Raw genomic sequence first — 128441 nt, forward strand, 5'->3', positions numbered from 1 at the left:
GCTAATTTTTAAAACTTTTATGGATTTATTCCTGAATAGTACTTTGTAATCCATGTACTATGGTATTTACATGCACTCCAAGGTACTCTCAAGAATACCATGGTAAATGTCATATAACACTATTATAATTTTTTTCCGGTAGTTTTAACAGATAACTATTATCAAAATGTGTTTATTTATTTTAATTATGTCCAAAAACTGTAAAATATTTTTTCAATAAGTTCGTTTTATTTCCAAACCAAAAGTACCACAGTCAAATATTAATAATAACAATAATAATAATAATAATAATTGTTATTATTATCATCAAACTCTTGACAAATATACCATATTTTCAAATACATTTCTTCCATTCAGCTTGGTTTCTTTCCTTCCAATTTTTTTGTTTACTTATTAATATTTATTAAATATTAGTTTTATTAGTAGTAGTAGTAGTATTTATTTATTTAAACGATCTACAGAAAAATATGCCACAGTTTTCCTTTCTTTCTTTCTTTTTCCACAAAACATTATTTTCTTATGTTTTCACTTTTTCATTTTTTTCAGAAAGAATTGACAGTCTCAAGGTTGTGAATGTTAGAAAAGGTCAAACTAATCATAACACAGGTCATTTACATAATAACATTTTTAAAGATACACAAGCAAAAAACAGACCGTTCAAATCTAAGAGTCAGGAAAAGGGTGGAAAATCTTCTTGTGAAATTAAATCATGACATGTTATAGTGCCAGAAACCTTCACTAACGTTATAAGTGGACTTAAATGGTGTGGAATATGGCCATTTAAATGGATCCGCATGACCCCTTAAGGGTCTCAAGACATAAAAGGGGGGTTGTTAAAACTAAAGATGGCCATTGTGACCTCAAATGGAGATGGAACGATCTCGAGAGAGAGAGAGGGACAGAAGCTTGCAACATGTTTGCACGGCACACAGAAAAGTGTGGTGCAATAATTAGTCCTGACAGTGATGGATGCGACAGCTCAAAGCTCATGGGGTTTTGTGCAAAGGCAAACACACATATAAGCGCATGTTGGACATGTATGGCTTTTCTATTCCTAAAAGAAGCCAGGCTGGCAGATTTGTAATCAAAATATATATGGATGGGGGGTTTTTTCACCTAAAAATGCAGTAGTGATGTTGAAAATCGATGTTTCATTCCCAAAGCTGTGTTACTGACGACATATATCAGACTTTAATGATATCAGAGCACTCTTTCCTTGTAGTTTGCTTTGTTTTCTGAATAAATGCCATATGCTGGAGCAGATTAAATTAACAGAGGGAAATTTACATTTCTCCAGGGTGTCTAGCATCCATAAGTGTGCGTGCAAGAGAGGACCGCTTTGTTTTTCGGTGATAAGTTTTGCTTTCTATATGAAATAGCTGCCGGCTATCGAGTACTGGTTTAAATGCTACTCATTTCTGAGGGTGACTAAATTCTGACAGTCATTCACCTCGTGCTATGGAAATTCGGTCACCGAGTCACATGAGCATGTAGGATTTTATTATGCGGTACTTGAAGATGCCTTATAAAAATCAAAATTGTAGGTTTACAGCCAAAGGAAGGATAATTTACCATGTTTTACGCAGCTATCTTCATAAACATTAGCTAAACTGGTTTTATTATCATGCAACAAAATAAAACATTATTTTTCAAAGTTGCAAATTCAGATTACTTGGATTACTTTTTACAATAAATAAAGTTACATTAGATTGGATTACTTTTTACAAAAACATACCTTTACTTTCCAGTTCTATGTAATTGTTTGTGAAATTTACTCGCAATTTCTGAGTGGAAATTGTTTCAAAGTAAACTCTAAACCAAAATGTTTTTCAATGTATTGCGCAAAAATTAAGGTTATTGTTTTTCCACTATTTCCATTGCGTAACATTACGATAAACCTTTTTTTTGGTCTGTTTTACAGAAAACTAAGGCTGTACATTTTAAAGCGCCATTTAGGGACATCAACGCTTTTAAAATAAGCATTGGTAAGTCAATTTCATTTTAGTAAATAATTTTGTTCAGATAGAAATAGTTAAAAAAAGAGTCTAGCTATTAATTTGAGTCATTGCATCTTTTTTGGTAGCAAAATATTAAGTTAAATGCTACTGTTGTTTTCGACTATAGTTTTATTAGTTGTGTTTATCTGTTCAAGATGAGCCAATATACTATTTTGATTATAAAAAAAATTATCATCCGATATTTAATGTTAAAGATATTACTTCTTAAATAGCTTCAATATAATAAACTACTTTTTGATATTAGCTTGTAGTTTAACTTACTTGGTAACACTTTACGGTTCCATTAGTTAACATTAGTTAATGCATTAACTAACATTAACAATGAGCAATACATTTTATTTTGTTAATAAAAATACAACAGTTCATTGTAAGTTCATTTTAGCTCTTCCATTAAATAATATTAAAGAACTTTTGATTTTAATAATGTATTAGTAAATGTTGAAATGAACAAAAACGACGTTTAAAAAGTTTAGTTTAGAAATATTTTCAATGTTAATTTATGTTATATGAAACCTTATTGTAAAGTGTTATGTAAAATGTAGCTTGACTGCAGGTGAAAAAAACTGTAGCATCAAATATCATATTTTGTTTTTTAGTAGCTGTAATTACATTGATCTAACCATGATTTTACTATTGTTATAAAAAGTTGCTACCTTTAGTACAATCAAAGTCACTTTTAACTTACATTAAACTGACTTGAAAAAATAAGTTGAATCTTGTATAACTGATCAAAAGTTGATAATTCTTACCTTATTTTGAGTTAAAGCAATGTAAAAACATGTTCAACTTATTTTTTTATAGGCTTATGGTATAGATTTTAATAATTCTCATCTACAAAGTTTTATGGTGTTATTTCCATGTCCTGCATATTTTATCAAATCATTTTAAGAAACATGTTTCCAGTAAGCTAAATTCAGATTAGCATTCATATACTAGACTATAAATTTAAACTGCTTAAAGGCTTTTAAATCTAGGCTATATTCATTTCAAGTTGGTAACGAATAGATATAGCCTAGTAAGCCTACTATAAGAAAGGAAGATGAAATCTGTTTGTAAGCATTTATTGTCGTTAAATAGCACTTATAACAGTAGGCTATCTGTAGGCTACCTGTAAGATTAAAGCATTGTGTCACGGTTTTCCTCAGGCAGGGCTTTGCTTTGGCGTGTTTGTTTGCGGAGATCTGAAACGGGATTAACTTCATTTAATCCTTCATTGAAACCTCCACCTCCCAAACCCTCAAATTAAGCAGCACAGAAACCGGAAAAGCTGGTTGCAGATCAGGCCACATCGTCAAACACTTAGTCACGCGTGAGTGATTTCAACCTAGCATGTGTTTCGGTAGCGGGAAGAGATATCCTATCAACATTCAACACCAAAGAATTCATTTATTTTTCCACATCCTTTTTTACGAGGTCATTTGGTTTCTATTGTAGACTATAGAATGAATAATTTGATAGCCAGACGACATATGACAAGCCTGACTTCAATATCTGTGGAACATTTAAATTTAGAGATGTGTTAGCCATAAGATAATTTCCATTTGACTCCATTAATTCACGGACTGCCGCACAAACCCCTGCTGTCAGAACGGCTGTTGTACATCAAAACATATCGCGGCACTGAACAAGACTACGTATTTTTAATGAAACTAATTTAAATGAGTCATTTATCAGGGCAGAAACACAGCTGTTCACCTCTCCGAGCCCTGAAATCTTCATCAGAGATCTAAATTAAAAAAGCTCGTATTATTTCGCGAATGGACAGTTGGGGGTTGCTGAGATCTAAGAATAGCCTTTTTATTGCTTGCAGAAAGGTAATTAATTGTGTAGCAGCAGAAATACTAACTTGTTGTCTGCCTTATTTTGAATTGACATTTCAAGATACTGTACAACCAAACAAATTATTATTTTTTATTTTAAAACCAGGCTTTAAAAAAAAGCTATGACGTGAAATACCTGCTCACTTCATGTTAACCTCATCTCTGTGACACACGAGGAATTTTCTGTGTAAAATGTATAATAAACAATAGAAATATAGTATGTTTAAAAAACAATAAAGTATGTTTAAAAGCAATATAGATAAATATAATATCATATATATATATATATATATATATATATATATATATATATATATATATATATACACATATACAATTATAGACTTCCATAATATCATGATTATTGTAATTTATCAATATATATATATATACTATATAACACGTTGGCCACAACTATTGGCACCCCTAGAATTTATTACGAGTAAAATATTTCTGAAGTATATTCCCAATAATATTACCCTTTTTTTTGCACACCAGGGTGACTAGGAACATGAAAGTGTCTAGCTATGACTTCTTGTTTCACAGGAGTTTAAATATGAGGAAACACAAAGGCCAAATTCCCTTAATCATCCATCACAATGAGTAAAACCAAAGAATATTTTTCTGATGTGCATCAAAATATTGTTGAGCATCACAAAATAGAAAGTGGCTGTAAGAAAATACACTGTAAAAAAATATTTTTTGGTAAGGTAAATACTACTGAAAAAAAAAACAATGTAATTTACAAGAAAAAGTTAGTTCAGGCAAGAATTTAAAAAAACTAAGTAAATTCCATATCAGTACTTAATTCAAGCGAGTAGAAATGAAAGCGTAAATATCAACTCAATAAAATGAAGTAAAAATTACTCAACCTTTCTGATACTGAGGTTCCCATCATGCACTGGACCTTGCATAATTAATGAGGTTCATTTTTCACTGGTTTCCAGCTGTATTTACATTGTTTTATCATTGCTTTTGTTGTCAGGATTAGTAACTTGCCATTTTGTGACATTTCGAGTAAATTTTCTGCTCAAAATGACACATTCAAACACAAAATCCATCAAGCGTCATTGTGTATTATCTACCAAGTATTGAGCTCTTTGCATTCACATCATGCTTAACATCTGACATGAAGTATAAATTACTTGATACTCTAAGTAAAACACATACTATAAATGACTGGTATAATTCAATACAATTGTTTGAGTGAAATGTAATGCAAAGGAAATTTCAACTAAATCGATATTAATCAACCTTTTACTAGCCAAGTTATTGGCTAAACTATTGGAAACTAAACTAGTACTAGCCAAGTACTTATTTTCTTTGTTACTTTCACTTAACTAGGTTAAGTAAAGTTTACTTAATTCCATATTCCAAGAAAATTTTAACTTAAAGATTTCTAATTAAAGCTACTGATAAATATGTTTAGTTTTTTACTTGGCAAATCTTTGTAAATTTACTAGCATTTTCTGAGTGGAAAAAGTTGCCTAGCTTTTTTCAAGTAAATCCTACTCCAAATTTTTTTCAGTGTAGCTCAAGAATTGAAAATCCCCATTTTGACCATCAGGGCAATAATTAAGAAGTTCCAATCAACTAAAGATGTTACGAATCTCCCAGGAAGAGGACGTGTGTCTATATTGCCTTAATGCACGGTGAGGAGGAGAGTTTGAGTGGCCAGAGACTCTTCAAGGATCACAGATGGAGAATTGTTGAGATTACTTGAGTCTTGAGGGTCAGAAAGCCTAAAAAAATATATCAAACAACCCCTACATCACCACATGTGTTTGGGAGGGTTTTAAGAAAAATACATCTCACTCATCCAAAAAAAAAAAAAAAAAAACTCCAGTATGTCAGACATGATTGGAACTTCAAAAGGGACCGGATTCTATGGTGAAACAAAAAAAGGCTTTTTGGCAGCAAACCCACCAGATCTGTTTGGTGCAAACAGGGATAAAAATTACCCCATGCCTGCGGTTAAATATACTGCTGGATCTTATATGTTGTGGGCATATAAGCACAAAATGACGCTTTTGTCATGACCATCACAGTCCCCTAAACTGAAGCCTATAGAAAATAATGGGCTGAACTGAAGAGATGAAGCACCAACATGAACTTGTGAATCTGAAGGATCTGGAGAGATTCTGTATGGAGGAATGGTCTCTGATCTCTTGTCAGTTGTTCTCCAAACTCATCAGGCATTATAGAAAACTCAGAGCTGTTATCTTGGAAAAAGGAGGTTGCAAAAAGTATTTAATAAAAGAGGGCAAATCATTGTGGCCAGCGTGTTTTGGAGAAAAGCATTTATTTCATAATGTTCTTTTACTTCAATGAAAGGTTATATTTTTGCGAATTTTTTAAATGAAAGATCAAAAGGATAAACAATGCAGATTTATTTTTTACAGCCATTTTTGATAATATTTACCAGGGGTGCCATTAATTCTGACCACAACTGTATGTAATATTAAAATATAAAATAGTAATGTATTCATATAATTATATTGATATTAATTATATCACTATTAATTTAATATATCATTATTATTGTTATATGTATTTATATTATTGTTATGTGTATAGATAGATAGATATTCTATTAATCATAATTATTTATGAATAACTTATACATTTATGGATACTGTATATCAATTAATATTAGAAATGTATTAATTAATATTATTCAATATTTTATGTTTATTAAATAAATAATAGAAATTAAAATATGAGTGTGTATTGCTATGATGTTTAAGGCATACAGCAGAATATATGGTTAAGCACAAAATTCAATCTTATTATCGTTCTATTTAATAGTTAAATTCCAGTCACACACTTTGTCTTTGTTCTGTTTTTTAGCTCCTGTATTTCATGGATGACATCACCTCAGGGTGTGTTTCTCTTCTGTGAGGATGGACCTGCGGGTTTGATCTCCCTGGATCAGCCACATACTCTTCGACATCATGTGACACCTGCTGAACCACTGACACACTGAAACAGACAGGTGTGTGTGTGTGTGTGTGTGTGTGTGTGTGTGTGTGTGTGTGTGTGTGTGTGTGTGTGTGTGTGTGTGTGTGTGTGCAGTTTCGTGTGTGTGTGCAGTTTCGTTTGTGTGTATGTTTTAAACTTTGAAGGTCAGGCTCAGGTGCATGCGTGTTAATGATGTGTACATGCCCTGCAGAACTCTCACTTGCATTTGATCTTTGTATATTTGCTTTGGTTTTTGGGTAAAAATAAAAGGAATGTGTGCAAATAGATGTAAAGCCCTGCACGTTTGCAGACACAATAAAATAAATAACATCAGACAGCAGACAAAACAAAACAAAAACACTGGCTTTCAGGTCAGATTCATCTTTAAAGTGTGTTTCAAATGATTCAACATAAACACTCTTTGTTCTTGGTTTCATCTGAGTACAGGTCGTATAATGGGTAACCAATGCAAACTAACTAATGCAACTGTTTTCTCTTATAAATTAATACATTGATGTTGCTTTAATACCGTACTATGGAACAGAATGATACCATATTATAACCAAAGAATACAAAACATGGTCTAAAAAACATAGTACTATATGATATAATCAACCATTACATTTTTGATGTATTGTATTTTACATGATGAATAATGTGGTACATTGGTATCAGATATTAGATACAGTAATATTAGATCTTGAGCACGGTACTCTCAAGGTACATTTTCAAAAAACAACATAGAATAGAATAAACATTCCGACGTTACAAGTAAAATGGATGACTGATTTTATTAAATGACTGATAAAATAGTGAATTGATGGTGTATAAATGATGCTACTATAGTCCTAATCTAAACTATATATATATATATATATATATATATATATATATAAGCTTTTTAAAGCAATACAAATACTATATATATACTGTATAATTATAATAATATATACATTCTACCATTTACGCCATATTTATGTGACACTTTTGTAAATATATAACTTTTATATTTTCATACAAAGTATTGGGGGGAAAAAACAAAAAAGTATTGGATATTTGTACTGCTTTTTACGTCTTTTTGGGCGTATACCATGGTATTTTTGTAAGTATTTTGGAGTACACAATGTAAATACCACAGTACATGAAATTGAGTACCTTGTATTGATCAAAGTACCATGGTTTTACCATCGGATACCATCATTGCAACATGGTCCTACCAAAGGTTGAGGATTGTGGAGATGTTGTTTCAGATACATTGCCACTCTTGGTTTTGAAGGGCATCTTTTCAGTATTTTTGTGTTGACAGCGCAGTTTTTCATGATGTTAGCTGTTGGGACGGCTTTGATGCAGGAAGGGTGGGCTGTCGCTGGGAGTTTGGAGTGTGTTCGGTGACGAGGAACATAACAGAGTTATTTCTATGGACAGGACAGTGAGGAGAAGCCTGAGGAACGAACACGCAAACACAGACACATCGAGCGCTGCAGGGACATCCGTCCCCAGACGCTCCAAATGGACACAGTAAGGAAGAGGTCAAGTCTATATTTGGCAAGGTCATCAAAGAGCCTGGAGGTAAAACGAATGATGTTTCATACTTGTGTGATTTTGAAAATGAGGCCTTGTTGAACTCATAGAGAGGAATAATGACACATTAATGATGTGATGAGCTGATGTTAGGAGAGGGTGAGGAAGTGAATGCTCTTTTAGAGGAGGAGAGGGACATTTCTCCATCCAATTTCACCTGTTCAGCTCTGATAGCTTCACTGGAGGGGAATAATGATGCAGAATACATTCATGACCACTACAAAACACATTTTGTCAGGAATGTTATATGAAAAAATATAATTTTTATTTTTGCTAATTTAAATTATATTGGTTAAAATTGTTTAAAGTAATATATGTAGTACTAATTTAAGGGTTATGAATTTATGCTTATTTCACTAAATTCTTTTACATTTTCTAAAATAGGTTCTAAAATATTCAGTTACTTTTTGTCAGAGTGTATATATATATATATATAGTTTTTAAAAAAATCTGCATTTTGGTATAAACAATTGCTGAATTAAAGTTATCATTAAAACAATATATTAATTAATATGATATATTATTTAATAACATTATTATATATTAATTTGTTGTATTAATTTTAAACCTAATGAATTTATGCCTAAAAGACAAAAAATGTTTTAATGTTTTTGAAAGACTTCTTTTTTAGAAGGCTGCATTTATTTGATGAAAAAATAGTAATAATTGTGAAATGTTATTACAATTTAAAATAACGGTTTTATAATAAAAAAAGAATACTAATGTTCATCACTCTTTTTCATTAAATTTTTTAAATATTATATTCTTTTTTTTTGTTTTATTTTTTTTCCCTTTGTTAGTTGTATGTAAACAACAATTCATGCGGGATCTTCATTGTTTTATACCAATTTTCTTTGTATTTAAGTGATAATATACACCTAAAATACTTTGAAGATAGTAAATATATAATATGATCTCATATTGCCATCTTAACTAGCATCAATGTAGTATAGTTTAATTTTTTTTGTTTTGTTATTATCATACTTTAAATTAAGAGTAGCAGTTTGATAGTATCTTGCCCACCATTAAAACCGCTTTCTCTCTCTCTCTCTCTCTCTCTCTCTCTCTCTCTCTCTCTCTCTCTCTCTCTCTCTCTCTCTCTCTCTCTCTCTCTCTCTCTCTCTCTCTCTCTCTCTCTCTCTCTCTCTCTCTGCCGCCCATCATCATCATCATCACGCGGTTCTGTTCAGGACACCTGTCCTTGACCCCTCTTGCTTTGTGTGCTCGGCTTTCTGGAAGTTTCTCTGATTTGCCGTGCTGTGCGGTTCATCGAACCCCTCTGAGGGTCTTTCACCTGTCTCCTAACAGCTCCCAGAATGCAACACAGCGCAGAACAACACAAGCCTGACAATTAGAGAAATGGGAACTGGAGTGCTCTTCCGAGAGGGGAAATAATTGGATGTTAGAGCGCGTATGTGTGTATGACTTGATTTACTTTTCTCATAGCAATTACTGTCGTCTAATAAAATGCAGCAATTTCAGGACTATTGGAATCGTTACCTTTACGCCCCTGTAGTTTATTACAGACTTTCTTATTTGGACACTGCAGATGAATGAAAGTAAGCAGTCAGTGGCTCAAAATGGGATTTCTTTGCTAAGATAAACGTTCTTGCTGCTTTAACGTCATTTTCCGCGCTCTCCTTTTGTCAAACTTCCAATAGACGGTCACATTCCCATTGTGAGCACACCTGTTTCGTTTGCACAAACATGTGAGTCACCAAACAAAACTCAGCAACACCTGTGCAAACAAACTCAACCTAATGTACATGTTTCTTTTTCCCCTCGTTCTTTTAGAAATCACACAGGCTCAAGGAAACAAACACACACACACACACACACACACACAAAGACAAGGACAAAAGTCAGAGGATGTGGCAAACAAACATACAGCATGTTATGATATAGATGATTGAGCACACACTGCACGTTTACTCACACATTGTTTATATATGCATGTTTATTGTTCAGGTTTACTTTCTAGGTGATATAATTAGTTTTGAAATGTAAACATACTGTTTTTTAAAAGGTATATTATACATAAAAAATATGATACAATTTTAAATAATAAATATAAAAATTACATTAATTGAAAATTTTGACTAATCAATCGTAGTAGCCTATATACATACATATATATATAATTTAATATTTAGTCATATTTTTAGTATATAAGTATCCAAATACAAACCATATCGCATTTGTGTATGTGGTTCAATAATTTTTTTTAGGTGGTATATTATACATAAAAAAATGACAAATTTTTAAATAATAAATATAAAAATTACATTAATTGAAAATTTTTACTAACCAATCGTAGTATATATATATATATATATATATATATATATATATATATATATATTTAATATTTAGTCATATTTTTAGTATATAAGTATCCAAATACAAACCATATTGCATTTGTGTTTGTGGTTAAATTATTTGTTTTAAGGTTATATTACTTTTGAAATGTAAACGCGCTGCTGTTGAAACATTAATTTTTTTTAAAAATAATAATACAGAATGTATGTATATATGTTTATGTGTAACATATATACATACAAGACAAGACAAGACAAGACAAGTAGTTTGTTTAGGCATGGTTTGTAAGGAATTACAAACCTGCGCACATATATTCAAACGCACATAACTATAGAATCAATTCTTAACGCGCATGTGAACGCTATCAGCATCTATCACAGGTTCACGTTTAAAGTCTGTTTAGAGAGAACGGTGTCGTCTTAGCGGCCCCTAATTTAATAACAAATGATCATTTAGATGGAAGTGAATCAATCAAAACTAACTTTAGCTGGAATTTTTTTTTTTCAAGAACCACTATGAAACCAAACCAATCTCTGTTACCTTAATTATAAGTTTATCTCTGTAAAGCTGCTTTGAAACAATCTACATTGTTAAAAGCGCGATATATAAATGAGGATGACTTGACTTGACTTGTATAAACTACGACTGGATTGTGTTTGGAAACTGTCCACATCGCGTCTGGTTGCGACATGGTGTCAAGGTGACAAATGCAAACCAATATGTGTGTGAAATCGTCACACCATAAAGTGTTTTCAAAACTTCCATCCGAATTTGACCTTGCAAATCCCTCTTCTAATTCCATCTGTTTATCAGTACTTGTTGATGGAGGGCAGCAGATTCTGGATTTAGAAGAAAACCTTTATCGAGTCCCATCGCCTTTGAAACGGATGACATCGATCGCGTTCCCAGAAGATTGTGACCCCTCTTGCCCTGGAGGACGATCAATGGACCTGCGCTTCACGTCTCGAGCATCAGCAGAGGATTAAACAATCTCCCAGAACAACACAATTAACTCCGATTTACCTCACATCAATATTAGGTACACACTACAGAAAGCACATAACACTTGAGAAAACATTTACATTTCTGCATGCCAATATTAAAGGGGTCATGATGACAAGATTTTTATTTTTATTATTATTCCGCTTCTTCTTCCGCTCTGGAAATCTATGGCAGCCAATAGAACCGTATGGTAAAAAGTTGTTAATTTGGTACACAGATAGAGGTCGGTCCAAACATTCACCACACTAAATTTGAGTTAGTCTCTAACTGAATCCCTCTAGCGCCACAACTCTCCAAAATGTCACCTACATTTATGCTAATAACTTTTGAACCGTAAGGGCTAGAAACAAAATTCCATTTCCCTCTGATACATTGGCTCAAGAAGTTTCGATTGCAATTGAACATTTTCCCGACAAAAAAATTTTTTTTTTGGAAACTCCTCAGATCATGTTGGCAAAAAGGATAAACCCAACCGTTCTCGAATAATGCGCAAATGAATTCGATGAAGAGCATGCCAAATTATATCTAGGCTATATTAGGCTATATCTCCGCAACGCTTTAACGTATTGAAACCGAACTTGGTGCATGTCCTCCCAAGCATGACCTGAGGCTACATGCACCGTTTCGGCACAATTGATCAAATTGAAAGAGTTGCAATTTTGAACGCTAAATTTACAGCATACAAAATATTACACCTTTATAGTATGCAGTATAATATAAAAAATAAATGCAAATAGCTTTGACAATTTATAAGATTAAACTATTTACAATCTTGAACACCAGTTTTACAGCATTCAGTGTATACAGTATAATGTAGAAATAGTGTTGACTTTACATACTATGATGTAAACAATTAGCATAATTTAAGATTGAAAACGCACAAATAACATTAAAGAGTGTATTTGTATGAGTTCGTCTTGATCTGTGAAGTGTGTAAATGCTGGTGGGTTTAAACAAAAGGGAGAATTGAGGAAAACCGCTTTTGACAGATCAGAAAGAGAAACCCCTTTATTTTCCATCAGGATCAAATTAGTGGTCTTGAAAGACCAGCAGACTGTGTTTTATTAAGTAGGAGTCCAGTCTGGAGCCGTCCACATCAAAACGAGTTTTTTGAGTGGCCTTGCTTTTCACCAAAGCATTATTCTCTCCTAATGGAGAACTGAAAGCAGCCGCGACCTCTGAGTTAACCTCCACCGAGTCGTAGATGCTCCCGGAATAGATATTTCACCTTGTAGGTTACTGGTTTACCTCTTTACAGATACACAACACATAACCACTACACTACAGCTTCACAAACAACATGCATTTGATTGGCCACATGAATGTCAGCAGGTTTTGCTATTCTCATGGGCTTTGCTTAAGGATATCAAAACAGTATTGTGTGTTTGTGTGTACTTGTAGAAAAGGTTTCCACAGCTCAATTGGGGTGATTTTTTTTGCTTACTAAACTGGTTCAGCATCCATACAAGGAAGCTACGCCAATGCATTTCTACCGTATAACACCCATGCGGTTTGGATCAGGCTTTTTTAAATGAGTCTAGCTCCACTATCTACTCATTTATGCTGTTTAATCTGCATCCTTTGGGTGTATGAGTACTACAATGAGCCTGATAAGGAAGTTCTTAAAGGGATAGTTCACCCAGCAATGTACTGTATATGACTTTCTTTCTTCAGATAAACACAAAGATTTTTAAGAAAATAATCAATCTCTTGGAGTCCATATAATGTAAGCATTAGCCGCTTTTAAAAACACACACAGCGAAGGTGATGGTAATCCATACGACCCTAGCCGATGAATCAATGTCTTCTGAAGCAAAATGATAGATGTGTGAAAGAAAAATAATAGTATTTTAAACTTTTTTAACTATAAACCACCGCTTACGGTCAATAGTTACACTATGCGCAGTTCAGCTTGACATTAACATAAGTGCATTGTGAAGTTTACACGAGAAGTAACGCGGAAGCACAGATGACCGCCATTTCTCACGCAAGCCAACACAACACACGTGTTTAGCCAAGCTGAACTTAAGGGCCGTGACACACTAGGACAGTTTTTTCCTTACACGCAGGCACAGAACACACATGCTAGTAGACAGTCGCCTTTAGTCCTTTTGGTGTGTTCAAGCGCAGCTTTTTGGTAAACACGAAGCCGACGCGAAGCGAAGACACAGTTGGCTTAAAGTTGCACAGAAGTGATAGTTTATTTTTGTCCTGCATCTCAAGAATGGGCTCAGTAGAAATAAATGTTAACTGAATTAAAATGGTATGACATTTTTTATTTTATTTCAGCTAGTTGCCAAGGCAACTTTTTCAACATTGCAGTTCAGCTTGAAGTACTAAAATAACTAAAGCTAAATGACCTAAAACAAAAAAATAAACATGAATAAAAACCATATAGACATTTAAAAATAATAAAAATGACAAAAACACAAAATTACATTAAAACTACAACTGAAATTAAATTGAAAACAGAAAATAGAAAATAGAAAAATAAAAACAAAATATTAACAAAAACTATAATAGTATATCAATGATACTAAAATAGCACTGGCTTAAAAACAGGTTATTTCTTTAAATAAGACTCAAGGTACAATCGGTCACTCATTTTTTTTTAAGGCGGGGTCAGAAAGAAAGGGTCAATTAAGGAACCGCTACTAATCTAAAGTGGCTGAGTGTGTTTGCGTCATTAGTATCAATGGAGCTGTACAGAGTGTCTTTCACCCTCAAGGCACATGTACAGCATGATAACACCAAACAGATCCATGTGTCAGATCAACTTCCCTGCAATTAGACGAGCTCGTGGCCCAGCCATATCAAATCAAATCCCTCTGACGAATCTACTGTTTTTGTCCCCCTGGCTCGACTGACTCTCTTTCTCTGTAGTCGAGTTCAGACATGATGCCAGCTCTCAGACAGATTCATTAACTGCTTGGCTTCGTCGTGTTGAAGGCTTCAGTCAACATCGGATGTGATGTTAAACACAACATCTAGATGTGGCGTGACAGCAAACAGACTCCTGTTATGCTGCATTAAAAAGTGAATTCTCAATTCGTATCTCAATTTAATGTGCAATAATAAGTCATCCAAATAAATTATTTTTTTCTGCATTTATTGTAATTCCATTTGGTGCCACTAGGGTTATTATCGTTAACTAAAACTAAAACCATAAAAAATGTACTGTTGTATAGTAGTAGTATGCCATTGGCCACTACTACTGGGTGTTTGTGATAAATCCATTTTTGTTTTGAAAGGCTTGTGTTTGTGAAAAGGTTAGTGTGTTGTGTTTGTTGCTATGTGTGTATGCTTGATGTTAATTCCAGGTGATACGAGTGAGTAGCAGAATCAGGTCAGTGATAATCAAATATTTCCCCTCATCTGGACAATAAAGGTCAATGCTCGTACCTAGACATATCAGCCCCAGGACACCTACTGTACCACAATGTGTGTGTCTGTCTGCCTCTGTGTGTATGAGTGCGTGTTGCAATGATGCACCATGACGAAATGCTTTTCAGTTCTATTTTTATATGATCCACGTTATGAATTTTAATGCTTTCTGCAGTCAAATTCACCCAGTTATGTCAACATGTTGAAGTACCGTGAACCATCACCGTATGTCATCCAACGAGAGTGTATGTCATTATTAATACTTCTAGTGTAGTCATAGGTTTTGATTGACACAAGATTTTTTTTTTTACAAAGTTTTGTCACAGATAAGGAACTCCCGCACACTATCGTAACTTGCAATTTAAAATGAATGTTTATTAACACACAACGTTTCGGTCACACGACCTTCATCAGGAGTATACAAATGTTCAAAATCATCTCTTTTCAGATAAAAAACATGACCAATTACCAGAACTCCATCTGTAAACAATTAAGCTCATTGGAAGTACATAATTAGCACCACATCACAAACAATTACAAATTGTAATAGTTACAACAATCAATAAAGATCACCCTGTAGGTTAACAAGATCATCCAAAACACATAATCAACACGTCATCATCAAACAGCATCAAATTGTAATTCTAAACAGTTGCAACAGTCAGGCTCCTTAGCCACTCAAACTCATTGTAAATACCTAGTAGAAACAACATGTCATTCAAAACACTACAAAATCACTATAACATTACATTAAATAATGCTTCGTCGTTCATACCCCTAGGTGATAAAGTTTGAAGAGTGTAAATCCAAAACAATTCACGTCTATGTAGGAGTAATTCAATGTCGCCACCTCTAGGTGGCAAAGTCACTTTCTCAATTCCACAAAACCGTAAAGAGGTACCATCGTGATTCAAAGTTACAAAATGTGCCGCAACTGGATAATTCATATATTTTCTTCTGATCGAACTCTTATGTTCACTAATTCTTTGTTTTAATTGACGTGACGTTTTTCCCACGTAGCCAATACCACAAGGACAACGAATCAAATAAGCCACATGAGTGGAAACACAAGTAATCACAGATTTAATACAATATTTTTTGCCAGTTCTAGGGTGACAGAAAAATTATGTTTTAAAAGTATTATTACACTGATCGCAATTCCCACAACGATAGTTGCCCTTCTGTATAGGACTAAGCAAGCTCTGAAAACGCGCATGTACCAAGCTGTCTTTTAAATTTCTAGCGCGTTTAAGCTTATCTGCTAAAACGACTAACTTGTTTGGTCTTATTATCCGACGCACCTATCACCTGCAGGTGTGCGATGGAGTTTGTTCACAAAGTTTTGTCACAAAAGTAGCAATTTTCAAACCACTTGTGGGGGTGTTCGGTTCCAGGTTTTTCAGTCGACTTCAACTCCCGACTCCCACAATAGGAATCGATTTCACTCTAATCCATTTAGTTTACATCAAAACAGGGCCAGGAATACAAGACTGCAGTCATTATTACACACTATTTTTTTCCCCCTGACACAAATTCCCCTTATTAAAACAACACTCTTTTAGGGTGACTGTCCAAATTAGTCCAATTTAGCGATGACATGACCTTGAAATGATGTATAGTTGTTAGTGGTCGGTCGGATGAGCATGTTGAGCATCTTATCAACATTTTTACCTAGTTGTTGCCAATACTTAATTTTACAGAAGTAAAAGTCATGAGAAACAGCTGTGGTCGAATATTATGTCAGAATTAAATAAGAAGGAAGATATTGGCTGCATCCGAAATCCCATTCTTCCCTAATAGTAGGCGAAAACCAGTATGTGACAAGAGAAGTATGTCTGAATTCAAGAGTCAAACAGATCAGTTGTTATTCCCACCATTTGGTTTTCGCAATACTTGGGGCAAGAAAAACAGAAAGAAAACTAACCTTACTTATATGAAAACCTTTCATGTTTTCTCTGTTTCAAACAATTACAGATGCTGGTCGATGGAGCGTGAGAGAAAGACAACATCAAAACCATGGGCCCTATCTTGCACCCGGCGCAAATGACTTTGTACACTGACGCATGTATCATTCCTATTTTGCACCCGCGCAAAGCGGACTTTTCCCTCCACAGACACACGTCGGTTAACTAAGAAATACACTTGCGCTACCCGGGGCGGTTCTGCGCAAAGAGGAGGCGTGTTCCGGCGCAAACTTTCCCTCATGCTATTTTGCTGTTCTATAAAACAATTGCGCCACTGACCAGAAAAAAACCTAGTCTAAAGTCAATGGCGCGTTGCGCGTACATTCAGATGCTATTTTAAGCGCGCATGCTTGGCCATACAGAGTGTGAACAACGCGCATACACTGTAGATGATTCTCTCATCTACACAGATGCATTTAACTTTTTGCAAATGATACATTATTATAAGGAAAAATATTAAAACACGAGGGAAATCATTGTTGTGTCCATGACGATGGGGAAAATAGGCATAAAGCTTATACATTTACCCAAATTATTATATGCATGTTTAACCGAAGCTAATTTGGGTGGGTTTGTCCCATCCCCAATGTCACTTCTCTTTCTTTTACGGCCCTGACGAGAACATCGATCTCCTCGGCTGAGAACCGATTCTGAAGCGCGCCTGGTAAATGCGCCGTTGTAATAGTATTGCGCCATGGAACAAGCGCACCTCGTTCATCATGCTCTTAAAGGGAATGTGATATAAAGCTCTTATTGGTTTGTTTCCCGTTACGCCCAAACCACACCTATGAATAATGAAGCTACTTCAGACCAACCCCTTTTAGATTTGCGCCAGGCGCAAGAGGAATTTATCCCACCGGGAAAATACCAACAGCGCCGGGATCCGCCCACAAAGTTACTTGCGCTTTGCGCTTTGACACTTGCGTTTCAGATCGTTAAAATAGGGCCCCATGTGTGTGTGTGCGTAGATTCACCTGGTGCTGCTCTCGCTTGACTGACTCTGGAAATCGATGGACTTCAGTAGTTACAGTGTTACTGACTGCAGTACTTCCAGTACATTCCAGTTCACTTGACAGGACGTATTATTCCTGAACATCCACGGCAACAATGTTTACTTGTACTTTGTTCAAATCGTCAACAGAATTTACCAACGAAACACTTAATATATACTCTGGTTTTATTTTTTTTTACCCTTTCACATTATTTGCAACAAAAAAAACCTTAAAAATCTTCTTTAACAATGTCTGTTTGTACCTTTTCAAATCGTCACCACTATACAACAAATGCTTAATATCTACTATGACAATGTTTATTTGCACTTTGTTTGAATTGTCACCTCAGTTTACCAACAAAGCACTTAAACTACACTTGTTTCCATAATTTACAGTACAACAAAAACATTGTAACAGTAATTTGCAAACAAAACCCAAAATATAACAATAACAATGTCTGTTTGTCACCAGTGGTAGCAAACAAAGCGCTAAATGTCTGCTTTGACCATTTTTTAGACTTTATCTGACTTGGTGTAACAAAGATTGTTTGTACTTTGTTCAGTTATCGCAATTTGCAAACTATGGTTTTGTTTGATAACAATATCCATGATAACAATGTTTGTTTGTGATTTTTCTGACTTGGTCACCACAGTTTGCAAACAAAATGCTAAATATTTGCCTTGACCATTTTTTGTGCTTCGTCATGACTTGCTTTTTGTTTGTACGTTGTTCAGTTACCGCACTTTGCGAACAAACCCTAAATAACCACTAAAACAATGTTTGTACTTTATCCAACTTGTCTCTACAAGTAACAAACAAAACGCTAAATATCTGCTTTAACAGTGTTTGTTTTGACTTCTCACCACAAGTTGCAAACAAAATCCTTAATATCCACTATAACAATGTTTGTTTGTAAGTCATTTGATTGTCACCACGGGTTGCAAACAAATCGCTAAATATCTGCTTTGACAATTTGTTTTGTACTTTGTCTGACTTGCTTTAGAAATGTTTGTTTGCATTTTGCCTCACAATTTGGAAACAGAACACCAAATATACAGTTAAAAATTGTTTTGGTCTTTGTTCGTCTTGTCACAACAATCTGCAAACAAACTAAATAGCCATTTTGTTTCACTTGTCCACCCAGTTCCCAAACAAAATGTTAAATACCCACTCAAACAACATTTGTTTGTACAATGTTCAACTTGTCCCCACAACTGCATGTTTAGCTAAAGAAAAATAATTATGTGTTATATTGTTTGTGAATGTATTTGGAGGAAAAGTCAATCCGATCTGCTTTTATTATTGTATATGTGTACAGAGGTGTCGTGTGGCGGCCCCATTCTCCTTTATCTGTCAGGGTTCGAAACACACATGCAGTGCATAATGTGTGCTGATGGAGGCAGGTTAAGACCCCACAAACGTGTGTGTGTGTGTGTGTGTGTGTGTGTGTGTGTGTGTGTGTGCATGCTGCATGTTGAGAGGGGAGGTTAAAGGGGTAGAGTCTGGGAGTGTGTGAGAGTGTTTTGACAGTCGCACTGCCATCAGCTGCATACTGTATAGTGTGTCTGGGTTAGTGTTTCATCCTATTTCCCTCAGGTAAACAAGGCATGCCTCCTCCACCAAAGACTACATTAGACCCCTCACACAAACACAATATTATTTATCCATGGTTTTCTGCTTTCGGTACTATTAAAATTATTCAGTAGTTCTTACTGTGTAAGATAAAAGCAGATACTTAGCATTTATTTTGCAAATAGTGGTAAAAATTCAAAAAAGTATAAACAATTGTTTTATAGGTGATATATAGCGTTTTGTTTTGTATTGCAAATTGTATTGGCAAGTAAAATAAAGAGCAAACAAAACTTGTTTAACTAAAGGAAATTATATGTTAACAGTCTGTTAACTTATTACAAAAACACATATGTAGTACTAATATTGCACCAATATTGTCAAAACAGATATTTAATGTTTTTTGCAAATATTGTTGAGAAGTCAAGAAGTACAAACAAACATTAATATAGAGGTGAGAATAGTGGTAAAAAATAGTGGTAAGAATTTGCAAAATGTTATAAACTGTTTTTTTGTCAATATATGGCATTTTGATTGATTTCAAACGGAGAGCAAACTAAAATTGTTAAAGCTGATTTAGTATTTTGTTTGGCAAATTCTGAGACGATTCGAACAAGGCGCAAACAAATGTTAGATAAGATATTTAGCTTTTTGTTAGTGAACTGAGCTGGCAAAATGAACCAAGTATTTTGTGGTGAGATGCTGAACAAAGTACAAAGATTGTTAAAACGGATTTTTAGAAATTTGTTTGTTCGACTTCTCACCACAATTTACAAAATACAAACAAACATTTTTACAACATGTATTGTTTTGTTTGCAAATCACATTGATTATTCATACAAAGAGCAAACAAAAACTGTTAAAGTGAATATTTGACACTGTGTTTGCAAATTTTACTGGCACGATGAACGAAGTATCGTGACAGTTTATTTCTGATTCTCTTGTTCTGGCTAACCTTGTAAATGTCCACCTGTGAAAAACAATTTATTCTCTGCCTAGCTCTCTTTCATGTGTTGGTGTGACATAAAGTGACAGAATGCTTTAGTGTGACAATGATTTCAGCCTTACAAAATGTCACCGTTCTGCTCTCTTTCTTTCAACTTGTGTGTGTGTGTGTGTGTGTGTGTGTGTGTGTGTGCGTGTGTGTGTGTGTGTGTGTGTGGAAAGCGAGAGGTAGAGATCTGCTCGCGGCAATTCTGCTGCAATCACACACACACACACACACACACACACACACACACACACACACACACACACACACACACACACACACACACACACACACACACACACACACACAAACCCGCCAGCGCAAAGAAAAAGGTGTGATCAGAGCAGAAAGCGGGTGACAGCGGAGTTATGCATTGTATGCATTGCATGAGTTTGTCATTTTTGGGTTTCTATAACTTCAATTTACTCTCTCCAAAGGAGTTTTGGCTGCATTGGACAGGGTTAACAACAATATTTTATTAACACTTTGTAACCACTTTCAGAATTAGGGTTGCATAATCATATGCAAAATATTTCCTTTCAAAGTACTCTCTCTCCTCCCTACTAGAGTATTCAAATTAAAAACCCGTTTCTTTTCTTCAGAATCAAAGCAGGGAAAGAACAAAACCCACCACACACAGATCAGAGGGCTGTGTTCCCCAGGACAGAGAGGGGTCTTCTGGGTACCGCTGAACTGACAACCCCTGGAGCAGCTACACGGCTCTTTGCACAAATTGAACTGACAGCAGCCTTTTCCACAGAACGTAGAACGTTAAAGTCCTGACTAGCAAAGAACTGTGTTATGTCCTAGGTTTTTGGCAAGGCTGTTTATACTGAACAAACTCTCTTAATAATGGTGTTTACTTATACTAAAATACTCTGACAGAGTTTTCTGCACTACTATTCAGTGGTGATGCGACAATGCTTCTAAAGCCCCATCCACACTACTATGTTTTAGTTAGAAACGTAGACCTTTTGCTACGTTTGCACCTTCCGTCCAGACTAAAACGGCAAAAACGGAGAAGTTTAGAAACGCTGCCGTTTTGCGTTTTGAATCTCCGGAGGGCGTTTTAGTGAAGACGGGTCAAAACGCAGGACTTTAGAAACGATGACGCAGAGGCTCACGCTCGGCTCTCTGATTGGGTGTCATACAACGGAAGAAAACATACAACAACAGCCTAGACTACCAGTTACGTTGTGCAAGTAAATTCTGCATCTTACAATGCTATAACTGCCTACATGCGCCGGAGGCAAGCTATGATTCGAGTGATCTGTAACAATTCCCATGTGCAGTGGCGATATCGACCGTACATGGAGCGTCGGTTTTGGGTTAAGCCGGGAAGTTCCTGAGGAATGGTGCGAAAATTTTTGAAAGTTCAGATCGGCACTTATCAACCTCAGCAAATTCTGAGATAGTCAATCTGTTTCCTGTTTACACCGGCACACGCATGCCCAGTGTAGGTGAATGGTCACGTGATCCACGTTTTCAGTCGTTTTAATGTGGACGGAGATTCATTCTAATACGCAGCTAAAACGCTGGTGTGGACGGAGATCGTATTCGTTTTAATTCTCCGTTTCTAAACTAAAATGCAGTAGTGTGGATGGGGCCTAAATCTACTGCGTGAAAAAGACAGCGTAACCGTGTCGTTCGACTCCCAAACGAATCTGTCTTTTGAGCCGGTTTTGAGAATTTTGAAATCTTTATAATGAATCAAAATAAGCAGTTTACAACTTGCTGTTGTTGGATTTATGGCTTGTAAGACTTAGGGTTCATTTACATGACAATGATGTACTAAAAATGGTGTTTAAATAAAAGTTTTTCCTTCACGCTTTTTGCGTAAAGATGTCTTGTCAAAACAGTCACGTTCACACGGATCCACGAAAATGACAAAAATCTAGGGCTGGATATTGTTAGGAATTTCACAATTCGATTCGATTTCGATTCTTGAGGCTTCGATTCGATTCAATATTGATTTATTGGCTTCCATATCGATTCAATAATTAGTAAATACACAAGTAATTAAGTACCTGCCGAGTATATTTTTTAAATAATGTGTGCAGTATTACCAATGTTTAAGAACAAATTGACCCCAGCATGTTTCCTGTCATGGTTTATTTAGCAGAACAAACTGTACAATATTGTACATGTGTTGAATACAAACCACAACTGTAACAAACAGGTGCTTTATTAACACCTCTAAAGTGCATGTAACTGTAATAGAAAGTATTTCTTTCTTCCTATACATTCAAGTTATAAAATAAATGTAAACAGAAACACAAAATGTGTATACTCATAAAAAATGCGCTTCGTGAGGCACACGCGCGCACATTTGCACACACGAAAGGGCTCTCGTCTCTCCCTCTCTGTCGTGCGCGCGCTACGTGGTTTGGAGCTCGCGAGCTCTAGATTCCGGGAGATTTTAACTAGTTTGCAGACATCAGGGAGCCGCTATCAATATGCGGGAGACTCCCGGAGACTTATTGTTGTTCTTATTATCATTTAGGGGGGCTTAGGAAAATTTTGAGGTAGCTTCAGCCCCCTTAAAATAGGCCTAACGACGTCCCTGGTTGGTGGTGCAGGCTTGAACGGAGTGCAGCTACTTTCCGTCATCTTGCTGTTTTGGTAAAACGCGTCTTGTACAACGCTGAACGCTCTCACTAGAGAGTTGGCCACAGCGCCGCCACTGGCCGGTGGGCTGAATCGATTCATAGGATTTGATGAATCGATATTGAATTGAGAAACAAATAATTCCAATGCATTGATGAACCGATATTTTTACCCAGCCCTACTAAAATCGCTGTATTATTCATGCCAGGCCAGTAGTTGGCGATGTGATTTTGCAAAGAAACACTCCGAGTCCGTGCCTATAGACTGAACACGTAATACACATGCGCATCACATCACTGTTCTAACAAATTCATGTTTTTGTAGTTTGAGATGATAATGGTATCAGAGCAGGCTCCCATACCACCTCCTCTTCACCACCAGAGGGAGCCGTCTACGGAATATTAACTTTACTCACCGAACTTCGATTCCCATCATACCTCATACCTGGGACTGATTACACTCACACCTGCACCTCATTCACACACACCCATATAAGCCTCGTTCACACACTCATTCAGTGCGAAGTCTTGATCTGCCCCGGCCATCATTTCTGAGCGTTATTTTCCCGAGTTTGATTCCTGTGTTTGACCTTTGGATTATTTATCGTTGCTGACCCTTGTCTGCCTGCCCTGACCCTGTACTGTTTACTGGACTCTGATTCTCTCTGCCTGCCTCGACCCTTTGCCTGTCTACCTGGTTTGTCTCAGCCTTGCCTTCTCTGTTCTGTTTGCCACTGTTTGACCCTGCATGTTTTGACCATGCTAATAAACTCTCCAAATGGATCCTCTTGACTCTGCCTCTTCACAACAGAATCGTTTTAAAAAAATATCACTTTTTCAAAAGTTTGCGTTTTCAGGCCCCAAAAACGACATATGACATGTCATTATGAGTTTTGTCATATATTTTTCATAAAAATTTAATTTGATATGATCTAAAAGACCACAACAAGATATTAAAAGTCATCTTTTTTTTAAAGAAATGTTTAAAAAATGTTTATTAGAGAAATTATCTTTTATATTTGTTAATGGAACCGGAATAGTTAAGAGAAATTATCTTTTGTATTTGTTTATGGAACCGGAATAGTTAAATTCCTTACAATTCCATTAAAACTTTTGGCAGAATAACAAAAAATGTCATGAAATTTGACTGAAAGAATCACTTTCATGAACCAGTTCTTTTTAGTCAAGCAAAAACGTACAACATGTTGTTACATTGTATTTACGCTCATAAGACTTAAATATCTCTTTTGTTTTTTTTGTAAAAAATGCACAGTGAGTATGAGTTCTATCATTATGAGTTTTGTCATATTTTTTTTTTTATAAAAAATGAATAAAATGTTACCACATTTGTGTTTTGGTATTTCTATTTGATCTAAAACAAACTACAAAATTCATTGAAAAGTCTATGTAAACACTTTTTGCAAGAATTGTGTGCAAAAATGGTTAGGTTTTTTGTTTTGTTTTGTTTTTAATCGGAATAGTTGCAATTCCATGAAATGCTCTTGGCAGAATAACAAAAAATGTCTTTTAATCCAATGTGTTGTCTGATAATCCTATGATCTTTAAAAGAAGAATGTTTAAATTGAAATCTAGGGACGGTTTACACGACACCGTTTTCAACTAAACCCTTTTTATGCGTTCTGAATACGCAAGTTTTCAAGTTTTGAAATCGGGTTTCAAAGTGCAAGTTTTTGAAAACGATACAGTTATCACCACCGTGTAAACAACAAAAACGCAAATTTGTGAAAACGTTGACATGCGCGCACGTATTACATGTTCAGTCTATATAGTGTTTCTTTACAAAATGACATCGCCATCTACTGGCCTGGCAGCATAATACAGCGTTTTTAGTCGTTTTCGGATACGTGTGAACAGGGATCATTTATCTAAGGAAAAACGTTTCCGTTTTTAGTACATCGTTGTTGTGTAAACATATCCTAAGAAACATTCTAGTGGCCTTGCTAAGACAGAAAGCTGCATATTTCGGCCCAGAGGTGACCAGATGGTAGAACGTAAACCATCATCAGCTGTGAACCTTCAACCAGCTCTACCCACATCACACAACATCTTCCAAATCTCCCCAAGAGTCCAAGAGTTTCTTGTCAAGGGTTAAACAAGTCAGGGTGTGGAAAGAGAATGAGGAATGTGGTTCTTTTTCTTTTCTACCTTTCATCGGTGAAGCACATGTTGCTGAGGGGAAAGATTATAGTAAAGACTCATTTCCTGTCAGTCAGCTTTGGTTCAAAGACCCGCTGTGGTTAAACTTTTATTTGCATGGGGCGAATAGGAATTAAGATTGCGCCGTTTACCTGTAATGACATGGAAAGTTGGTTTTCAGCCTTGTGTACCCAACATTAGTCTTATCCCGAAAGTTCTCAAGCAGCTCCGCGGTACTTGTGAGCTTTGCCGCGACATGCAGCCAGTTCTCACAGCAAGCAACTATCGCGCTCCTCTGAGGGCTGCAAAAAATCAAATCAGGCGAGTTAATGAGGCTCCAACAGCCCCCTACCATCTCTCCTGAGAGAAAAAAAGAGGGAGGACGAGGCAGAGAAATGAAACGGCGCTGGAAAAGTGCTGATTCTTGGCACTGGGGCTCTCTGAGCTTGACAGCGCTGCAATATAAAGCCCAGTTCTGACTTACTGCGTTTCTGCTACACTCCCCAGACCAGAAATACGAAGAGTTTGAAGTCAAAACTGTCAAAGTGACCTAAATACACGCTTTTGTCTGTGAGATCATTCCATTTGGAAATGAACATACTACAGACATGGCACACCCATTTTACTTCTATAATGTGACATATTTTTGCATGAAACTGGATATTTATGGTGGAGAATGTAGGCATTTAAAAGTTATCCATCAGGATTGTGATTATGTGGCCATTACAAACGAGAATGGACCAAAAATGACAAAGCTATTTGTTAACGCCTAATCTTTTTTTTTTTATTTATTGCACACAGAAGCAGCTAAATCCGTTATTCGTTTTATTTACAATGTCCTACAGCTTAAAAATGTCCTTCAGACTCTATAATAGAGTTTCTAGTGTGATGAGAAGGAAGATATAACAATATACAGTTTAATATCTGCTGCAGACAAATGCCAAGTAATTAAGATTCTGATCACGATTCAGATTTGAACTAGCGCTGCTCCCGTGTCGTGTGTTATGAGACTCGAGCACAGCAGGCGAAGGCTCTGAATTATATTATTTCAGTGATATTTTTGCTCTGGCGTTAATCTAGCCTCGGTATATATTTTTTAATCATTTCTTATTGTTTTTTATTTTAGTCATTTTTTTCCCCCATGCTTGATAGAAGTTGTCATTTCTAATTCATTTTAATGAATCAATTAATTTGTTTTAACGAATGATTCATTGATCATTGGACTCAAATACATTCCCAGACGTCTCGGCATTATGTTTTAAGTCATCTTGCTTGCAACCACTTTGCAACAAACCTAAAACCACTCAAAACAACTTAGCAAACACATAGAAACACATCTAAAAGTACTTGGAACACTTAGTAACAACACGCAAATTGTCGTAGGTTTTGCATGTGAAAATGGCCTTACATTCTCTTCAGAAAGAATAATTAATTACATCAACGAAAAGATCTTATATTGACACTGTTCTCATGCTCTTACGCCACACAGCCATCTTCTCAAGCAGTGAAAGAACATCAAGGCGCAATGAAGACCCTGAAAAAGTTCCGACAGACGAGACAGATTACTTCTGATATAAAATAAGTCTCAGCTTTCAATACCGTTTTGACAGATCGCTGTAGTGATAAGTGGCATGTGAACCGATCTTTTATTCTCTTTATTACTAGTTATAGCACTAAATAAACATGAATGAACATCAGAAGCTACACTGTAAAATAAAGTTGCTTCCTTTAATTTTTAAGTACAATCAACTTATGTTTAAGTCATTTCAACTTAAATTACATTCAACTGACTTGAGTTGAAAATTAGTTGAATCTTGTATCAAATTTAATTATGCAATTAAATTCTTATAAAAAAAATTGGCAAGTTAAAGCAATGTAATCAATCTATGTTGTCAACCTATTGATCATATCATTTTTTACAGTGTATGTTGAAAGACACAGTACATTTAATGAATGTTAATATGTGAATAAAAGCCTAAATTCAATATGTTTATCATATTTAATTGGTTGAGTCTCTTCAGAAAATTTGGACTAAACTACTCAATTCATATGGATTAGGCTAGTTTTATGTTCTCTCTGTGAACTTTTTGAAGCATCAAAGTGTCAGTTGCATAGCTGTCAATGGAGGGACAGAAAGATCTCAGATTTCATTAAAAAGAAATTAATTTGTGTTCCGAAGATGACATGAGGGGGAGAAGCCTAGATGACAGAATTTTCCTTTTTGGGTGAACCATCCCTTTAAACGAATCGTACATCTGTACTATATGTTTTCAATCCATTCAGTAGTTCTAGCGAATATAAATTCACAATACACGCAAAATGCTGTCTTGTGCTTTTGCATGTTGACCTTGCAGTGCAGCAGCAGAGAGAGAGATGGTCTGGTCACCCACCCGTCGCAAAGACCTGCTGACCTGTTCGTCCCCGCTTCCAGATGCCAGATGGTAGCTGCTAGTGATGCAGATGCAAGTGTGTGTATGTGTGCAGACAGACAGCAAAAGCCTCTGGCCCAAATCTCACTCCATTTCAACTCTGTTCTGAGGACACGTCAGTCTTCAGGGAGACACGTTGCCCCCCTTCAAACAGGCTTTTCTGCCCAGCTGACATATTCGCCCTATCTAACCTTTCAATGCAGCGACATTCACCTTATATGACAGCCTTCCGTTCTTTTCTTTTTTTCTTTTTGTCTTTTTATCCCTTATGATTTTTATGCTGTTTTTGTCTGAAATTACTTGGTGCCATATTATAATTATATTTTTTGTCAGTTGCAGAATGACAAGCGTTTGCTTGTACTGACACCTAGAGGACGTTATCGGTCAACGCATGCTTAGTTGCCAATTAAAACAGAAAACATAAAAAAAATGTACAAACATAAACAACTCACATGGAAACAAATATACATATATGAGAAGTGTATAAGTGAAAACAAAAAACTATTTATGCCAGGGGCAACACAATTACAAGATAAAGTGATGAGATGCTAAGTCGTTTTTCTGTTTAAAATGATCTAAAGTAGTGAAAAAAGTTCAGTGATTTTCACAATTGCAATTTCTATAATATATATGAATAGGATATATATTATAATAACAATAATATAATTTTGTTTTGTGGTACTTTTACAATGTTTTGCTGTACTGTTTATTTATTATAAAGCATATTATATTTATTCATATTAGTCATATCATATTCATATATTTGTATTAGTACGTTTATATTAAATGTGCTTAATATTATAGTGTTACAATATATATACGGTATATGATTGCATTTATCTATTTTGTTATTTTTTGTTGCTGCTGCTTTTGTACTATGCGGCGCTCCGTCGTGACATCATGACGCTCATCATGCGGACATGATGATCAGCAGATCAGAACCTGGAAAAGCCAAACAGGGTGAGTGAGTGGAACATGTTGTCCTTTACCTTTTTAACGCGGTAAAAAATAACAACACATCACTATTAAACCTGTCATATAGATCTGTAATAGCAGAAGAGCGTGTCGATGACAGCTTGACGCTAATGTCACGTGTAATAACTGTTAGCTGTGCATTAATCGTGTTTGAAGTGAAAGTGAGCTGATCATAACAGTGTTGGTTTGAGGTGTTTACATGCTGATCTATGGTGAAAACAAAATAACAATTAACCTCTGCCATGACATTCTGTACCATAGAAAAAAGGTCTGTACTCGTATACATGTGCTCGTGACAGAGTTTTACATTTAACCGCAATTTATGAAGAGCGTGTCATTAAAAGCAAGGAAAACCAGGATTATTACGGGTATTTTTATTGAGTAAAATGTTTAGTACAATATGACATATAGAAACACTCAAGTCTACAATATTTGCAAGTTATTTTATTATACTTATTTAACCTTTTTAAAACAGTTATGTAATTAATGTAAATTATGTAATTTTAGATAATACTTGTCTATGAGGAGCCACAAGTTTCTTTTTACGTGTATAGTTTACCTTTTTTTTTATTCAAGACACAAAGGTCCATAGAGACAACACAGTACAGATATATATATGTAAAAAAACAATACAAAACAATTAAGAATGATGCGGATGAGGCATCATTAGTGCATGTACAGGCTTCGGGTCCATTGTTTCCAAAAGCAAGATGTATACCTTGTGTCACTCTTTGAAACATCAGCTATGGACACAATGATCATATTGTTAGACCCTGTCAGTCTGCACATGAATCTATACATCAAATTTCTTAAAACAGCATTAAAAAGTGGGCACATTATTAGACACAAACATTTCACTGGCACTACTCCACCTAGGAACTTTAAGCACAATTCTCAGTGCATCATTATAAGCCACTTGAAGTTTTTTCATTTTCAACTCACTAAAATTACATCACAGGTGGGCAGCATACATTGGAGTGCAATATGTTTTGAACAGAGAGATTTTAACATCAGGAGATTAACATTATAGATTCATTTATTGTTGTATTTTACATTACGTATTATTGAATTTTTTCATCATTAAACATTTTAACGTGAAATAAGTTCAGTCCTTAAAATGAATGTTTGCTATATTTGTTTGTGTTTGCAGGTTGAAGTGAAGTGGAGCTGTGCACAGCATTATGGCGAGTGTGAGTATCAGACATCATCATACGATCATTCGATGAGTCTTGATGTGTGTGTGTAATGCTGTGTGTGTGTGTTGAATAATGCAGGTGCTGTGCAGGAGGGTAAGACAGGTCAGCCAGTCCTCTGTGGTTCACACACTGGTTCAGAGGATCGTGGCTGTCAGAGGGTTTTCAGCTGCCGGGTCGTCTGGATCAGATGAGCCCTATATAGCTGTACCATCTCAAAACTCAGGTCATTACGAAGGTTTCTGTTATATGAACGTGATTTATATGCTTGTGGAGGGGCCATTATACTATATATATATATATATATATATATATATATATAAATATATATATATATATATATATATATATATACGGGTTCTTGTTCTTGAAGAAAAAATATGATAATTTTAAATAATTCATAATTCTAAATAAATAAATTATATATATTTATTATTGTTTATTTATATATTTATGGTGTATAACAATACAAGTGTGATTAATCTTATTATAAATAATTAATTCCTTTTACATGAATTTAGTATTATAGTGTATAACAATGTAAAATGTGATATGTTTATATAATTATATGGATTTAATTCTAATAAATCTCTTTATACATGTATTATGTATATACATTTTATCAATATTAATTAAATTGTTTATATGTGGTACTTTTATTTTTATATGCATTTGATATGTTTATATATATATATACACAGGTCCTTCTCAAATAATTAGCATATTGTGATAAAGTTAATTATTTTCCATAATGTAATGATAAAAATTAAACTTTCATATATTTTAGATTCATTGCACACCAGCTGAAATATTTCAAGTCTTTTATTGTTTTAATACTGATGATTTTGGCATACAGCTCATGAAAACCCAAAATTCCTATCTCAAAAAATTAGCATATCATGAAAAGGGTCTCTAAACGAGCTATTAACCTAATCATCTGAATCAACTAATTAACTCTAAACACCTGCAAAAGATTCCTGAGGCTTTTAAAAACTCCCAGCCTGTTTCATAACTCAAAACCGCAATCATGGGTAAGACTGCGGACCTGACTGCTGTCCAGAAGGCCATCATTGACTCCCTCAAGCAAGAGGGTAAGACACAGAAAGATATTTCTGAACAAATAGGCTGTTCCCAGAGTGCTGTATCAAGGCACCTCAGTGGGAAGTCTGTGGGAAGGAAAAAGTGTGGCAAAAAACGCTGCACAACGAGAAGAGGTGACCGGACCCTGAGGAAGATTGTGGAGAAGGACCGATTCCAGACCTTGGGGACCTGCGGAAGCAGTGGACTGAGTCTGGAGTAGAAACATCCAGAGCCACCGTGCACAGGCGTGTGCAGGAAATGGGCTACAGATGCTGCATTCCCCAGGTCAAGCCACTTTTGAACCAGAAACAGCGGCAGAAGCGCCTGACCTGGGCTACAGAGAAGCAGCACTGGACTGTTGCTCAGTTTTGCATGTCATTCGGAAATCAAGGTGCCAGAGTCTGGAGGAAGACTGGGGAGAAGGAAATGCCAAAATGCCTGAAGTCCAGTGTCAAGTACCCACAGTCAGTGATGGTCTGGGGTGCCATGTCAGCTGCTGGTGTTGGTCCACTGTGTTTTATCAAGGGCAGGTTCAATGCAGCTAGCTATCAGGAGATTTTGGAGCACTACATGCTTCCATCTGCTGAAAAGCTTTATGGAGATGAAGATTTCATTTTTCAGCACGACCTGGCACCTGCTCACAGTGCCAAAACCACTGGTAAATGTTTTACTGACCATGGTATTACTGTGCTCAATTGGCCTGCCAGCTCTCCTGACCTGAACCCCATAGAGAATCTGTGGGATATTGTGAAGAGAAAGTTGAGAGACGCAAGACCCAACACTCTGGATGAGCTTAAGGCCGCTATCGAAGCATCCTGGGCCTCCATAACACCTCAGCAGTGCCACAGGCTGATTGCCTCCATGCCACGCCGCATTGAAGCAGTCATTTCTGCAAAAGGATTCCCGACCAAGTATTGAGTGCAAAACTGAACATAATTATTTGAAGGTTGACTTTTTTTGTATCAAAACACTTATTTTATTGGTCGGATGAAATATGCTAATTTTTTGAGATAGGAATTTTGGGTTTTCATGAGCTGTATGCCAAAATCATCAGTATTAAAACAATAAAAGACCTGAAATATTGCAGTTGGTGTGCAATGAATGTAAAATATATGAAAGTTTAATTTTTATCATTACATTATGGAAAATAATGAACTTTATCACAATATGCTAATTATTTGAGAAGGACCTGTATATATATATGTGTGTGTGTGTGTGTGTGAGTGAATAATATTTGAACATTGCATTGTTTAATATTAATCTATAACAATGTAAATATGGATATATCTTTACGTTTATATTACTATATTTATGTATTTGAAATCTATTAAAATATTTTTATTTTATTAAGATATTTTTGCGTAACATAAAATGTTTAATATAGGGTACCGGTAGATAGTTGTAGATCTTGCTATTATATCTTTATGCATTTAATATATATATATATATATATATATATATGTGTGTGTGTGTGTGTGTAAATTGATACATTTTATTATATTAATATATTTGTATTATTATATTTAACATTAAATGTTTGTTAATGGTCTTTCTGACAGGTCCTACAACAGTATGGCCAGATGAGACGATGGGTCCGTTCGGGCCTCAAGATCAAAGGTTCCAGTTGCCAGGCAACGTGGGTTTCGACTGTCACCTCAAAGGTACCGAGTTACAGATGAAAGTCCCGGTCCACCGAACGGTCCCGGATGTTTTAACCACCCCGTCTAACGCAGAGAGGCACGAGTTCATACTCGCACAGTTCGTCAATGAATATCAGGTCTAAATCAGTTTCAAGAAATCATTGGTAAAAATTCTTCAGTTTTGTTCTTTATTCTTACAATGACTGAGTTGATTTGTGATGTTTAGGGTAAAGAAGTTTCTCTCATGGCGCAGAGAGTCAGTAAAGCTGAACACTATTTCAGTCAGTCGAATGTGGAGTGTTCCATGCATTCCTGTCCAGAGCTGCTCAAGAAAGGTACGCACATATGAAATACTTGTAAAACATCTTTAAAGTTACTAGAACCGTTTTTTAATAACCAAATCCTTGTTTTGACAGAGTTAGAGCTGTTTTTCCCAGTGCTGCCTATGAGTCCCATCACTGTCGTCACGGTAACACAAAAGAACCAGAAGTTGGGAACAGAGGAACTGAACAGAGATCAGGAGGAACTACTGGATCATGTGAGTTTGACTGGAAAATTACATTTTATTATTAATTATATACAGACTTAAATAATATTAATTTCATTGTGATACATATTTTTTTAATTGTACATATGTATTTATATATTTTCATATTATACTTATACATTTGACTGTTTATTAATATATTATTATTGTATTAATATATTTAACATTTTTCAATATTATAGTGTATACATAATATAGCTTATTTTGTATGCTGATGTTAATTGAAAATAATTTATGTATTACAATGATAATCATCGATAAGAGTAAGAAATACAAAAAAATTACAAGAGTAAGATATTGAAGATTAAAAGTGCTTGATTGTCCTATATTTAATAAATATTTGATATCTATTGATACAAATATATAATACAACATTTTGGGGTAGCTAAGACTTTTACAAATGTTTTTGAAAGAAGTCTCTTCTGCTCACCGAGGATGAAATTATTGCATCAAAAATACATTCAAAACTGTAATATAGTGAAATATTACAGACATTCTTTTATTTCTTTTCTATTTTAATATGTTAAAATATAATTTACTCCAGTGATGCAAAGCTGAATTTTCAGCATCGTTACTCCAGTCTTCAGAGTCACATGATCCATCAGAAATCATTCTAATATGATGACTTGATGCTCAAGAAGCATTTATTATTATTATCATTGTGGAAAACAATTGTGCTGCTTCATATATTTGTGGGAATGGTGATGCATTTTATCTGGCTTCTATGATGAATAGAAAGTTAAGAAGAACCGCATTAATTTGAAACAAATCTTCTTTACTGTCACATTTGATTAATGCCCACCAAATATATTGCATTTTGTTTTGATGTAGAAAATGACCTTGATGTGGTTATGAGAAATTTTCCCATTTCATCAGTAAACTGTGAATTATTCCTTGTGGTGAGTCTAAAATGCATGTTAAGATGGCTGACACAAGTGACGTCTTGTTGCAGTTTGTCAGCGGTGCAAAAGAAATCTGCTTCATGCTGTGGAGAGGAGGATACTGGGCCGATTTCATCAATCCCTTGTCAGGGAAAGCTGTAAGTACCTTTATCTCTGTCGAAACAGATGCTTGGAACTCAGGGTACATTTTACACGACAACGATGTACTAAAAAACAGAACGTCTTTCATGTACAGGCGACGACATTGTCACAGATGTTCACACGGATCCGCAAAAATGACTAAAATCGCTGTACTATTCATGCCAGGCCAGTAGATGATAATGTCACTTTGTAAAGAAACACTACGTGCTTATAGACTGTAGGGCTGGACCCGGATATTCGAATATTCGTTCGGTATGTTGGTATTCGATTTGAAAATGTGACATTCGAATATTCTTTTTTTTGCACACCTGGCACCCCCCCTCGAAACGGTTCTCATTCGCGCTTGAATATGTTTTACACTATAAAATCTGGTGAAATATAATACTTGACATACAACTTCGTTATATCTACTTAAGAAATATATTTGCTTCTTCTTGGACAACTAAATGTGTTCCTGCAGGGAGTATTCTCTGACTAGAGCGCAGAACAGCAGAGTTTGTATGGACAGAAGTGCATGCATCAGCTTGTAATTTGGGTTAAGCTGCGTTGCTTTGACATTGTGGAACATAGAATAATAGAAACAAAATGTATTATCCTTTTTACCCTTATCAATCTAAATTAATCTACAGCTAAATATAGGAGACTTTGAGATTTTACTGGGACGCACGTTTATTTTTCGTTTTTATTTATTTAAATTGTTTTTATTTATATCTACCCTACTTTGTCAGTGAGAAAAATATTATAAGACTACCTTATTAAAAATATTGGTTAAGTTAAAGGACGTGTGTGTGTGTGTATTTTATATCACTAGCGCAGTGTCCGTTCTCTGAGCATATATGCCCTGCATGCGTGAGGCGCGACGCTTCTTTATTTAAATCTACCCTACTTTGTCAGTAATTTGTTTGTGAGAGAAATATTAGACTACCTTATTAAAAATATTGCTTAAGTTAACAGACCTGTGTGTGTTTTATATCACTAATGCAGTGTCCATTCTCGGAGCATATAAGCTCTGCTCGCGTGAGGCGCGCGCGCATCCGGCTCGCGCTGTTCTGTAGTTTATTAAAAGTGTATTAATTCTGAACGTGTCACGTCTCGCCTGTCTATCTATATTGCACCAAATACGACACTGCACTCCCTTGTGAAGTCGTTTGGATAAACGGTTCTCGAAATAATCAAAATCATTTTCATGAATTCATCTTTTTGTGGTTTACATGGAGATAACGGTATCGTTTTCAAAAGCTTGCATTTCCAGGCTCCCAAAACGCCATTGCCGTGTAAATGAACGGCCAAAACAAATAAAGTTTTACAGTGTTGTGTAAACAGCCCTTAAAAGCCCTGAAAGGTATTTACAAGTTCAGAAAAGCATGTATTTTTCTTGTTGCAGTTTTTTGGCGATCAGACGGCGGACTCCGTTCTCCAGCAGGATGTTCAGCGTCACGCCGGCTTTCACATCGAGGACCTGGCGTCTTGTACGGTCATACGTCACGTATCAAAGGAGACGCCCACTTTTGTGTTGACACTAATCACTAACGCGCCTTCCAACAGTCTGATCATGGAGAAACTTCAAGGACACTCCAGCTCTTCAGAGGAAGGGGACTGATGGACGTTTTCTGCACAGTATTTCTACCCCCAAAAATTAGTAGTTTCTTAAAATGAAAGAGATTTTTAAAGATGTTACAAAAAACGTGCTGTTGTGAGCTGATTCAGAAAACACAGCAAAAATGCTAATTTATTTATAAAATATAAGCAAAAAGTATTTTCTAATTAATACACAGCAAAACATTTAAATTCAGTTCTGAAACCACATGGTGCTTTACAACACATCAGCCTTTAGTCACTCACGCCGCTGACTTGAGAGTGCGTACGGTCGGTAAAACATCATCTAGAGTCAAGACGTCTGAAAAAGAGAGGGAACTGGAACTCAACTAGTGCCACAACACAATGATAATGTCTGTCTTATGATGTTTTTAGGAGAACATGAGATCTGCGCTTTCATGGTTGAAGCTCAGATACACTAGAATACAGATGTACTGTATGTACTTTTCATTTGAGTTTGACTGACTCTTGTTGAACATGAATAAAGCTTTGTCTCACCCAGAGTTTGAAGAAGTTCCAGTATAAATGAGTGGAAAACTGGAAAGAATTCCTCATGTTCCTTCAGCTTGACTATTATACTGTGAAACACAAATGTCACTATGAAAACAACTGCTGTCTGTTATTCACTTGCAGTTTCTAAACGAAGAAATGAGCCTTCCTGTATTTTGTGTAAATCGTTACTGAAACCATTCTCATGCAAAATTGATATTAAATTGATGTAAAACAAATTACAAACATTTAGCAATCATGCTTTCTCGAACTCAACACTATAAGGTTCAATTCAGTACTGCTTTTTGCAGTACTACCAGAACAATACTGGTTATCATAAAATAATGAGCTATACTCACATCATACATTATTAAACATTAAAAGTTATAAAATATTGTATTATGAAAACATGAAAGTTATAAAATATTGTATTATGAAAACATAAAACAAGTATATTTAAGTACTTAAATACTGTAAAAACATTCTCTTTGTTAGTTCATGATACCTAATGCGTAAACAAATTGAAATATTATTCTTTAGATGGTTGATGCATGAAATTAAATGAGAAAATGTATGCTTTCTATTTATTTTTAGAATTTTTTATAAAAAAATATTAAACATTGAATGTCAGTTTGTACAAGAAGTTGCATAATGGATAAAAGCATCTGCTTAATGTAATGTAAGAAGTTGTAACACTTAAAGGTTGTATCAGTGATTTCAGGCCCAAAAATAAATGTCTAATCTTTCCTAACGATCCGCTAGCTGCCCGCCCCATAAGCATGCCGTCCAAAAACCGCGTCTCTGTAGGCAGCCTAGGCTCTGAGATCTGCACACAAAAAAAAATGTGTGCAACCACCACTCAAAACCAAAATAAAGTGTTCCAACCAATCACTGACAGGGGCGGGTGTTGTGAGGTTTTGCGCTCGTGCACGGCTGGATGCGAAATCGGAGGAACACCCCACTGTCAGTAATTGGTTGGAACACTGTTTATTTTGGCTTTGAGTGGTGGTTGTACACATTTTTTTTTGTGTGCAGATCTCAGAGCCTAGGCTGCCTACAGAGACGCGGTTTTTGGACGGCATGCTTATGGGGCGGGCAGCTAGCGGATCGTTAGGAAAGATTAGACATTTATTTTTGGGCCAGAAATCACTGATACAACCTTTAACAATAAAGTTCAATTCGCCAACATTAGTGAATGTATTAAAAAATATTGAACAAAATTTGTTAATTACTTTATACATTACATTTTTAACACTAAAAAATGTTTTGTTCATTGTTAGCTCATGATACCTAATGCATTAACTAATTTTAACCAATAAAATATTTGTTGATGCATGGAATTAAATGCGAAAATTGATATTTAATAATTTAAAAAATATATATAAGCCATTCCTACATAAATTGAAACATTGCATTGAATCAATTTACATGAGCTGGAAATCATTAATTTAACTAATTAATTTAGTTAATTACTACAAAAATTAATTACTTGATATAGATTTTTAACATTGCACATTTTATGAAGTAATGGTATAACTTACTGTATTATGAAAGAACATGATTTAACAGACAACAGTATATTTATGCATTTACTAATTTAGATGAGAGTAATATTTATTTTTTTAATAAACAATTTTACATAAATTAAATATTGCTTTGAATAGAATGTCAATTTAGTTAATAGGTTTGATGAACAACATTTATTAATCGGGTAAATGTTAATGTTTTGAACATTTCAAGTTGTATAAATTAAAATGTAGAGTTGATAAATGATGGGAAAACACTGTTTAGTTAGTTAATGCATTAGCTAATGCTAACAATCTTAAAGTGTTGCCTGCCTCATAGTTTTACACACGTTTGTTCTGCATTGAGCACAATCAAAAATTCAAACAAAACATGGACATACCTGTCAATGTCGCTGCTTTCCAGAAGGCTGTGGAGCTCCTGACTTGCTACGTTTCCTGACTGGGACACAACTGCGGCTACTTTGTTGACAACCTCGCTAGGGGGCGCTCTGTCATCTATCACAAGATATGACAACATTAATTCAGAGAGGATAGGAAGCTCACACATGTCATGTAGATATGCTCAGACATCTCAATACCCAATTCCAGAACATCTCTGAGGTTCCTCATGGCGTTGTTCATCTCGCCCAGCTTGGTGTAGACCTCATTCATGCGAGGGTAGATTCCTGTCAGCGACGGGGCGTCGAAGAGTTTCTGGAAGTGGGCGACCATGGACTCCAGGGTGTGTCTGGTGGGACTCCGCAGAACCTGAGGAACGGTGAGAATATCATCAGCCGATGGATTATTGAGAACGCTAAGGGGAGAGTCGAGTTTAGGAGAAGAACCTTGTCTTCTGATGCCGTCTCATCGAGAAGCGTGTCGACGATAAGCATCAAGTCTTCCACCCGGACGGAATCTGAAGATGTGGTAATGCTGCTCTCGGGCTGCCATGGCAACAATCTCTCCTCCAGTCTGATGAGGGCACGACGAAGATCCTAGTAAACCAAAGCAATCACATTCAAACCCAATGATTTCCTTCTGTAGTTAAGGTGAGGTCACATTAGCAATATTTCAGTGTGATCTGTGCTTCATACATCGCTACACTGTTGACAGTCAACAATGCACCTTTTTTAGGGATGCACCAATATGAAACTTTTTGCCGATACAGATAACCGATAATTATTTATATTTAAAAGCCAATAACCGATATATTGGCCGATAAATCTAAATCCAAATTTTTAAATAATTTTGAGAGCTTGATTACAAAAACAAAAGTCTCACCATTAAATATCATGTCCCAAGCACAAAGTTATAATGTTCTCACTATAATTTTATGTAGCCTATGACTTTGTTGCACTGTATTTTCCTTTTTTTAAGTAATTCCAATCACATTTCAAGCAATTCAAAACCATCATGGTGAACAGTGCGCATCTGAAGTATCTCAGCTGAAAGGAATAATAATAAACTGAAATGACTGGATTTTGCATGTGAAGAATCGTCGAACGGTAAATTGACCACACTTTTAGTTAGATAAAAATTTCTGCAAAGTTATGTGGCCACAATATATACTGTCAATAGTGTGTAGCAATGTATGAAGTCACTTTCAAACCAAGTAACTTTCTGCTGGTTAATGGGGTGATTCCAGGGAAATCTTTCACCCTCAAGCGAGGATTGAGTGGATTCCTATTGGAATGACTGAATTTCACCTATGAAAATTCGCAGAACAAAGCTAAATGTGACCACACCTTTAGCCAAGTTCATTGCCTAAAAGTTAACCAGATTTTACTCACTGCTAGAGAGGTTAATTGTTGGCTCCAAACATCCAGGGTGGAAACAATCAGCTCAAACTCCGCCTCCCGGCCGAGCTCTAGGTTAGATTGAACACGCTGCCTCAGCAAACCCAACGGAGCCCTCGGATTGGTCAGGACAGTGGTGATGTCATGTAGGATCTGCCAGGTAAATAAGATCACAATGTCAGAGAGGCATCAGTCCGAATGGAATAGTAGCGCACTGCATTCTATTTTAAAATAGTATGTTAAATAGCATGCGTTATGCAAAAAACATGGTCACATGACCTAATTTAAAGTATACCAGAGTTCATTCAGCAAGTTGTGTAATTTTTGCATACAAATATCTTATATTTCGTTAGTCTGATCAAATAATGAGTCAAAAACGTATTAGTTGCATTGAAAACAGAATATTGTGTTGTTGGATACATAATATTGCACACTGTGCTCAGTTGTATAAAGGTGCGGTATAAAGGCAAAATTTCACATTTATACATAAAACCATATTCTATGCATACAGCATTCAGAATACCAAAGATTAGTATCACAGTATGCCATATCGAACTGTGATAAATATGAGCAAATTCAGATACGAATCAGTTTTTAAGTTCACCTTCTCCAGTTTGGTGGCAGATTCAGCCTGTTTGCATCGAACTTTCACCGCAGAAATGAGATGATTGACATTTTGCACACCGAGTTCCGTACAAACATCCTGAAAACAACCAAAAACATCCTCTTAAATCTGATTCAAAGCAGTGTTTTTGTAGCAGTATTATTGTATTATTAAGAAACTATTATAGTTTTAATACATTTAAATTTTTTTCTTCTTCAAATTTTCTGTTTTCATTTGAACTAAAAATTGTGAGCAATTTTGAAGTGTTTTTGTAATTTTTATTTTTTAATGTCTATATCATTTTTTCAGTTATAGTTATTTTAGTACAAGTTCAACTAAATGAGAAAAGTTTAAATAAAATGTTTATATTTTAATTAAGTTAAAGGGATAGTTCACCCAAAAATGAAAATTCTGTCAGTATTTTCAGAATTTGAGTACTCACCCTCATGTTGTTCCAACCCCGTAAGACCTTCATTCATCTTCGTATCACGAATTAAGATATTTTTGATTAAATCTGAAATCACTCCTCCATAGGCTTCTAAGGGATTTAAACTTGCCAGACCCGAAAAGTTATTGAAGACATCGTTAAAATAGTCCAAGTGACTACAGTGGCTAAACCTTAAGTTTATCAAGCAACGAGAATACTTTTTGTGCGCAAAAACAAACAAAAATAACGAGTTTATTTCAACAATTCATTTCCTTCTCTGGGCCTCAAGTCAGTTAACGTAGTGTGATTCCGTAAAACTACGTCACATGTAGGCTCACTATTGGCTGACGTTGGTCATGTGTGTGATGCGTGTGACGTACAACAACAGAAGCGTAGGCTGTTAAACTGGTGAACCGACTCGAGGCCCACAGAGAAGGAAATGAATAGTTGAAATAAAGTCGTTATTTTTGTTTGTTTTTGCGCACAAAAAGTATTCTCGTCGTTTGATAAACTTAAGATTGAGCCACTGTAGTCACTTGGACTATTTTAATTATGTCTTTAATAACTTTTCGGAAGCCTATGGAGGAGTGATCCAGCTCTTGCAGAATTTTCATTTTTGGGTGAACTATCCCTTTAACATTTATTTTATTTTAAGTAACACATTTTTTATGGGTTTAGTTAACTATAAAACCCTGCTTTGCTGATTTAGTAGTGCATCTACTCATATAAATAATAAATAAATAAAAATTTGTTTTGTTTCATCTTTAATAATAATAATTTAAATATATACAAATTATTTTTGAGTTTTTGGAAAAATATAATCAATAAAAATAAGCCCCTGCAAAAAAACCCTGCAAAAAAATAATTTGCAGGGTTACTTCTATCCAATGACTTTCAGTTGTTTGCAATTACTAAACAAATTCGAATTTAAATAATAAATATACAAATGAAACGCTTAAATATTTGAACAGTAAATATAAATCTTCACACACCGTAAGGAGTCGCTTGCAGTTGGATGCGTCCAGGTTCTGGATGCTGGTGTTATCCGTGTTTGGTGTCTCAGCCGAGTCCTGTGTTCGGAGTGCTTGAGATGACCTGTTCAATAAGTCATTCATTAGCTTGATTCATTAGAAGAACAGTGTTCGCTCACTGCAGATCTTACCTGATGTGGCTCTGCTGAATCATTCGGTCCAAGCGTCTCAACTGCTTTTTGCAGGTCTTGAGTTCTTTTATGGTGGGTCTAAAATATGTAACATTAACAATGTCACCACATAAACCAATTGCAACAGTCAGGTTCTGAAAGTGAAAACTAAATTTTTAATTTTAGTATCAACCTGGACTCCAGATCTTCTTTTAACCGCTGGATTTGGGTCCTAAGTTCTTCTCGCTGGGCTTTGGTCTCCTTCAGCTGCTCCTGGTATGACTGCAGTCGAACAGAACCATGTTTACATGTCAAGACAGTGAACAGAAATCAAACTTTTATCATTAATCATACCTTTAAAAGCGTTTTATAGTTGGGGGAATAGTCAATGGCATCTTTCTCCACTGTGGATCTGTTCTTCTGGGAGTTTAATGAGTCCTTCTTCTCTCCTGAGCTGCTTTTATACAGTCTGCAGGAAAACATGACACTGATGTTTTGAGGAGCTTTCATCAATAATTGAAATTATAATATTTCATATGCTTACATTAGTTCATTACGTAGCTGTTGTATTTGGGTCTCGTACACATCAATGACGTCCAAAATCCTTTAAAGAAAAAAAAACAAAAAAACAGTGTCAGCTTCTGCAAGCCCAGAAACAAATTATTTATTCTCTTGCAATTACTTTTGATTTTTTAAAAGAAACACTTAAAGAAATACAATTTATTAATTATTTTGGAAAATGTAAAATTGTTTTGTAAAAATAAAAATAAGGTAATCAAAAAAATTCTAATGTAAATAACACAATTATTATTTAAATAATATTATAAAAAATTAATTTAAAAGTTAAATTTATAATTGAAAAAAATATTGACAATTTCTATGTTGTTTGAACAATGACATTTTCTTAGTTGCATCTCAGAGCAAAAGCCATGGTCCGCAGAGAGCTTCCAAAGCATCAGAGGGATCTCAGTGTTGAAAGATATCAGTCAGGAGAAGGGTACAAAAGAATTTCCAAAGCATTAGATATACCATGGAACACAGTGAAGACAGTCATCATCAAGTGGAGAAAATATGGCACAGCATAGACATTACTTAAGAACTGGACTTCCCTCCAAAATTGATGAAAAGACGAGAAGAAAACTGATCAGGGAGGCTTCCACGAGGCGTACAGCAACATTAAAGGAACTGCAGGAATTTCTGGCAAGTACTGGCTGTCTGCTACATGTGACAACATTCTACCAAAGCATGTGGTAAAATGTGAGACTGACTGATGAAACCAAGGTTGAACTTTTTGGCCATAATTCCAAAAGCTATGTTTGGTGCAAAACAACACTGCACATCTTACCCACAGTTAAGCATGGTGGTGGCAGCATCATGCTTTGGGGCTGTTTTTCTTCAGCTGGAACCGGGGCATTAGTCAGGGTGGAGGGAATTATGAACAGTTCCAAATAGCAGGCAATTTGGGAACAAAACCTTCAGTAATAAGGTTACTGACAACGACACCGACCCAAAGCACACATCCAAATCCACAAAAGCATGGCTTCACCAGAAGAAGATTAACATTATGGAATGGCCCAGCCAGAGCCCAGACCTGAATCCAGTTGAACATCTGTGGGGTGATCTGAAGAGGGCTGTGCACAGGAGATGTCCTCGCAATCTGACAACGTTGGAGCGCTTTTGTAAAGAAGAGTTGGCAAATATTACTAGATCAAGATGTGCCGTGCTAATAGACTCCTACCCAAAAAGACTGAGTGCTGTAATAAATCAAAAGGTGCTTCAACAAAGTATTAGTTAAAGGGTGTGCAAACTTATGCAACCAGGTTATTGTGAATTATTTTATGTTTTACCCCTCAAAGATTTCAGTTTGTTTTTCAATTGAATTGTTCTTGTTATAAGTCACATTAAAGGTGGAAAAGGTTCCGACACGATTTATCTTTGTCTCATTCTTTTATATCACAAGAACCTGTATATATATATATATATATATATATATATATATATATATATATATATATATATATATATATATATATATATATATATATATATAAATAAATAAATAAATGTCTATAACATTTTTAAGATTAATTTATTTATTTCAATGACATAAACACACAGCCGATCCCATGATCCTCTTTGGCACTTACTGCTGGTCGGTGATGGAGTTGTGTCGGGCTGATCTGCGGTGGATCTGTTGGAAAGCCTGGTTCTGGCGGGTCACACGTCTCTCCTCATCCCGCACAACGTACTGGAGCTTCTTCTGCAGATGAGACACTTGCTCCTTCTCCTGAGAAAGCTTCTGCTCCAGAGACTGACGGCGCTTCTGCACGGACACACAAACACACAAAGCTTTTACTGGCCAATACTGATAACTAGAAAGCAGATCATTTAAAGGTGCAGCAAGCGATTTATGAGAAACTCTGTTAAAAGCGGATGAGATTGAGCACCAAAACACATGTTGCGTGTCCACTCATGATGGGGGAGGAGAGTGAGATTTGAAGAAAAACGGTTTAAAAAAAAGCAGTATTTTGCTTCGCTTTAGCCTTCATAAAGAGACATCCACTCTTACATTGTGTGTTTGTGCATTTTAGGGGAGGAGCAATGAAGGAAGGAGTGTGTTTATTTGGGTTGATTTCAAATATCAACAGTTTCTTATAAATCGCTTACTGCACCTTTAATGCATGAATACCTCAGCATCTCTCTTTTCCTGTTGCAGCTGCTGAAACTGGCCGTGCTGTTGGGCCGCTTTACCGATGTACGAGTCCTCTAGGTCTTGAACTTTGACCTTCACCCCATCCAGGATGCCCTCCAGCTCGGCAACCCTCTGAGACTGCTGGGCGGCTCGCGTCTGATGCTGCTGCACTTCCTCTCTGAAAATGACGAAAGCATCTTAGCATCTGCTAGTTTTTGCACTTCCAGTTGGCATAGATCAGCTGTGTTGAGGAATGAACAGGGAACACGTCTGTCCTGTCAGCTGATCTCATATTCCTACACTCATCTCGGATTATATCACATTACAGCAGGTGGTCAGCACCAATATCGTTTACATTATTGAGCATGTGCTTGTCCAGGAGTCTCCCTGGAGAAACGACATGTGCTAAACAACTCAAATATTAAAGAGTCATTTGAATATCTATGATGAAATGCCAATCAAGAAAGGAGTGAAAAACATGTGTATGTAAAGTAATACTTAGTTTCGGGGTCACATTTCACCCCAAAATTATATTTTGCATAAAGAAAACAAAGTCTACTTTTAAGAGACCTAGGATTTTTTATCGTGACATTATTTTCCTAAAAAAAAGCACATCTTTCTTTGAAAATATCACCGCAATGAATTAAAAAAAACTGTAACATAGTAATGAAATTCTTGTTGGTATATATTTTTTTATTATTAAAATCAACAACCTAAAGTCAGTACAACTTTCTCTACAAACAATCTTTAACCATGATGGATTGTTTTGGGCATTACGGTAATGAGAATTGTCATAAAAATAACGTCGCAGTGCAAGGATTTGTAATGGCTCCAAAAATATGCTTGATTTTCTTAAAGCTGCAGTTCGTAGTTTTTCCTCTTTGTCGCCATCTCTGTTCGAAATCTGCAATTGCAGTTATTCGCGGAATTATCAACTTTACGTGGGTTGTGCCTCGGCACGGCACAGCGTGGATGAATCCAATGTTTTGAGCAGAATGTGCGGCTGTCAGTCACTGAGCCGGTGTGGATACTGTCATTCAGAATCACAGATTCTATTTTTTGGAAGTATGACCAACATAAGACTTTTTCACCAGAAAATGTAATCTGAAAAAGTAACAAACATCCACTTTTGTTCTGACAAACTAAGGGAAAAAAAGCATTGCAGTAAATCACGCTGATTAAATCTAACGATCACTTGTCAAATCACGTCAAATCGTGCAAATTATACTTTGTTCTCAAATTGTTAATGTTAACAAAATCAGCATTGCATGAGTACTACATGTAACGCCCTTCCGATATTTATCCTTGTTTTTGCATGGGCCCGGTTGCAGTCTTTTTTTTTCTGTAGCCACTCCTTTTGGAATGCAGCTTTAATGCAAAATATTATTTATTATTTAATTCACTTGGTTTAGAGGTGAAACGGGATCAGGGATAAACCAGGGTTAAATTACTTTTTAAAAATTAAAATACACAAAAAAATTTCTTTAGAACATGTTTAATCATTACTAAAAATAATTATACTTTTAGATATTTTTTCATGTTGTAACAATTTTTAATTATTAATTATTTTTCGGTTATGATCAAACAAAATGACTGTCGATATTGTATACTCTTTTGTCTGATATTAATAATGAAAATTAGACATTAATTTTGGCATTACAGTAATGTGTATTGGGGGTAAATGTGTTTACTTTTTATAGAAAAAAAAAAACCTTAAACCAGCTTCACTTTCTTTATGCAAAATACTGAAGGGGGTGGATTGGAATCCACTGCTGCTTCAATGTATATGTAATGATTGATTATAATTAAGGTATTAATCAATATTTTTCCCTCTAAATATCAAATGAGTTGAATGACTTCTCTGGAGATTTTACTTTATTTATATAAGTTACCATTGTGATTACTGAAATGTTCTTTTCATGTATTCTTTAATGTCTGTATTTGATATCTGAATGCAGTGCTTGCTTATTTAACCCAGCTTCCAGAAATGAAATAGGGACTTGTTTTGTGTTTGAGAAAGGTCTTCAATGTGTTAAAACATATAGGGGTCATTGAAGCCAATAGTTTAAGGGGCCATTTCTTTGTTAAAGCCTTTCTTTCCAGTTAGACTAAAGTTTAGCTATCCTTGAGAGAAAGAACGCATTATCTTGATGTTTTGAGAGGACTCTCCTGTTTATAGTGAGAGCCTGGCCAAATCCAACCTTGGAAAAGCTGTGTGTCGGTGTGTGTGTTAGTCTTCTTGGTTACAGGTTAAGGAACCACTGGCATTATTGGAGATTGACTGAGTTGTTGTTCTGGACATGCTGGCGCCCAGCAACCCAAATCTGCGACCTGGAAGGTCATGACGTGCCTAACTTCAGCTGCATAATCGATGGAGATATGCTTCAGTCTATCTGTATATGTGTGGAAAATTACTGTGTTTATCTATTTCATAGCCAATGAGAATCATTCATCCTGTAAGCAATGACGTAGCTTAGACCTTGGAAATCGTATAACTGCTGTGATCTTTGTAACTGTAAGCGGAGTGGCCTACGAACTCCTGTGCGAGTATTGAAGCTGACTTCTGCTGATGAAACTGCAAACTATCTTCAGTAAATATTTTCTTTAATTTTTTATAATTCTGACTCTGGGTCTTCATTCTTCATATCTGGTTCTGGGTCTTTAACTGTATACCCCTTACATTATAATTTTGTACTTTTTCATTTTAAGGTGAAAAATGACCCGGATATGGTAACAGGTATTGTGAAATTCACTGTACTAAACATACGTAATTTGTGTCATAACCCAATATATAAACATAATAAAAACTCTACTATAATAGAGCATATTAATTATGCATCTGTGAATGCTGGACTCACTTTAATTGGCTGTTGGACTGAATGAGCTCTTGAATTAGACCTTGTCTCCTTTCAGAATCCGACAGCATAGTCTTCAACATCATGCGGAAGTTAGAAGCAGACTTGCGCTCTAACAAAACCAAATCTAGACAACAAACAAATATAAATCACAGAAATGCACTGACACAGAAATGTTGGTCAATACTGATAATTAATAATTATTTATTTGGTCAGTAGCCGGAAAGATAACTGATATAATACATCTATACATCTTCAAAAGAAATCAAGCATCTAAACACTATAATTTACATAGCCCTGATTTTATCTGGACATATTTGCTGAGAGTCATTTATAACAATTATATAAAACAATTATATGACAAATTGACCAATATAATAGTATATATAGTCAGCAATATATTGTGCTTCTCTAAAACCAATTAACAACTGTAAAAACAGCTAAATATTAAATAGACATATTCAACCACTAAAAATAGTAAAACGTCCAATTTTATCAAAATAAATATTATTGAATTATTGAGCTAAAAAAAATCATAATTAATATTTATATATTATTGAAATACATAAATATGAATATATCACACAAACACATCAGTGATATTTCTTTAAACATTACCTGCAAGGTTCTTGTTCTCTGTTGGATCGGCAAAGTTGACAGGTTTGAACCCATGATGCTGCAGCAACCTGTTCACAGCGTCCCACTCTCTCTGCTCCTGCTGCAAGAGCATTGCAACATGTTATACTCACATGCATTATTACATGTGAACTCATGTCATAAACTAATGCATGCTGAAACATCCAAAATAACAGCAAACATATCTTAATAGTCTCAATTCTGCTACCTGAAACTGGCTGTATGTCCACAAAAACACGTATGTTTTGTCCCTGGACTGCAATGCTGCAGTCAAAGTTTTTCTATCCATCTTGATCCAGCCAATCACACATTAACTATGAGCTACAACACTATTTTAAGCATCTTCTCGTGTCTTCCACCTTTCCTCCGACCTGATCAGCACTGCAATCCCCCTCTATCCATCCACAGCAGGTGGAGGGAACCGACACAGATCGGATTACTATCCCTCCTATCAGAAAGAACAATAAGAAACACCCAGACATGATGGAAAGAGAGACTGCTCACCTGCTCCATCCTGAGCTGAAAACCTGTAAGAAAAAAGATGCATGTTTAGCTTGCAATGCACCTTGATGGAACTGCATTTACATACATGCATTGATTAAAGTGACATTTTGTTTGTCAATTTGTGTAAGATATGGTATTAAACGCAAAAACTCCAGGGAATACAATGGTAGAATCATGGTATTTGTGAATTAAAACTAGTGTTCAAATACATACTAACAAAAAATAAACTGCAACCACACTACAGTATTCTTGGAAGTAAAGAAAGTTAGTACTATTCTAAAAAAAAAAGTATATTATTTCAATACCATGGCAAAATATGATACTGCAATGTCCAAAACATGGTATTACCATGGTAAACACAAAATAAGCAGAATAGAAACACTGCAGGAAAAACAGTGTCTACAAATAAGGCTTGAATTAAATTTAAGTAAAACATTTCCAACAACATTAATTTAAACAATACCTTAAAACATTGATTATTAATTAGTAACCTATTACGCCTTCAATTTATCATTTTATAAACGGACCAGCTCTCTGTTTATTGTTTTAACCCGGTTTCAAATAACAGCGGAAACTGACAAACGAAACACTTCCCGTATTTAGACCAATAGGATGACAGAATGACTAAACCACGCCCATTACGTAGTTTGCGCCTCAGTACTGACGTTTCCCTCTTAAAAACTGGCTTGTAGCTACTCGTGTCCACTAGATGGCTGCAGAACCATTAAAAAGCGATTTAAAATAAGGTAGGTAGGTATTATTTTATATTATGGAAATACATCGTACATTATTTAATCATAATATTTCTGTTTGTTAATAATTTAATAAAAAAAGCAGTTGTAATGTATAGGGGGAAATGCCTTGTTTGATAATAGTAACTATCAAAATTGACATAAAATGCAAACATGACCTGTTCCATAATCAATTTTAACAGACAGCATTTATTGAGCCTCTAATCTCAGTGCAATTCCATATTGACGGATTCTGTGGCATTTCGTGTCGCTCTTCTTGTAGTGTGCAGCCATGGTTTGGAAAGGGCAAACTCACCTCCGGATGAAGGTCAGCATGCAAATCTCAACACTATCTGAAAAAGAAAGGGAAGAGAGAGAGAGAGAGAGAGAGAGAGAGAGAGAGGGGGGGGGGGCTGCTTTCAAACAGCAGCATCATCATCATATGTAGGAAAATTACTAGACGAATATGTTCACATCTGTAAATTAGCATACATTTGAAATAACATAATTTCGTATAATTATTTGTATTAAAATGTTCATACCAAATAAGAAATTCAGGTAAGATGGCTCACATATGTGTTACAAATGTTAAAATTAGAGGCCATTATGCCAACGTTATGTAAAAACGTAACTTTTACAAACTGAAATGATGTTTCGAGAACGAACACGAGCAATGAGGCTATTCCAGCCTTGGAGGATGCGTCATTGATGAAGAAGACAAATTAGGTGAGTAAAATACCTGAGTAAAATACTGGTTCTGAATAAGACTTATTGGATTATACGCGGTATATTATATCGTCTAATTTGAAAATATGATTTTTGTCTACATGAAAAACGTGCGTACCATAATCCATTAGGCAAAAACTACATTTCCTGAGGCGAAATATGCCTTTGCCCCTGAAAATTTGTGGTTACTATGGTTTAACTAGGCTATAGTAACCATGTTTGTTTTTTGTAGTAAAACCATGGTAAATTTCACGTTGGATTCTACGTTCTTAGACAGAAGCACATTTCTTCATCCTGACATGTTGAGCAAGTAGATCATGTTTTCAGCAGCAGGCGAATGATTCACGATGCTCCATTAACTCAGGTAAGATAGTGTCTGTTGTTCTCTGGTCTGTTGACATTAAAAGGCCCGGAAGGTTCATTTAGTAGTTTAATGGCACCGGAATAAACGAGCTGTGACAAATGAATCAAGGTACAGAGGTTTCTGGATTAAAGTCTCTGGCAAATCAATGTTATCACAACAGTGTAGGCCAACTCATTCACCATTGATTTGGTCTAGAGCTTCACTAAGGCCAGCTGAACTTAATTATTGTTATCGACTTATGAAATGAAAGTTATTATAAATTTAACTGTTTATGGATTTTAAAATACAAATTGAACCAATATATTGAACTTTGCGTCCTTTGTCTGAGATTTCGGTCATAAGTACTTGAGTCAATTTTCTTTGAGGTAAAATGCTTTCATCAAAAAGCCCCTGACATTTTTTTTCACACTTCAAATCATCTTATCTCACTTTGGCAATTTGAAGCAACCAAAACAACCGACATGTTGTGCTTGCATACAATGCCTTGAAATTACGCTCAACAAAAACTGTTTAAGTGGAGTGAATCGCACCACTATGACTCCAACGACAAGGGCAGAAAGAGCACAGCTTTTCTCTTTTCACACACTTCACCTCCTGAAAGGCAATTTGGAGATAAAGGTTGAAGCTGGAAGCCATGAAAGGCGTCTAACGCTAATCCTGCCTCACCTCGAGTCTGATCGAACTCTGAAAATCATCCGCAAATCTCTTGTTTCTTCCTTAAACCGTAAATACATAACACAGTTCACACAAACGGAGGGCAGCTTTCTTCTTCTCGCACTGGAAGTTCTCTGAAGCTAAAGATGATGCCGGCAGATGGTGGAAGTTTTTAAAGTTTTGATGGCCGATAAGGTTACTTTATTTTGTTTGTTCAGGTTCCTGTGAAGCGCAGAGTTGAGGCAAATCCGTGCCGGGATTATCTCCCCACTTTCTCACCTTGCACAGGTGTGGAGAGCTGATATGGCCCAAACCCACATGCTCCCGATGCATCATGGGTAGAAGTGGGACAGCTGTGAGAGGGAAGCCATAGGTTTGTATGGATTATCAGAAACCATTCTCTACTTTCATACAAAGGGCAGAGGAAAAAAAATAATCACTTGAGAATATCTCTCCTGTCTGAACTTTAGTTTGTTTTGGATGCACATAGTATATGGGAAAATATTGTTCATAATTCCTTGTTAAGCAAATGCAAAACTATCTTTGCAGTGAAATTATTTGCGGACACTGTAAAAAATGATTTGGTGCTTAAAATTATTTTCCAGATTTAGTCAAAATTACATAATATGACAGCAGCCTACAAAATTCTGGCTGGATTAATCAGTGACACGAACAAATCAAAAAGACACAAATAAATCTACCAATAATATAAATTCAGCTATAAATTCTATAGGTTAAACAGACATGTAGAGACAAAGTGTATTATTTGATACAATATTGGAAAATCACTGGTTAAAATTAGTTGTAAGCCTGTAAAAACACACTTGTACCAGGATACAAAAACATGCTTTTAGGACTCAAAGCTGATAAATGTTAATGTAAAAAGAGAAAACACTCCAGAATTTGAATTAAAGGAGTCACGGATAAAAGCACTTTAGACGAAAGTGCCATTGTTCAAAGCCCAATCCGGCACAACAAGCCTGCAAGCTCAGATAAACACAATTTCACTCTAGTCACTGCGATTACCACACCGCTAATCGCTTCATTTTGCCTGTCGCTATTCCGGGTAAACAAAAGGTCATAATTTAGTGGAATTAGAATTCAAGAAACGAATCCACTTGAAACTCGTTTGTTCTTAAGAACGCAGAACACTGATAATGCTTTTTAATCCCTAATTAAATTGTTTGTGTATTTAAAAACTTTCAAAAGTCGGTACAATTGCACACAATGCTATTTATTGGAAATTAAACGCAACTTTCAGGATTATAAGAAAAACCTTTCTTATACCTCATTACAGTCCATTGTTTGGAGATATTTGGGAAACATGACACAAAAGATTGACGAACCAAAGTAAACCACAAAGATTGTGACGGTTTTATTTTCGTACAGTACAGCCTGTCCTTTTATTCTTTTCTTCTCATGTTAAAACTCATGCAGCGTTTGAGTCTTTGCTTGGATGCAGCACTTAAAGCAACTTCTGATTCCGGCCCGGCAGAACCACTTCAAACCGAATCCATGCGGGACTCTAGTTCAGACAACAAAGAGCAACCTGAATCGCAGAACAACCTGGCATAATGGGAATTTTCCAGGACAAGTTCTCGTATCGACATAACTAGGTTGAGTTCTAGAGTTTATAATAATTTTAGATCTCCTGCTGAGCAGAGACAAACAGAATCCTACAAAAACAATGAAGGCTCAAATGTTGCTCTCAGTCTTCTGAGAAGCAATGCAGCATAGACTGTTGGGTGGAAACCCGCTGTGAAGTTCACACCAGCGCTTTGCAAAAGTGTGCACTGCAGCTTCAAAACACTTTTCTGTACTTCATGAACACATGCAAACAAGAACACAAATCCACACAGATTGGCCATTTGGGGAAAGACCAAAGTAACCGATATGAAATCCAAAGCAGTTTTCTGGAATCTGTAACACTGTAATTTAGTATTTACATAATTACAATCATTGAAAAACATCTGATAATCAAATCCCTGTAGCACTTTTTTTTTTTTGTAAAGACAAATCTTCCTCAATCTGATTGATCAAATTTCTGATGATACAGTGATTGGTGTCATTTAGTCAATAAAATAGCTTTGCATTCTTAACATTAAATGAGAAATTGGGTGACAAAATAATCCATTTAAACAAAAAAATAAATTGTTCAAATTTACAGTTAAGCGGAAACATAGTTTTAGACAAAAACATACACATAAAAATACATTTAAAAATAAAATAACAATGTTCAGCACTTTAAAAGATGCTGGGTTATTTGATTTTACCTAAATTCTGAGTTGAGCCTGTTATTCTGCAATGCTGAGCCGGATTATTAATTTTGTTGGATTATTTTTAGCTACGCATGGACTGGTTAATCAGATATTGGCCTATATATAATTATCTGAGTTATTGAACATCGCCTGATTATTTAAACAGCCAATTTATGTTCTATCAATCAAAAGGGAAGCGGGAAGTTGCAAAACGCATCTCTAGCATGGTAATTAAAAGCACTTTATTTACCTAATCGGAGTTTGACTTATTTCATAAAGCACCTTAAGTTAGCTAAATGTGGAAAAGATACTATAGAGAATACAATTATTAATTTGTATTCTGAGTTATGTACTGAATATCAGGGTGTTTAAAAAGGTGGCAATACCACCAAACTATAGATATCAGATGTTGTTCTTGTTTATCCGGCATCGGTGAATACATATTGTATTGCGCAATGTTCACAATTTTGTGTATTTTTGTGCAAACAAGCTGCTGGGTTATGGCAACCATAATATTGATTGGTTTGTGTGATCAATCTTTTTTGTGGGGAACATCCTTTAAGATTTGTGAGACAGAAGGGGCTTTCGCACAGGACGTACCTTTTTATAGTTCCTAGAACTATTGGCGGAAGTACCCACTTTTTGGCGTGTTCGCACCACAGGAACTGGGAAGGATTTTAGTTCTAGGAACGTCTTTATGGGGAACTAAATTAGGTCCTACTTCAGAGTAGGGTCTAACCCAGCACAATAGGAACTACCAGTGACGTCAGTGTACGCTGATTGGCCGAATGCATGCAAAACACCAACACCCGCCATTTTAAAAAAAGCAGTGTACACACACAGATTATAGCCTATATCTTTACTCCACGAAGTAACTCTACAAACATGGAAAACCGTGATAGATGTACCTCTCAACCCTTATGCTGAGAAAACCCAACGCGACTTTGAGGGAACCAAGTGAAACATGCTTATGTATTTCTGCTGAGCTAGTGATATTGGGCATCAAGCACAAGACAAATACTAAAACTTTTCAAATATACTGTCTACTTTCTTTGTATTGCATGATGACAATTGTGTTTTAGACCATGCGATTTAGAGTGCAACCTGGACGCAACACTGGTGGGATATTTTGCTAGTAAATTGATTGTGCCAGAAGAATAGTGTGAGAACTTTATTATGTCTGCTCTCTCTGTATCATTTTGTGAACTTTTAGTTCAGCAGTAAGGTGATTTAAGCATTTTCAGACATTTCAATGTGGATGAGCAACTTTTGGAAAACGCTAGTGTGGACAGGGAACTTTTTGAAATGAAAACGTAGTTTTCAAATATATCCAGATTAATGTAGACGTAGCCATAGTCAATAGGGTTAACTGTGTGGGTTTGTGTAGCGCAACATTTTGTCCACCTCTTACCCAGCGCCAAGTTTCCAGTTGGGTTCTTTTTAAGCCAGACATTTTTTGAGTGAACATAAACATGTTATTATAGATAAAAGAAAATTAGCGACTTGCAATAATAACAGAAGCAAAAAAGTCAGCTTTGGAGGTTAGATTAAAACCTTGCATTCCATGTAAATGTACAAAAGATCTTTTGCAGACAATCCCTTTCTCTCGGTTTATCTTAAGGGGTGAGGGAAAACTGGTCTTGTTCGATGGGCTTTTCAACCCACGCTCCCAGTCCCGCTTTGTTGAAAGCTTTGAAGAGAGTTTGTTTAGCTGCGTGATACTCCACTGCTGCTTGTTTTGCCTCGTGGTAGGAGCCTGGACGAGATCCTCGGATCCGCAGAGTCTCACTGAGCTGAGAGAGGTAAATGGATATTGCCATTTTAATATACCAAGTTACCATATTATTTAAAAATGAATCCTTGGTTGTTTTGATTTATCCATTATCATCCACCTTTAAAGAAATGCTTTACCTTGGCATGCAGACAGACCCAGCGACTGTAGAGGACATGTTTGCAGAGGTGAGACTGTCTTCCAAGGTCATCTTTCCCCGTGGTAGCGTTGATGATCTCCAACCCCTGATCTCCGACCGTCCAGTTCACGCTGAAGTTGGGAGCTTTCCCAGGTTGCCTTGCTTCTGTGTTACTAATACCTGCAGATGAGAGAAAAAACAAATGTGGATGGGCAAAGAGCTGAAAAACTGATCAAATCAACCATTCATTCATTCGAGATGATTTACCACTAAGAAGGGGTCTGTTAAGGGTGAACGGCTGGGGCAGATCTTCCATGTCTGCGATGCGCTGGTACATGGCTCTGGAAAGATGGTCGGCATGGTACAGACTTCCCAAAATTAAACTGGAAAAATAGATGGGTTCTGAAAAGTAACTCAGAAGAGATCCCTGCACTCCGATCACGTTCCATCTACAAAGGCAGAAAGAAAACCCTGAAATGTTATTGAAAATACAGGTGAGCATCTGGTGAACCTTGTTCATTGATGATGGAAGGAAACGTTAAAGTTTTAATATGTAAGCGGTTCAAAATGAGTCACCCCCTGTGGACATACAGCATGATACTTATGTTGCAGAACAAGCCACAAAGGAAAGAACCAACATCCTTATTTCAAGAAAATGCACTAGCACAGAATCACATTTACAGCAACCATTGAAATGATCGGAAAAATAACACCTGGGGTCTATAATCTCAATCACTGTAATTTCTTCAAGGCCTTTAAAACAAGTTTTTTCCAAAGGTGACGCATGAGATCCGAGCTCTCGAAAAGCCTAGCTCACAGCTGGATGATAACGACCGCGTTTAACTGGAGTGGGATTCTTGGCATCCTGGCATTCATGAGCCATGCGGATGTGTTCACGGCAGCAGGCTTCCCTCAGCAGGACGGCTATTTTTTGGAGGCCATAATCAGAGTCCTAATCAGGGTCCAAATGCCCCTGCTCCAGGGAGCCCCCCGCTCTAGAGAGAGCTGAAGTGATTGGGGTTTCAGAGCCAAGAAGACAGCCAATCAGCTGCTTTCTGAGTGCTGCTGGATGCATGCGACAGAATGCTAACGAGATGGACTCATTAAGGGGTTGGGGGGGGGGGGTGGACACAGGAAAAAAGTGAGACTGTCATAGGAAGAGTTCAACATTGAGTGGATCAAGGATAGGTGTCGACACAAAAGTGGGCCACCTGATATCAGCAGCTTTTTTCTCTCTCAATACGAATCATCAACTGAAGTTTCAGTGATGTTTTACATAGAAAAAGGTGTCTAAAGTGCCTACTTCAAAGATAGAAATTAAAAAAAACGGTTTTAGCTTAAAACATGAAAAGGACAAATTCAAATAGATTTGCAAAATAAAATAAACCCCCACTGAAGTTCATAACTATTGCAAAGACAAACTTTTAATTTGCATAATTATAATATTTGCAATATATATATATGTTTAAATTAATCAATGCACATTATTACACTTTAAAAAAAAAAAAAAATATATATATATATATATATACATTTATTTTTCAATCACACCCCTTCAAAAACACACAATTCAATAATTTCCTGATGGATAAAAACAGGTCCCACTCTATTTTTTTTCTTGAAATATGTCACCATATGGAATTGAAATAGGTTGCAAATGTTGGTTTCATGTTTTTTATGGAATATTGCAGTATTTATTATAAATTATTTATATGTGCATAATCATCAAACCACAACCATCCAGTCAATTCCCCATGGACAAAATCAAGCCCCGTCCTACATTTTTTTCTTCTTCGAGAAGACGTTTTATTCGGATATAGGTCACAATAAGGAAGAAAAATCACCACTTCCGTTTTATGCTGACTTAGAGTAAATTAATTTGAGAGAGGCAATTAAGAACACATATTTTGTATGAAAACGATGTTAATGGTTCATAGTTCTACTTAATTTCTCTATTGATGGCACCATACCTTGCAATCTTGTCACTACATGACATAGTTAGCAGTCGCTCTCCTTGCAAGACTCCATCCCAGGTCTGAATGGTGTTACTCGTACGGACAGGTATCGTACCTTCTCCAGACTCAATCTTGGTTCGCAGTTGTCCACGGGCCTTGCGGTTTGGATGCCGATCACCCTGGTCTACAAAGAAAGAGAATAGAGTTTAGTTTACTACTTTTTTTAAAAAGCCCGTCCTTATTTTAGTGCAACAACAAAATGTGCGAATCCATCCATCCGTCATAAAAAATTACATACCTTCGGCAGCAGCCTCATGAGGGGAGAAAATCCGGGCGTCTCCACAGGGTGACGTGCTGATATACAGATGGAACTGAATATTGTTTTTTAGCCGGTAGCCATGTTCACTGCACCATCTGAATATGGATTTCTCATGTTCTTCAGTGCTGTCGCTACAGAGAAAACGCACACGCACACACACACACACACACACACTTGTGTGATCTATGATGTCAACAGAGGTTATTAAAATCCCTTTTTGAAATGTCTATAAATGAAAATAGGTCCTTGGCCTGACACCCATCTCATCAAATCTGTCATTTATTATTTCACAGTGATTAAAAGGTCATGTCTAATTGATTACACACACATAAAATAAATTAGCATATCCACAGGCTAGTGTGAATGATGTTAATGCTTAATGATTACAAAATAAATCATTATTAGACAGTTTGTAAGCACCAAAAATTATATTATTTCACATTTTTTATAAATATTTATAATTTAAATATTTATATATAATTTTATATACACATTAAATTAACATTAAACTGACAGCCGTTACATAAATATATATATAAAAGCATGCAAATATATATAAAAAAAATGAAAAATGCATTTATTTTAAAAATAAATAAAATATAAGTGTGTCTATATACAGTGTATATATATATATATATATATATAAAGAGATAAATAAATTTGCTATATGTATATATATATATATATATAGCAAATTTATATATCTCTATATATATATATATATATATATATATATACACTGTATATACACACACACTTATATTTTATTTATTTATAAAACATTCATTCAATAAAAATGCATTATTGCATTTTTTGAGACGTAAGAGATGGATGTGTGTGTGTGCGGGTCACCTGAGGAAGTATTCCAGCTGACTGTACAGGTATCTGAGGAGGGAACGGCGTGCGATGATCTCAGCATGGCAGTCGTTAAGAGCTAGTCCTCGATCACTCATGTACTCTCCGTTTATACACTTGGTTCCCGTGGTGACACAAATCACCTGAGCATCCTTCACATCTGTACCTGATAAAATGGTCGATGGGAATTAGCCAAAGAGAACATGTTTCTAGATCAACGTTCCTATCAGAAGTGTGCATTGTGCTTACCAGTTGTCATGACAACACCTGAAAGGACTTTCCGCCGTGCATGTGGAGATGTGAAGTTGTCTGTCAGCTCGCTGAACTTTTCCACAACTAAACGAGAGACTGCGTCTGCAAGGACCTGTGGAACCCACAACCGTAACTGTACAAACATCTCTATCAAAACGTACAACGCATTTGTGTAAATTCCAAAATCAAAACAATACATGAAGTTGTTACTTTTAAACGGAGCACGTTCCATTTGAAAATGGTTGACAAAACGCATCTGTAATATTCGATCTCAAAAGAAATGAATTGCTTGACTGACAGACTTTTACTGAAAGATCTCTTTAGACAGAAAGGTGAGAGTGATGCGTTTTCTTGTTTGAGAAGTGCTCCTGTATCTGATTTTAATTAAGATTCTGTTTATTCTCTTCGGTTGTTATCAAGGGGAAATGGGAGGGATTATGAACAGGATTAGCTAATGTGTAAATAATGCTGTGTACACTGGCACACCGATTAAAGGTTTAATGCTTGACTTCATCTGAAATCCAACTGAAACGTTCATGTGTAGATTCTGATTTAATTAAAATTGTTAAATGAAGACTGGCAGAAGCTTTATAAAGGACAAATGATGGTTAAGCAAAGCTACCGAAGCATAGCATTTAATCGCATTAAATTTGCTTTTTCAATATCAAGCTTGATAAAATGCAAGACAGAGGTTCAATGTATGTGGTCTTATAGAAATTAACTGAATTCATTTTTGGCGTAGTCAGTTATGTGCATCGTAGTCTTAGCCCATTATATGAGGTAGTTTTGACAGGTCATTTTGACATGGTTACCATTTAAAAAAAATCGTAGACATTAAATGAAAAAGTTATTTCAGAAGAGTGACGACTGTATTTAGCTGCTTTGTGTTGGCAATGTCAAAGGGGAAAGTACTGTAATTGACAACCCCTAAAACCTAAAAATGACAACCCCTAAAAAATTGGGGTACACAGTTCTCACCTGAGGCAGGTGTAGCTGAAGTCCCTCTCTGGGGATTGGCTGTTGAGATGGCGTCTTGTCCAGTTGCATGTTAAAGAGACCTGACAATGCCGCTTGGGCTGCCCTCGATTTCGCCAGTTTTTTATTCCGTCCGGAACCTTGGAACATCTGTGTATCCACAGTAACTGCCATTATGAAGTTCTTGGCATGGCTTTCACCACTCTCAGCCACGAACTCATACTTCAGTCCCGGCCGAAGCTCATTTAGGATCATCACAGCATTCTTGCCACTGCCTGTAGGGGGAGTTGTGAGTGCAGGGGGTAGTGGGAGAGGAGGATGTAACCTGTTGTTGTTTTTCAGTGTCACATAGAGAGGGTATTTGTTTAGAGAGCAGAGAGACCCATTGCTGCCGAGACTCAGGTAGAAGGGTTCATCAGGCTGTGCGGGCGTCTCAAAACCATTAAAAAGCATGTCCGGGAAATCAGCTTGATCTGAGGTGAAGTCTGCGTTAACGGTCAGCGTGCGACCCATCGCGAGATGAGCTTCGGATGCATTGGGGAACTGAACAAAAGAACGCAGCGCTTTTTCGGCTGCATTAAGTTTGGCTTTCTTCTTTGTTGGGCCGGAGCCCTCAAACAATTGTCCGTTAACCTCGACAGTCATAACGAACACGGGTGCATGTACTGGCCCCGTCTGTGACAGAAGTTTATACTGCAGTCCCGGTTTGATTTCATTCAGTTGCATGAGAGCATTTTTCGGCAAGATCGGCCCTTGTGGTTTCCTGCGCTTCTTGGGGCGGAATTTGGAGTGGCCTTTATTGCCCTCTTCCAATGGGCGTTTCCTGCTCAATCCTCGAGCACTCCCATTGGCTACGTGAGGCCCCTCCACCAGAGCTTCCTTGGAGGAGAGGTTGTCCAGGTTGCGATTTTCTTTAACGTCCATGCTACAGGAACCTGTGATGTCCAGAGAGAGTAACTTACAATGCCTTCAGTGCAGGACCTTGTAAATGTAAAATTTAGAGATTCTTTCATCTTTCTTTGTAACTGGATGGAAATGATACAATAGTAAAAGTCAATCTAAAAAATGTAACATTAAGTCAATATTAATATGGTTTTAAAAAATATTAATATTGCTTTTTTTAACTACAGATGGAGAGCTAATTACCTTGTTAATATGACAATAAATACATTTGTAGATCATACTTAAAGCACACTAAAAATATTTACACAATTTCCAAAAGAAAATGTGATAAATATCTATACAATATGTCACAGGAAAGAAGCAAAACTACCAAAACAAGTAACATCAAACCAACCAGTTGCCAAAGCTGATGGAAATGAGGGTAAATTCTCATTTATAACATCCTGCAGTAAAAGCACAAGTTACTCAATTTGGTGCTCAGGAAAAATAAATGTATAGAGAGAGAAAACAGAGACAAGAAACTACTGAAATACACAGTGCTAACAGAAGGTCAGTATTAGATGTCAGTTTAATCCATATTGAAGCTCATTTGGGACAATCGTGTCATTAAGGTCTTCCCATATTTCTGATTAGTGTTGTGCATTCTGTGGTGATGCGACCCTAAGATGCACTGGGAAACTGTAAAGAGTGCAAGCATTTTCCGCTGCATTTATCTTGGCTTTCTTTTGCGTTGGCCCTGTACCTCATCAAGTTGCGTCACAGAATGTTTAGGCCAGACCAAAACTTTCCAGGCTCTTGGAAAGTGGAGTGGACATGACTTTGGTTGTTCCTGGAATCTTTGGTGGAGGATGTACAGACAGCTACACAAACCTGTGATGTCCAGAGAGTGAGCAACTTCGGTACAAGAACTTCAAAAGATTTATTCATCTCCCTTTAACTCGATTTAAATGTTGTTATCCTCTAAAAATCAATGGCAAACAACACTAACAATTATGCATGTAAATGTTTTACATAATATTACACAATAATACATTAAACATGTCATATCATGAAAAATCAAGTTCAATCTACTATTAAAGCATTTTTGCTAACTCTGCGACTACTGTATTAATGCATGACCGCCCATGATTACATGTCATTGTAAATTTAGTATTCAAAAACTTGACCTGTATGATGAGGAACCGCAAGATAAAAATAAATCGCAACCAGTTATCATGCGGACATGACCATAAACTTAAAAGTTCCTGCATTACAATACTACTCAAGTGCTTTGGACAAAAATAATGTGAATAAAAGACAACAGAAAGAGAAAGTGCTGCCGTAAGGTTTAGACTGTTGAGATCAATCTAAGGAGTATCCCTTTCTCACTACCATAAGGACCCATTAGAGGGAAAAGCTGTTTGCTGTGGCTCTGGCCACTCTCCACCAAAATTTTAAACTTTAGTTTGATTGTTTAGGATTGTCACATCATTTTCGGTAATGTCTGGAGGACATCAGGCAGTGCCAGTGTATTTAGCAGCAGGTCAGGAAAGTCTACATGGCTTGAAGTGGCGTGTGGCAATGCCATGGAGAAGTGAGCCTCGGTTTCACTGGGAATCTGTAAAGCATGCAAGGCATTCCTACAAACAGCTGTCCTTTAACTTCTACAGTCATGAAAACAGGTCAATCCGCAGGCCCCATCTGAGACAACAGTTTCTACTTTGGTCCTCATCTCATCTCGTTCAGTTGCACAATGGCAAGACTGGCTCTTGTGTCTATACCTGTGCTTCTTGAGCATCATTGTCGAACAACCATGGCCGTGGTTGTTTCTAGTCTAATCCCCATGGATTCCCAATGGCTTCTTTCATAATCTGTCCAGGTTGTGGTTTTCATCCATGCTAAATAAACCTTTGATGTCCAGAGAAATTAACTTTGCCTTTTGATTCAGGAGCTTATAATGTTAAATTCGTGTCAGAAAGAGACTGACAGAGATCTACTGAAAGGGTTGAAGGTTGAAACGTATAGGAATCAATGGTCAATCTTAAGGTGCAATCCCATCTCCTTATATTGAAGACCCTAATCGAACCTTAGTGCAATAAACAAGCTCAAAACAAACAGCACATGGAGACCATGAATGAATCTTCAAACAAAACAGTTTAAACACAACCAATAACCCAAAATAATGCTTCAAAACTCCACACAGGTATTCTGTTGGTAAGTTGTCCTCCTGGGCATGGTGTTAACTTCCTGACAATGTCCCCTACAGACTGTGAACTAGTGCACAGTACCCTCAAAGACAACAGTCGAGTGGAAAATACGTAACAGGATCTCACTGATAGAGCGGAATACCAGCAGAAGACAGCAGAATTCAAGGGCTGTCACTATTCGTGTACTTTCGCTATTCTGTACACCGATTACATTATTTGGCCTCCGTGATACTATCGGTTTGCTTTTTTATTAAAAAAAACCCCATTTAGTTCAGTTAGACAACGGGCACTACAATTTACGGACGGTTCAATGCTCCATTTGGCACAAGCTGCAGAGTCACAGCACAGTGCAGCAGGAGTCAGATTTTATTATCACGTGACGAGTAATGAGAGATGACTGACAAGACGATGGCGGAGGATTTGGTATGCAACAGCAAAGACTTTGACAACAGATCCTGAGCATCATTAGCTGTGCATAAACGTGCATAAACTATGATGGAAACACATTTACAGAATATATCCCTCGATGCGCTTCAAAAAAGACGTGACATTGCGATGGGACGGCATAACTGGACTAACTAGAGGACCGTTCTCGTTGCACAGCATCTGAAATGCTGTTTTGGTTGTTCTGAAATGCATGAGCAAAGTCTGTCGTCAAAGTGGTTCAGTATAATTACCTCCAAGAACTGTCTTACACGACTGCGTTCCCAAACAGCAGGCATCCACCTACGAAAGCAAGATAACTTTATTGCGTTTCGTCTGTGTGCTCTGAGGCGGCAGTAATTTAGGGGAAATGCCAGTTTTTATTCTCTTTTTATTTATTTTTATTCTCTTAGGCTCACTGGATGGAAACGGTGCTTTATTCGCTAATGTATTATGCGATATTCCAATTTTGCGCACAAGTTAAATACGTAACTTTGGATAGAAACATGGCTATAGACAAATATCTTATTTTGTAAAATGTGCAGTCAGCAGCACCGATGTTCCAACACGCGGATTATGCGTGATCATGGGGAGGAATTTGTGATTATCGTAATACGTGTTGTCCCAGTTTTTCCCCAAAATATAAAGTATAGCAATACTATATATGACTATTCACTCATTTCCCCTCAATGCACATGGAAAATTTGTGTTAACTGCTAAGCCACAGCCATAACAAGAACTGATGAATGAAAAGATACCATGCTGAACTTAGAGACAGGAAATTCTAAATAGGTCTTGAGGATTCTCCTTCCCATCTTCCATTTCCAAACAAATGCAGTTTTTGCCAAAAATATTGGCGCCCTTTGCAACTCTTTTAATTACGCAAAATGTCTCATTGTTGAAACGGAAACATCTTTCCACATAAGAGAATTTATCCACATATGAATTTCCAGATAGATGAAGGTAGATAAGGAAAAATGGCAAAACACTCACTTGTGTGTTTCTCCTCATCCACATCCAGACTGCAGAACTTCTGCTGGCCCCTGGGCCGCCCACTGGCTCCTATTAAAGAGAATCGAAGGGAAGGACATTTAAAATTCATCTCTGATCATGATTTCTGCTTACTGAAGTCATCTGTTCCCACTTACACCCTCCGCCTGCTCCCTTAATGAGGCTAATTAACCAGCTTTAATGACGGGAGACATCTAATGTGCAGGTGCAATTATTGCCCAATTAAATGCTAACATTCCCCTAATGAATCAGGGAAAGAGACTCTTTGAGAAAACAGTCACTTTTGGCACTCGAGCTGAGGCAAGGAACAAGTTCAGAAGAATTAGACATCTGTTGGGGAGGAAAAGATCATCGTTTATTGGATCCAATACTTGAACATGCTTTAAAAACCGAGGTCATACCGGTTAGAAGCAACATCAATGAGGAAGAAAAAGAATAGCAGAAGATATCTCAAGCTTCGCCACACCTCTGTAACAACATTGATGAAATCTTTTGAAACAAATATGGCAGAAACAAAATAACCTAATCCAAAGGCAGGAAGATATGAAAGTGTCTGTGCGGATTGGCTTGAATGAGGATACGGCCGTAAGTATGAGTCTTTGAAGGGGCTGAGTGAAGTGGATACAGTCGATAAGAGACTCTGCGATAAGCAAGCCTGAGAAGCTCGATAAATCATGAAAGCTATTAAAGCGAGTGACGTGTGCAGGCACTTCAACAGAAGCTTTTTAAAGCCGATATACCAACACTCAAGACATAAACACCATTTTATTTCCTGTCATCTCAAATTTTAAATCTTTCCGAAATGTCCCATTTGATGCTGGACTGAGCTGAGAAAATGTTTTAGGTGAACAAACACGAAATCAAAAGACCTTCCTCTTAGGAACCATTATGCATGCAAGAACTGGAAAATAAGGTGTCGGGAGTTGGATAAAATCACATATTCTGAATGCGAAATTGGTCCACATTTCACTCTGAGATAAGTGCACCTGCTCGTTGATGGCGATCACCGATTGATGTTGACGACGGTAAAATGCCATAAAAGAAGTGTTTGCTGTGGCAAACCTCATGGAAATGAAAGCCTGTGGAATAATAGGAAGCATTTCTCACAGTGTGATGCCTGGCACATTAGTGGTGTCGCTGAATTAGACGATATCACTCACCATTCAACATCTATTTTAATCTTATAATTATCGTCTCTTTTACCACAATTTTTCTTCTCGCTTTCAGTCAAATTGGAGTCAAATTGTATGCAGTGATCTCTAAACTTGCTTGTGACTCTGAAACTGAACTTTCGACTTGAACTTGTAAACTTCATTACTCTTAAAGTTGAAAAAACAAGAACACTTGGCTCTCTTAACGGAGCGTTTAAGATGTCAGCTATTAGCGACATGCATTTCTGAGTTGAAATGGCATCGCAGACACTTTTAGCATGTTGGAGATTGCATTTGGTGCTTTAAAACAGCACGGGATGTTGCATTAAATGCCACTTGTTCAGCACCATGGAGAGCTGCGAGCTAAGAAAGATGAATTCAGAACCACGGAGAGCAGCCGGCTTTAAATGCACAGCGGGTCTTTCTGAGTGAAGGGTAGATGTACGATCATAAGACGCAGCCTGAACGCGAGCAATAGCTCAGCTCTACGACCCTCCAGCTCACCAGGAAACACTATGGGAGTGAGAGAGACCAAAGGGAGAGCAGAAGAAATGCAGAAAGGGATAGAAAGAGAGATCTGGACAGAGAAAGTTGTGTGTGTTGGAAGTGTGAATAGACTTTCACTCTGTTCCTGTGCAGATAGGGAAAGACACTTGGCCTGATTCTCTCCAAGTGTCAGCAAAAGTAAAGAAACAAACTTTGAGAGTCAGCCTATAAGGTATTACGTTCCACAACTAATATGATTGGTCTTTGATTAAAGGTAAAGCCAAGCATCACCAAACAATGCTTCTCAAACAACTCCTTCAACCCAGTTGTCCATTATTCTGCACCAAACATTGCTTTGTTTTGGCTCAAAACAAAATTGCAAGAAAATTTTACATATATTTTTAATTGACACACACTATATTTTCCCTACCATCATTCATTGTCTTGCTGAAGATCCCTGTGGACACAAAAATATATATATTAGTGACAGACCAACATCGAATTTAAATTTCATAATATGAGTTACTATGTAATACATAATATACACACAAATTAAAACATATATATATATATATATATCCAGGTGAAACTCGAAAAATTTGAATATCATGCAAAACTTCATGTATTTCAGTAATTCAGATTAAAAGGTGAAACTAATATATTTAGTATATATAACTATATACATATGCATGATTATACTTTTCAGAGGGTAGACATTTCTGTATTTAAAATACTTTTTTTATTGATTTCATGTAATATTCAAATTTTTTGAGATTTTGAATTTGGGGTTTTCATAAGCTGTAAGCCATAATCATCAAAATTATAACTTTTGCATGATATTCTAATTTTTCGTGTTTCACCTGTATATATATATATATATATATATATATATATTCAACAACATTACTGATAAAGCAGCAACAAAAATATGCGTCCAATATAATGTCATTGCTCAGCTTTGCCATTTGTCATAGCCTCTTTAAACTTGGAGGTTACAATGATAACTGCAAGTCATCAAATAAAGCTTGCCATCTTTTAGACAATTAGCTTCTGCCAGTATTGCCATGTCCTCACCACAGGACCTGTAAAATTTTTATGACAGCATTCGTTTAGTGCCGACTCCATAGGGACTCGGCGGGCAGCGGCAGGGCTGTGTGTCAATTCGTAAAGCTAATCAAGCGATTTCATCATTTAACGCACATGTACTGAGACATACATACCAACAATGAGATAGAAAGAGAGCTAGAAAAATGTCAGACGTACTGAGACAATGATGTGAGTTTGGGGTGGCATGTGGCAGTTGCATTTTTACGAGTTTACAATGTATAATATCTAATAAAATTCACTGTTACATTCACCCAAAAATAAAAAAAAAAGGAAAATAAATTATTTTAGTCCCTCTCATGTCATTAATTTTTTATGTGGAACACAAAAGAAAACATTCTGAAAAATGTTTATTTTTCTCCATACAAGTCAATGGGGTCCACTGTGATGTTGTTTTGGACCCCATTGACTTCCATTATATGGACAAAAACAGTTGAAACATTGTTAAAAATATCTTCTTTTGTGTTCTACAAAAGAAAGCAAGTCATAATGGTTTGGAATGCCATGAGGGCGATTATACAACATAACTTTTTTATGTTTGGGTAAACTAGGAGCAAACCTCTAAAAAAAAAAGTGAAAAGCCACCATTATCCTCAATGCATGGAGTGTCTAAAGGAGCAAACACAGGTGCCACTGATGTTACAGATGAGAACAGGTGGGATAGATAACACACTTTATCAGCAAAGCTCCAGAACAGACCACATGCCACGGAGACGGATTTATCGCAAAGTCCATCAGAAGGGAAAAGGGGGAGAGAGGGTGAAAGTGAGACGAGGTGACAGGTGGACTGGACACGGTCTCGGTTTCGGCTGGTCAAACCTGAACCGCTTGAGCTGATGCTGAATTTATTCCCCCCTCCAGTAGATTAAATTCACAGTCTGTCCCCAAGGACTTCACTCCACTACACTTGGTCTAGAGGAAATGGTTTTTTTTATCTCCATGTTTGAGCATGAGAGACGATGGCGCAGGGTGTAGAAACGCTTAAGTAACCATGTTTATCTAATTTGCTGTGCCCCATTTCTGTTGAAAATGTTATATTTTCAACCAGGCATCCAAAATAATAACTTCCTGGTTCGTGTGTGTGAGTGTGTGTGTGTGTGTGTGTGTGTGTGTGTGTGTGTGTGTGTGTGTGTGTGTGTGTGTGTGTGTGTGTGTGTGTGTGTGTGTGTGTGTGTGTGTGTGTGTGTGTGTGTGTTTTTGTGTTTTCACCCAGCCGATGCCAGAATGTCTGGAATCCTTGCTTTAGGATTAGGATAGAGAGCAGTCAACCGATTGTCAAAAAAAATACATATTGTAGGCAGCGTTTTACAAAGAAATCAAGAACTTCTTATTCAAAACCATGTCAGTAAAAATTACAATTCGCAAAACTAAATAATAAAGTAATACAAATATATAAGTAATTATATGAAATGTTATTTAAAAAAAAGATATATATATATATACTGTATATGTGTGTGTATATATATATATATGTGTGTATATTATTTTTGGTTGCTGCTAACGTTTTTGAATTTCTATATACAATAAATGTGAACGGGTCAATTCGTTTAGTAAAAATCTTCATTACACTTTATCCATTCGATTGCCTTTAGAACCGGAAGACTTTGAATTTTCAAAAATGTGAAATCCCCATAATCTGAAAACAGGCTTCATAGGGTTATAAATGCAATAAGAATAAACATTTCCATATTCTTTCTCCCTCAAAACTACTAAAAGAATCATCGTTAAGATATCTAAATCGTTCAAACGAATCAAAACATGCCTTTACTTGTGATTCCCATCCCTGCATAATATAATTTCAGCTGCAAAATGAATTGCTTAACCACCAAAGAAGTCATTGCCATTGTAAAGGGGAACAAAGGCAAGATCATATCAAAAGGCAAAGTTAGTTTTATACTTAAACAAATGCTTATTAATATCTCAGAAAGGACGTCGGTCCATCAAAGCATCACATATCTGTGGAAGTGAATTAAAAGGTTATCTTTATCTTAATTCTAACTCAATTGCTCATCTTTGGACTCGCGGCTGCACTGGACTGGATTGGCGGCGTAACCATGGTGAGAGAGATTAGCAGCGTGAAGTGGCCGTTCTAATGAGACGGATTAAACTTCACACATGAGGAGCTGTCTGAATTGAACCTGCTATCTTCCGCCTTCAGCACCGACGCGACAGTCTCAAGAAGAGGGAGAGAGAGAGAACAGTACATGAGCTTTTACCAACCTCGTCTAAAGGCAAGACGCAGGGGAAAATAACGGTTGTCAGCTAAAACACACCAGGTAGAAATAATGCAAGTACTGGTCTGAGACTTGATATTGTAACTAACAGCTATTTGAACTTCTTCAAACATCTTTTGTCCAATGAATTTCCATGGCTTCTCTATTAGTACATTACTGGATTTTTAAAAGTCATTTTATGTTCAAAAAAATAAAAAAGCCGATTAAATGTTTAAGAGCAGAGCATAACTTAAAAACATTTTATAAAATTTAAAGGCCTCTATTATTTATTAAAAATTTACTATAGACATTTCAGTAGCTTGAATTTTTAAATTAATTTAATTGAAATTTAATTGATTAAAAAAAAAATTCATGGCAGTTGGAATCACATTTAACTGTTATTTGCGTTATCGATGTCGATAAAATGTACTGAAAATATTAAACAACAATTTGTGATACAAACAGAAATCAAGTATACTCAACTCAAAATAAATGTTCGCTGCACAACAACTTTTTATTATAAAGAGAAAAACTATTTAAAATTATATTATTTTTCCAGCCTCGCAAATCATAATTTTAAACATTTCAAAAATGATTAAAAAACGTTCCTTGACCCTGACCGTTGTTTAACTACATATCGGCATCGTTAACAAATCGCAAATAAAAGCGACGCAAACAATATTAATGGACCATTTCTGCAAACGATAATCTACACATCACAAAATAAATAGTAATTTAAAGGATTACTTATATGTAGTGGAAACAAATAAATAAATATAAACAAAATAAAATAACAAGTGCCAAATGTTTACAGTAAACATTTACGAATGTTTACATTTAAGAACTTAGATCCAGAGCGGCTCAAAGCTTTTATGTGGAAAAACAAACAGTTTACCTTTGCGTTCGGATCGTTTTTTGCGTCTTCTCTTGAACCTCCTGCGAACGAGGCAGTAATACGCACCCATGCTTTGAGAGCAGCTCTGACACTGAGCCATAGGAAATCACAGGATCTCTGACTCTCTGGAGTGAGGGGTGAGACGGAGGGAAGGAGAGGGAGGAGGAGAGCAGGAGTGATGCTCTGTGGAGAGGGAGGGCTGACGGGACTGTTATAGGGCTGATGGTGGGATGTACCTGCTGTGAACTCTACTAGTCACTCCCTCATGTCACTTGTGACACACATGTCAGTTCAGCTTTTTTCCTTAGTCAGAAGCTTACAGAACACCATTTACCTTCAACAGAAGTACATTTATTTGACGATTTTTATTTTTAAATAGTCACATTTTTTAATAAGAAATATTTTTTTTAAGAAAGATTCATTTTTAAAAAAAAATATATTTGAATTACATTTTACTAAAATTTAAATAATTATAATAATTTATTTATTATAATAACATATAATATTTTATTTAAAATTAATGAAAATAGTACTGAATTTATTTGTTATTAAAGCTGCAGTTCGTAGTTGTTCCTCTTTGTTGCCATCTCTGTTCGAAATCTGCAATTCCAGTTATTCGCAGAATTATCAACTTTACGTGGGTTAAGGGAAAAAAAGCATTGCTGTAAATCGCGCTGATTAACGGCAAGCAGATAGTTTTGAACACTGGCTGGTGATCTACTTGCTCAAAAATTTATTTTGGAAAAAAGTTACGGAATGCAGCTTTAAATTAAATAAACAATATAACAATGTGTTCTTTTTTTAGACCATTATTCAATAAATCTTCAGTAAATATCTTTAATTTCACCAAGCTGGGGTGATTATAAAAAAATATATAATAAAATTTAAAATGACATTTTTCATTAAAATTAAATAAATGTAAATGAAATACACTTTTTACATAAATGAATAATAATAATAAATAACTTATTACTCACATTTAATTTTAAATACATGGAAAAGTTATTGTATTTTATCAATTTCATTATAAAATGAATGAAAAAATTTAAGGTTTCTTTATTAACATGAACTAAGCATGAACAATACATCTACAGCATTTATTAATCCTATTTCACGTTATTTCAACATTTAATAATACATTGTTAAAATCAAAAGTTGTATTTGTTAACATTAATTAATGCACTGTGAACTAACATGAACAAACAATGACTGTATTTTTATTAACTAACATTAACAAAGATTAATAAATAATGTAACAAATATATACTTTTACATAAATAAAAATAATAATAATTTATTATTTACATTTTAGATTAATTTAATAATAAAATATTGTATTATTCAATTGTATTATTCAAGTAATGAAAAAACAGTATTGAGTATAGTAATGAAAAATGAATAGTATTGAGGGGGTCTTTATAAAGTTTCTTTGATATTAATTTGGATCTGTGTGTTTAAAAAATCCCTGAAGAACACAGAAAAGCGTTCTTATACTAAATGCTGAAGGTTCTAGCAAATACAGTCAAATAATTCACTCTCTGACGTTTATACATACACATTATTAGAGCAGTAAAAACTTGATCCACAGACACATTTTAAGGCACAACGAGAGTAAAAGGTGAAGTCGGAATACCTACAAACTCAGCGCGATTAGCAACCCTCTGCCTCCCTCTGGTGGACATTCACTAAAACACGCCACAGTTGATAACCGACATGCAGCCACAAACAGGATTTGCTCCACTCAACTCAACAACAAATGCAAAGTATAGAAACCAGGTAATCAGAGCAGCAGATTACTGTATATTTTGCATATGACATTGTATAAACACATGAAACCCACCTGTACGTTTGCCCTCTTTTTCTGTACAGCCTTACAGTGTTTAACCTGTAACAAAAGCACATTGATATCAGCATTTTGACGGTACAGCATTTTTGATCATTACAGTTGACGGTAGCCATTGACTTCCATAGCAGAAAAAAAATATTATGGAAGTCAATGGCTACCGTCAACTGTCTGGTTACAAATATTGTTCAAAATATCTTCTTTTGTGTTCAACAGAAGAAAGAAACTCATACAGGTTTGAACAACTTGAGGGTGAGTAAATGATGACAGAACTTTTATTTTTGGACGGACTATCACTTTAAGACGTGGTTTGAATGTGTTGAAATCTTAAACGCACTAACTAAATGCTGCCAGAAGACGGCGCTGTAACCTAAGTGTAAACACAGGGGGAACTTCCTTCATCCTCAATCTGATGCCTAATAAATTAGAACATTTAGAGCTGTGATGCAGACGTTTTAAGGAAACAGATACACCCCAAAAAAAATCATCACAAACATTGTGTCGCTCTTTGTATTCTGTGTGACAAAATCCACCAGATGTGTCAAAGCCAAAAGTGATGCCGAACTCTCTTTCTCTTTCCTTTTGTGTCGCGCTTGTCATGCTGTGAAGCTCCGCCAACCCAAATCTAACCGATTCAAAATCCTGCTTCTTAACTGTAATTTTAATTATGTCACCCAGCACTTTTGCTTTTAATGTGGACAAATTTCTCACACTTAAAGGGATAGTTCACCCAAAAATGAAAATTCTGTCATTATTTCCCCTCATGTTGTCCCAACTTTCGTTAATCTTCGGAACACAATGAAGATCTTTTTGATGAATTGGAGAGCTTTCTTCCCCTCCATTGACAGCCTCGCAACTACGACTTTGACGCTTAAAAAAGGTCAGAAAAATAGTGACACGTGAAGTCCAAGTATGGAATTTGTCCTCTGCGCACACATAAAGCCCGGGAAACACCAAGCCGACGATCGCCGGCGGGCAACGTCTGGCCATTTTTGAGCACTGGCCGACGTCGTTTTTCCGGGGTGTTCCGCACAGTTGGCTCTAGTTGGACGCCGTCTGGTTTTTTTTGGGCTTCGGGTCATCGGTGAGAGAGACAACTCTGGTTGGCTGTTCAGCTTAGTGAACGAGTCAGTGCACGAGAATAATAGCAAAACAGCGAGCAAAGTTAAAACGGTAGGCTACAGATAGATGGCTGTTCTAATATTACGTCATCTTACTTGAGTGTTCCTTGGCGAATATTTCAAAATTAACATGAGAGGATTAGAATAAAGAAAGTGTTTAGCAGGATTGATATTAAAAACGGTAAGCACGCACTGATTTGTTTATGGTTTGTCCATCTGCAACCTGTTTCCCTTTTTGAATGAAGAATATAGACGAATATATCTGCAGAAATAGACATTTACACGCAGGCGCAGAACGCGCATGCTAGCTGACAGTCGGCTTTAGTTCTCTCGGTGTGTTCAAGTGCCGCAACCTTTGGGTTACCAGCCTGACTCTATAACCATTAGGCCACAACTGCACCACTATAGAGATAAAGAGATACTGCCCCACTAAAGAGATCGTAAAACTAATCCATATGAACTGAGCGGTTTAGTCAAAATTTTCTGAAGTGACTTGATTGCTTAATATGATGAACTGATTGAATTTAGGCTTTTATTCACATTTAAACATTGATCAACTCACACAAACAGAACCTCAACCGAACCTCCTTGAGTGTAATGGACATAGGCCAGTAAGAGCTGAGCGTGTTAACCTCACTTCACTGGCCTCGAGGGGCGCGCTAGCGGCTGCCGTCTTTAGCGTCCTTGGATTTGAATCCTGAGTAGGACCAGTTACATGGGAACAAACCTCATTGGTTCTTGAGGAAGCTCAAACGTGCTGCGTAACACGAGAATGAACCTCATTGGTTCTTGAGGAAGCTCAAACGTGCTGCGTAACCCAAGAATGAACCTCATTGGTTGTTGAGGAAGCTCAAACGTGCTGCGTAACACAAGAATGAACCTCATTGGTTCTTGAGGAAGCTCAAACGTGCTGCGTAACACAAGAATGAACCTAATTGGTTCTTGAGGAAGCTCAAACGTGGTGCGTAACACGAGAATGAACTTCATTGGTTCTTAAGAAGCTCAAACGTGCTGCGTAACACGAGAATGAACCTCATTGGTTCTTGAGGAAGCTCAAACGTGCTGCGTAACACAAGAATAAACCTCAATGGTTCTTAAGGAAGCCCAAACGTGCTGCGTAACACGAGAATGAACCTCATTGGTTCTTAAGGAAGCTCAAACGTGCTGCGTAACACGAGAATAAACCTCAATGGTTCTTAAGGAAGCTCAAACGTGCTGCGTAACACGGGAATGAACCTCATTGGTTCTTGAGGTAGCTTAAACGTGCTGCGTAACACGAGAATGAACCTCAATGGTTCTTAAGGAAGCTCAAACGTGCAGTGAACACGAGAATGAACCTCAATGGTTCTTAACCCTTTCACACGTAAGTTTAAAATATTCTAACTGACCCCCCAGCGTGAGTTTTTTAAGGCGACCGTTATTTAGAACTTGTCACTTTAATGTTTCCATGTTGACGTGTCATTGCTTGTCACGTGACACAGCGCAACCACAACACAGCGCTGAATGAATGTTGATCTGCTTTTATGTATTTTTTTCCTTTTTTATTAAAAATATACACAAATGTATTAGCTATAGCATGAAACACTGATATTCCGATGGTCAAATATGTGCTAGTGGATGTGTTTTGTTGTTTAAACACCTTTATAACGATCGCGTTAGTTGAGCTGTATGCGCAATGGGCGGCGCCATGTTAGTTTGTTTCAAGGTTCAGAGAATCAGATCTGTTGGATTTACAACACGTCAATTCCTCCACTTCTCACGAAATACATGAAAGTAAGTGGCCGGTGAACTGGGAGAAGAATAGGGTAAAATGTAAAGCTACTTACACAATGTGTATCTGATATGAATGAAAGTGTCGTCTTATTATAATGTAAAGGATTATTATTGCCGCTTCCATAGACGTCAGTGTGTATTTTACAAACTCAAAATCATTGTTTTGCTAGTACTTATGTGTATTTAAGTGTCTGAAACGTAAAATAAACATTATGTGGTTGAAAACACTCAATAGTTGTGACATATGACAGCACTGCGCTGAGTGCGTCCGACTCTGGCTCAGCGCCACTCAACGCACGAAAGCACGTTTGAATTTAACAGTTGATCACGTGATGCACTGATGCACTCTAATCACACCGGTGTGATTGTACGCTCCAGGGACCAGCCAAGACTGATCACACCGGTGTGATCGTACGTGCGAAAGGGTTAAGGAAGCTCAAACGTGCTGCGTAACACGAGAATGAACCTCATTGGTTCTTGAGGAAGCTCAAACGTGCTGCGTAACACAAGAATAAACCTCAATGGTTCTTAAGGAAGCTCAAACGTGCTGCGTAACACGAGAATGAACCTCATTGGTTCTTAAGGAAGCTCAAACGTGCTGCGTAACACAAGAATGAACCTCATTGGTTCTTAAGGAAGCTCAAACGTGCTGCGTAACACGAGAATGAACCTCATTGGTTCTTAAGGAAGCTCAAACGTGCTGCGTAACACGAGAATGAACCTCATTGGTTCTTAAGGAAGCTCAAACGTGCTGCGTAACACAAGAATGAACCTCATTGGTTCTTAAGGAAGCTCAAACGTGCTGCGTAACACGAGAATGAACCTCATTGGTTCTCACACGTCAAGTGAACATGCTTGAGCTTCCGTTTACCACAACTGATGTGTGAGTTGATGAATGTGTATATGTGAATAAGAGCCTAAATTCAATCTGTTTATCATATTAAGATATTGTGTCTCTTCATCAAATTCGGACTAGACCGCTCAATTCAAATGGTTTATTGTTTATTATGTCAGTTGCCTAGATGTCAATGGAGGGACAGAAAGATCTCAATTTCATCAAAAAGATCTTTATTTGTGTTCTGAAGATGAACGAAAGTCTTATGGGTTTGAAACTACATGAGGGTGAGTAATTAATGACAGAATTTTGAACTATCCCTTTAAGTTAATAAACTTAAATGTAATCCTAATTTACCTTCAAAAACGCATAGATTTAATTGTCATGTTCCTTTAAATATATATCAGCATCAAATATGTAGGTGGAAAAAAAAAGGTTTGTTCATTTTGGGTTTGGGTTCTTCGTGACATGAGTTAGATCAGAGGAGAAGGAAACCTCAAAAGACTTTCAGTTATGATTGGCTGTCATGACCTTGCGTAAGTGTGTTAGGCCTAAAATAAGAGACAGCCAGTTTCACATCATGTACTGGATGTTAGTATGTGCATTTTGTGTTTTGCTTTACTGTGCTGAAAGGGAACAGGAAGTCCTAGAACCGTCTCTTTCATTCAGACTAGAGGATCTGTATATAGACCAGACGTTAAACGATAGCTGAAGCAATACTGACGTAGAAAAAAAAAAGACAAATGAGTTACTAAAACTAATAAGACAAAAGTCGTGATCGTTTACAGCTGAAAAAATCTGATTGAACAACACAGGCAGTACTTTCAACATATTTGATATATTCTTAAAGAAACAGTTTCTCACTGACCTCTGAGACGCGGTAAAAACTCACACACAATAAAACACCACCTGCTGATAAGATATAAGAGCCCACATTTGTGCACCAAAAACAAAACATGAGCTAGAACAAGTACTGACAGGACATTTTCTTTACAAATGCAGGAAACAAATGTTTGCCTAATTGAATTATGTTGAATTTCTGAATTATGTTGTTATTTTGAAAAATAGCTCTCATGTGTAGTTACAAGGAAAAAAGCGAAATATTTAATATTTAGAACCATTAATAAATAAATGCCGGTCTCTTACTTAACAATAATAAAATTTAAATTAGATTAAAAAAATAAAAATAAAACCATTTAAATAAAAAATATTATAAACAAAAATAGAAAAATAAAGGAATACTAATTTAAATAAAGTATTAAAAATAAAATACAAATGAAATAAAATAAAATAAATCAATTTAAATAAAGACAAGTAAATTAAGTAAGAAATAAAATAAATAGCTGCAAGTTTCAATCGTAGGAAAATATATTAGTTCATATACTGTATACAAAAGTATTTGACAAACCAAACTACTTTTGATTCTTGACCTTCTTCACCTACACAAAGTAGGTTGGATATCTGTGAAATTCCTCGCAGACATTACCATTTAACTGGGGAAAATGGAGATTGAATGTTACATACATTAAAATGAAACCACCATGACACCGAAACTGTATCTCTCACACCCACACACACACACACACACACACACACACACACACACACACACACACACACACACACACACACACACACACACACACACACACACACAAACTGCAGGGCCCCGGCTGAGGATCACATCAGACCCTTGGCATTTATTCCTAACATAACGGTCCCTTCGTTAACTCATTTAACATTTAGCATTTAAGTGCTTCTTAACCATACCAAGAGAATTGGCTCCGTATGGAAAATGTTAGTAACTCCAAATTCTTTGGAAATATACTGATTCGTTTACAACAAGAAAACAAAACACTAAAATGAGTTTTCTTTTGCAATCCCTCGGGGATTTACGACGCCGCACGACAAACATGCAAATCATTTTTTTTAAACGACTCCCCATCTAATCTCCTCCAGTTGTGTACGTCCGCCTTTTGCTTAATATTCACAATTAAAGCTAAAAATAGATGCAACGGTATCCGCAGTTAAACTGCGGTCGCAATTTCACTGCGCAAAACACACACAGTCCCATTTATGAGACAAATACAAGCTGCTTAAAACAATATATAATTAGACACAAGCTGTTTTTGTATCCAAATAAAAATTTTACATCAGGAGGCACGTCAAATTAAACCATAGAACAGACTGTGAAAACATATTATTGTTGAATGTGCAAATATCTGTTATAATAGTAGCATAATATGGATATAATTCATAAAGTAGCTTTCCTCCTTAAGAGAAAAAAATACTTGCTTCAGTCTCCAAGGCCAAAACATCTAATGATACTCCAAAGAACACTTAAACACATTAAACATTGGGGAAATTAACATTTCAGTTTCTGCAGATAATGTGTCTCATGTAAACATCGCTTAAATTCATCCAATCAGGATCTTAATTAAACAGGGCTTCCTTAAGACTAATTATTCGAATAGTCGTGCAGGCAAAAAACCCCAAAAAACAGGCAAAGCAAGCTTGAAAATGAACGACACATAATGGTTTGATCTGCTCTGTGAATATCAAATTAAAATGTTCCTGTTGAATAAGTTCACAGAGTCCCAACGCCTCTAATGGGCTCGTATCTGCAAGGGTACGAACTAATGTGTCAGCTGTGTCAGCTGCAAACGAGTGTTATTCGCCAGAAGACAATTTGCAAAGAAATGCACAATATATCAATTCAAGGTGAAAACGATATTAAAGGTAGGGTAGGCAATGTTTTTCATAAACACTTTGTTATACTGGTTAAAACGGTTAAAACTCTCTTCAAATCCTGAAACTAACCAATTATAGAAGTGGTCTATATTTAAAAAGATTTACATATATCTTCTATTGAAGTCTCAGTCAGGACCAAATAAATGTTAGTCCAATCATTGCATTCCGTTCGAATGCAATGATAGGATATCCTGCCTGTCAACGTTATGTATTTCCATACCTCGGCCCACCCGCCGAGAACAAATTGCAGCCACCTTTTACAGTTATTCCTGAACCAAAACAACGAGCTTATACTGCGTTCACGCATGTCGTAATAAACCATAATTAAGAGATTGGAAACTTAGCTATACTTGGCTTACTTCAACTTTGCCAAGAAAGATACTCTCAGATCAGTTGCTTTACTAACGGCAGTAGTTGAAATTAGCCATGTTTGGCTACTAATGCTAGCTATACCTTTGCTAACTTTAACTTCCACAACAAAATTATCTTTAAACTGTTGCTTTACCCTTTCTGTTGTTTCTTTCAGGTATGGCCAGTTGAAGGCAGTTTACACTAATGCATCCTTTGCAGCAACAAGGATGACAGAAACAATGAAGTGTGAAATAGAAGTTTTGCAGCCCGAGTTCATAGAACTAGACCTATAAAGACGCATTTACAATTTTCCGTCCTTCTTAAAGTTCCACATTGTAAATCAAACTAGACAGTCAAATCTTCAGTAATCCGTCTTTACTCAACCCTGCTCCAAAACCTCATTCATTTGCAGGCAATAACACTACGAATCAATACTTAAATGGAAAAAGTTTTATGCTTGAACAATGAAACCACAACTAATTTTTTTGTTATATATAATTCAACTCACAGAATAGAGAAAATGATTAAAAATATATATTTGTACAACTTCTGGATTACACTGCTGTAATAACCAAGGATAGCTAGCCATTAGCATTAGCATTAGCATTCTCAATCTAACGAATAAATGAAATGAAACCCTAATGAACCCTAATGAAAATGAACCATGGTTCATCTATGATTTGGCAATACAGCCATAGTAGCTACAAAAAACATTCTGTAGTAATAACATGGTTAATTTTTAGTTACTATGGTTTTACTACAGCATTTGCAGTAAACCATAGTAACTAAAAATTAACCATGGTATTACTAAAGTAGCCATAGATTAACTATGATTTTAGCAGTAAAACCATAATACATACAAAATTAAATATGGTTTTACTAATTATGTGTTTACTACTGACTCATTCATACTGAGGGAGAAATAATTAAGCATGATTTTATAGAGAAAACATTTAGGTTTCAAAATTCCAAAACAACAAGGAACAAGATTTTACAGTCACTCAAAACTTGAAATCAAATCTGCCACGTAAAGTCCGACCTATTTGGTCAAAGATACCTCGACTAACATTATAGGTGTACTTGAGGGAACATAATATAAATTACAAGAGTGTAAAATACTGACCCTTTAAAGAAAAAGTGCACTGAGGCCTCTCACGCAACCCGTGAGCCAAAAATGATGAATCATGCTGCTTCGTGACCTGATGATTCAGCTAGAGATGCTTGATGTGTCCTTGCTAACAGCTGGCTCGTGACTGCACAAAAAGAGATAAAGTACAAATGCATCTCATTATGACGGGAAGAGCCACTTCACCACAAAGACTCCGCTAAACGCCCACCTGCTGCATATTTTTCAGATCACCCGCTTTTGGCTTATTAATTAGCTTCAGTTTATTAACCAAAGGGTCACGGTTTGGCATGATAACATGGCCGATTGAACTAGCTGCTGGAACTACACCATGTTTCGCACCTTTTAAGGTGCAAAATATTAACTGGAGACCTGGAGGGCTTCTGGTTTTGACCTACGACTATATTCTCCACACACTGAATGGAAATGTATCCCACAATGCAATGTGCTTAACCATCTACACTGTAAAAAAATATGATCAATAAGTCATGGCAACATATGTTTTTCAAAATAAAAATTGACAATTCCTATTTTTATATGGAATATTGCGGCATTCTTTATTATAAAAACGAGATCGCAGCAATGGCAGACAACAATCCATTGGCTCAATCAATTCCCAATGGACAAAATCAAATCCCGCCCTACATTTTTTCTTGTTCTAGAAGCAATTTCACTTGGATATACATCACAATAGGGAAGAAAAGAGACTATCAAAACTTTTCGACTTTAACCTGGATGAAATATCTATTCACTCTCGAAATAACCGGTTACCACTTGTTGAACTAAATGTGCAACAAAGTAGGGTAGCATAGCACAGTTTGAAAAGTTTGTATATTGCATACTGTTTTTAAAATGGAAAAGAATGCAGTATATAGATTCTGCGTGCGCAGTATGCCGTACTCCATTTTTTAAATCGAATTAAATAATGAGCCACGGGGATTCATTCGTCACACTGGAAATAAGGTCAAGTCGGACACATTGCATTCTGGGATATAGGCTAATATCCAACGCATCACACTCTGCTTGTCAGGTGCATTTTCAGAAAACGCAGTATGCCATCTATTTTATTCTATACAATCGAAAAAAATTATAAATTGTGCATACTATTTCACATAAGTAATAGTTCAAGGTCCTGAACTCTGCTGAACTCAAAACTCTTTAGCAACTTTACTTTCAGAAAGGAACATTTGTATGATTTAGTGAAACAAACCTTGTGGCAAACCAAAAAGCAGTGTTTATTAAAAAAAAGAATCAAGTTAATCAAAAAATGGAATAAAAATAATTAAAAAATACGACTGGGGTATGTAAATATGAGGTCAGTGTTGCCAACTATTTTCAATGGAAAGTATCTAAAGCCTGCTAAAAAAGTCGCTAAATGTCGCAGTTTACATCTTTTTCCTCTCCTTATCTGCACTCACGCACTGTAGTTTTAATACATAGTAGAATGTCCAATAAAGCTCTTCTCATCTACATATTTTCTGTCAGACAACGGAACAGGTATAGACAAGTGACTGACTACATGTTAACCAGCAATCCAAAAAGTCGCTAGATTTGTCGCTAGTCACTTTTCTGAAGAAAAAAAAGTCACTATAGGTTTTCTGAAAAGTCTCTAATATAGTGTCAAATATGCTATATTTAGCAACACTGTATGAAGAAAAACAACCACAAAGATTTAATCAATAAGCTCAAGATTAAGATTTCAGAATAAAGCACCAGTAAAAACATCAAATGCTATACGGTAATTGACCAAAAGGTGGAATCAAGCAGGAAAGGCAAACCAACAAAAAACAAAAAAGATATTTTCAAAATTAAAGACATGCATTAACTGGAATACTAGTTTTTTAATTACTAAAGTTCTGCAGATGTTAGAATATTTTGTGTGTGTATTTATTACTTCCCTTCAGAAGGTGCAAACGATATTTAAGTATAATCTACATAACAAATTTTAATTTAAAAATATTCATTGAATGAATCTGCTTCCAAAATTTTGTGATAGTTGTGTGTACGTCCCTCAATTTTCCTGGATCTCAACATCACTGAGCAACTGTGCAGAAAAGCGCAAATGTGCAGGGCAGGCTGGGAAACAAAAGACAAAACAAAGACTAATGCATCACTAAACTATCAAAGACTACAAGAAGTCAAAATGTAAACATTTGAACAGACTATTAAATATGTTAAAATTATCTTTATTTAAAATATGAATAAATCATGTTTTATTATTATTTATTTCCATTAATATGTTTATAAATTGGAAAAAACGAATAATAATAAAATATATAAAAATTATATATTAAATATTATAAATATATTATTTATGGCTATTTTTATAATGCCTCTTTTTCTGCTAAATAAAAAAGCAGTTTTTTTCCGAAGGGTTGGCGAGCTATTGCGCTCCTGATCTACGGAGCCTGTAGTTGTTGTAATATTAAAGCAGTTTAAGTGCAATTAGTGTGATAGAGTTAAATGTAGTATAGCCTATTCCCCATCCTGAGTCTAAACTAGATTTAAAATGGGCTGCCGCTCAGCAATTCAGTAAGATCATCTAACCAAAGCTTTCAAAACCAACCCACAAACTGAAAATGATGAAGATCCTAAACCAGTAAAGAGCGTTAAACCTAGTCTAGCACGTTCACCAAACCTGAAAATGTTCTGAGTTCTGTATTCTGTTTGACTTTTGATTGTGCATTTTGTTTTTCATTTCATTTACACAGACCAGGCTCAGTTCCACCTCTTTATACACCTCATTTCTTTACTTGCAGAATTCATACTCGCCTGGGCAAGAGTTGTAGATTGTTTTTCTACAATCAAACTATGATTGGAATCCAAACAAGAGGTGCAAAGCAGCTTTCAGCATCAGTATAGAACAGAGACAGAGACTCTAGAAATTACTATTTGTATTAATTGTTCACAATTTGTGTCCTTTAGTTAATGTGAACATTTTTGAACATTTTGTAACAACATGTCAATATATATAGGCTATATATATAAATATTTTATGAAATTTTATAATAATTTCCCATTTAAGAAGTCTTTTCTCTACATTACAACATTGCATTGCATATCTAATCAGCTCCTGATGAACACATTATCATTTGAACACATATCATTTGAATTTCATTCAGTGAGTCATTTAACCTTGTATTACTTTGGAACACTGTAAAAAAAGTTAATGCCTTAAATTTTTAAGTACAATCAACTTCGATAATTTTGATTAATTAAAGCAATGTAAAAACATATGTCATAATTTATTGATAATATAATTACATTTTTACAGCGAAGACTTTTGTCTTTCAAACACATTAAAATGTACAAATTTACGTCGATTTCATATTTACATGCAACTTTTTTGGCAGCTGAACCTCTTTGCCCTAATATATTTACTTAAAGAAAGTCATTAGATTTGAAGTAAATAAGTTGGGTAAATAATAAAATTAAGTCCGTCCACTGTTCTCTGATATCAGTTAATGGTCACATGACATGCAGGTTAAAAAAAGTGTATTTTTTTTGTTCATTTTGATTGTTTTTATTTTATTTACATTTTAATTTTACATTTTTATAACTTAATAGCTTTTCATTAAACACACAAACCTCACTGCAGTTCCATCATGAACCCCAGTCTGGGAAACCCTGAGGTAATGTAATATTTAATACACTTCATGTTGTTGATAACAAAGAATGTAATATATTTTCCTTCTATTTGTATTTTTATATCAATATGGTAAGATGTCAATGTGATAAATGAGTTAGCTCAAAAGTAATCTAAAAGTAGTCAGAATACATTACCTAAAATGAGTAATCTAGATTATATAGATTACACACACACGTACACACACATACACACACACACACACACACACACACACATATATATATATACATATATATATATATATATAAATGATATGTGCTTGACAATATGTCAATATTTCTTTGCGTGACAAAAGCAGTTGGGACAGGTGCTCAGTTCTCTTCAGTGTCTAAAAACTCATCAGTCAGTGCATCTGTTGTTTAGTAGAAAAAACCGAGATCAACCACATCAGTATCTAAGTCAAATCTGAAGCTCATGGATGCTGAACTGTAGATCACGGACCATTCACTGCATTCATCTCTTATAAGACTACTGGGATCTTTGAGCATTGGTAAAAACACAAAATACTGTAAATTAAATGCATGCTTCTATAGGCCTATTTTTTGTACATGAATAGCCTAAATGGAAATATTACTCACAGTACGATGTTTGGTTGATATCCTAGAGATGAATCCCGATGAACAAAAAGCTTCCAGTCAACAGAACGTAATAAAATGAATAAAAGATAAATGCCGAATGCAATATGTTACAAAGCCAGCGTGTATCTCTGGTCGACACCCGTTGAATTATCGCACGCGGAGCATCACTGCATTTCACACAGCGAGTCATTTAATTATGCCTATTTGCACTTTGCATCTGTGATACGAATAGAGTGATGATATGGAATACTAGCCGATGCTGAATCGTGATTGGCCAAAGAGTGGGCGGGCTCTTTACTCACTGCCGTTTGATTGGTGGACCAGAGCTTGACAGGTAGTCGTATTGTTTAATTTATACGGAGAAACCGAAGAGCTGTACAACTCCTACTTGAACAGATTTTTTTTTTTTAGAAAATAACATTGATATTATATGAGATTATATATGTAAGGTGTATTATTTTTTGCTTTTATATAGGCTACATTACTGTTACACCATGATGGATATGTCATATTTAAGCATAGATAGATAGATAGATATCTAGATAGATCTTTATCGACATGCACAAAAGCATATTTTATCTTGACAGCTGCCTTCTCCCACAGTATGTATCCTAATATTAAATTGGATCCCTTCTTCAAATGCTGCTTGATCATTTATGATTCTTCTGAGTTACAGCAACATCCTAAAACTGTCAAACTGCCAAAAGCCCACAAAATGAGCACTCTCCGATTTTAAATCTCTTCGTGGGCGTTTTCTTTTGCATTATTTATATATAAATAAAAGTTATTTTTTTAAACATTTATTTCAATATGAAATATTTATGTACTATAGACCCATACTACACAGTGTTTTAGTTATTTACTGTATTTATTTGGCTGTTTATGAATGCATGCATGCGTGCACGATTTCTTTAATGACTTCATGCATACTTCTCTCTCTCTCTCTATTTGTATTTGTATATTATGTAAAACTGCATATAAGAAGCCTGTGTAGCCTATGCCTAAATAAATAATTATGTATAGCCTAAATACTGTACATTTCGAGACTACTGATAAAAGATCAGGACGAACAATTGCTGTATATCCTGCTGACCCCGTGTGTGTGTGTGTGTGTGTGTGTGTACTGACTCACATGAGTTGGGATACTGGGGTGGCGTCGCTTGTGGTTAAGAGCCCGACCTACTGAAGGATGAAGAGGAGACGAGGAGGAATCACAGCACGGGCACGCGAGCAGCGGCCACACGCCTCCATACTGACGCATATTGCTTTATATAACTATAAAGCCAGTTCGTTATTTCAGAAACACTCAAATAATTTAAGACCAAATATCTCACTACACACACATGCCATTAGCCTAATGATTGTCTATGTTGTGTTGATTTCACACTAAAACCATAATGAAAATGAAGCTTATTTTATGGGCCATTAAGACCGAAACTCTCATTGCTGTAATAAAGCATTTGCCCCTATATAAAAGTAAATAAATAAATACAAATGTATAAAATAAAACACACAAAAAATTCTGCAATACTGCAAAACACACACACACGACTAAAAAAAATGCATATAAAATAAAAACAAAAATTTATAACACAAGGAAAATATATATAATGCGTGTTTTGTCAGATCACATATTAACGTAACAAGATTAGATTAGTAACTAGATAGACAGACAGACATAAAGATAGAAAAGTAGATGATAGATAGAGAGACAAATACGCAGATATAAAAAAATGACAGAATTTTAAAATAAAAATTCATAATGTGAGGAAAAAATATATAATACATGCTTATAATACATGTCAATTTACTTGACTAAAGTGTGAAACTGCTGACAGGCAAAATATTCAACAAAAAAAACTATTATAATTTCTGACACTGACTGCAAATGTGGCAATAATTATTGGTGAGAAGATATTACTATGCAAATGTTGCTTTTCTTTTGACTACCTGTCACTGAAATCAAACTCATTGTAATATCTTACCTAAAATAAAAGGATTTAGGACAAAACAAGAACACATTTGTGTGGGTGAACAACATCTAATATCTATACCCCACATTCCCATCAGGTTTCTCAGATTCTCTGGATGGACTAACAATCACATTAGTCCATCGCAAACATGAAACATTACATTCGTGTTCACTTATGCTGGTGTTATTCGATAATGTTGCCCGTTTATGAGAAACCCAGCATTTGACAGGGTTGTGAAGTGGATCTAGACGAGATCCAAGAAAAGATCCTCCTAGATATCAGACATCCAAGAGCCATGAAGCGATGAAGAGAAGTCAGGGTTCGGGTTCCCATGTCTCCTTTATCTCTAAAACAGCTGCCGCCCTTTCCTTCTTTTTGCAACGTGTTGTCATGGAAATGCAGAGGCATTTGATATATGAGATCTCACTTTAATTAGAGGTTTTTGTCTGTGATATTCCTAGCAAGTGAGATGCAGCAGGTAGAGTCATTTTTATTGCCCGTTTTATCGTTATAAGTCATGCTTGTCTTAGGAAACACCCCTAATAAAGAAATATCACCGTAATCATTTTCCATTGGATTTATTTTTATCTTGCCAAAAACATGTGGAATAGACAGAATGAAAACACTCATAATATCTGATAACATGATCACTAACGTACTTCATTTTACACTTAGACTCATTTTTGAAATTACACAGAGGAACTGCGATACACTGTTTCCTCCATAGTGTTTATACAGTGCCAGATAATGCATTCCTCTTCGTTTCATAATCTGTACAAAACCGATTTGAATGTATCAGTTTGTTTCGATGTACCAGCGTATAATAAGAGACAGTTTTTGTAGTCTACCAACAGGGCGGCGCTCCAGAGTTGTGATTAACTCTGTTCGTCTTCCTGTTTGAGTCGTTTTCGCAGATGATCACCAATTGCAGCCAAAGGGTTGGTCTTGAAGGCGGGATTTTTCATGGCTTCGTTGAAGTAAGATGCTTCGGTCTCGCTGGAATTAAAATTAATAAACAATTTGATTAACTTTATTTACGCGGCAATTATATGTTCGGTTATTGTATTTAAATACTTAAATTTAATTGAATATAAATAGAATAAATTATTTATTATAACAATACAATACACATACAATACTACAATTATTTATAATAATAAAAGTTTAAATAATACAAGTTTTAAAGTTTAAAAAATCTTTTTACATTTAAATTAAATATATTGCTTAAATAATAAATACATATTAATTTATATGCCATTTTTAATCATTTATGAATTAATTACAAAAATGAAGTAATAAAATCCCTAAAATAGACATTAGTTATTTTAAGCAAAATACATAATTTTTTTTATTATTGTATTATATTGTATTGTATTATTATTATTATTGACTTATTTATTTATTTTAAAGTAAAATATGACCTGGACATGTTCTTGGTTTTGTGAGAACCCCTAGGTTTTTGTTAATTTAATTAATAAAAATAATAATAAATCATTTATAATATTAAAATGTATGATACATTAACAATTAAAACAATTAAATTATTAAAAATAACAGTAGTTTATATATATATATATATATATATATATATATATTTGCATTTAAACAAAATATATTATTTAAATAATATATAAATAATGTTTGTAATAATGTATTGTTTTTTCATTAAGGTAATGTGCTTAATTGCCATGACAATAATGCAAAACAAAAGCAAAATGGGGAGGGGGGGGTAAAATGTTTTTAGTTTTTTTTTGTGATTCAATATACTTTATCAAATAAAATACTGAAGTGAAATTAACATTAGCAAAGTTTTGAAGTTAGAGGATCTTACAGTAGTTTTCGTTTCTGGGCTGGTTTCATCAGGCTGAAGTCTGTGGGTTCTGGTTTCTTCTTAACCGAACTGAGACGAGAAAACAAGAACAAACATTTATGTTACAGGCAGAACCATTTTTATTTAGCATCATTAACTTACCAACAAAAACTAAGTCGGAAAAAAGCCTGTCTGCTAAAATGTTTTATATAGAGAGACTTTAATGCATGTTTGAAGATGCGCTTTGAAGTTGACCAGAGCACAGGCTTTCCTTGTTATTTTCTTGAGTTACTCATGCAAGACAAAGCAAGACTTCACAACATACATCAAAAGACTAACAGACAAAAAAGTACCAATGCAAACAGAGAAAAACAGACAAATGTGTTTTGGATCAAAGCAATTATACAGTTGTGAAAAAAGCTTCGGAACTTTGCACGCTCAGCCAAACGCCTGATTTATAGAAATAAACAGCGAGACTGCTGCCGACCAGTGGCATTTAGAGTTTGTGAGATATAAATTTCACACAATATTTTTTTTTTTTACTACAATCTGCTTATAGGAGATTGCCAAAAAAATATCAATGCCTAAAACATTGAGTGCTGTTAACACTAACCATTACACAAACGTGTTTATAAATACTAACCATCACAAAAGACTTAGTAACATGTTGTAAGCCACACAAAACTTTAATCACCTTCTTTTATTTGTTTATTTACATGTTTCCCACACCTGACCAATGTATTTTCATGACTTTTCCAGTTGTTTGTGATTACTGGAAACAGTTTTAGTTTTAATCTTAAAAAAAAAAGAACAATTTCTAGCGGATTAAATATTTTTTCAAAATGTATTAATAAACATGACTTACAGAGCCGATCCGCCCTATACGCTCACTACGCAAGCTGCGTAGGGCCCCGCAAATTACTCAAGGCCCCGCCTCCCCCTCGTGCCATAGCGCGTCAATTAATGTTTACAACATCCATGACAAAATTAAGTGAAACTATTCTTCTGGTCACGAAAAGAGGGGGGAAAAAACATGAGAGTGAATTGCGGGAAAAACAATCAGGTAAACTTGTGTTCTCTCCTCTCCAAGTTTGATGTCAGCAAAGTTAAGTTTATGTGCATTTCTACTGTGTTTTTTCGGTCTTGCTAACCTAGCTGGGCAGGCAGTCAGTGCATCTCTTGCATCACTTTGTGCCTGACAAAAGTGAGAGTAAAATACAATTATTTATTACGTTTGTTTTTGATGAACGACAAAGTGCAACGGTGTTTGTTTACTGCAGGAAAAGATAACCGCGTCGCGTGTGTTATCATGCGTTCATATGCGCGCGCACGAAATGAAACGCGCATTTTTCAAGCAGAAATATATGTGGAGACCACGACCAGACATACTGTACAATATATGGGCGTGAATGATGGCACTCCTCATCAAAGTACACATTATACAGTATATACTTTTAAAACAAGACACTGATTATCTAGTCTCAGTCAATGTGTAGTTAAAAACTCTAAACAACTGCACTAATTATACAAGATGGAAAGCAATGTATTGACAATTTGACTACTGATTTATTGGCTATATTGAATTTTGAATGTTGAATAGCTAGCTGGACATACTGGTCAATATGGATGGACATCCCTCAGGAAATATTAATCATAAATCAAAAATTGCTTCAACATGCATAATAAAAAAAACCTTTAACATTCTATGGCAAGCCATTTTAGATTTTATTCATTTACAGTTCATGCATTTTTGATATCAATAATTTTTTTTTTTACTATTTGCAATGTGAATTCTTGATTATTTTTACTATAGGGCCCCTTAGTTACATTTTTATTAACCAATGTCTATTTTTGATATCAGGAATTACATGTTCACTTGTACAAAAGTTAATTTTTTATATCAATGATGTCATCACTCACAGGGATTATTGATATCTGCATCACTAGTTCACTAGTTAAATATTACAAGAGCCAAGTCATAGTATTAATAGTATTTTATATTTGAAAATGAATAAAAGGAAATTGGGAGCCAGTTTGAATGGGTCTGATGCAGCTTATAAAATGAGTTATCTATAATTTGCAGGTGCTATGCTTAAGTTTGTCAGTAGAGGAGATGCTGGATCATCAGCCAATATTCTATAGAAATACTCTATTCAATAAATATTGTTTGTTTGAACCTCATTCTGTTCTATATTTTTGTACTTATTCTTTGACTGTTTTGTTGGACAGTCTTTTCCCTAAAATCAGAGGGTAATGATCAGTGAATAACACTGATGTTTAAGGACTTCACCCTGATTCTAAGCCTAAACTTGACATAAACTGTAAACTTGTCCCTCAAATCTGATTGGTTGATTGGAAAGTTGATCCAGGATCAACAAAGATGTTGATCCAGGAACATGTGGTACTTGGTGAAATCACGTTCACCCACGGGGTCAGGTAGAGGGCCCCTTAGCAGAATTTTGCTTAGGGCCCCAGGGAGGTCAGGATCGGCACTGATGACTTATATGCATGTAAAAATAACAATTTGAAATATTGATAGTGGGTATTTATCTTGAGTTGATACAGAATTCATTTGTAAAACAAAATGCAATTTTATGTGTTGGCTTTAGCATTTTATTACAGGTCTTTTTGGGGAAAGGGATCTAAAAAATTAAAGTGCCCCAATATGCTTTTTTATATGGTAATGGACATTTGGTTTCCAACATACGCTGCAAGCGGTAGATCAATAACAGACTGGGTCATCTGACCAATCAGATCAGAGTCACGATCACAGCAGACTGAGTCATCTGACCAATCAGAGCAGACTGCGTCATCTGACCAATCCGAGTATAGTAGACCAATCACAAAAGCCTGAGTCATCTGACCAATCAGAGCAGAGTAGATCAATCACAACAGATTGGGTCATCTGACCAATCAGTGCATAATGAGTCATCTGACCAATCAGAGCAGAGTAGACCAATCACAACAGACTGAGTCATCTGACCAATCAGAGCATAATGAGTCATCTGACCAATCAGAGCAGAGTAGACCAATGACAACAGACTGAGTCATCTGACCAATCAGAGCAGAGTCACAATCACAGCAGACTGAGTCATCTGACCAATCAGAGCAGACTGCGTCATCTGACCAATCCGAGTATAGTAGACCAATCACAAAAGCCTGAGTCATCTGACCAATCAGAGCAGAGTAGATCAATCACAACAGATTGGGTCATCTGACCAATCAGTGCATAATGAGTCATCTGACCAATCAGAGCAGAGTAGACCAATCACAACAGACTGAGTCATCTGACCAATCAGAGCATAATGAGTCATCTGACCAATCAGAGCAGATTAGACCAATGACAACAGACTGAGTCATCTGACCAATCAGAGCATACTGAGTCTTCTGACCAATCAGAGCAGAGTAGACCAATCACAACAGACTGGGGCATCTGACCAATTAGAGCTGAGTAGCTTTCAGAAAGGAGCGGTTTAGAGAGATTGAATCTTCGAATTAACCATTTCAGACCCTGTGAGAAAAGAGGTGATGCTGCAATGTATATAATGAGAAATTCAAGTGGTTTTGACCTTGGATTCAAGTAAACCTGTTGCAGGAGACCTCTTAAACAAAATTTGTAACCTTTAAAATAGCATAATGGGGCACTTTAATAATACTATAAATATTGAGTGAATCAAGCGGCAGAAAGAGAGAAAAAAAAATGTGCACCGGGTTGCAGAAAATGAATACAAATTCGGTTTCCCATTGCAAGAGAAACAGGTGTCACATGAAATCTGTTTGTACAATGTGTTGTTTAGAGACTATCAACGAGCGCTTACTCATGCCAACCAATACATGCATATGCACAAATGATCACAGAGGATATGCTGCCAGCATACACAATCATGTTTCTGTGTAGAAATGAGGAAAGTGAGCACTTACGCTTTATTTTTCCGCTGTGCTCTGGCGGAGGTTCTGAAAGAAGGGAGGAGCTGGGAGAGTTCAGGAAGAGCGTCGGCTAGCGGCCTCATGTCGCCCACAACGGGTGTGGCCTTCCTCCGCGCTTGTGCCACCTGCTGTTCACGGGCCAGCTTGATCCCACTGATCTCTACAGAGGGTAAAGAGACAAGCAAACTTCAGACCAAGACGCATACGCTGGGGGAAAAAGGTGGTGTTCTGATCACAGAGCAGATGCAAATTCTTGTGCACTCATTCATTCAATTTCAGACACGCTCTTTGAGCTGTTGTGCTGATGTGGGTAACACAAGTTTGATCCTCCTCTTCTTGCCATATCTTGTTCTCTGGCAAACAGCATAAAAAAGGAATAAAATAAAATAATTAAACAAAAGGCATAACATAAAAAGCATAAACAATTCATATCAAATGTATTTAAAAATAAATAAATAAATAAAACATACAAATAAAAAGGTATATTAAAAAGGTATCAAATAAAAACCAAAAAAATAAAATATAAATCTATAAAATAAAACAGCATAAAAAGGAATTTTAAAAATATAAAAGCCTAAAATAAACAAAATAAACAACAAAAAGTGTAAAATAAAATAAAAATTGAAAAGGCATATATATAAAAAAAGAGAAGAATACATAAGACAAAAGAACTACGGTAATTTAATTGAATTATGGTAAAGAATCGGATAAATGCATTGTTTTTAAACAATGGTCTGAAATCCCAGACATCACAGTAATGGTAGGTCACATCATTTCTGATAAAAAAAGTTGGTTTAAAGGGTCAACTCATTCTGGAAGGCCTATATCCAGAAAGACTTCCTGTCCAGGTCATAGACAGAACATAACTACTATCACCCGAACATCTCAAGACAGAAAGCAGGACACACCAGGTGCTTCAGTCCAAAACAACACAGTACATGTAGAGGAAAAAAAACAGATCTTTGACAGAAGCACTTAGTTACATGTTCCTCTTTTTGCAAACACAAATGAAATGCCATTCTTCACCTGATAAGTGGCCATTTTGGGTTAAGATCTTTTATTTTACAACTACATCCCTGTATAGAAGTGTTACTGTACACCATTTGTTAAAACCTTGAAGGTCTTCGAGCTTTATGAATCCATCAACATCTTAATCCTCCCCCCTTTTTAATTTCCTGAAAATCTGACATGCAGTCTGAGGCTTGGGTTTCGGCTGGAGCCGTGAGCCCCATTAGATCCTAATTATAATCACCTCGGACGGAGCTTGTGTTACCCGACGCATTGATCGGCCGGAACAATTACAGGCGTCAGAATCGGGGAGTGGCGTTAATGATCCTGCCATATCCATCTCTGAGGTTCCCGCCAGGCCCACGAGAGAATCGCAGAACAGTTCACGATGAAAGAAATATCCTCATACGAGCGTTTCGGGATTGTGTTCTCTGGACTTTTTATGATATTTGCGGGAAAGGAAAAGGTCCTTAGAAGAAAAGGTGAAATAAATAAATAAATCACTCACTGTTGAGCCATCTTTCCCTCCGCTCCTTCATTTTTTCTTTCTTCGACTGATGTTTCTTTTCCTCCGTGCCTGAAAAAAAAGGCATTTCCATATGGATCATTCATTATTGATCAATTCAACAGCATGCATGATTGACCTGTGAAGACCCTATGCATTTAAGCATTTAAACAAATTTTTTTTTTTTTTTTAACTAAAAACAACAATTATTTGCAAAAAGGGGATTAAGAAAAAGTAGGGATGGCCCGATACCATTTTTTTTCAAACCGATACGAGTACGAGTATTTACATTTGTGTACTTGCCGATATCGAGTACCGATACCGATATTTCTACCGCAAAAGTAACTATAGGCTCCCAGAAAAGAAGACAGAAGACTATTTTAGAACACAGGTTAGAAGACTGTTTTTATTTTCTTCTCTGCTTGTTTTAACAAGTCTAAAAATAAATAATAATGAGTAAAATAATAAATGTATTAACACACAAACCACTGTTAATTTAACATAAAAGCAAGCAGTTACTGCGTGCATGGTCTGACATGACTGAATGTGCCCAAAGTGCGCTCCCTTAATAGTCTAATTCCTAAAAAGCTGACAGTTCATCGCGATCTCACACATCTGTTATTATCAATGAAGCTGACTGCACAATGAATCTTTCATAATATCCACACTTTGTTTGTTATAATTAGAGGATTTGCCAGCAACCAGAATTCAGCACTGAACAAAAAAGTTTTGAGCAGTGAGGGGAGTCTATCTTAAATGCTTCTGATTGGCCATTGCGTTCAAGAAATCAACACACATGTCTGTGATTGGCTACATCGCTCAACGCTGCAAACATGTTATGAATAGAAACTCTGGCCTGTAAATCGTTTCTATTTTGTTTTAGTTGTTCTTCTTGCTTTTCTGCAACAGATGAATGAAAATCTATTAGTTTTAATATGTTGCATACATAGATATTTCTAGTTTGCGGGAGTCCCGCGAATCGTTTTATTCTCCCGGAACCCGCACACACAGAGTGAGTGCATTACCGCCCGCGCCCGCGCTCGCGCTCGGCCATCAGATCTAGTGCCGCGCCGCACTCTTTTGCGTTGGGAGTGCACGTCCCTATGCCTCAGTTCACCTCGACAAAGCACTCGCGGCGGACAGTTTCGTTTCGCAAAATGTACGTGGTATCGGGGCGTGGTATCGGCGAATTTTTATGAGTACGAGTACGAGTATATGAGGACAGTATCGACCCGATCCCCGATGCCAGTATCGGTATCGGGCCATCCCTAAGAAAAAGCAAAACAAATATAGCTTTATATTTACTTTAGAATGTAATGCAGTTTGGTCAATAATTTTAATAATCAATAATTTAACAAGAGAAAGAAAGAAAGAAAGAAAGAAAGAAAGAAAGAAAGAAAGTAAATTAAATAAAAGACAAAACAGGAATAAAATGAAAAAAGGCACAATATAAAGCCATAAAAAGTTGTAAAACAATAAATGATTAAATTGGTATAAAATGATAAAAAATACATAAAATGGAAAAAAGAATAAAAAATAAAAAATAAAACAGCATAATATAAAGCCATAAAAAGTTGTAAAACGATAAATGATTAAAATGGTATAAAATTATAAAAATACATAAAATAAAAAAATAAAAAAATAAAAAGAAGGGAAAAAAATAAAATAAAAAAAATAAAACATAATAGAAAGGCATAAAAATGGGTATAAAAAAAAAACTCTGGCTCAAACAGAAAAAAACCACACAGAAATGCACTGTACTTTGAAGTTATTCTTTGAAGAGGGCTTTATATTTGGTGTGAATGCAGGTGTTTTGGTTCATTCTGGTTTTGTTTAGTCTGCAGAGATTGAACTCTGTGCACCTGTCAAAATAATGTAGTGGGAGCCAATCAGTTAAGGAGACGGATGGCAGCTAACACAAAAGTTGCAGGTTCAGTTCCCACCAGGAATGATGCAGGAACTGCACTGCTCAGATCTCAAACGCACATAAACACTGTAAATCGGCATTAGCAATGTGTTTCTTCATATAAAATAAAATTGGGTTGGAATAAAATCAAATTAGTTTTTTGAATATTATGACATGTGCCGTGGCTGTGGGATTATATATATCGAATGGAAAATAACGTGTGTAGATTACCAGAGGATGTCTGTTGTTTTAACTGCATGTAACTTCCTGTTCCCAGATTGTGAAGTCTTATCAGGAGGAGCATATTGTGTGTTTTTAACAATTGTATTGAGCGTGACGTGAAATCTATATCGGTTTGTGTATGTTTCAGCTTAATTCCCAATTGCCAGAGGTCATTCACTGTCCACAGAGGTCAAACCACAAATAAACCTCTTTTCTGTGTGACACACAAGACTTACATTCTTCAATTGCAGAAAATTCACTTAATAAAAATGATTAAATATTATTAAATTGTTACTAATCATTTAATATACTGAGATTGTTGGTATAACTATATCACTGTGCATTGAAAAAATCTAAATTTCGCAAGATTTATGTTCTTCAGTTCCAGAAAATGCACTTTGTAATAATAATAATTAATAATAATATTAAAATTGTTATTAACCCTCTGATGAATGGTGACTATTACAGATGCGTAACTCTCTCAGAATTAATAATTCTATATTAGATATCATAAAAACCCCAAAAAAATTAAGATCAGTGTTGTTACTGTTAACTAAAACTATTCAAAAAATAGGGCTGAAATCAATTAAAAAAGCCTAAATATTACATGAAAAAAATAAAACTTAATTAGAAATAAAATAAACTATTAAAAATTACTAAAATTGAGTACTAAAGAGTACTAAAATTACTGAAACTAAAATAAAGTTAAATAGAGATATTAAAAAACTAATGATAATTGCAACAGAACAAAATGACTAAAACTTAAAACAAAATGATTCTAAATATATAAATTATATATATTTTTAAATAATTTGTGATTTAAAAATTCATGCATCACAGTGTTATTAATTTAGTATAATTATAACTGATTTTTAACATAATTAATTATTAGAATAATTATTAGTTAAAATAATGCATTGAACAAAATAAATTACCACAACATTTTTTTCACTTGGCACTCAGAAATGATCTTGTATTTGTTATATATATATATATATATATATATATAAAAATAAAAAATACAGTTAAGCTACAGTTTGGTCCAAAAATAACACAAATGCATTAAACCCAGAGAGAAACGCATGAAAATGAGTTGACCTCTGCGATTTCGATCTCCAGGGGAGAAGCTCAGCTCAACAAGCTTTTGGTTGCTATGAGCAACATTCAGAGGAAAGGAGCGTTTATATGAGTTATCTGGTCATCAAAAACGCCTTCACATCTCTGCAAAGGTCCATCACTAAGAGATGGAAGGGAAAATCGGAGACTCTGACCTCCGAAATGACCTGCGCTGCCCTCTCGAACCCTGCTGTGGACATTTATCTGGGCTATGAACAACAAAAGTCTTCAAGAACTTAGCTTATACATATTTTCAGTTGGATGCCAAGGCAAAAATAAGTACCTTGGCAACCAACTGAAAAGATGTTTAGGCTAAGTACTAAAATGATTCAAACTAAAATAAATTTAAGCTAAACAGAAATTATGGAAAAAGCAATAAAAGCTATCAAAATCTCAAAACTGAATGATTTAATTCCATATTATAATGCCAAACAGTGTCTTCACTGATTTCCCAGGCATGCAAAGCAAATAAACTTCTGTAATCCAATTGGAAGATGCCACATCCGTAGCATTTCAGTGAATGTATGTCTGCTATTTTGTATGTGTCAATATGGCCTGGAGGCAACTGGCCTGTTGTGTGTGTTTGCAGGAGAAACAGCATCTCAAATGTCCGTCATCTTCCTGTGAAGGAAAGCTGAAACTTTACAGATTGGATGCTGGCCGTCTCCAGGAGACCCAAGAGAATAACACGAGAGTTACTTATTAGTCATGAACGATTACGTGTCATGTACACTTCAAAACAATTTTTCACTCCGTTTTTTAACAGCCCCTCAAAGCTTTATATACACACATACACACACAGACGTCTATGCGTTTTTGTCTGTATATGGGCATGACACGGCTGTGGTGGACCTCTGGAAAATAGTCTGGAGAGGCGACTCGATAAGAGAGATAAACGTCATGTCCTACGACCCACATTCCCGCGTTAGCCCTCATGATCCGGACTGATGATCTCTGACAGAACGGCCTACATGTAAAGTCCAGACAAAAACGCCCTGGGCCTGCATCCTTCAATGATATGATAAACAGAACAGCAGCATTTGCTTTTACGCTTTCGACACTTGATAGAAAGACAATGAGGCAACAAGGTAGAGCCTGCATATATATATACTTCTACATATAAGTGCTGTCAAATCAATTAATCGCATTGTGTTTATATAATATATGTGTGTGAATATATAGTATTATATTTATATATATGTGTGTGTGTGTGTATATATACATACATACAAACACACATATATATTTATATAAATGCATACACACACATATATGTACACACAAGTATATTATATAAACACAAGCTTTTATGTTAGATGCGATTAATCGAGTTGACAGCACTAATATATATATATATATATATATATATAATATATATATAAATAAATGTACATATAATATATCAAATGAATACTATCATATTAAATATTTTCTTAGTGTCATATATTAATATATATATATATATATATATAATCTAACATGTGAATATGCTATACATAAATATCTAAGTAATATAATATAAAAAATAAACTAAATGTCATTTACTATATATATTATGTTATATACTATATATATATATATATATATATATATATATATATTATATGTATGTATTCTACCCTGTTATAAAAAAAATGACCATGTAAATATCATCAAAAACCCTGATTTGCGTAATTTCATTATTCTCTACCAAAATTAAAACTTACACTAATTTTTTTGTTTGTTGATAATTTAGCTGAAAATAAGATCAGTGACTCGATAGTTTAGGACCATGTGTTGGTTTTTAGTTGCGAATAAACATATTATCCATAAATAAAATAAAATAGTTTTTATCATAACCTTTTTTCTTACTATAACTTAACAGGGTTGAAGAGACTGCTATGCTGTTGAAACGCTCCAGATGATATTACATGAATTTCGCCGCATTTCCGATGGTTTTGAAATTTACTCGGAAATTCTACTTCAAAACGCCATTGATTAACAGCAAAACTTCATATTCTTTCCATTCAACATTTGTTTGCCAATTTCCAGGCTCTGTCTGATCCACAACCAGTTGTCCACACTCAAATCCTAGTCTAAACCATTCAAACGCACCACAAAACTGCTCTCAGATCAGAAAAACCCTCAGCGAGTCGATCAAACCATCGGCCACCACAGAAATAACAACAGTCGTGTTATTCTGCTGTATCTGCCCGATAGGGATCTCCGTCCTGCCGATATCTCCCTCCACCACTCCTGACGCAGGAAACACTATCTCGCCTTTGCATCCGTCTGTTTGCCACAAACGAGGGATGGGGGGAAAAAATCCATCATTCCCACCACATCCATCCCAGAGAGAGCATCATGTTCAGAGAGCTGGCTGAAACGGACACCGCCAATTAGGAGCGGACAGAACAAGCGGCTGCCCTTTCCTGGCCCTCTGCACTTGCACTTCTCCTCTCCCCGTCCCGCAGCGCTGTGAGGTGGCAGGGCGTCAGGGGAGCTGAGCTGGAGGTGAAGGAGGTGAATTTCCGAGGTCAAGCCAAGACACCGATACCCCAATTAAAGAGACGAAAGATCTCGTTCTGTCAAAGCAGTGCCACAGGCCACATCGATTCTCTGTGTCAAACTCTCTCTAGTGCAGCCGCGACTCTTCAAAGAGAAATAGATCCTTCATCTACATATGAAGCATATCTAGAAAATGTTATATATATATATATATATATATATATATATATATATATATATATATATATATATATTATTAAAACATATTAAAATATCAACATATGGAACAATTATTTTTAATTTTATGCACTATACAGTATATATATATATATATATATATATATATATACACTCACACATACTATATATAATGTACAAAATATCTAATATCTAGTTTGATTATATATGAAGGAGGTAAAAAAATGAAGGACATTAAAATATGTGTATGTATACATAATATACATATATTTTTTAAATGTTTTTTTTATTGAATGTACTATATACACATTGATATATTTAAAACAAATCAAGGATTACAAAAACGTCAAACATTATACAAAAACTTATATATATATATATATATATATATATATATATATATAGTGTATTTAAATTGATTTAAATATTTTACTTCAAATATGAACTTTTTTGATCCACTTCAAATGTTGACTACTATATATGTGTGTGTGTGTGTGTGTGTGTGTGTGTGTGTGTGTGTGTGTGTGTGTGTGTGTGTGTGTGTGTGTGTGTGTGTGTGTGTGTGTGTGTGTGTGTGTGTGTGTGTGTGTGTGTGTGTGTGTGTATATTCAAACAAACAGAAGATTTTTGTTAATAAAAAAAAACAAAAACACGACAAAATTCTTCTGTCATGCTTTTCCCAGTGCTGACAAAATCTAATTGAATTAAGAGTTTCTAAAAAGTCAGCATTGCCAAAACTGCCTGTAGTTAAAGAAACGCCCGCATACTTAAGATAAACAGTAAACATACTGTAAACTACAGATATATAAAGACTAGAACAGCAGCCAAACACCACAGTGAGTCATAAATCATTTGCTGTGCCTGAAATCGAATACTTCCCTATTATATAGTATGCAAAAAACATTACGCCAACAGAGTAGTATGTCGGGATACATAGCATTCGAAAAACAGTAGGTGAAAAAAAGTACACGGATGACTATACGGATGTAGTACATCTGAATTTCATTCATATTCATGCTATATAGAGCATACTTTTTTTTAATGGTCTCAAATTAAATTCAAATGAAGTACCTACTCGGACAGTACGCGATTTCAGACGCACTAGAGAAACGCCTCCTCAGTTTTCACCCTTACTAGTTGTCTTGATAAGAGAGAAAAACTGATTTTGCTCTCGACACATCAGTGCATTGATGCAGCAGCACTGTGATGTTCATGCATGAGTTATTTATACTGCAGACAGCCAGGAATAGAACAGAACCTCAATACTCACACACAGCTGACATTTCTAGAGAGGGAATCAAAGCTAGAGGACGTGTGAGGTGAAAAACACTCTCGCTTTCATCTAAATACAATATGCATTTATTAAAACTGCTCCTAACTTTACTGCTTGGTTCTTAGTTCTAACAACTTTTCAATGAACAGCCTGGATCTTTAATCACAAAGCTACACCACCCTCTGCTTTCAGTTCTAACATGAAGCAAATATTTTTTTGCCGTTGATTTCAAACATCCAATCTTCAATATATATATTACAGATTTTCCATAATAGACATTAGAATTGACAAAAATCCCAAAATGTGCCACTGTCTGCCATCTTGTGGCCAGAAGCATTTTTGGCAAAAAGATTATGCATTTAAATATTATTATTATTTAAATATTAAAATACAATTACATTCATTTTTTAAGATATTATTAGGTGTTCAAGCACGAAGTCCTGAAAACCTATTGTAATTGCTATTTGAAAAAAAAAAAAAAAACTAAAACGCATCGTGCAGCCCAAACCGTACTTGAAACTCAGCCAGATGGTAGGCCACGCTTTTGGGGAGGACCTATCAGTTATGACCCCAATTGGCCCATAGGTGGCACTACAGCAACCAAAAGTACTAAATTGCTCATAACTCATAGGTCGTTGGTCCTAGCCTCAAGCTTTTTACACCACTGTGATCCTTGGCCTAAGACGGACAATATGTATATCTCCGATTTCGATTTAAGCAAAAAGAAAAAAGTTATGTCGGATTTTGTCCAAAACCTACTTTTGCGAACTAGTCCATGGTTTTTCGCCCGATCGGAACCAAACCAGTCTAGGCCTATTCTCTGGACTCTCTAGATCAATAATTATCGAAAAAAAGTTGAAATTTTGCAATTGGGTGGCTGTAACAGGGTCATTTAGAAAAGGGGCGTAGCAAAATACAGTCAAAAGCCTATAAATCATAAATAAAAAATCTGAACTTCACAAAAATTGATGAGCATATGTGTCATAACATGGTGTAGAAGCATGCAAAGTTTCATGGAGATCGGACAATAGGTGGCGGTATAACTGTCAAAAAGGTCTCATTATTATTAGGTGTTCAAGCACGAAGTGCTGAAAACCTATTGTAATTGCTATTTGAAAAAAAAAAAAAAAAACTAAAACGCATCGTGCAGCCCAAACCGTAAGGCCTAGAGACTTGAAACTCGGCCAGATAGTAGGCCACACTTTTGGGGAGGACCTATCAGAGTATGACCCCAATTGGCCCATAGGTGGCACTACAGCAACCAAAAGTACTAAATTGCTCATAACTCCTAGGTCGTTGGTCCTAGCCTCAAGCTTTTTACACCACTGTGATCCTTGGCTTAAGACGGACAATATGTATATCTCCGATTTCTAGAACTAGAACTAGTCCCTGGTTTTTCGCCCGATCGGAACCAAACCAGTCTAGGCCTATTCTCTGAACTCTCTAGATCAATAATTATCGAAAAAAGGTTGAAATTTTGCAATTGGGTGGCTGTAACAGGGTCATTTAGAAATGAAATATAAGGTGTTCAAGCACGAAGTGCTTTTCATTTAGAAAAGGCTCAAAAAGCTTTGAAACAATGTATTTCCTATGGTAAATTGCCTGTATTTGCTGTAAATGGTGTTTTCCATTTATTATCATGTAATGTTCATATCATAATATTCAAAACCAGTGCAGTACAATTCTCTGGACTCTCTAGATCAATAATTATCAGAAAAAGTTGAACAACTTCATTTGGATGGCTATAATAGGGTCACTTCACAATGTAGCCATGACCTAGTGTCCCCAAAAGCCTATATCTCTTCAATGAATGCTCAAATCTTCTTAAAAACAAGTCAGAACATGTGCCATATGACTCCAAACAATCATGAAAAGTTTCAGACAGATCGGACAAAATTTGCCTCTATAACAGTTAAAAATGAGAAAATTAAATGAATATAATGGCATATTAAGCCAATAAGTAGTATTTTACTGTCCCCTGCTGTTTAAAATATGAATTATACTTGAGTAGTGTGACAAACTTACTATTTAGACTTTATAAAATTACTATTTTTAACATTTACAATCACATTAAGTCAAATTTCATCTATTGAAGTATCAATATTGACAATTCTGTCACATTGACAAATGTGAATCCTGAATGAGACATAGTTCAAATCTCTGTATCTACAACAGAATGTGTGTGTAGTCCTATGTTTCTGAATAAATTCTGAATAATCTGATTAATAGTTTGCAAAGACATGTATGAAATACCATTCAAATATATTTTCAAAATGATTTTGTGTGTGTGTGTGTGTGTGTGTGTGTGTGTGTGTGTGTGTGTGTGTGTGTAAGCTTGCATAAAGGAGTTAAAATGAAAAAACTGGTTTGCTTTAGTGCAGAATACTGGTGAAAATCAAGCCTGTCAAAATGAAAGTGGCCAGCAGAGGGCAGTAGAAGACCACTTATTGACTCATTCTACTTATTAATGAAGTCTTTTAACAGGTGCATTCATATTTAGACACTATAAAATCACTTGTATAACAATTACTATTATAACACAATCATATTTTGTCAGAGTTTATCACTTCAATTGTACTGACACTTCACATCAATGCTAACAATGTGGTAAATCATGATAAACTATGGTAAATCATGATAGAATAGCGGTACTGTATGGCAGTGCTGGGAACCCTAATCAAACACACCTGATTCAACTCATCAGCTCATAATCACATATAGACGGTGGGCCGAACGCTGCTATCTGCTTTAGTTTTTGAAATGATAGATCCTCGAGGATAGAGTAGCTGCTTTTTTCACATAAACGAAATAATTTTTTTCTGAACACGTATCCGTTTGTTGGCAGTGTCGAGTCGATCATAGTTTTTTGAAAACTAAATTTACGTTTAATAAACGGATTAGGCAAACGCGAGGGAGTACTATTCATCTAACCAATCAAAAAACGAATTCTATCGTCACGTGACTAACGTCTACCAATAGTATTCGTTAAAAATAAATTACCACGACTGTAGCGTAGCACATGCGTCCTCTAAGCCAGCAACATCCATGAGTTCACACCATAAAATCCGCTCTAACGAAATCTACACAATCAAACATTTTCCAGCAGGAATCCTATCCGAAGTCGAGAAACATTAACAGCGGCATCCAAGATTCCAGGTGAATATAGCTGTTTATATCTGTCTTATAACGTTAGCTAATGTTAGCTTAGTGCATGAACTCTGTAAACCGTTAACATATAACTTAACGTTATTCCGTTTTATGTTTGTATTTACAGGTAACGTTACTCTTGTTAGAAATGACATACAGATCACAGAGAAGAAAACATTTGTTTTGAGGAGATAAGAGAGTAGGGATGTTAACCGATGACCGTTTGACCGATGGTTGACCGTATCAACGTTAACCGATCAAAGTTGTCGGTAGTCGGTTTAAAAAAAAGTGATCTCTAATTTAGGCAATTATAGACAGTGGACCAAACGCTAAAACACTCGAGGTTAGAGCCAGGGCAGACGACAGGATGAAGCGTGCAAAGAAAAGTAAGTTAGTGTGTGGGTTTCACCAAAAAGAATGACACGGATGTAAGTTGCAACTTCTGTTTTGTACAGAAATACAATGTAGTTTCTGTAGCATCTGAAATGATACATTGCTTCTGAAGCAACAAGGTCCATTCCACGTATTTGTAGTAGCAGATTTTCGTCCCAGCGTGACTCCGCTGCAAGAAGCAGCTTACCAGCTGTCAGTGTTTCACATTTTTGAAGATTCTCCTTTACCCTCTTCCGGTTATGTTTTTGGGTGAAATATTTATCACTTCTGCATATTATGCACTGCCTTGGAAGGAGATGTGGTGCTCTTTTTAGATGACCTGGAACCTCTGTTGTGGTTGAGCGGAGAACTCTAACCTCTGTTGGCGTATTATCATTTGTGTTTGTGGTGTAGGTTTCTACATCTAATATATTGTAATGGAAAAGATGAGGGAAAAACAGAAAAATGTGATGACTGCATGGATTGTAGTAGTAATGCTTCCAACTTATTAGCAGATAAAACTTGAGATTCAAATTCTTTAAATTGTCAAATAAAACAAAGAACATATAATTGTTTACTGTAATAAAGCTTTTTTCCCCTTTTGTTTAGTGTATTAATTACTCATGACATAAATTTTCTAGAAATGTCAACCTTATTTTGAGTTTTAGCAACTACAAGCTGATACCAAGTTGGATAACCACTTCAAGTTACTGCTGAGCCCTAATGGTATGCTTTTATTATTCATATTGACACAAGCTGTGATTACTGTATGCATTTTAATCTGGGCTCATCTAGTTACACTTTTTTTTTAAAGTGCCTCATAAATGTAAATCCTCTTTTGTTAGACCGTGAACCAATAATTTTATTACACTGTTTACAACTCTGCTCATCTGTTTCCCCAGGTAATCCCAGATCCTCAGCCCTCCTGTGAGACATCTTCTTGACCTGATCCGACTAAGCCCTGACACATTCTGCTGAAACAATGAAAATGCCTTTTGTTTTTCACGGTTCATCATAAAACCATTTTAATGTTTTGCTCATCTGATTGGTGGAGCACATTTCATGTTGAAAAATGTGTCTATAGAAGCCTTTTATTAGTTTACCTTGGCAAAAATGCCTATCAATACACAGGGCTATGTCTGGCCTTTCTCTTAATACATCCATGGACTGGCCTGGCAGGGTTTACATGAGCAGAGTTTATTTTTTGTGTGCATAGTTTTGGAGGGATCTATTTATTGTTGTTTCTTAAATGTTCTACCATTATATATATTACTGCCATGTAATAATACTAAAGCCTGTAATACTACTAAAGCCTGTAATACTACTAAAGCCAAATAGTTGAATTGGCATTTAGTTATAAAGGTAGTCATGATAAGATAATACATATTCAACTTTTATAAGAATAAATGTATAATTAACGTTAAAAAAAAATATATTGGTATATCTGTATTCAGATATATTTCACTATTTCTGAGATTTAAATATCAATAGCTTACGTTTGGGGTTAAAAAGGATTCTAAGCATTTATGCCATGATTTATCCAAACATTTGAGGTCAAACAACTAGGCTACACTATAAAGCTGCCTTACAAACCTTCAACTTCCTGTACTGTCTTTTCTTTCTTCTTGCTGGCTCTCTCAATATTTATTTTGTTAGCATACTGCATGTAGCATTCTCTATGGTAACCAACATGAATTGGCACATCTGGAATGTGGTCGCCTGTGATTTTATATTTTTCCACAGCTTTTTGGGCGATTTGGCTTTCTTTTGAATTTAAATTCACCCACTCTAAAGAACATTGTACAAACTTGATCCAACTTGTTAATGAAAAGGGTATGATGTTTGTTGATGTACAGCTAGTGACATGCACACAACACTCCATATTCAAGATAAAGTGTCTTATTTATGTTAGATATATAAATATAGGCCTACAATAACATTACCGCTATGTCACTCCCGCCCATTTCGGGGTCCTAGTCTGGCCGTCTGCGATTGGTTAGTATTTTTAATGAGTTAAAAACTACAATCCGATTGGTTCAGGTACTAGAGCTGTCCCGCGATTTGCCTAAGAAGATTGACAATCAAAACATACGTTTGTGAAAATATATGATCAAAACAGAATTGCCAACAAATTTTATTTCACTACATATAATGACTTAATATCGTACATAAAAGAAGCGTATACTCTATCGATGGAGATCGATCAACAACACGAAAAACGCGTTCGGCCCACCGTCTAATAGGTTAATGAGCTGATGAGTTGAATCAGGTGTGATTGATTAGAGAGACAGAGAAAACGGGTCCTTCAGGACACGTTTGGGAACCACTGCTCTATTGTAAATCATCCTAGAACGTAGTAAATCATACTAGAACGTGGTAAATCATGGTAAATCATGCTAGATTCATGGTAAATCATACTGGAACATGGTAAATCATGAAAAATCACACTAAAATGTGGTATATCATGGTAAATCATGCTAAAACATGTTCTATTCCATCTATGGAATAGTGGTTAAATGCTTGCTACATAAAACTTAATGTCTTTTGATGCTTGTGTGGTTAAAAATCTTTAATGCCTTAACTGCTTGAACACCGCTAAATGCTGCTTGCAGCTTTAATTGTAATTATATTTTGAAATATATAAAATGATAATATTATACTAGTAAAAGTTAAATTAATAGTATGTATTAACAATTAATACTTATTTATAAACAAAAGTTTTTGACCTATTATGACCTATAAAAAAATAAACATTTCATTAAAAAATCTGATTTAAATGTAAAAAATATGAATATATTATAAATTATAACATCATAAATTACAATATAATAATTTATATATTTCTGAATATATATTAACAGTAAATACTTGTTATATTTTGATTTAATCGTTTGTACAACAAAAGCAAATCTGTGAAAAAATATATAGTAGTGAAATAAAGTAAAATAAATAAATAAAAATAAAATAATAAATAAAAATATATATTCAGTTCTGATCTATAACTAAAATAAACATTCATCATTTCAAATTTTAATTTGTTTAATATTGGTCAAATTAATTAAATTTTGACTTTTTTATTTTAAATGTGAAAAATATTAGGCTATTATGTATTATAATACAGGTTACAGGACATTACAATATATTCATTTTTACTTTTTTGAAAATGTATTATTAAAAATTAATATTCAGTTGAAATACATATTTAAAAGCAAATCTGTGCAAAAAAATTGTAGTTTAAGTACAATTAAAATATTTTTCAAAATCATAAAACTTGCCTACTCGGATTTATATGTGACAAATATTTTCAATATATAATTAAATACTTTAAATATTCAGTTAAAATATTGAAATATAAAAAAATTGTGCCAAAAAAAACACACTCACCTTTCTGTTCTCCTGCAGACTGTTTGCTTACGATCACATTTGATGGTTCATCAACCTTCAGTGTTTGAATTAAAGTGTCGGGGGAGATTTTAGTTCCAGCAAAAACTCCAGTGGGAAAACTGAAAGCCTACATGGAAAACACATGAAGCTGAATAACGATCTCGTTTAGAACAGCTCATCTGAGGAGAAATTACACTTACAGTAACGTTATATGGCACTGACATGATGTGAAATTATAGCTTTTGAAAATGGAATAAAACAAACAAACAGCCATACCTTTGAATTATTGCTAATACTACTGTCAAATGTGTTGGTTTTGGGCTGTCGTGAATCTGTTTTTGTGAGTTGAATGGATTGGATCGCTATCTTCTCCAGATTCCCCAGCATGGGTCTGTTTTCATGCTCATTTTCCAGCTTTACTGAGCCGTGATGGAGCTTCTGTCGGATCCGTTTAATTTTCCCCACCATTTTGATTCACTATATGTGCTTTCGATTTATATCTTTTATGTGTATACAACCCTCAAACATACAGAAAAGGACCCGCACGTGTTAAAAGTGAAAACTTGTTTGGCGTTACAGCTAATTCTGTCCGGGTAAAAATGAAACGGAAGACAAGTTCCGTCAAAAGTCCTCTTCAGGTCGTCGTTGAGGATCGTCTACTCCACACTTGAAAATGTTCAGGTATAGTTTACCTACAAACAAAACTTAATCAAAAACACGACCTGTAGCATAAGGCACATTTCTAATGTCAAAATAAGAAGAAATGTAACTTTAACCGAACGTGATGAAGGAACTTTACTGTAGCCTAGCTAAATGTCCGTTATCCCATACTTTAACGCATTAAACATAATTTTAACATTATCCCGCTATTGAAGTAATTTTTAAATATACATTTAGACTTAAGTTGGTTAGACTTAAGTTATAAACTGGAGCTTGTTTTAGCAACAGAAACAGGAAGTCCTTTAAAATATCTTTATTTTTTGAAGAATATGGCAAATACATAAATACATACGTACAAGCAAAACAGACAGTTTACAGTTAGTTACTGAGCAATGCTACAAAAACAGTATATAGATCCGGCTCATTCGAAGCTTAGACATACAAAAATTAACACTATTAGTCCAGCAGCATACATTTGATTTAACAAATGACTTGACATGATTCAGAATAATTCTCTATACATGCTAGGTGAAAGGTGATGCATTTAAGAGTAGGCTATATGTATTTTGAAATGGTCAGTGGTGTATACTTTATCCAGGTAGGTGGAGGTGGGAACAGACGGGTCATTTTCACTGCCTTCTGTATCTCTGTGTAACTGAGTCTGGCCCCTGAGGTACTTCGGGGCCAAAGGAAGATTGTAATTGAGCCCTTGTGCCCATTATCTCTGTACTTTATTCCAAAGGAGCAGTTAACACACACACCACTGTAAGTACTACTGAAATAGTGTCGTACGAATAAAGAACCAAGCCTTTTCTATTAAAATGTTTCTAAAATACAAAAAGCAAGATATAAAGACTTGCCATGCATGTTAACAATAACAGAAAGGGGAATCTCATATGAAATATATGGGGCTTTTGGGCTATTTACACGACACAATTTTTATCTAAAAACGGAAAACTTTTATGCGTTTTTGGCCGTTAATTTATACGGCAAAGGCATTTTGGGAGCCTGAAAACTCAAACTTTTGAAAACGAGTTTCAAATTTCAAGTTTTTGAAATTGGTACCGTTATCGTCTCCATGCATGTAAACTACAAAATGAGTGAATTAGTGAAACGGTGACGTCATGTGCATGCGTATTACGTGTTCAGTCTATCTCTGGCCTAGCATGATAATACAGTGATTTTAGACGTTTTCATAGATCCGTGTGAACGGGATCGTTTTGACAACACTGTCGTCTGTACGCGAAAAAAGTGAAGGAAAAACTTTTCCGTTTTTAGTAGCCTACATTGTTGTTGTGTAACGTAGGCTACCCTAAATTTTAGTCCTTGAAACAAATAGGGCTGGACCCGGATATTCGAATATTCGTTCGGTGTGTTGGTATTCCATTTGAAAATGTGACATTCGAATAATCTTTTTTTTTTTTTTTTTTTTTCACACATGGCATTCCCCTCGAAACGGTTCTCATTCGCGCTTGGATATGTTTTACACTATAAAATCTGGTGAAATATAATACTTTACATACAACTTCGTTATATCTACTTAGTAAATATATTTCCTTCTTCTTGGACTACTAAATGTGTTCCTGCGGGGAGTATTCTCTGACTAGAGCGCAGAACAGCGGAGTTTGTATGGACAGAAGTGCATGCATGAGCTTGTATTTTGGGTTAAGCTGCGTTGCTTTGACATTGTGAAACATAGAATAATAGAAACAAAATGTATTATCCTTTTTACCCTTATCAATCTAAATTAATCTACAGCTAAATATAGGAGACTTTGAGATTTTACTGGGACGTCACGTTTATTTTTCGTTTTTCTTTATTTAAATTTCGTTTTTCTTTATTTAAATTTCGTTTTTCTATATTTAAATTTCGTTTTTATTTATTTAAATTTCGTTTTTATTTATTTAAAATTTTGTTTTTATTTATTCAAATCTACCCTACTTTGTCAGTGAGAAAAATATTATAAGACTACCTTATTAAAAATATTGCTTAAGTTAAAAGACGTGTGTGTGTGTGTGTGTGTGTGTGTGTGTGTGTGTGTGTGTGTGTGTGTGTGTGTGTGTGTGTGTGTGTGTGTGTGTGTGTGTGTGTGTATACGCCTTAGCCTCTACGCCGTAGCCTACGCTTTGGTTTTAATTTATACTTCTGCGTCGTTGTCCGCATTGACGCACGCAGAGGGAGCATGTGAAACCCGAGGAAGCGGTTTGAGCAGACCAATCACAGCGCTTGCGTCCGCGAGAATAGACGCGTTGTTACATTTTCGGAGAGGTGCACGTCAGGGTACGCTGGAGGGTACACGCGCTACGCACAGCCTACGGCGTAGCTACGGCAAGTTCGACGCAGAAGTATAAATTGGGCTTTACAACGCGTGTATTCTACGCGGACGCAAGCGCTGTGATTGGTCTGCTCAAACCGCTTCCTCGGGTTTCACATGCTCCCTCTGCATGCGTCAACGCGGACAACGACGCAGAAGTATAAATTAAAACCAAAGCGTAGGTTACGGCGTAGAGGCTCCGGCGTAGGTCCGACGCAGAAGTATAAAGCTCTGCTCGCGTGAAGCCCAATTTATACTTCTGCGTCGAACTTACGCCGTAGCTACGCCGTAGTCTGTGCGTAGCGCGCGTACCCTCCGGCGTACCCTGACTAGCACCTCTCCAAAAATGTAACAACGCGTCTATTCTACGCGGACGCAAGCGCTGTGATTGGTCTGCTCAAACCGCTTCCTCGGGTTTCACATGCTCCCTCTGCGTGCGTCAACGCGGACAACGACGCAGAAGTATAAATTAAAACCAAAGTGTAGGCTACGGCGTAGAGGCTCCGGTTTAGGTCCGACGCAGAAGTATAAATCAGCCTTGAGGCCCACCGCGCATCCGGCTCGCGCTGTTCTGTAGTTTATTAAAAGTGTATTAATTCTGAACGTGTCGCGTCTCGCCTGTCTATCTATATTGCACCAAATACGACACTGCACTCCCTTGTGAAGTCGTTTGGATGAACGGTTCTCGAAATAATCAAAATGCAACGGACAGACAGACATAGGCTATAGAGATTCCGAAGCTTCGAATATTCGATGTTCATTACTACCGAAGCTTCGAAGCTCAAAAAATGGTATTCGGACTAGTCCTAGAAACAAACCAAAATAAGCTTAATTATCTTGTTGTTTTTCTTTTGATTTCGAGGTTAAAATACAACTTGGACATTTTGCATTTGACTCATTGCAGTTGAACTTAGACATAGAAAATCACACAAATCTTAATAACAAGTCTTTAAAGTAAACAAAATAACTATAAAATGATTTGGCGTATAAATTAACTAAATCTATAGCAACACAACTTTACCTTACATTTTTTAAATTGTATGCATTATGATGTCAGCATTCTGCAAACAAGTGTTGACTGGGAAGACTTGAAATTGTTGCATTTTTGCTTCTTTTGTGCACGTGTCAATATAAGACCGCATTAAATGCAGTCTTTTTGCTTTATGTTAGTTTAGTTATCCGCGTGTGAACAAAAAGCGAGGAAGGAGGTATGCTGGTGCCGTCCTTAGATAGGAGATGGATGTGACGATATCCTATGAGGAAGAACAAAACGTGCTTATTTAGGATTAACAGCAGCTACACGGAGGATACATTTTTGATGCATTTGGTGGAATGGAGACGTACCTGGTTGAATACAAGTGAAAGGGAGAGTGTACTGTCCCACAAAGTCGTTCTTTGATGTTTTATCATAGTCCTCCACAACAAACCGAACCAGCGCTAACTCAGGGGCATGAACGGTGAACTGAAGCATGTCGTACCATACCGGGTTGAAACCTGCAGAGACAAATAGGTTGTTGACATTAAATTTCAAGCATTAACAGTGCAGAACATGCTGTTCTACTGTACACCTACAATTTTTCAAAATTTTCTATAATAATTATATAAATAAAATAATAAACTAAAATAATACCAGTGACATCACCAGTTTTACACAGTAGATCTTAGTACATGTCCATTGAAAACCATTAGCTCAAAAACAAGATTTGTTTAGTCTTTTGAATGCAACAAGATCTCTGTTTTAACTACGTCTAGACTTTCTCAGTCTAGACTTAACTCCATCCTATACATTTTAACTGACCGTTGTTGTCAATGTATCTGGTTTCCTGCTTGGCTTGGTCCAGCTGTATGCCATGAATTTCCACCCGAACGAGGGGATCAACAATTGAGCCCTCCTTGATGTTTACCTTGGGAAGCTGTTGGCCACTGATGACCTAGAATGAAAACACAATGCAAGTTTTACATATACACACGTTATCTAAGACCAGCACATGCACAGTAATACAGGTTTCTACCTGTATAGACAGGCTAAGCGGATTGTAACCATCTCGGTTTTGGGGATTTTCTGGGTCAAACCTCTCATCAATGTTGCGCATGAACGCTGGTTTCAGTACGTAGCCACAATGCCCGTTCTGACTGAATAAGCCGTCATTTAGATCCATCTCAACCCCTGCGGTCTGAAAGTTCAGAGCAACTGAGAAGAGAAGAGAAGAGAAGAGAAGAGAAAGAAGAGAAGGCTACACTTATTTATTATATTAATCATTGGATTATTCCGTAGTAAAAGATCCTGCATAAAACATTTCCTAGTAGAACATTTTCCATTTTCATGGATAAATCATGACAATTTAAGCTGTTATACTAGTGATGTCTTGGCTAGTTACTCTAACAAGCAATGCTCATCAACTGAATATTCTATATTAAGCCATCCTATGATTGTTTGCTATTCTTAGCTGGGTTTAAGATGGTTTAGCTGGTCTCCCAGCCTGGTCAGGTTGGTGGTGTTCAGCTGATTTAACCAGTTAGTCAGTTGGTCTCCTAGTTGACCAGCTGATAAGTGCCTAAAATGTCAATATGCTAGAGCAAACTATGCTAACCTAACCAGCTTGATTGCTAGCTAAAACCAGCACACCACTTGGTTAAAGCTACGCTGGTTAAATCTGTATTTTCAAAAGACTTGTAAGACTAATTCCTATAACAAGTTTGACCCAACAACTAGATATTAAATCACATCTGTATTATACTAATAGACAGTTGTGCTATGTTCATCAATAGAAACTATTAAAAAAATGTCTATGAAAAAGCTCTCAAGAAACATATCTTAGTCTCAGGTACGCTTACCAATTTGGCACCCTGCGTTCCACATGTCCTGTGGGTTGAAGTTGGATGAGTCAGTTCTCAAGCCACTGGGGTAAACCCGGGTCAACTGATGAGCGTTATGAAGAACAAACTCCGCTCCTGTAGCACAGAGAACAAAGTAAGACAATACAATTCTCTAAAAAATTTATCTGATGAGGTGTTATAAGCAGTCAGACTCATGTTTCCTTTACCTGCCTCCCTTATGTGTTTCCGGGCCTTAGACTCCGTGAAGGAGGAGATCTCGTAAAACTTGGAGTGTATTCGTGAATGTTTAAAGCTGCTAAAGTGGACACTCTTGCAGTAAACCACACAGTCAGACAGCTCTTTAGACAGACGCTGCTTGGATTTCTAGATGGTACAAAAACAGTCCTTCAGTTCAGTTTGACAGTTACACATTCGTTTCATTTTCTGAGCCTTAGGTGGTTTTCTGGTTTTCCACAGATCAGTGGTTGCGGGCACCTGTCAGCTGGTCAGGGCTTAGAGCAAGCTTGCCAAATAGCTAACCCAGCTGATCCACGTTCAGTGACGCTGCTGACGTAAGACGCTGCTGACGTGTGTCTGGTGCGCCCGAGCTTCGTTTACAGTCTGAGGGAGACGCACGCTGGAAACAAAACAATCTTCACAAACATGTCTAAGGATTTCCACACAGAGGAAGACTTGCATTTTTTTGCCCAGCCATATTTATTTGAACCCGAATACACGGACGCACCAGATAGACGTCAGCAGCATCTTACGTCATCAGCGTCACTGCGGACTCGTGAACGCGGATCCCCAACCGGAAGAAAATACAATGCTGAATGAAGTCGTAGTTTTTGTAATTTTTGGACCAAAATGTATTTCCGATGCTTCAAAACATTCTAACTAACCCACTGATGTCACATGGACTACTTTGATGATGTCTTTATTTCTTTTCTGGACAAGGACAGTATACCGTTCATACATTTTCAATGGAGGGACAGAAAGCTCTCGGACTAAATCTAAAATAACTTAAACTGTGCTCTGAAGATGAACGGAGGTCTTACGGGCTTGGAGCGACATGAGGGTGAGTCATTAATGACATCATTTTCATTTTTGGGTGAACTAACCCTATAACTAAGAACTAAAAATATCTAATTTTGTCAGTCATAACTGCTTTTAACTAGCCGAACAGCATCTAAAACGATTCAACATGGCTGTGGTGTTTTGAGAAGTCAACTAGCTAAATTGTATGATGTGGTTTTACTGCAAGCATTCAATTCTGTTAATTCAACACAGGACTACTTAGACAATGTCGTGACAGACGGCCCCATGTGTAATAAGGACCGGTATCCACCTAGCTTCATCTTACCATTTGTTGGGTTTGTCTTTGCTAACCTGCTGTGCCATCTTAACATGATATTCAACTTGCCTAGGGTGGCATAGCCTTGATCTGGGCTGGTAACCAAAAGTTGTAGGTTCAAAGCCAGCGAGGGTTAATTCATTGAAATTGTACCCTTAAGCAAGATACTTCCAGAGGGACTATCCCTGTAGGAAGTGTTCTGTAAGTCACTTGGGATAAATGTGGCATTTAAATAATTATTAGTAATTAGCCTAAATCAGTTATCCGACAAGACTGAGTCTGAAGAGCAGTGTTAATGTTTAAATTAAATGTTAAACATAACATGACAAAATGTTACAGTTGACAAGTCAACAAGTTGACTATCTCTGGAGAAACCAATATGGGTGATCCCTGACTGCAGCTAACCAGAGTTCAAAGAATCAAGTGTCTCATGGTAACAGCGGTGCCAGAAAGTGCACATGGCCACCTATCAGATGGCAGAAGACCACAGAAGATACGCCGTTTCTGTCCTATCTATCTGCGACTTTCTCTCTTGCATTTTCTTGTTTGTTTGTGTACTTCCTTCCCAAGATTGCTTCATTCTAACCCCATTCAACTTTCATTAGTGCTTTATGTAATCAGCTCGTTTTCAGGGCCACTGTGCAACTCCTGTCAGTCAGAATATTTTGCTACCTTCAACATTAGACAAGCTGATCTACATTAGGTAAACTGCTTACAGCCCAGAACAGAGAAGTGGAAGTTTCCATGGATGAGCTAAACAAAGGAGTGTGTTCAACAGGTGTTACACAAGTAGATTCGACTCTTGTGGTTAAAGTCTAGGCAGACTGAAACTCTTGCTTGAGGACTCAACAGAGCTCTGCTGAAGACCTGATAAACTACTTGTGAGACAAGTCCGATGGTCAATATTTTACAATCCACTGGCACATGAAGTAGCCAAAGAAATTGTTCTCTAGATATGCCCCATTATTTTTAACATTATTTCCTTTTGATAGTTCATGTATCTACTTTTGATTGGGTTTAAACTTACGACTTTTCTGTTACCAGCTCAGATCTTCGCCCACTTGGCTAATATGATTTGAAAGTTTCACTGTACCTTGCCTCTATGTCGTATGCTGTCAGTGCGATGATGGTGGTCATCATCAATTTCAGCGGTCTCCTCTTCATCGCTCACCTCTCCTGTCAAAGGGTCATCCACCACCCCATTCATGCTATCCTCTAATCCACCTATCTTCTTTCCTTTCAACAGAATCTTCCCTTTCAGATCCTATACACACACACATATGGAGAGGATACACTTTCATCAGCAACAATCTGAAAACTCTTTAACAGTGAACACATTGACACACAAACTAGAAATTAGTACTAGAAGCTAGGCTAGGCCTTAGGATGACTAGTGGTGAGTCGAATAGGAATGTATCTCTTTTAAAGGAATCAATGAATTTGGACCTAAACTAGTAAGACTGCCTTAGTCAATTAGATTTACCAGGAAGACCATGATGTTCAGTTAAGTGCTGCTAGTGGCTAACGCTAGATAGACTTGATATGGCGCTTTTGGTTAGATCCTGCTGAAATGACGATGGTGGTGGGCAGCTATCCTCACTAGGCTTCTTAACTAGAAAGAATTAATCAGTCAAATAGTTTTACCTGAGAAACTTGACAAGCAAGGTTATTCATATTATTCTGAGCTTTTTTTCAGCATGCTCATATGCGTTTGTGGGAGATATTGTTGTTTGTTTTAATAATTAAGTGTGGCTGGGTTGCATGGACATGGATCATATGGCTGCTACCCCAGGTAAACAGTTGAAGAAAGTGAATGTATCATGGAGAGGTCACTGCACTCTGAACTCTGATACACACGTCTGCTTGTGGGGTGGAAACTTCAAGGTCTTTGCCAAGGACACTTCAAAATGAACGACTAGTGCTAGAAATGTACTGCCACTTAAGCGGTCCAATTAAGTGGACTTGTTAAGTACTTGTTTAACTGACCACATGCATCCATGCTCTCCGGCTCACCTGGGGGGATGGGAGGCTGATGGGAATCTTTCCATCTAAAGTGCTTTTCAGCAGCTTGTCTCCCAGGATCTGGGTGAGGTGTTGGGCCATGACTTTCTGCTGCTCTACACTGCAGTGGTTCTCAATGGACAGGATGACAGGGTACTGCGATGCCTGAGGAGGGGAGAGTGTGTGAATAAGTGATGGAGTGAAATGGAACACTCGACAGAAAACAACGGCTAACGCAATGCCAGGCAGGGGTCGACTGCCCTAGATCACATTACACACAAACAGAAGGGCATGGTGGCCCCAGTCTGTCACACACACACAAAAATGCAAGCAAGTACAGTACTCTAACCTGGTTTAGGACGATTAAAGATGAAGAGATAAAGAAAGAAACCAAGAGGTTTATAAAAAGTATTAAGATATTACCACATTTATATCAAACTTGGTATTGCTATCAGATACCATCCCATTACAAAAAGGTACCGTGGCACCATAGTTTAGTGATAGAATCAGATTGTTAAACTATGGTATTTAAAAATATACCATGGTACTAATGCTAATATCTTTGTTTTCTTTGAAGAACCTTCAATCTCCCTGGTATATAAATTAAAGTACCATGGCATTGCCATCACTATACCATTATACAGTGGGGTTTTATTTATTAAAAAGTACCTTGTTAGTGACATGCTGTTTGCGTTATTATATCATGGTATTCCTTGATGTATATTAGAAAATCATGTAAATTTCATATTATTTGAATATCATATTTGAAAGTACTGTGGTATTACCATCTGATAGCATCACTATACCATGGTACCACCACAGTTCTTTTTTGTTAGGAACTCACAGCTGTGAAAGACTGAATGAACATAGTTTGTGGCATACTTTGAAGGCATAGTTACTCAGCACAGTGACGACATCCTTGAAGAAGATCTTGGAGGTCAACGTGTGTCCATGGTAGACGATTGGTTCTCCATTTGGTCCATCCCAGCAGTCCACTTCTACACATCGACAGCCACGTTTCAGTGCTCTGAAACAGTCATACAAGTTCATATTTATGAATATAAGAATAATTGCTCCATCTGTATCTTTTATACCAGATAAATGCTCATACTAACATGGAAAAGCCTGCTGATGGTGTGTTTTATGGGTTAGGAAATATCTACTTGATAGGTTTCTGAAAACATGTGTACCGTATATAGCCTTCCACGCTGCTATGTCCTCTGATTTGGTCCTCCAGAAGGTATGTGTTATGAGAAGATGAAATGAAGTAATGGCAGAGAGGCTGAGTCATGTCCTGGGACAGTTCCCCCATGGTAGGGTTGAAGATGGAGCCCTCTGATGAGCTCAGGTACATCAGGAAACCATCAAATGTCATTGCTTGCAACAATTTTGCTGGAGTCAAGAAGAACACAAAATGCAGCATTACGATACCTGGAACTAAAAGTTAGTAAGTTTGAGTTTGAAAGTTAAAGATTTGTTTGGGACAAGAGGCCAAACCACCAAAGATGACCTGAACAGATCAATGGCAAGTGGAAAGTAAAATACAAACAACATAAGCTTAGAAGAAACTTCAGCAAGAAAAGTACAACTCCGTTAGCTATGCTTCATCACACAATTAATTACCTGTGTCTGAAGGTTCATAGCGTTCAATGAGATTGAGTGCATACTGCTGAACTCCATCCTCGTGAAGTTGCTCCTCCTGCAGGAAATCTTTCACATCTTGGAGCGTTAGCTTCTGCCCATCACTTGAATATTCCTCAAATACTCGCAGGACATCTTCACGCTGAGTCAACATCTTATAGAACAGCACAAACTCATCATCTTCAAGAGTACCTGACTGAGACTTGTCCGCCATCTGCAGAACAAGAGAAGCTCTAAAATGTACAAATACAAACAACTGGCTGGAAATGGATCACCATATAATGATGCAAGTGTGTCAAGTGTCAAAACCATCATTGAACTGAAGCTACATCAAGCATTGTAACTATAGGCTGGCCATGAAATTGCAGTTACCGTAAAGAGACGGAGAGCATGATGCTCATTCATGTCCACGTTCATCATCTTCAGCAGATCTCTGATCTCCTTAAAGTTCATCTGCCCATCTCTGTTTTTGTCTGCTTTTTTGAACCAATCACATATCCATCTGGAAACAGCATTAAGGGAAAACCAAAGTGCTGACACATGATTTACCAAAGTAGGACATGTTCCTATCAACTAATCTGATTTCAGGGACTTGGACTTCAATCCAGGTAAATTAAGAATCTTGAGGACATCAGAAGTGCTGCTGTCCCAGCTTATTTAAGTGTCTTTTTAATGCCATTTAGCCTGTGTGAAACCTTTGCGTGTGTGTGTGTGTAAGATGGACAGAGAGCGGAATGATAGACAGATCAGACAAAGGATACTGGTCTAGTTTCTCTCTCTGCCCCATGTTCTCCAGGTTATCGATGAGTTTGCGTATCCCATTTATCCATGATCGTGCCTCCTCAGCTGATTCGGCCACTAGGTCCAAGTTGCCCCGTCGACCACGAAACACAAGGGTGAAGCAGCGGTCAGGTGGGAACTCATCAGCAATGCTAAGCAGAACCTCCGATTGGTGCCCTTCCCGCACTGCCTCCACATCACCCACAGAAACTATAAACACACATAAACAATAGCTATCTAAATAGGGACAAGAGTTAGAGTCAAGACCAGACCATTTTTCTGACCCATCAAGGCCCAGACCAAGACCAATGCCACATTAACGTAGTCTCGATAGATGTCAGTACCAAAAAAAAAAAAACCCAACAAGATCAAAACTTTTACTCTCAGCCAAACCCTACACCTTGTCTAGACTGAGCAAATCCTGCTCCTGGATGGCCAACAAACTACAAAGTTTAGTTCAAACCTTAATTAAAAACACCTGAACCAGATATTTCCAGGTATCACCAGGCTAGTCAAGGTATTTGCAATAACTAGAAACAACTGGTGTTTTGGAGCAATTCACCGTTAAACCCTAAGGCTGAATCCGAAATTGCGGCCTCTGAAATTGCGGACCCTCAAACAGGGCATTATTTGAAGGGACAGCCATTTGTAATGCTGTCAGAAACCATAATGGAGATTATTGAGTGCATTTATTCTATCCCACATTGCACCGCAATAACAAGTGTACAGACGACGTACGCTCAATGGCTGTCCGAATTCGCTCACTTGTTTTCATTCACTCCTTCAAGTGAACTGTATTAGTGGACTAACATAGGGAATAGTTATTAAGGGGTTTAGGGGTTGATTTCGGATTTAGCCTAACATTGACCCTCCAGGGACAAAAGGGAACACCCCTGGTCTAGAGGTTCTGATATCAATGTGTCCTGTATGAAGCTGTTTATATTTCTGTCTAGGGTGATGGTGTACTTGTTCTAAGCCTTGCTATAGAAACACAGGAAGAATCGATCCATGTACTATCACCATTGTGACCTTAAGATACACACTTAACCTCAGGTTTCTCCTATTGAAGGGGTGTCCAATCCTGCTCCTGCGGGCCACCTTCCAGCAGAGTTGGAAGAAAGAATGGAACTTCCACTCCAATATATATATTTAAATATGCTCCTTCCTTAAAAAGAGCTTATTTATCATTTATCAAGACAATTTCTCCTGATCTCAGTAATATGTAAATAGTATCACCGGAGTGATATATTATTACTTAAAGGGCGGGAGCGGCAGCGGTAAAAAAAAACTAAAATAATAATAATAAAAAATAATTTTATCCTGATTACAGGGATTTCAAACAATATTATCACCTTAACAGTTGGCTGTTCTTATTTGAAAGAATATCGAAGATGTGGGAACAGAAGGCTATTACTTTCCTTGTCATCCTCAATTTACACTTAAGGCAGAGCTTAATTTACATTATGAGTGGTAAACTGTAACAGGATAAAAGGTTTAAGATTTGGAGGTTCTGGGTTCAGTCTGACGCCGATGAACCCATGATGCTTCTTATACCTTGCCACTGCTATGCTGTAATAAACGTAATTTTTGAAATCTTCAACGTCCACATCATTTTTTTTCTTACACCTGCTAATCAAGGTCTTCAGAGTCACTACTTTCAGCCAGATGTGTTGGAGCTACCCCCTGCAAAGAGGTGGTCCTCAAGAAGGAGGATTGGTCCCCTGCCTATGGGATATTAATTGTAATACATCAATTGCTTTGGATAAATGACTAATAATTACAGATTGTGGATTTCAGCCTTGTTAGCTCTACTTACAGGTGGAGTGGGCATTTCCAGCTTTCTTGCTCTTGTACCAGATAGTCATGCAGTCTTCTTGTAGCCTGAAATAACGCTGCTTTTTCCATGTGCGAGACTTGATTTTTCTCATCACTGTGCCGACAATCATGGACTTCAGGTTGTCATCAGCCTGGATACCTGAGGAGCAAGACCGTACAGGACACGAAGAGGGCGAGGAGGGGTCAGACGACAGGTAATGCACCTGACCCAGATTCACAGTACATCATGAAAACAAAATACACTAAAACACCCCTGTCTCTCACGACCAGATAATGAATCCTCGTTTTGTACGTTTGAAGGGTTTTGGCATACTTCTTAGCAGTCCTTGTAACTTGGTGTCGCTAGCACCAGTAACACTTTATCTCCACTTTGCAACAACATTTCAACTACCAGTCATCAGAGTATTAGTTGACTGTCTACTTAAAATCACTTTATTTTGATCCAACCCCAACAGGCATTCTACTGACTATAAGTAAATTTGAGACTATGCCAACTTATTCTACTAAACTTAACCTAACAGTCTACCAATACTCTAATGAGAGTTAGTTGACATGTAGTTACAAATGAATGAGAGTTATTTGACATGTAGTTGCAAAGTTACTTATAGTTATTAGAATGTCTGAAGAGGACTATCGAAATAAAGTGTAACCCTATAATCTGCAAGTTGAGCTACTGGAACTATTTAGACTTGTCTTTAATACTTTGCATTTTATATGCAAAACGAGCCCTTTTATCAGGTCTGGACCCAATGTTTGTGGATACATCTGAAGACAAGATCTACCAAAACTGATGAACTAACCCTCATATCACCTCAAAAGTGTGGCAACATGAAAGTAATGTAATGTAAACTTACGTAGGCTCCTTTCAGTCGAAGCCATCTGTCGTTCTGTTATTTTTTAGATCTCTCCTGTTTTTGAATAAAGAGAGAGAAGAAAAGAATTGTCTCACTGACATAAGCAGAGAAAAGAATATTAAAATGAATCATACTGTTCATTAAATATGTTTAACATACAATAACATTTAAGCCTTTAAATATAATGCATTAGAGGCAGGCACATTAATGGAAATCTTGATTTTATCAGTAACATTGCAATTTTAAATAATAAAAGTAAAAAACCATTGAGCATAATTTTATAAACATAAATGTGAAATATTTAGAATATAATTTTTAAATAAACTGACCTACATCAGTCATGCCCTGTTCCTACATTTGACAGCCTTTTCACTGCTTTTGTTTTAAACAAACACATATGACCACCCTCAAACAAGTATTTTCAGACAGTGTAAATGTCTGTTGTTAGTGGAAATCCCATGGACGTCTGGCTATAATACAGGGATCAGCACTAGAGCTGTTGCCTCAGACGCTTCAATGTTTGTACGGATCTGTTCTTTGTGAAAGCATCTCACACTTGCCCTCAAATACTGCACAGTCATGCAAAATCAGACAAAACTCACACACAAAGAGATGATGACGATTGAGGAAACTTCGGTCACTTTAATGAAATGTAATTAAGTTGTATTAACTAAATTCTGTTTATGTTTGTGCTGTCAAATCGATTAATCACGATTAATCGCATCTAACATATAAGTTTGTAAATTCACTAGATTTGACAGCAGTTTATGTTAAAATTAGGAAAATACTAATATTAAAACCAAAAAAAGATCACAAGCTTGCCACGTGAGCATTTAAAGACGTTATGTAATACCCAGCCAAAGTTGCCATGAAGATTCAGGTTTCACACGAAGCAGTGGTCAGTCGCCTTAAACATGGTGGACAAAATGTCCATCATTGCTGTTGAGTTGTTAACAAAAACATGCTCAACTCATATTTCTCAGTTCTCCAGATTCTTTCAAATTTGTTAATTGCTCTTACAATTAACAACTAAGACTTTTTATAACACCAAAATTATAAATAAAAGCATTACAACAACAACAGTGTCAATAGTATGTTCACTATATTGTACAAAAATGAGTGAAAACATATAGATAACTGCAAAGTAATACTTTTAAATGCATTTTATTTTCATTTAAATTCTTTGTTTTTATTAAAAATAAAATAATTTAAATATAAATAAAACTTTAGTATTAAGTTCTAAATAGCCTAATTTATAATTTGTATATATATAAAAAATTTAAATTTAGCAATTTAACTAACAGCAGAAAGACAAAACAAGAAAAAGTATGAAGAGTATCTGTACAGGTATCCTGACATGAACTTTCATAATAAACTATTTATGTATTACAGTTTTTAATATCTCAGGCTTGAAGGTCCACTTACCCTCTGTGAGCTCATAGTCGGATCTGTATTTGAGCTTTGAAGAGGAGCCGGACTCAGGAGAATCCGGTGTAATGTGGCTCCCGCTGCAACAGAGCCGGACTGACTGTCCACATCTCACCACAGCTGATCGTACCGCAACACACCTCCCTCTGACGCACAACCACACACCCACATGGGCCGTTATCCACAAAATACACTTTTTTTCTCCTTTGGGAGTCAAAATATCTCTTGTTTTCCTCCCTCCTCTCCGGCTGCTTTGTCTTGTGTCTCTCTGTCCCTCTGTTCAAATAAAACGAGGGTATGTCAGTTTTGTGGACGAAACACAATACTGCGTATTGCGTAATTGGAGTGTTGCATTCCTGTGGTGTGACAACCTAAAGTTTTTATTGCCACAGAATACATGTGTAGATGTGAAATTTAACACTTTTCTAACTAGTCCTGAGTGAATTCAAATAAATAACACCCCAAATTACCGATTGGCTCTTATTGAAACTGTTTGTACATTATGCAGAACAGAGCTTTTTTGCATTTTCTAAAGTAGAGTCAAAATTGCTATGCTGTTGCCATTCTGGATGGTTATTAATCACAATGTTAGGGAGTTGCTACACAATTGCAGTTTTAATTATATTGTAGCATTTGCTAAGTGTTTTCTAGTTCGTTGCCATGAGGTTTTTAGGTGTTTGCTTACTGGAACAAGTCAAAAGAGCCGCAAGGTTGCTATGTTGTTGCTGTTCGGAGTGGTTTTTGGTATGTTGCTAACATAAGTAGACACACGTCGGCACGCCCACCATCTTGGAACGGACAGTGTGTCATCACTCACTGAATCAATAATGCCACATTATTTCTAAGCTTCTGGTTGTGAGACCGCTGAAATTTAAATTCCCGAAGAAATAGGATAAACTTTCACAAGAATGTGCTGGTTTGTGTTTTTTATATATAGGTAATAACTTAGTATTAGAGGTTTTTAAACTAAGGTAACTTTTTAATGTTGTGTTAGCTTGTTGTATTGTGTTAGTTTAGCAAAATCGTCTGCTGAAGTCTATTTCATATATAGATAATCATACATGTGTCTTACTATGGTTGCAGACTCTCAATCAACTTACTCTTGAATGTTCACAGACCAGCTTTGACCGTTGCAATACGGTGGATGGCTTACATATAGCGACCCATAGAAACAGCCACTAATGAGGCATCTATGTATACGTATCTTTGGTTGCTAACATGTTCTGAATGCTTTGTAGCATGTTGCTATATAGCCAGGGTGTTCTGGATGGATACTATCACGTTTCTATGTGGCTGCTATGTGGTCCTTCTCGCCCCTCTCTGAGCGGAACTGGAACCAGTATCTTGAGATCAGGTGAGTGAGGTTTACCTGCACAGCTCTCACTAGCTGACCTCCGCTACACTCATCCCCCCTAAACCTCACTCCTATCTGTGTCATGGCACCAATGTAACCCCTCCGGTCCTACTAGCCCCACTTCAAGTGGGACTTCGAACCAGCGTCTCAGGCATGAGTGACAGGTGCACTTATAAGGACGTTAAAGACCACACTGTCATCAGTCGCTAGTGCGGATCTTTAGGCCAGGGGAGTGAGAATAATCTGCACAGCTCTGGCCTCCGTTACACTCACCCCCCGAAACCTCACTCCCATCCGGGTAACGGCAACAATGTAACCCCTCCGGTTCTACTCGCACCGTATGGGAGGTGGCATGCTAACAAGGACACTAAAGACCACAGTCTCAGTCACTAGTGCGCCTCTTGAGATCAGGGGAGTGAAGCCTTGTACAGCTTCCCCTACACTAGGAGAATACTTTCCTGCCCAAGTTAAAAGTACAAATCCTGATGTATAAGGTGTTATGGCTGGGTACTAGCACATTACTCTGTGGTTGCTGCAAAATTGCTTCTTTGAATGTGTTTTAACATGTTGCTAAGTTGTTTCTAGGGTGCTACTCTTCTGTTTGCTTACTAAGTCGAATCAAAACAGCCACAATGCTACGTTGTTTCTTGTTCTGAGTGTTTTTTAGCATGTTGCTATTTAGTTACAACTAAATAGTGTCCTGGGGTCTACACCATGAAGCCGGTTTAGGTGGCTTGCCAGGTATGTTTCAGTTTAGTTTGCACCAACCCTGGTTGTAGGCACCATGAAAGTGGTTTGGCTTTTAGCAGTGTTCATCACCATAGTAACTTGCGCTCCACGGCTAACCTGGCCTATGTTCCAGGTAAGAGGTTCCAAACCGAACTGTGAGCAAAGGATAAAGTCACTCCACCTGTTTCTACTCCAAATTAAAGGTCACTACATAGCAAATGATTTTTAAAGACAAAATCGTCTGGCTTTTACTAATGCCTATTTTAGAATAATAAATTTGTATGATTTAAATATTAGATATACCCTTAATTGATCACACATGTACAATTTTAGTTGATCAATTATTATTATTACGCACAGTTTAAAATAATAAATAATAAATAAATATATGAAGGTAATATAAATATGCTTTAGAATCAATAGATAAAGCTATAAAATGACTACATGTGAGCTTAAATATTCAATTCTCTCAATACCTTTATCAACTGTATAAATTAACTTCACAGCTTGCTCTGATATAGCAAGACCTTTTCTTTTAGTTGTCCTCTTTCATAGACAGCTATTGTCTTCTTGCTGTGTAAATTTGTTTAAATTCTTAATATTTTTCAATCTTGTAATATTCTGCAGAAGAGATAAGTTAATCGCGCCGCCTCTCTCGCGAGGAAATGAATCGCAGTTTCACTCTTTCTCAGCATCTGATTGGCTCTTCGCTACTGATGTCACACCCAAACTCCTAAACTCAGGATCAAAGCCTGAGTTGACAGAGAAAGTTGATGATCAGCCACATAGTACCAACAAAGCCTGGTTGGATTGGTTTGGTTTTGTCAACTCAAACTAATCCTGTAACCCTGAGTTTGTTCGACTACCACCATGGTACAGGCCCCAGGTTGGATGGTAGTAGTGGGTCAAAAGAGACAAAAGAGCTACTGCTGTTCTGAGTAGTTTTTAGCATGTTGCTATGTGAATGCTAGGGTATTCTAAGTTGATGATAGGTAAATACTAGGGATGGTCTTATTATTGGGACATACAAGGGTCTGTGGCTCTACCATTGGAAAAAGTGTAACAGCTTACTTGGATCACGTTGTGCCTTGAGAACCAATCACACTACAGCCTTGACGCCATTGAATTTTGTTCAGAGATATGCAACAGTCAATCACTGATTGCGGATAGCCTACCATAAAAAAATGAATGAGAAGTGCCGTAAACTGAATCACATCTGTCACGCAACTGTCCGTGACTTCTCTTATAAAACAGCTTTTTTTTTGTAAACTCTAAAGTCTAAGAACAAACATGTTGAAGATTAACCAATGGGTTGTCAGTTCAATAATAAGCTGTTTTCCCTCAAAAGCCTTTTTATTCAGCATAGTGAAGCCTCTCCTCCATTGACATCCATTTAAAAAGAGCCTCTGGGTCTCCTTCCCGGCGTAACAGAGTTATGCTTTTTATTGTTAAACTTGCAGAATTGCCTTCAAGTGACTTTGGTAAATACTAACCTGCGCTAGTTAAAAGTACAAAACAGTATGAGAAATAGTAATAGTCACACTATAGCCTAGGTAAACAGCACCAAAATTTAACCCAAATGACTGATTTGGGTTTGGACAGGTTGGTCAGTAGGAACTATTACCATATTAGATTGTGCACTAACTTTATAAAAAGCGTTCCCTCTAAGAGTTATCAGAATCAGAATCAGAAAGAGCTTTATTGCCAAGTGTGCTTGCACACACACAAGGAATTTGTTTTTGTACTGAGGCTTCCAGTGGACATATACAAATACAACAAGAAACATAATACTACAAATTATAAGGATAAAAAATTAAAATCTAAATATATGAGGATAAAAGTATCACAGTTGGGTTTAGTCAGAATAGACATTTTCAGATTTACAGATTATGAACATATTTACAGTGTTTTGAATATTATAAATAAATAAATCTACATATAAGTATCACCTGAGTTGTAGGATATTGCACTAAACAGTGGGAGTATTGCACTTAAAGGCATATGCCTTGGGAGGTGTGTTAACTGTTCTGGAGGGAAATGGCCTGTGGGAAGAAACTGTTCCTGTGCCGAGATGTTCTAGTGGCCAGTGATCTGAGTCGCCGTCTTGACGGTAACAGTTCAAACAGGAGGTGTCCAGGGTGAGTGGAGTCTGTGATGATTTTACCTGCTCTCTTCCTCACTCTGGAAGAGTACAGGTCCTGGAGGTTTGGCAGGGGGGCACCAATGATCCTCTCCGCAGTCCGGACTGTCCGTTGTAGTCTCCTGATGTCTGATTTGGTAGCTGAACCAAACCAGACAGTGATGGACGTGCATAAAACAGACTCAATAACGGCTGAGTAGAACTGAATCAGCAGCTCCTGTGGCAGGTTGAACTTCCTCAGCTGGCGAAGGAAGTACAGTCTCTGCTGGGCTTTTTTCATAACGGAGTCAATTTGATTGTCCCACTTCAGGTCCTGAGAGATGGTAGTGCCCAGGAACCTGAATGACTCCACTGCTTCCACAGTGCTGTTCATGATGGTGAGTGGGGGGAGTGCTGGGCTGTTCCTCCTGAAGTCCACGATCATCTCCACTGTTTTGAGCGTGTTCAGCTCAAGGTTGTTCTAACTGCACCAGACATCCAGCTGTTCAACCTCCAGTCTGTAAGCAGACTCGTCACCGTTTTGGATGAGACCGATGACAGTGGTGTCGTCTGCAAATTTCAGGAGCTTGACAGTGGGGTCTTTAGAAATGCAGTCATTAGTGTACAGGGAGAAGAGCAGTGGGGAGAGAACGCACCCTTGCGTGGTGAGAGTCCTGGATGTGTGTTTCCCCAGTCTCACTCGCTGCTGCCGGTCCGTCAGGAAGCTGGTGATCCACTGACAGGTCGAGGATGGTATGGAGAGCTGGGTCAGTTTGGCTGTGAGAAGAGCAGGCATGATGGTATTGAAGGCCGAACTGAAGTCCACAAATAAGATCCTTGCATAAGTCCCTGGTCTGTCGAGATGTTGCAGGATATAATGCAGTCCCATGTTGACTGCATCATCCACAGACCTGTTTGCTCTGTAAGCAAACTGAAAGGGATCCAGCAGGGGTCCAGTGATGTCCTTCAGGTGGGCCAGCACCAGTCTTTCAAACGACTTCATGACCACAGACGTGAGAGCGACAGGTCTGTAGTCATTAAGTGCAGTGATCTGGGGTTTTTTGGGGACCGGAATGATAATGGAGCGCTTGAATTAGCAGGGAACTTCACACTGCTCCAATGATCTATTGAAGATCTGCGTGAAGACCGGGGCCAGTTGGTCAGCGCAGGCTTTTGAACAAGCAGATGAGATGCCGCCTGGGCCTTAGGCTTTCCTAGTCTTCTGTTTTTTGAAGACTTTGCTCACGTCCTCCACACAGACCTTAAGCTCAGGTTGGATGGCACGAGGGGGGAGGAATGGGAGTGCAGGAGG

At 36.4% G+C, this 128441-nt stretch overlaps 5 protein-coding genes and 1 long non-coding RNA gene across 18 annotated transcripts; 2 read left to right on the forward strand and 4 right to left on the reverse strand.

Moving 5' to 3' along the window:
* Nucleotides 1-1919: 1919 nt before the first annotated feature.
* Nucleotides 1920-17104, forward strand: LOC143735854 (uncharacterized). Of its 2 annotated transcripts, XR_013203310.1 has the most exons (4): nt 1920-1985; nt 6689-6833; nt 11513-11738; nt 17060-17104. It is a non-coding gene; the product is annotated as an uncharacterized LOC143735854 (long non-coding RNA). The 2 variants fall into 2 exon arrangements; XR_013203309.1 differs by lacking the exon at nt 17060-17104 and having other exon boundaries at nt 11513-11785.
* Nucleotides 17105-28654: 11550 nt separating this feature from the next.
* mmadhca (metabolism of cobalamin associated Da) lies at nt 28655-36595 on the forward strand. Of its 2 annotated transcripts, none has more exons than XM_077226180.1 (8): nt 28655-28753; nt 29919-29958; nt 30043-30187; nt 32601-32818; nt 32908-33016; nt 33098-33219; nt 34181-34267; nt 34366-34473. In XM_077226180.1, exons 2-8 carry the CDS (start codon nt 29950-29952, stop codon nt 34411-34413), a joined length of 738 nt encoding a protein of 245 aa, XP_077082295.1. In that variant the 5' UTR covers nt 28655-28753; nt 29919-29949; the 3' UTR covers nt 34414-34473. The 2 variants fall into 2 exon arrangements, with proteins under 2 accessions (XP_077082295.1, XP_077082294.1); XM_077226179.1 differs by lacking the exon at nt 34366-34473 and adding an exon at nt 35656-36595 and having other exon boundaries at nt 28658-28753.
* On the reverse strand, nt 34583-49600 carry cep70 (centrosomal protein 70). Of its 5 annotated transcripts, none has more exons than XM_077226177.1 (18): nt 48980-49095; nt 48517-48539; nt 47995-48094; nt 47380-47503; nt 44519-44699; nt 43977-44152; nt 42374-42433; nt 42184-42298; nt 42023-42111; nt 41851-41928; nt 41681-41783; nt 40262-40360; nt 39652-39810; nt 38707-38856; nt 38461-38629; nt 38263-38377; nt 36366-36445; nt 34583-36168 (listed from the first exon to the last, which is right to left on the reverse strand). In XM_077226177.1, the coding sequence occupies exons 2-18, from the start codon at nt 48523-48525 to the stop codon at nt 36110-36112; spliced, it is 1866 nt and encodes a 621-aa protein (XP_077082292.1). In that variant the 5' UTR covers nt 48526-48539; nt 48980-49095; the 3' UTR covers nt 34583-36109. The 5 variants fall into 5 exon arrangements, with proteins under 5 accessions (XP_077082292.1, XP_077082291.1, XP_077082290.1 ...); XM_077226176.1 differs by having other exon boundaries at nt 35974-36168; nt 49008-49096; XM_077226175.1 differs by lacking the exons at nt 34583-36168; nt 48980-49095 and adding an exon at nt 49564-49600 and having other exon boundaries at nt 36286-36445.
* A 2742-nt stretch (nt 49601-52342) lies between these two features.
* Nucleotides 52343-84135, reverse strand: adarb1a (adenosine deaminase RNA specific B1a). 7 transcript variants are annotated; one of them, XM_077226171.1, is made up of 14 exons: nt 83915-84135; nt 79685-79814; nt 71728-71772; nt 66106-66132; nt 64021-64089; nt 61161-61288; nt 59519-60496; nt 58538-58652; nt 58286-58454; nt 57413-57564; nt 57130-57298; nt 55427-55608; nt 55161-55339; nt 52343-55042 (listed from the first exon to the last, which is right to left on the reverse strand). In XM_077226171.1, the coding sequence occupies exons 7-14, from the start codon at nt 60437-60439 to the stop codon at nt 54866-54868; spliced, it is 2064 nt and encodes a 687-aa protein (XP_077082286.1). In that variant the 5' UTR covers nt 60440-60496; nt 61161-61288; nt 64021-64089; nt 66106-66132; nt 71728-71772; nt 79685-79814; nt 83915-84135; the 3' UTR covers nt 52343-54865. The 7 variants fall into 7 exon arrangements, with proteins under 7 accessions (XP_077082286.1, XP_077082284.1, XP_077082281.1 ...); XM_077226169.1 differs by lacking the exons at nt 61161-61288; nt 79685-79814 and adding an exon at nt 63282-63330; XM_077226166.1 differs by lacking the exon at nt 61161-61288 and having other exon boundaries at nt 59519-60450.
* A 2314-nt stretch (nt 84136-86449) lies between these two features.
* Nucleotides 86450-107833, reverse strand: slx9 (SLX9 ribosome biogenesis factor). Its single transcript, XM_077226181.1, has 6 exons — nt 107519-107833; nt 107243-107369; nt 93141-93209; nt 91619-91784; nt 87719-87787; nt 86450-86883 (listed from the first exon to the last, which is right to left on the reverse strand). The coding sequence occupies exons 1-6, from the start codon at nt 107708-107710 to the stop codon at nt 86763-86765; spliced, it is 744 nt and encodes a 247-aa protein (XP_077082296.1). The 5' UTR covers nt 107711-107833; the 3' UTR covers nt 86450-86762.
* Nucleotides 107834-111318: 3485 nt separating this feature from the next.
* Nucleotides 111319-123205, reverse strand: plcd4a (phospholipase C, delta 4a). The gene is made up of 16 exons (XM_077225748.1): nt 122925-123205; nt 121500-121553; nt 120626-120784; nt 118791-119019; nt 118402-118531; nt 118012-118243; nt 117579-117780; nt 117271-117415; nt 116401-116553; nt 115481-115651; nt 113261-113417; nt 113052-113168; nt 112229-112407; nt 112015-112147; nt 111561-111710; nt 111319-111469 (listed from the first exon to the last, which is right to left on the reverse strand). Exons 2-16 carry the CDS (start codon nt 121522-121524, stop codon nt 111378-111380), a joined length of 2274 nt encoding a protein of 757 aa, XP_077081863.1. The 5' UTR covers nt 121525-121553; nt 122925-123205; the 3' UTR covers nt 111319-111377.
* Between the last annotated feature and the right edge of the window lie 5236 nt (nt 123206-128441).

This window comes from Siphateles boraxobius, unplaced genomic scaffold, assembly GCF_051911475.1.
Source record: "Siphateles boraxobius isolate OS27281-9 unplaced genomic scaffold, OSU_SipBor_1 13, whole genome shotgun sequence".
Taxonomy (NCBI): domain Eukaryota; kingdom Metazoa; phylum Chordata; class Actinopteri; order Cypriniformes; family Leuciscidae; genus Siphateles; species Siphateles boraxobius.

Bases quoted from the DNA above. Each gene is read 5' to 3' on its own strand.
- mmadhca (XM_077226179.1), top strand. The intron at 33,220-34,180 runs GTGAGTTTGACT...GTCTTGTTGCAG, and splicing joins AGGAGGAACTACTGGATCAT to TTTGTCAGCGGTGCAAAAGA. The intron at 34,268-35,655 runs GTAAGTACCTTT...TTCTTGTTGCAG, and splicing joins ATCCCTTGTCAGGGAAAGCT to TTTTTTGGCGATCAGACGGC.
- cep70 (XM_077226175.1), bottom strand. The intron at 44,153-44,518 runs GTATTCATGCAT...GTGTCCGTGCAG, and splicing joins AGGAAAAGAGAGATGCTGAG to AAGCGCCGTCAGTCTCTGGA. The intron at 42,112-42,183 runs GTATGATTAATG...GTTCGACTGCAG, and splicing joins ACTATAAAACGCTTTTAAAG to TCATACCAGGAGCAGCTGAA.
- adarb1a (XM_077226172.1), bottom strand. From the start codon at position 69,987: ATGGCTCAGTGTCAGAGCTGCTCTCAAAGCATGGGTGCGTATTACTGC. The intron at 64,090-69,887 runs GTAAACTGTTTG...TCTCTTTAATAG, and splicing joins AAAACGATCCGAACGCAAAG to GAGCCAGTGGGCGGCCCAGG. The intron at 55,609-57,129 runs GTATGGTGCCAT...CTGCCTTTGTAG, and splicing joins TGTAGTGACAAGATTGCAAG to ATGGAACGTGATCGGAGTGC.
- slx9 (XM_077226181.1), bottom strand. From the start codon at position 107,710: ATGGTGGGGAAAATTAAACGGATCCGACAGAAGCTCCATCACGGCTCA. The intron at 107,370-107,518 runs GTATGGCTGTTT...TTTTCCATGTAG, and splicing joins GTATTAGCAATAATTCAAAG to GCTTTCAGTTTTCCCACTGG. The intron at 87,788-91,618 runs GTAAGTGCTCAC...TTCTCGTCTCAG, and splicing joins GCACAGCGGAAAAATAAAGC to TTCGGTTAAGAAGAAACCAG.
- plcd4a (XM_077225748.1), bottom strand. From the start codon at position 121,524: ATGGCTTCGACTGAAAGGAGCCTAC. The intron at 120,785-121,499 runs GTAAGTTTACAT...CTTGCTCCTCAG, and splicing joins TTCGACTGAAAGGAGCCTAC to GTATCCAGGCTGATGACAAC. The intron at 118,532-118,790 runs GTATCCTTTGTC...TGCTGTTTCCAG, and splicing joins CAGAGAGAGAAACTAGACCA to ATGGATATGTGATTGGTTCA.